Source organism: Echiichthys vipera (genome assembly GCF_963691815.1).
Source record: "Echiichthys vipera genome assembly, chromosome: 21".
NCBI lineage: Eukaryota > Metazoa > Chordata > Actinopteri > Perciformes > Trachinidae > Echiichthys > Echiichthys vipera.
The window spans coordinates 19,419,258-19,560,642 of record NC_139846.1 but is presented as its reverse complement, the minus strand read 5'-3'; the positions used below and the strand labels follow the sequence as shown (position 1 = coordinate 19,560,642).

The 141,385-nt window shown below is 40.7% G+C and overlaps 10 protein-coding genes across 12 annotated transcripts in view; 7 read left to right on the top strand and 3 right to left on the bottom strand.

Annotated features, from left to right (window-relative positions):
* Positions 1-6,905, bottom strand: part of anks6 (ankyrin repeat and sterile alpha motif domain containing 6) — a 10,945-nt gene extending 4,040 nt beyond the window's left edge. The window contains exons 1-10 of the mRNA XM_083936547.1: positions 6,344-6,905; positions 4,693-4,905; positions 4,397-4,598; positions 4,058-4,208; positions 3,014-3,058; positions 2,673-2,877; positions 2,111-2,217; positions 1,310-1,461; positions 528-765; positions 189-238 (exon numbers count right to left, since the gene is read on the bottom strand). Of these exons, the coding sequence (XP_083792673.1) occupies positions 189-238; positions 528-765; positions 1,310-1,461; positions 2,111-2,217; positions 2,673-2,877; positions 3,014-3,058; positions 4,058-4,208; positions 4,397-4,598; positions 4,693-4,905; positions 6,344-6,672 (1,692 nt within the window). The 5' untranslated portion in view covers positions 6,673-6,905. The remainder of the gene's footprint in view (positions 1-188; positions 239-527; positions 766-1,309; positions 1,462-2,110; positions 2,218-2,672; positions 2,878-3,013; positions 3,059-4,057; positions 4,209-4,396; positions 4,599-4,692; positions 4,906-6,343) is intronic.
* A 1,408-nt stretch (positions 6,906-8,313) lies between these two features.
* rps20 (ribosomal protein S20) lies at positions 8,314-10,779 on the top strand. Its single transcript, XM_083936308.1, has 4 exons — positions 8,314-8,440; positions 9,655-9,754; positions 9,928-10,001; positions 10,561-10,779. Exons 1-4 carry the CDS (start codon positions 8,438-8,440, stop codon positions 10,741-10,743), a joined length of 360 nt encoding a protein of 119 aa, XP_083792434.1. The 5' UTR covers positions 8,314-8,437; the 3' UTR covers positions 10,744-10,779.
* A 1,670-nt stretch (positions 10,780-12,449) lies between these two features.
* LOC310963549 (kinesin-like protein KIF20A) lies at positions 12,450-20,491 on the top strand (the record flags this gene model as incomplete). Its single annotated transcript, XM_083936413.1, has 18 exons — positions 12,450-12,551; positions 12,751-12,828; positions 13,708-13,827; positions 14,138-14,276; positions 14,378-14,562; positions 14,640-14,727; positions 14,961-15,137; positions 15,238-15,349; positions 15,433-15,495; positions 15,892-16,038; positions 16,166-16,331; positions 16,421-16,600; positions 17,322-17,461; positions 18,193-18,358; positions 19,042-19,165; positions 19,855-19,925; positions 20,009-20,128; positions 20,276-20,491. 18 exons carry the CDS (start codon positions 12,450-12,452, stop codon positions 20,489-20,491), a joined length of 2,394 nt encoding a protein of 797 aa, XP_083792539.1.
* Positions 20,492-21,644: 1,153 nt separating this feature from the next.
* rgs9bp (regulator of G protein signaling 9 binding protein) lies at positions 21,645-24,819 on the top strand (the record flags this gene model as incomplete). Its single annotated transcript, XM_083936371.1, has 3 exons — positions 21,645-21,740; positions 23,749-24,055; positions 24,443-24,819. The coding sequence occupies 3 exons, from the start codon at positions 21,645-21,647 to the stop codon at positions 24,817-24,819; spliced, it is 780 nt and encodes a 259-aa protein (XP_083792497.1).
* A 2,766-nt stretch (positions 24,820-27,585) lies between these two features.
* Positions 27,586-32,715, top strand: mcur1 (mitochondrial calcium uniporter regulator 1). Its single transcript, XM_083936368.1, has 9 exons — positions 27,586-27,864; positions 29,979-30,092; positions 30,191-30,294; positions 31,063-31,164; positions 31,459-31,500; positions 31,629-31,700; positions 31,808-31,861; positions 32,038-32,152; positions 32,482-32,715. The coding sequence occupies exons 1-9, from the start codon at positions 27,627-27,629 to the stop codon at positions 32,535-32,537; spliced, it is 897 nt and encodes a 298-aa protein (XP_083792494.1). The 5' UTR covers positions 27,586-27,626; the 3' UTR covers positions 32,538-32,715.
* Positions 32,716-33,905: 1,190 nt separating this feature from the next.
* On the top strand, positions 33,906-38,574 carry dph2 (diphthamide biosynthesis 2). The gene is made up of 7 exons (XM_083935714.1): positions 33,906-33,996; positions 34,953-35,144; positions 35,314-35,426; positions 36,299-36,519; positions 36,808-37,497; positions 38,075-38,257; positions 38,430-38,574. Exons 2-7 carry the CDS (start codon positions 34,995-34,997, stop codon positions 38,555-38,557), a joined length of 1,485 nt encoding a protein of 494 aa, XP_083791840.1. The 5' UTR covers positions 33,906-33,996; positions 34,953-34,994; the 3' UTR covers positions 38,558-38,574.
* Positions 38,575-38,577: 3 nt separating this feature from the next.
* ncf2 (neutrophil cytosolic factor 2) lies at positions 38,578-43,353 on the bottom strand. The gene is made up of 15 exons (XM_083935713.1): positions 43,179-43,353; positions 42,850-42,932; positions 42,578-42,686; positions 42,164-42,298; positions 41,867-41,974; positions 41,647-41,706; positions 41,402-41,445; positions 40,906-41,047; positions 40,735-40,803; positions 40,439-40,493; positions 40,231-40,274; positions 39,931-40,079; positions 39,727-39,838; positions 39,127-39,244; positions 38,578-39,032 (listed from the first exon to the last, which is right to left on the bottom strand). The coding sequence occupies exons 1-15, from the start codon at positions 43,350-43,352 to the stop codon at positions 38,941-38,943; spliced, it is 1,494 nt and encodes a 497-aa protein (XP_083791839.1). The 5' UTR covers position 43,353; the 3' UTR covers positions 38,578-38,940.
* Positions 43,354-44,507: 1,154 nt separating this feature from the next.
* garem (GRB2 associated, regulator of MAPK1) lies at positions 44,508-54,847 on the top strand. 2 transcript variants are annotated; one of them, XM_083935870.1, is made up of 6 exons: positions 44,508-44,853; positions 46,701-46,841; positions 47,005-47,135; positions 47,649-48,851; positions 50,447-50,601; positions 51,278-54,847. In XM_083935870.1, the coding sequence occupies exons 1-6, from the start codon at positions 44,733-44,735 to the stop codon at positions 52,134-52,136; spliced, it is 2,610 nt and encodes an 869-aa protein (XP_083791996.1). In that variant the 5' UTR covers positions 44,508-44,732; the 3' UTR covers positions 52,137-54,847. The 2 variants fall into 2 exon arrangements, with proteins under 2 accessions (XP_083791996.1, XP_083791995.1); XM_083935869.1 differs by having other exon boundaries at positions 51,275-54,847.
* A 1,744-nt stretch (positions 54,848-56,591) lies between these two features.
* On the bottom strand, positions 56,592-100,166 carry prkdc (protein kinase, DNA-activated, catalytic subunit). The gene is made up of 86 exons (XM_083936604.1): positions 99,910-100,166; positions 98,662-98,738; positions 98,485-98,589; positions 98,102-98,176; positions 97,795-97,903; positions 97,572-97,684; positions 96,207-96,306; positions 96,037-96,092; positions 95,706-95,736; positions 95,466-95,623; positions 94,818-94,964; positions 94,046-94,210; positions 93,748-93,916; positions 93,368-93,417; positions 93,134-93,250; positions 92,647-92,796; positions 92,189-92,298; positions 91,854-92,013; positions 91,635-91,721; positions 91,410-91,529; positions 90,997-91,156; positions 90,764-90,873; positions 89,970-90,057; positions 89,664-89,827; positions 89,390-89,542; positions 88,915-89,022; positions 88,574-88,800; positions 88,059-88,153; positions 87,356-87,458; positions 86,785-86,918; positions 86,166-86,396; positions 85,833-86,059; positions 85,535-85,743; positions 85,220-85,352; positions 84,795-84,953; positions 84,008-84,211; positions 83,720-83,908; positions 83,387-83,491; positions 83,087-83,254; positions 82,422-82,549; positions 82,061-82,268; positions 81,615-81,793; positions 81,357-81,525; positions 81,141-81,206; positions 80,992-81,055; positions 80,137-80,285; positions 79,778-79,918; positions 79,527-79,646; positions 79,276-79,419; positions 78,595-78,746; positions 78,219-78,350; positions 74,082-74,193; positions 73,706-73,830; positions 73,430-73,579; positions 73,047-73,220; positions 71,919-72,017; positions 71,556-71,766; positions 71,270-71,441; positions 70,949-71,152; positions 69,918-70,033; positions 69,636-69,767; positions 69,367-69,546; positions 68,760-68,968; positions 68,443-68,581; positions 68,093-68,281; positions 67,603-67,827; positions 66,795-66,903; positions 66,618-66,720; positions 66,363-66,525; positions 66,111-66,285; positions 65,080-65,273; positions 64,788-64,971; positions 64,383-64,534; positions 63,773-63,984; positions 63,584-63,671; positions 63,349-63,492; positions 63,050-63,263; positions 62,581-62,648; positions 62,244-62,464; positions 61,755-61,847; positions 61,331-61,417; positions 61,098-61,169; positions 60,812-61,013; positions 59,841-60,029; positions 57,756-57,895; positions 56,592-57,102 (listed from the first exon to the last, which is right to left on the bottom strand). The coding sequence occupies exons 1-86, from the start codon at positions 100,070-100,072 to the stop codon at positions 56,898-56,900; spliced, it is 12,333 nt and encodes a 4,110-aa protein (XP_083792730.1). The 5' UTR covers positions 100,073-100,166; the 3' UTR covers positions 56,592-56,897.
* Positions 100,167-102,910: 2,744 nt separating this feature from the next.
* arhgap29a (Rho GTPase activating protein 29a) lies at positions 102,911-139,650 on the top strand. 2 transcript variants are annotated; one of them, XM_083935683.1, is made up of 23 exons: positions 102,911-103,102; positions 104,083-104,518; positions 120,513-120,656; positions 123,662-123,758; positions 125,029-125,101; positions 125,590-125,650; positions 126,132-126,278; positions 127,423-127,487; positions 127,588-127,698; positions 127,822-127,902; positions 128,463-128,645; positions 129,713-129,850; positions 129,980-130,170; positions 132,156-132,325; positions 132,794-132,922; positions 134,375-134,473; positions 134,800-134,963; positions 135,704-135,892; positions 136,152-136,289; positions 136,606-136,841; positions 137,036-137,327; positions 137,465-137,573; positions 137,718-139,650. In XM_083935683.1, the coding sequence occupies exons 2-23, from the start codon at positions 104,182-104,184 to the stop codon at positions 138,683-138,685; spliced, it is 4,122 nt and encodes a 1,373-aa protein (XP_083791809.1). In that variant the 5' UTR covers positions 102,911-103,102; positions 104,083-104,181; the 3' UTR covers positions 138,686-139,650. The 2 variants fall into 2 exon arrangements, with proteins under 2 accessions (XP_083791809.1, XP_083791810.1); XM_083935684.1 differs by lacking the exons at positions 102,911-103,102; positions 104,083-104,518; positions 120,513-120,656 and adding an exon at positions 122,491-122,743.
* Positions 139,651-141,385: the final 1,735 nt, after the last annotated feature.

The window sequence follows — 141,385 nt, the reverse complement described above, 5'->3', positions numbered from 1 at the left end:
GTAGCATTTTGAAGGAAAAAAAATAGATATTAAACCCAGTGTCATGTTTCCATCACTGCTGGAGCCCATAAAAATCTGTAACTACTGCAGAAGCTTTCCAACTAAAGACAAAAGGCCAGATGTTAGTTGTTATAAGTGTTTTTTTCTTCCAGTGGGGCTTTAATTTATATTAAATCAAACATTCCTACCATTGTGGTTATAAGGAAGTCCTCCTTTTCTGAGGATGTCCTGCAAAGACCTGAAAAAGGGAATTAGTCACATTTACACATTCCCTCCATCACATGTATGACGTCTTTCTGATTTCATGCACATATACTTAGTCAGTCCCACTCCCCTGCAGTGTCTGAACAATACTGACAATAATCAAAAGCAGCAGCTCCCTCAAATGGCTTTATCCAACCCTTTTTCATAGATCTCATTTTTTAGACTTCAAAGTGTTAAATCAGCTCCCCTTCAACTAAACATTTGGTGTGTTACAGACTACAGTAATTATGCCCTGATGAGTTAATGTTATCACCGTGTCTCACCAGTATCTTTGCTCTTGACTGCCCAGGCAGTGTTGTTGTCATTGCCCCCCAGAGCAGGAGTCGGTGCCAGCACCCCATTTGACATGGCAGCAGGCTTCCTATTTGCCTTCATTGTGGCGTCCAATGAACTTTCAGCGTCGTCTGGAAATGGAGCCAGGCGGTTGGATGAAAGGCCGTGCCTCAGAGTGTGAGTCAACTTAAGCCGCCGGAACCGATTGGACATCCGGCTCCACCAGGACTGGAAGGGGGGTGGAGTCAAACATGTTCACATCATGTGTTGAATTATATTGGTGCCTTACTTTCATATCATTCAGTCAGCCTGTGAATGTTCTCATTCGTCCAGGTCATCGTTATCCTCAAAGCAATTTCAGTCAAAAAACAACTGGACTGGTTGTTTGTCTAGGAAGACGTTTCACCTCTCATCCAAGAGGCTTCATCAGTTCATGTACGCATCTGACCAGGCTGGGACTGGTCCAGAGGACCAGAGGTCCAGAGGACCAGTCCCAGCCTGGTCAGATGCGTACATGAACTGATGAAGCCTCTTGGATGAGAGGTGAAACGTCTTCCTAGACAAACAACCAGTCCAGTTGTTTTTTGACTGAAATTGCTTTGAGGATATCATTCAGTCATTATTATTACATCATAGAGCCAATGTGATGTTTAAATTAAATAATATATCAATAATGGATCAGTGCTACATGGTATGGATTTGTATTCACACCTACATCATGGATTAATATAGTGTTTAACAGACGGTTAAAGTAACAGGACTTCTCCTTTACCTTAAGGCCTCCCTTGTCGTCTGGTGGCACAGGGACGTTGTTGAGGGACTGGCGGCTTTTGGAGCGAGTCATTAAGGCTCTGCCGCGGTGTTTCGACTTGTCCTTGTCTACTTGCATACACACTGATGCTAACAGACGCACCAACTCAGTGTCTGAGAAAATCCAGAGCAGACGAGAGAAAATAAATAAGGATTAACTAACATCATGGAAACTACCTAACATGGACTGTGTCAAGTGCCACTGTCCATCTGTTATGAAGACATAAACGGCTAGTTAGTCATAACTTCATTAAAAAATCTTTGAAGAATGAATTGCGTTAGCATATGTATCATTCTACAATATGACTGTTGAGGTGGTCATAATGTATTATAAGCCAAATCAGTCAACTTCTAGTTTATAACTAGTGTAACTAGTCAAGAGCATCCATGAGGCACTTCAGCTTATACTTCACCTCTATAATGTGTTGTGATTGTTGATATAATGCATTAAAAAGCCATGGTAGCATAATAATACACTATGAATGTCCTCATTATGCACTATAGATGTGTTCTTTATAGAAAGTGTTAAACAGTCTGTTATTTGTGGCCATTATCATAAGCAAACACAGAGTAGGTTGTGGCTCGGGCGTTAACATGATAAGTACATATAAAAGACAAATATCAGTTGTTTCTTTTCAGGAGGGCGCTATAAAATGGTGAATACCCAATTACAATAGTTCTGATTTTTATTACAGTTTACGAGGAAGGAATTGTTTGTTAAGTCTGAGCACATCACACAAAACAAAGTAATAGTAAAAGATACCTGGGTCATTCAGCAGCATAACCAAATCAAAGGCTGAGTATCCGTTCTTAGCTCGAAGGTTGACATCAGCCCCTTGGCTCAACAGGTACTTGACAATGTCTTTATTACTGGAGGGAGCAGGGAGACAGGGAAAACAAAAGGAAAGAGGGAAAGGATTGTTGATATAGTTAGCATAAAGAGGAGTGCCGTGTATTGGCAAGAGTCTGTCAATAACGGTACATAAAGTTATACAGGGGTTGCGATTTAATATACTGAATATAAGAAAGGTGGTATAATGGGATTACACAGCTGCACATACATACTGTAGGTTGTTACATTGTAGTGGAAGAGTCAAATGGCTGAAGATACATTACAACACTGCCATCTAGTGGTCAGTGGTTTAAACAACACAAAAGTAACAACTGCCACAAATCTCTACATGTGAACTATTTACTCAAAATCAGTGTTTTTGAAGATGGATACAGCATCATAACACATAATATAACCATACTCAGGTGTATCGATATTTTCTAACGTCCCTGATACATAGTGTAATAATAATAAACCAGCCTGTTTGTCTTACCCATGATAGGTGGCCTGCATTAGAGCGGTCCACCCATGAACACCATCTTGCTTGTCTATGTCTGCATTCTTCTCCACCATCAGCTGCACCACTTCTAGCTGACCGCTCACTGCTGCTATCATGAGAGGGGACGCTCCCTCCTGATTGGATGCATTCACCTGAGTGGGATCATCCTCCAAGATCTCCTTGACTAGCTGGGAATTTCCTGAGTAATCAGAAACAAACATATTTGGATTTATACATATGTAAATGTATTCATTGATTGTGGTAATCTGACAACAAAAACCCAACTGACTTGTAGCTTTGTTACATACTGTATTTGTGTATTCATTTTAACTCACCCAGCTTGAGAGCACTGAACACATCCGGTCTTCTTCGCTCGTCGTCTGTGGAGAAAAGAGCACGGCTGAGAACAGAAGAAAGTTCTGATTAACTCTGAAACAACAACTCTACTTGGCCAGACTCCACATAGCTCAGCATCATCTGTGTCAGGGATTATGTAAATGAAATATGACACAGAGAAAAGAACCTAGAGATCTTTTAAATGGCAGAAAGATTTTTTATAAAACCACAAAATTGTGTTTTACTTAAATTTAAGCTCAGCCAACGGCTATATGACACATCACTGACTAAACATTCACGTATGAGCCGCATTTATTTGAGCAACAAGAGAACTCTGAAACATCAAAGAGGCTGAGAACTACCACTGGTTGGTTTCACTCTCACATCAATGTTAAGCACACACACACACACACACACACACACACACACACACACACACACACACACACACACACACACACACACACACACACACACACACACACACACACACACACACACACACACACACACACACACACACACACACACACACACACACACACACACACACACACACACACACACACACACACACACACACACACACACACACACACATCTTTTAAAGCACATAAAAACCTGTTGAATGATAAACTATGGTAAAATTCTAGATTGTTAGTATCAATCAAGTAATCACAAAGTGTGTGACAACGAAAAATCTTTTTTAAAACATTGTGTTTTACCGTCCTGTAACCATCCCAAATGACAAACCTGATGGATGTTTTACTTGTCAGGAGCAGGAGTGGGGGCTGGTACACCCATGCAATAGTTTTTCGAGCCCTGTTAGCTAGTTTAGCTGGTTGAGGGCTTCCTACCGTGATGCTGATGTCCAGAAGAATGGTGAAACTGACACAAGGAGGAGCGCTAACTCTGTTTTACACCAGACACACTGACAAAGAAGTGTCTGCAGACGTTTTTTCTTGATTGGCCTTATGAACACAATTATCTTAAAATGGGATTAATTGTCTATCTAATCTAACTTTATCATCCCCACGCCTTACCCGTCTGAGGCCGGACAGTGGTGATGGAGTCCAGATATGCCTTGATGTCTCTTTGTTTCAGCTGCATGGCCAGTTCAAAGGCTGTCTTGGTCAGGACGTTGACCCTGTCTGGGTCAGCTCCACGCTCCACCAGCTGCTGAGTCACAGCCACCTTTAAAAAAACAACAACTTTATTAATCAGCTACTCCACTAACTCAAAGCAAAGAAGAACTCTATTTGTCTACCAGTTAAAGCTCAATCTGCATTTGTACTGCAACTTTTAAATAACTTTTATGAAATGCTATATCCAAATGACACCCACAGTACTGCCCGTCTCATCAATCCATCCATCACACCTACCTTCCCACTAAGAGTGGCCACCATCAGTGGTCCCCAGCCAGTGGTCTTCTGGGAAAAGTTGACATCAGAGCCCCATTCTAGCAGAAGGCGCACCGTGGCCTCAAAGCCATGCTGAGATGCCACCATCAGGGCAATGATGTCCATGAACTCTCTGCCGCCTCCTCCTCCTGGACAGGCTTCACCACCTCCAAAACCAGCCGCACTGTGGAAAAAGCAGATTAAGAACAGTCAAAGATTAAAGATGTTATTCAAAGGTAATCTGTAACTCTGAACTGAGTCTGGAAAACAGCCCAAACCTGTTGTTGTTGTTGCCATTTGAGACTGCTTCTGCAGCAACAGCCAGATGATCAAAGTCATCCACGTAGGCCCCACTCTCCAGAAGTAGCTTCACTACATGAGTGTGTCCCCCACGGGCCGCCATAGTCAGAACACTCGCACCCAGCCTGTTCCGTCCATTAATCTCAGCCCCGTTCTCCAAGAGGATGTGGGCAACAGTCAGGTGACCAAACCTGGGGGGAGAATTAAGAGACAAAGAATGAGATGGAGAGAGTGGGACATAGTATCTATCCCCCGTCACATGCTTAGCAACACCAACATATGCTACAGCATCTGTTTGATTTCTACCCAGGCAGGTGTTGAAAGGCAGACCCTTGCGGTGTGACTCATGTTGGAAGCAAAAACATGTCATTTCTGCATTACACTTAATGTTTGTAGATTTTTTTTTGTGTGAGAAGTATGGGATATTTTAGATACAATTTGATAAATCCCAATTCAAAAGATCAAGTCAGTGATTGTCATTAAGGGCCAAATCCCTGATTCTTTACAGTATGGCAGTTGTTCTCAAACTTTGTCCATGGCTCACTCTCTCTCAAGTACCACCACTAGGACCAATGTTAAAATACAGCAGTGTAGGCCGACACTATTCAGCTACGGACAGGAAGGTTTATTCCTAATCAGAAGATTATTTATTGTTAACGTTCTTCAGCCAGAGCCACGCTGTAGGAAGGGGTAGCATCAGAACTGACATGTCAGGGTTTTCAAACCAATCATTTTACCTGTGCACACTATCCTGCAATCACAGTTTATCTCATAATCCGGCTCTAATTACACGACTGAACTATTTGATCGAACATACCAAGAGGTGTCATTGATTTCCTACATTCAAGTTACCTTGGATTCTTACAATGTGGGTGAGACGCTGTAGGTAACCTGTCACAGCTGGGGTTTCAAAGGGGAACATCTTTGGTAAGTTGCTGGAAACTTTCCAGAAACAGAAATATGACAGGAAATGCTAAAACTTATCTAAAAGTTTAAGTATTTTCTTAGGTTTAAATTAATTCAGTAATGAATATTTTGCTTTTTTTTATTTTGGAGATTCCTTCAAGTACCACCAGAGGTAGAAGTACCACAGTTTGAGAGTCAGTACTCTATGGCATGTCCTGCTTGTGCACTTAATTGTACACTATGATGGACGTATAAATTATGCTCACTATTAGGACAAAGGCATGAAAACCTTAAAGTTGAACTGAATGATTTGTCAAAGTTTCATGACATGGACAGATACAATGTTTTGATTAAATCAACATTCATATAAACCCTTTGTTAAAACCCATCAAACTGATTTCAGGGTAATATCAACACATACATGTTGCTCCACCAAACTCCATGCAAGAACCATGACAATAGCTTAACAAATGTCCTTTCACAGGGAAGACTATTGCACACTTTTACACGCACATCCCCATAAATACATCCCCCACAAAAAAGGCAGCAACCATTTTTTAACTTTGACGAACTGAGGAGGGTCTCCTGACTATTTCTACACTGTATTGTAAAGTAGTTCACAGTCACCGGCATGAAATGACAGTTTAAATGTGCAGATTTCTTATGGTGTGACATCTCTTCATGCAGAGGAACAGCGCGGTGAGCTCCAGCCCGCAGCCCCACCTAGCAGCCTGCATCAGCGGGGTCCAGCCGTAGTTGCTGCGGGTATCCACCGAGGCCCCTTTCCGTAACAAAAACCGGACCAGGTTCTCATGACCGCTGGCCGAGGCAAACTGTAGGGCGGTGTTCCCCTCCTCGTCCGTACAGTCCACCGGTACCAGAGACAACATGTCCGCGGTGTTACACTCAGACCCCGCTTCAGACCGCAGCCTGCTCTGCCGCCCGGACTCTTTCGGGGCTCCGGGCTCCAGGATCCCCCGGGCGGTTTCATAGTCCCCCTCGTCGCAGGCACGGAAAAGCAGCAGCGAATTGGCGGGGACGCCGAAATTCATCTCATAAAAAGTGTTACTCCGTCTCCATTCAGGTCCAGTTAGTTGTCCAGAACTGTTCCTCTGTCAGTTGGCGTTGGCCCGTGATTGGAAATCATGACGCAGCGAAATAAAGTTTCGTCTGCACGCCAATAATTATCTTCTTCTTCTCAAACACTACAGCCAGGAATGTTGTTTTTTAACAAAACAATACAACACTATTGTGATATCTTAACTAGTTTCGAAATAAACAACTTTCTGGCGACCGACACCGGTTCCGTTACTTGTTTGGGAACTTGACCACAACATAGCACTTGACTTCCGCTTTCATCTTTCAAAACAAAAGCATAATTATTTGGTCATTTTAGTTGAGCAAAAAATTATTTAAATAATTTAAATTATTTTTTATGAAGGTCATTTGTTATCTAAAGTTATTTATATTTTTAAGTTTTTATTGTTCTGTTTTGTCGTTTTTTTATTGTTCCTAATTTTGATATGTTTGAATTGTAGTTTTTTTAATGTGTATATTTATATTTTCATACATAAAAAATAAAAAATAACTAGAATGTGCACTTTTGAAATAACAGAATGCTTACATTTCACATTTCTTTGTTGGTGTCAGACTATTCATAACATAATAGTGATGATGAACACTGGTTGGAGGGGGCCCATGTGAATTTTTCCTTGGGGTGAGCTTTTGGAGGAGGTGAAAGCTTAAATATTTTACATTTTCCCACCCGGTAGCTTTGAAAAGTGAGAAATGTAACAACTGCAAAAAAGATTTGGTACTCTTCAAACAAACTTGCATGACATTTTTGTATTATCACAAAACTTTACAAAATTAAACATCTTCAATCTCAAAATGTAACACATAAACAACATCTTTATTTTACTTTCACACGTGTAAATTTGCCAAAGAAAAACCCATTTTTGTGTTTTCATGAAAGAACTGGAGGTGTATTTCAAGTCAGTATCCTCTGCTAATAACACGAAAGCTATAAAAACTATTAATCTGTGCTCCCACTTTAATATCTATATATTTATTATTTGTATCTCTATTTATGTATGTATTTATTTTGGTGTTACATCTATTTGTTATCCAATTGTTATTAATGTGATGCTCATCATATGTTTGATGCAGTGTATTTTGTAAATCAATAATAAAGTTGCTGAAAAAAAATGAACACCATCTTTATTTGTTCCGACATTTCATAGTAATATTCATAATATACACTTATAAAAGGAATACAACGTTTGGGCATGTTTTGTCCCCCTTCATTTACACATGAGATAGAATAATAAAAACGAGTGATTGTACAGTTATTAAACATTGTTGACCAGCACGGTCTGTCACTAGTGCTGCTGTCGTTTTAAACATATCTTCTTTTTTTGTCAGATGTAGTGTATAGTCGCAGTTGCCATGACAATAAGTTTTCACTGTGAGAAACTACAACTTAAACCAGCTGAAATACAGATATACATATATAACTTCTTTTAAATAACTTTTATTTTAAGACTTGTTTTTATGCGATGTCGTCTTTTTATTTATTTTATTTTAGAATTTTATTTTTTATTTAATTAGTTGTATTAAGCCACACGATGTCGCTGTTGAGCATTCGTGTGAAACACCATAGAAGAAGAAGAGTAACCCGGATGAACAGTACATAAAGAGGACCCGGGCCTCTGCTCGCTCTTTTCCTGAACAGCTAACCACGTTGGTGGCTCCTGTCCCTGGCTCACCGCTGTTCGCTTGAATTTCTCCCGAATAAGTCGGTCAGGAATAGTCAAAATGGTATGTGCTGTGTTGATATAACTATAACTCTTCTTTGCGAGGCTTATTTGTAGTGATTTTACAATTCCGTGTGTTTAACGTCGATATTCTACGGAGACTGTTAGCTAGCGTTAGCTTCAAAAGCTACTATAGTGCCGCTTGAAGTAGATGTCCCGCCATAACTCATTCACAAGCTGGACTATTAAACAATAACCTGCATTTTGACAAAGTTATAAACGTGTTTGGCAAATGATACTTCAAATTCCCGAATCTTAAGAGAAGTTTTATTATTCGGCTTACTTAAAATGCACCATTTGCTTGTAGTTAAAGCTTTTAACCTACCAAGAGAGCAAGATGATTGTTAAGCAAAGTCAGTTAATGCTAACTGTAAAGCAAAGGCAGATTATTAAATGGCCTATAGGTTTATCTCGATAAATTGTTAGATAACTGAGTTTTGACGGCAAACTATTAAACCATATCTTAAACGAGCAGGACAATAGACAGTTGCTCACCATAAGCTGGCGCAATACTTAACTTGTTAAAGTAGACATATATGCTAAGTGGAGAAATTTACGTGAGAATGTATGCCTAGCATAACATACCAAAGTACGGTTCCCCTTTGAAGCGGTTAATTTCAATATTAGGTCCTCCATGTGCTAGTTAGCTGGTGCTGCGTTCAGGTGCTCAATGTAAATATCAAGCGCCTTGAAGGGACAATAATTTGAAACTATTATAACGATTTTTTTTTTAACCTAAACGCACATTAGACATTACCACAATTTCAGTAGTCTTTCAGGGTTTACCTCTAAATTAGGGGTGCCCAGTTCCGGTCCTGGAGTGCCACTGCCCTGCGTGTTTTCGGTGTCCTTCTGCTCTGACACACCTGAGTCTAACGAGGATCAAACCTGTGACAAGCTTCAGCTGCTTGATAACGAGCACATCATTAGAATCAGGTGTGTTGGAGCAGGGAGAAACTTAAAACATGCAGGACAGCGGCCCCCCAGGAGCAGGCACCTCTGCTCTAAATTAAGGATATTAAATGACAAAATGAATAGCTTAATATAACCACAGGCTGATGCGGGTAATGTAGAGACAGTGCTGTCACTATGTAATGCAGAAGAAATTACTCAAGCCAATAACTCTGCTGGGCCCATCAGTGTTGTTTAAAATCCTGTAAATGCATGTATTTCTTCAATGTCTGGTTAAGTATTTAACTCCTGCTTTCACAAATGCAGGCTTTCAAAGATACTGGCAAGGCACCTGTTGAGACGGAGGTCGCCATCCACCGCATCCGCATCACCCTCACCAGCCGCAACGTCAAATCTCTGGAGAAAGGTAACTAAGTTCAATAGATCCTGTTGGGAATTAAACAGACCTGAGCTATGAGGATAAAATTCCATCTGATAACAGTGAAGACTGGATATACGCTATTCTGAGCCATGACTCTAAAAGTATCATGAATTGATTGCCTGTTGTTCGTGTTTTTAAAGTTGTCTTTTTATAATCAGTCTGCGCAGACTTGATCCGTGGGGCTAAGGAGAAGAACCTGAAGGTGAAGGGACCAGTCCGCATGCCAACCAAGGTACTGTACATGTGCATTTTGGTTTCATTGCATCTATGTATAGGATGGATTTACTGTCATCTGCCTCATGTTGGTTTCTGAGCACACAGACATACATGCACTCTATGCATATTGAGCTAAAGGGTAAAGTGGCATTGGACTTTTAGATGTTTTTCATTCCCCCCTTGTATGCAAAACAAAGTGATAGTTGTGCATTCATTCAAATACAATAGTCAAAACTAGCATGGATACACTCAAAATGTCTAACACTGAATGAACAATCTGTCTGCCATGCTTCCCAGAGAAGTTTCACCTAATTATTTTGCATGTTCCCCACACCCCATTTGCTTTGCTAACCTTTTTGTTGCTATTTACAAACAAATAAGACCTAGCTAAGACAGATGCTAGAATACCACCAATCAAGAAGTTGTCTGGTGCAAAAGATGTAGTAAAAGAAAAGTATCTGCGCACTTCTGCAAACCCTTGGTTTATTTCTAAAGTTGAAAGTTGAATTGACTGGCATCAAGAGTCTTTTTTGGGGGGTCATGCTAAAGCTGTTTTGTTTTCCTGCCCTCTCCAGACTCTGCGTATCACCACCAGAAAAACTCCCTGTGGTGAAGGATCCAAAACCTGGGATCGCTTCCAGATGAGGATCCACAAGCGCCTGATTGATCTGCACAGTCCATCTGAAATCGTCAAGCAGATCACCTCCATCAGCATCGAACCCGGTGTTGAGGTGGAGGTTACCATCGCCGATGCATAAACCATGAAACTATTCAATAAAGAACTGAATAAGGAATCTGTAATGTGCTGTTATTGGGCGGGTTCTAATGTCTGAACATTTTTAGTGTAAAAAGCTGCCATTAAAGGTCAGTGTGTGGAACAGCAGCCTAGCTATTTACTATCAACCAGTGAACTACAGGATTTGTGAAATGATGCACTTCAATGGATTCTAATGAGCATCATGGTGATAACTGGAGCGCTGAGGCAGTTTAGGTCACCCAGGATTTAAAAATGTACCCTGGTCATAGGACTTGACACAAGATTGACATTCATGTTATATAAAAAAACATCAGATTAGGCCTCCTATGTATTGCATTACAAACAAATGCAGGGATCTTTGTATTCAATCATTAATTTAGAAGTTTAACTATATTTGCCCCTCTGACTTCAGTTTAGAAGCTTTTGCCAAGATATAACTGGGGAAGAAATACCTCCTTTAATTTAACTTAATATCTGTTGTCTAATTTGAGAGCTGAGCAATCCCTATTAAAATTACCCATTTCATTAACACTGGAGAGCTAAAATCATCAAGCTGGACACCCTTAATTTCAGTCTGTCTTGTTTTTGCAGTCTTGAGTAGGAATATTATATTGTCATTTGCAAACTGACTACTTTGGTAAGGGGGGGGGGGGCATCCTGATATACACACGTGTATATATATATACATATGTATGTATTAGTCAGACTTCTATTAGAAAAGTTGAACTCTGGTTTAAAAGAAACACTTAAGTCCACTGCTCTTTTCTGCAAACCTGTGGAGAAAGGTGAAGCTGGCAGGAATAGTGGCCCAGGAGCTACATAATAAACTGTATTTTCAGGCTTTACATCCCCTTTATCTCTAAACAGAGTCTGACTTGCAAACTTTGCTGCAACCCACAAAGAAAGGAAATATTGAGTTTTGTTTGCTATTTTTTGTCATTCTTACCCCAAAAAACACTAAATGAATTTAAACTAGTTTAAGAAATCTTTAAAGTTACAGTTGCAGGATATGAATGCTAAAACATGATTTAAGAAGCACACGTGTATATAAAGTCAGGAAACTGACTAGTAACGTTAGTGACACAGCCATACCCGGCTAAATTAGCCACCTTAAGCTACTTGTCATATATGAGACCAAAGCTGTAGCAGCAAATCATGTATAATAAACATGGGTCTGTATTGCTTATGAATTCAAGAGGGAGAATGTTATATCTGCTTAAAGATGTTACACAGTCTGGTTTTATGGTCCCCCTGTACCAGAAATCCCTTCTTTTTGTTGGGATGTTGTAGCACGGTGGTGACTGATGGAAAACATGGCTTTGTTTTATTTGGTATTCACTGAAACAAAAAAGTAACATCTCCCTTTTAGTAAAACATAAGTCTTTAGCTGATACCACAGAATCTGTCATACCTTATAGCTGACATGTTTACAGACCGAGCCTCAGTACATCAGTTCAGCTGAAATAGAGTCCTCAAAGCTGGTTGGTCTGCTGATGATTTGACTTCACACCTGCTTTCAATTAACACTGATCACAAGCTCTCCCTTGATTCTTGGTGGAAGAACACCAGCAGACCCACATGTAGGTGAAACAAGACATTTTGGAGGCCAACGTTTCTTGTGAAGCATCTTCCAAAGAGCTGGGGGCGTTTGAATCTTCATTGACAACAACTCACTGTTCACTGTTAGTGGAGCTGCCTTTCCCCAAGATGAGTGCACTTAATCTGACCAATGACACCAGCGTCAATATGCAGTCTGTTGACATGGACTTGACCTGTAAAGTTCCTCCTGTCAGCACTTCATCCCAGCAGGTAATGTGTGTTTCCCTTTTGGTTTCCACTGACCAGTAAACCAGTTCAAATTATCTGTCATTTTGTACTCCCAAAGCTAGATTCAAGGTATCATGATTTTTACTCGTTCTGAGCAAAGATGTCTGTTAAGATTACCTCCAAACAACGCTCCTCTGCATTGAGATTTAGTCTCTATTCTGATGGTTTCCTTTGTTTGTAGGCTGAGCAGCAGACCATGAGAGTTTATCTCAGAGTCAGGCCCTTCTCTAAAGAGGAACTCTCTGACAGGGAGGATCAGGTACAGTAGAGAACTGGATATGAAAGGTGTCATCCACTCCATCTAGTGCTCTGTACAGTAGTAACATTCATGACAATTAAAGGTCCCATATTAGGCTCATTTTCTGGTTCATACTCATACTTTGCATCTCCACTACAAGATGTTCACATGCTTTGTTTTCCCGTCCTGTCTGTCTGAATATACCTATATTTACCCTGTTTGAAATGCACCGTGTCAGCGCCTGTCTCCATAAGACACCCCTGCTAAATATTCAGTATTATGTTGTATGGAGTGGGCTGTGTGTATTAATATAGCACCCCACCTGCTTTATAATCAAGCCATTTAAATCTTACTGTTTACAATATGGGACCTTTTTTATGTGACAAGTCCATAATGCTATACATGTTTTCTGAAATGGTACTCTGTGGCTGTGTTGCAGTTTTCCATTATATATCAGATGTGTCTGATTTCCAAGATAAGGGGCCGCATGAAAGTTATTTAGGTGGGAGTGGGGGCTGAATGTTGTTTCATTTAGGAAGACTCTCCCAGCATTATTTTCTTCGGACCCTTGTAATACACTCCCCCAGGAGCTCTGTCTTAATTAAAATGTGCTTAACTTATATAATAGGCTAACTTTATAACACGTTTTATGTTTCTGCTTTGTTGTGACGCGGAATAAAGTGAGGCTAGGAGCTGCAGTAGACCAGTGACATGAGACTGTTCTCCACACAGATAATGTTCAGTCTCTTATAATTATTAAGACACATTTGTCCTATGATCGACAATAAAACTCAACTGTAGTCCTCTGCATATGCCCAAACGCATTTATGACCCATGGTGCACACAAAAGCCACCATCTTGATACAACTGAACTATATGAACTTCCTTTTTCCCCCACAGGATTGCGTAGTGATTGAAAACAGCCAGATGGTGACACTGAATGCACCAAAAGGCTCTGCCACCATGAAGAGCAGTGAGAAGGGCATCGGCATGTCCCTCCACAAGTTCTCCTTCTCGCAGGTCTGCAACATTTTAAACTCTAGTCCTGTTTGCCTCACTATCTGAGCATGGTTGTCTCCATAGTGACCCAAGATGTGCCGGAGATGGTTAAGGTTAGGCACTGACCTTGAATGGTTAAGGTTAGTATAGGCCATCGATGGGAACCAGGTTTCACAAGCGTTTTTGCAAATCTAGAGTTATCACCTAGACATGAACCCTGAACGTGTCGTAGAGGTCCTTGTATTTAACATTCTGGATGAGATGTGTGCCAATTGAGCCAAGTACTCTCATTAATTTCCAACCAATCATCAATCTTTTTGTTGGCGTTTAGATTTTTGGACCAGAGACAACGCAGTCTGAGCTATTTGAGGACACTGTTAAAAGCCAAATGTCTGATTTCCTGGATGGGACGAACGCACTGATATTCAGCTATGGTGTAACCAATGCTGGGAAAACCTTCACAATCCAAGGTAAGGATGGAAGCGCATCAACCTTTTGAATGAGGGCTTGTCCCCGTCAGAAGTCCCATGAAGTTCTTCTGCCTGGCTAATTATGCAGCAAAATGTTTTAGGGAGTCCAAAGGAGCCGGGAATACTCCCTCGAGTGCTGGACGCCACCTTCCACTACATTGGAAGCAATCGGTATGAGGGGATGGACCTGAAACCCTACCTCAGGAATGATGCACAGTATCTGGATCCTGACCAAGTCAAGCAGGAGAGAAGTGCTAAAGCTGCAGTTTTTGCTTCAGTTAAAGAAGTGAGACAAGTCTATCCAGCTTGTTTTCTCGTATTTTGCTCAAAATATTGCTAAGAACTTTCTTTGCTCTCATCTAGGAGGGTGATTCTCTCAGAGCCAGTTGTGGTTTCGAGTCCTGTTCCACCACCAGGGTCTCATCTTCCTCTTTGTCCTACGATCAAACCGGTAGCCCTCACTTATTCCACACACTGAACCTATATTGTCTTGCGTTTTAAAAGCTTTTTAGGTTTGAAGTAGGCCCAGTGTAAATTTCAAGGTGTTACTGCAGTTTTTCAGGCAGGAAGAATGACAAACGTAATGATTCAGTCCTGTGTGATACCATTTCTTCCTTAGATGTTTAACTCTTTTGCACTTGTTGGCTACCTTTTTAATTCTCTTTTTTTTTTTTTTTTTTTTAGTGTTGGCAAGCAACCCAACAGAAGCAGGTGGCAGCCAGTTTGCCTTATGGGTGGCCTTCTTTGAGATCTACAACGAGTGTGTGTATGATCTGCTTCGACCTTCCCTGTGCTCCAAGTCCAAGAAACGTGCTGCTCTCCGAGTTTGTGACGATGGTGCCGGAAATGCTTATGTTAAAGGTGTGAGCGTGACTATCGCGTGTTTCAAGTTAGTAGAAATATACCTGTGTTGACTTAAAATCGAATCGAGGAACGACGTGTGTTTTTTAAATGATTTCAGATCTCCGATGGATTAACATCCATACCCTGGGCGAAGCCTCCAAGCTTCTACAGTTCGGAAACAAAAACCGAAGTGCTGCAGCTACAAAGATGAACCAGTCATCAAGCAGAAGGCAAGCTTTACTTTACATTTCATTGCATCTTTTACTCTGTGTCATTTCCAGTTTTCAAAAGCTCAAACCAGCTTTCCTTACAGCCACAGCATATTCACCATGAAGTTACTGAAGATCGAAGGCAGTACAGTTAAAAGGATATCAGAGTAAGTATGTGGCCATGACATCATGAATTTCCAAATGTTTGTATCCTACCTAGTGATGTGTTTTTCTTCCATGTGGCTACATTCATGTAGTTGTGCAGTGAGGCTCATCCACTTAACATACACACTGACACATTTGCAGTGAAAATATGAGCTTGATGTTGAAGTGTGGTTGTATGCGGTACTTATCCATAGTAGGTGTAATACCTACAGTAGATGCTTCTATATCCTGCTATGCACTATGCTTAACTGAACAAGGAAACAGACTGTGAACAATGATTTATCAATGCTTAGGAGTATGGGGCATATTTAAAGTAGTTTGTACCTGATTTGGCAGCTCCAGTTGGCTCCAGCACCATGAAATGAGCTACAGAAAATACCTTGATTTGTGTTTGTCAGGTTTTCTCTGTGTGACCTGGCTGGTTCAGAAAGATGCAACAAAACCAAGACATTCGGGGAGAGGCTGAAGGAGGCAGGGAACATAAACAACTCCCTGCTCATCCTGGGGAAGTGCATCACTGCACTTCGTCACAATCAGACTGACAGGTACAGTATTCGTTCGACGCGTGAACAAAGGATGCAATGACGGGAGATGATTTTGTTTTTGCGTGACTAGAACTCTGTGTGCTTTTGTGTCGTCAAAGTTCCCTTTTTTTCCTCTGTGTTGATTCAGAACCAAGAGCAGCTACATTCCTTTCAGAGAGAGTAAGCTCACCAAACTCTTTCAGGCAGTTTTCTGCGGCAGAGGAAGAGCGTCTATGATCGTCAACATTAACCAGTGTGCTTCCACCTATGACGAGACTCTCCATGTGATGAAATTCTCTGCTGTTGCCAAACAGGTTAGTCTGGGTACAAAATGGTCTTCAGAGGAAACGGTACAATGAGCTGGATCGCCCAACAACACTAATCTTATCTGTGCTGTCTGTAGGTGGTGCAGGTGATCCCAGACAAGCCTCTGGGATCTCTGGCTCCCTGCTTGGTTGGCCGTGATGGCAAGCCTTTGGTGAGGAATGGGGTGATTGACAGCCAGGCCCTGGAGAGTTACCTGTCTGAGGATGAGTTGCTTGATGAGGAAGACGAGGGGGGCATGTCTTTGCTGCCACAGAATGTACAATTTCTACTCCATGTCACATTCAAACATTGTTTCATAAATGTATCGTAGATCCAGTACGTCAGAGTCCTTACCGTGTATTTTACTTGGGAGGTCATACCCTGACTATCTATACCCGTTTTTTCATATGAACTCCGCACAATGTCCAACAAATCAGTTGCGGACAAAGTTTCCCTTTCACACATCCAGCACATAACAAGAGAGTATCTGTGTCAGATGTGTTCTCACCTACTAGAAATACCCACTTATTACACTGCGTAAGGTCAAAAACTTCATAATTTGGTCAAAAACTATTACAGTATATTGATTGCTGTGAAGACATTGTGTCCAGAGGATGAATCCTAAAGTCTTTGGCAATTCCCTGACCTTTCCTGTGGTGGCACCATGAGGTTGATGTTTGATTTTAAGTTAAGTGTCTAAGAGATGGTTTGCCATTTGGTAAACTTATTCATGTTCCCCTCAGGATGAATTGTAATAACTTTAATGATCCCTTAACATTTCATCTAGCTCCATCAGGTCAAAATATCGATTGGTCTAATACTTTGGTTTATGACCAAACGCCTGCAAAACAGACATTCCCATCCAAATAAGTTTAACCTTGTATTAAGTGCGAATTGGCTAACTAACACCCTAAGATGATGACTATAATATAACCTGGTATGTATGTACACTGTGCAGGTGAAAGTTAGTTCAGTAAAAGTTTTTCTTTCACTCTTAGGAGCTTGTCAATATGATCGAGAGTCTGCGAACAAAACTCCTGGCTGAGCGCAGAAAACACCTCGTTCAGGAACTGGAGATTCGGAAGGAAATGGGAGACGCCATGTTACAGCAGCTCATGGAGAGTGAAGAACTCCGCAGGTTGGTATTTTTTTTTCTCTTACTTTTCATTTGCAAGCGAAGGCTAGTAATGCAGATATCTGGTATTGCATGCCTACAGTTCAATTTGTTTGGCATTACATAGTTTTGCATTGGCTACACTGGTTTAATATTCTAAGATGGGGGGGAAAACACTCTGGTTTGTTTCCATTTCTTTAAACCTATCACAACTGACTGAGGCGGGGCAACGTAGGACAGGGCCCTTGCAGAACAGATAGCAGAGATTGCGAAAGGGGAGTATAAAGCGCAGCACTGCACATTCATTAAGCCAAAATACCAATTGCATAACCTCCTCATATCTGCAACCATGGTCAGAGGTCAGCAACAGCCTCCCTCTAGTAAAACCCCTAAAATGGCTAAGCCTAAAACTCAAATCCACTGAGGGGCTGCTAGGCGGGCTAATAACCCAAAATAAACTGGCTATTGACTAAGCTGGACAATTATATAGTCCAGCATTAAACTTACAGTCCTCTGCAGTTTTTACGTTGCATTATTTCTCACTGCATGCAATAATCCATTAGTGTCCACTTGGTATTAGAACACCAACCTGTTACCTGTCTGAAGGTTCCTATCTAAATACATGACTCCCCAACACAACAGTGACACCCAGTGGACGATTTGTCCAACACACACCATACTTGAAGATGGCTCTTGCACCCTTGAAGTCTAAATGGAATCAAAGTCGTATAAGAGTAAGGTTTGCTTTGATTTAGTCGACAGATAGAGGAGCTGAAGGAGGGCTTTCAAGAAAAGCTGGAGAACACGTTTGAGATGTACAAAGATGCAATCAAAGAGCATGCCTACCAGAGTGCTATGAACCATCTGGAAGATGACTATGTACCTCTTGACGAGTTCATTGCTGAACAGGAGAAAGTGGAGGTATGTCAGTAATGGGAAAATTCAGAATACTATAATGTGTGAACTCCGGCTGTGTAAATTGTTTTGTCGTAAACTGTGAGAAAAGAACCTTTAGCCTAGTTGACACAGTGGCTGTTGTGGAGAGTACTGTGAATTGTTTTGTGAACTCTGGAGATAAATACGTAGGTTTTCAAAATGTAACCATGACAACTGTTTCTTTCACCTGACTTGACCAGACTCGGTTCAGGAGGATTGACCTCAGAACAGTGATTGATTCTTTTAATGACCACACAGCCAGGCTTGGTTTTGATCAGTACAGCTTGGCACAGGTTCCAACATCATATTGAAATATTAAACATAACATAGAAATACATTCAGACACATTGCATAATACATGGGGTCCATGCCTATTCTTATACCTCTCCGTTCAGAGTTTGAAATAATTGCAGAGGAAATTAAACTGTTGGGAGACACTGATTTAAAGTTTAGTCTTTTCTTCTTGTGCAAGAATAAATGTCTGTCTTATAACTTGATTCTGATTCCAAACTGTTCCTTATGTTTGGAGTTTTCTAAAAAATAAATGTAATTCTACACAGTTCAAATCCCCATGGCTTTATTCAGATGTTGAATTGTGAATAGTCAAAAAATCTCCAAGCAGTCAAGTTTTTTTGAGAGTTCACATTTGTCTCTTACCGACTGTGTAGGCCCTGAAACGCAAAGTGTCTGAGTTGGAGACCTTAACGCTCAGTATCAGAGAAGGAGCGTGTGCAGTTCCAACAGTGGACCAGTCGTGGCAGACTCAACCATCCAAAGTGACAGGAACAGCAGGTGACAGTTTTACAGCTCATGGCAATTTTAAATTAAAAAAAAGTACATTCCTGTCCCTGACACTTAAAGTTGTACTATGTAAGATTTTCATCTGTTTAGTTAAGTTATCCAATCATCAAAGTGTGAGTTACAACAACGGTGATTAAATTAAAGCACTTGTTAGCTTTTTGGCCACCATGTTAGTGACGCTGCTGACAGCGGTTGGTCTGCTGGCTGAGATCGTCACAACGGTTATGTTAACAAAAGTGCAAAAAAATAAAAATAAAAAGTCAACACACATGGTGACCGTGAACATGACAAAATAGAGGGCTCTGAAAGAACATGCTCACCTGCAAATACATCTTACTGCCAGAACACTTTGTTGTTGGTTTGCATGGAAATTTGTCTTGCAACACAAGCTCCAACAATTATACATGAGACATCAATAAAAAACAAACTATGAATAATACATATGATGGGGTCAGGCCCTACAGTGGTCATAAATGGCTCTATTCTTAGAGTACAACTTTAAGATATGTATAGTTTTAGTTTATTTCCTTCTCTGTATTTATTTGTTTTGTGTATTTAATTTCTGTTAGTATGCTGCGTTCTCCCGTCTGTCTTGTTTAATTGAGCACACCAAAGTAAGTTCCTCACAACTTTTTGTTGTTGGTGCAACAAACGTGACTCGGCTTATTTTCTTCCCACAGGTGATGAACAATGCAAATGGCTTCACAAAGAGAAATGTGCCATAGAGAGGATGTGTGAGGATAAACAACAGGTATCAAGGGCAAAATTCAAGTTCTTTGGCTCAGTGTGTTTATGCGATCACTTTCTCAGATTTATATTTAATGTTTGGTTCAGTTGATTTTGTCCCTAGAGAAAAGGCTGATGGAGCTCAATGAAACACTTGGGACGGTCAGAGACGGCTTCCTGGAGAAATCGGTCGATCTGGAGGCGTTGCAGAGACAGGCTCAGGATCAGGTGAGATGATTCAACGTATGAGTTTACAAAATAGGGAAAGTCAAAATTTGACTTGATCCATGCATGTCAGGCAAACCTGAGGACTTCACCAGGATTGAATTAGTATGTGGTTTTGAACCTTTTTTTTGTTACATTTCTTCAATCAAGACAAAATCTACAGAGAGCCTCGTACAGCAGAACGCTGAAAAGGACAGGGAGATTGCCTCACTGAAGGCAGAACTCGCCAAGCTCTCCCAGAAGTCCCCGGTGAAGCCCAAAACCAAGCGAGGCCTGCTTGCCAACATCAGGGAGGCAGTGACTTCTCCGCGGAAGACTTCAACCGGCCGAACGCTCAGGAAAACAGTCAAGATTACACACCAGTGAAAAGCCCCGCATCTGGAAAAAAGGTTTTAAGCACTTAACATGGACGGTTTTAGCGTCAGAAAAGGGAATGGCAGGCATGACTCGTTCTTTTATTCAGGTGGTGTGTTGCTTACGATGGCATTATGTTTTGTGTGTGTGTGTTTTAATAAAATTTTATTGTTCAAACCTGAACCTGAAGACATTTATCTTGATCATTTAACAATATCAATTCCTCACTTTTGGGTTACTTAAATTCTTAGCACCATCGGTAGTATGTCATTTCCTAGTCACACGCGCACACGTATATACTGTATATATTTTCATTGTGCTTTCTCCATATAAAAACCTTGTCACACATGCATGCATACATACACTGCTATAGAAATGTCACGCCAGGGCATTCATGCTTTGAATTTGCTGAACCTTCCACCCACCTGGTCAAATGAGGCCATCCATTATCTAGAGCCGGAGGGAAAGTTAACCACAAAAGACACTGATGGGACAAAGAAACCATGTGCAATGTTCAATTCCTTAAGTGCATCACTATTTAATTTGCTTATGAGTCTCTTTACACTCAATTCAACACATTTTTACTCTTACACTTAACAAATGTAATAAAAGAAACATGACTAATATTTCCACCATGCGAGTGAAATATTTGGCCTGTGTGTCTATATACAGTTGAGTGAATAAGGTGTAAACAGTGTGGTGTGCTTGAGGTAACAGAGCCCAGCCTCCTCAGTAAGTGAAAGGGCCATTGTGGTTGAGGCAGCCAGCTGCTCTTCTATCTCTCTGGTCTCAGTGATAGTTAATGAGATTAGCTGTTCGTCTTGGCCTGCGTCAATGCAAAGGGGTCAATCACAGGATTAGCACCTTGCTTAAGAGTTGCATCAGTTTATTACAATTTTTTCCTCATCAATTTGACTTTACCACTTCTGGCTCTTTGCAGGACATCTTTCAGCCTCCCAAAACATGTTTAGCACTCGCAATTGCAGTTTAGTCATTGGACTTGAAGATTGCAGTGCATCATGCGGCTTTGGGACTGAGTCCGTCTCAGCCATTGAATGAGGCATCTTCAAGGCGAAGAAGAGGAGCAGGGGCAGCCTGAGAAGCGAAGCTGGGCCAAAATCTTGCCTTCTGTGGCAGAGTCTGAGACTCTGGACTAGTCATCCTCATGCCACTTGTAAATAACAAGGTGGGAGATGACTGCACAGTTGGCACAGACAAGGCTGTGGTTGATGGAAAGACTCTGGTGGATTCTTTGATAAAAGTAAGTTGCAAAATTAATTTTTTTAATTTCCTTTATTGCGTTGTCTGTTTTGGACAAAGAATCTTGTGGTGTAATTCTGCTGTGTTACATATATATTAGTTTCCACCTTGCTGATTTTACAATTGGATGAGCAAGTGCAGGTTGTAATTAATTTCTGAAAATGTAATCGTAAATATCAGAAAATACTAAATTATTTTATACCGAAACCTTTCACTGTGTTTTATGAGCAACTATTTGACTGCAAAATAGCAATTCAATATTGCAAGAGTGTTGTAAAAAGTAAAATGTATTTTGCATCAGCAAATGTTTCCATCTTCACTACTGCCTTTTTTTTAAACTCTTTTGTAAATTTTTCACAGACTAAACATACACAAGACATCTAATCATCTTTTCCCCCTGTGGCTAAAAATGCACTCTTACTGAGAATAAGTTTTCGGTCCACTGCATCTTTGTGACCGTTCCAGTAACTGTTAGATAATGCCAGTGACATGTCCGTCACCGACATGCATGTCATTGTTTTTAGCTATATTTCACTATAATATCGTTTGCTGTTAATGGCCTGTAGTTCATTTTGTGCTGGAATTATTTTCACACAATGGGAAAAAATATTTGGTGATCACGTGATACAGAATATTTGGGCAATTTAGACAATATGAGCAAATGTACTGTATTAGGTAAAAAACATGTACAAATACTGTATGGAAAAGTATAAATGCCGATTAATACGCACAGTATGCAAATCAAAAATATACTTGTTATCACTGTTCTGTCTCCTCATCAACCCATGCTCTGAGTGCACAAGGTTGTCTTGGCTTATCTGGAAATAGATCAATGATAATGAGATTAATTGTAATATTTTTTCATTGAAACCACGCCTGATAATCCTCCAGGGCTAAGCTAATGCCTATTAATAAAACAAAGTGTTACCATATGATTTCGATCATAAAAGAGGAACTGTCCTAATTTAAACATGCCCAGTTATTGTTGCACATATTTATCATCTAAAGCTGCTTGTGTTAGAGTTGTTTCTTACCAATCCTAAAACAAGAAGGCCGTTGACGAAGCACTGATTTTGTATTCTTACCACTGGTTTAAGACTTTCAAACTTACGATTTTAATGTTTTCAAGGACACTCCTTCAGAGGACTCATAGGTGCTCAATATCTATTTATATCAAGTGATTAGTGGTCTGCTGTATACTCGATTAGGTGATGTGCACAGCAGGTGCGTGTGTACTGATACCAGACAATTTGGACATTGGTATTACAACCTTTGAGTAACAGGAGAAAGGCACAGATTTTTGCCTCCAAAGTCTGTGGATCAGACAGTATTGAGGTCAGGTCTGAGTTGTTGAAGTGTAGCAGCCCCAAGCTACAAGGAATACATCACTTCTCTGAGATATCCAGCAATAACATCATTTATTCACTCCAAGCAACTACAGAGGTGTGTTGGTTGGCAGCACACAGCTTCAGGATCCTATTGTAAAAAGGGATATTTACGTGTCTATTTTTATTATAAAGCCGGTCGAGGTGCTTTAGAAATAATGTGAGGTATCAATACAATCTACAGAGATGTGTGTGCCTTTTAATGAGCCATCAGGACGTCTGTACAGTTGTGATGTCACAACTTTAATTTATATAGTTAGAAAGTGCTGCTACAGTGCTGTTACAGTCATTTCCCGGCTGCAATGACGGTGCAGAGAAACAGAGAGCACAGATGCAGAAGACTCAGAAACCCTGACCAATCAGAGCGGACTGGGCTTTTTCAGGAAGGGGGCTTAAAGAGACAGGTGCTAAAATGGAGCGTTTCAGACAGAGGGTGAATCCAGGTATATTCAGACAGACATTAGTAGAAAAATTTGGTGTTGTTTTACATTAAAACATGTAAACATGTTCTGGTAATAACCTAAATACAAGTATGAACCTTAAAAAAGCACAAAATAGGGACTTTAATATCCCCTAGGCCTGCATATCAATTAGCACAGTTACATTTCTTTTTCCTCATTACAGGTGGTGGCATGTTACCGGCACTTAGCCTCATGTGTTGGTGGGTGCACAGACAGCTTGCAGCTGCGGGATGAGTTGCGACAAACACGAGAAAAGGCCCAAACATTGGCCGTGGCCATCTGTAATCATCTGACCTCACATCTACGGAACAAGAGCCTTCCTGAGGGACAGCGCAAGGAGATGGAGCTACTCTGGGTGGCCTTCTCGTCCAGCCTAGAGCTCCTCCATGTTGACATGTGCAAAGTTTTCAACATAGGTGACATCTTCTCTCTGGCCAACCCTGATGCCCTAGTTCTAACTGGACTACAAGGTAAATTATAGCCCTGTATGTACCTCTGCATGCAAATAGTCTTTCAGAGCTAGATTACTAAAGGGAAGTAAATAAGTGTAAAATGAGACTTAACCTGGGCATCCTATATACAACAAATGTTATTGTAAGCTACAAAATAATCCCACTACTCCAAAGTCTTTCTCGAGATTATTTGGGTGTGAGAGGATTGAGATGTCTTTTCTAGATCCACTGAAATGAATCTAAATGGACGCTCGGTGAAAATGATATACAAACCTTATCGTAAATATCCAAATCAAACCATGAGGTCATGGCTTTAGTGGGTGCTTTTTGAGCGGGTACCAGCTACCTCTACTTTCCTTAGCAAAAGTGAAAATATTTTTACCCATTTTCATTTCGGTAATGCAGGAGGTGGCAGTGAGGTAGCAGCCCGGGCGCTCAGTCTGCCAGACCTGAACCCCACCCAGAGCCCGGCCCTCCCTGCTGGGCTAGAGAGACAGGAGCTCAGCACCATGGAGCAGGAGATCAGCCAAATTGACCACATGATCGACGACATGGAGATGAAAGTCAATGTGATGCGCTGGATGGTGGAGCCCCGTGGGCCACAGTATGCAGACCCGCTCAGCAGCACGGACAGCGCCTCCCTGGCTCTGGTCTCAGTTGATGAGGAGCAGCCTGGACACCAGCCTGTATGCCAGCGCAGTCAAATCTTTGTGCTCTTATTGCTGTTTGCTGTTGTTTTGGTGGCAGCCACTTTATCTGTCTGTGTTTTTTTTTTCTCATGAGCAAAACCTTAATACACTCAAAACGTTCTATAAAACCTCAGCAATGCTCATTAACACTGACTGAAGATACTGAAGATACTTAGAACTTCCTTCTAAAAAAGATGATGTATAAGCAGCTAAAATTTATTGTAGTGCATAAGATAATTTGTCTAAAAGTACAGCGAAAATAAATCTGCCGTTTATTGCTGTGAATCCAAGCTGCCATATACTTAAAACTATCTTTGTTGAACAAAGCGAGAATAAAAATACATTGTTTGGCAGTTAGAACTGGTTTAAAACTAAATAATCCTTCTAATATAAGACAGGTGGTTGATTATACTGACCCAATTGTAAAAAAGTTAGTTAATATTTCCCTTTCCTGTTCTATACTGTAGTACATTCTCCTTTCCTAAAAGACACGTCACACTTTATTCCTTGTTGCCATTGAGAAACTTAGGTGCTGATGCTTTGTAGTTGGTATTCTGCAATAAGCAGGATATTAACTTCCAACTGAAGTTTTTTTTCCCGATCGAGTGCTATGTATATACAATCTGTGCTGTAGAGAACTGATAATGTATAGTTATGCATTATAAAAGTATAATCTTTGATACGACACTTGTTTTCCATTCATTTTTATTCATTAACACCTTGGTAAAGCACCACGTCATTGTATGTAAAGCATCAGGAAATGTACAGAATTCAAATGGTATTAAACTACTCGTTCTACGATAGCTTTTTGTTTTATTTTTAAAACGGTTAATATGACTTGTGACATACCGTTTAACTGTGGCTAAAACCTTATTTTGCCTTATTAAAATATAAAAATAAAACACAATATGGTGAGATGATAAAACTAAAAAACAATTCAATACAAAATAAAACACGTTTGTGAGGAAATCCAACCTGAAAGAAAGGAGGAAATAGACCCGCAAACTGAACCATTGAATTCTGTTAGACACAAATATTATGAAGACTCAAGTTACTGTTCTTTTATTGTATTATTATGCAAATGTGTACACACCAGTGATGGACGAAAGTTCTACAGTTAAACACAAAAATAAAGTTTACAGTTTAAGGTTGAATATCGAGAATGAGCAGAACACCGCCATCTAGTGTCTCAAGATTGTAGTCGCAACAACAAAAAATAATTATTTTTTAATAAGGTTCGCTGCCCAGTAGCTACAGGAGACCGGAGTCTGTTTGAACCCGTCCCCTCCTGCAAATCGCACCATAAAAACAAGTATTGCAGAGGAGTTTAACTGCTAGTTACCTAAGTAAACCTGAAAGTTAGCTTACCGATCAAGGAGAAAAGTAGTTATTTGCGTTATAATGTAAAGTATTAATAAGTATTAATAATTATTTATCATAGACTGTATAAAAAAATGGACGTAACCTCTCCATCGGGGGTCCATTATATCTACTTGAGCCAATCATATTCGCTTCTGGGAGTCGCCATCTTGTCAGACTTTGACTGCTCCTCATTTCCTCTTACCAAAAAAGGGCATGTATGTGACGTTTGGGGGAGGGAGAGACGGCCGTCTGGCTGACATTTACTGGATTAGCCACATTAGTTCCACTGCCTGGGAGTTAGAGACTGACGCGGCAGACTACACCGGCTACACGAGTGAAGTGCAGGCATCATGTATAATATATGATATAAACTGATATTCAACACAGTAACTGCCCATAGACTGTAAAACACCGACCCTCACGGCCTGAATCCTCCCGGTTTCAGATTAGCATCTAGTGCATGCGCCATAGATAGTAGGCTATATTCAAGTCATGGTGCAAGTGCGTATTTTAGTATTTTATTAGCATAATCGAGCACACATTGTGTTCCTAAACCATCTGTTGGTACAGTTGATCAAAGATAAAACCCTCTTGTCACTAATGGTAACACCACCACACGAATGACCGCTGTCCAGGTGGAGATGACGGAGTTAGCGTGCTAATCCTGATGTAGCCGCTCCATCGGAGTCCGTTCTCTCAACTTGATCCAATCGTACTCGCCTCTGGGAGTCGCCATCATGTCAGACTGTGACTCCGCCTCATTTCCTCTTACCAATAAAGGGCATGTATGTGACGTTGGGGGGAGGGGGATACGTCCATCTGGTTGAAGTTTACAGAAATTAGCAACATTAGCTCCACTGCCCGGGAGCTAGGCTAACAGCACAAGCTACTAGATAAACGGTGTGTAGGTCAATGTTGAGATGATTTTCCGGGACCGGGAGGGAACAGTTATTTTTTTAAATTTTGTAATGGGACCATGATTTTTTTGAGGGCAGAGACACCCAGCACTCTGTGTCTCTAGCAGAGATTAGCGTGCTAATCCAGACAACTAGCCTCCGAGGAGAAGTGAGGGCTAGCTGTCACTCAAGAGGCCGTGCCCCTAATCATTCATAACCTTTTACATCCAATAAAATAAAAACTAGCCTGGTACAAAAAAACTCACCCCCCTTAGTGTTGTCATGGAGATATGACCTAAACATAGAGACTATGATGTTTTTTATACCAGGCCCTAAACAGGTTTAATGATGCTGTGAAAAAGGCCTGTTTAACATGGAGGTCAATGAGAAACTGCTCTATTATGAAACCTGCCCCTCTTCCATATCGGATCAGCCAGGATTTCGCTGTGGTGGGGGCTCGTTATTGTTACGAACGTGAGCTTTATTTTGAAATGTGTGACCGGACGTGTGCCTCTCATTATGTCTACCGTGACGGTAGAGTTGCGTTACCAATCACGGTAGAGGGGCAGTGAAATACCGTCAGGGTAGTACAGTACAGACGGAAGTACAGTCCTGCAGCTGACGGAACACCAAGCTTTGACAATGGTGCTTAAACAATGTCATTCGCGACTTAAACGTTTTGACGTTAACCGCACAAAAAAGTGGCTTGACTTCTCTGTTGATAGCATTTCCCCGAACATGTCGACTGTCAACACTTCAGCGTGTGTCCGGTGTGTCATCACTCCACCTTTCAGAAACTCTGAGAAGCTGCTGTGGAGAGGGAGGCGAGCTGGACTGAAGACCGAGCATCCGTCTGCAGTGACACACAAGTCTGCGAGAGGTAAGAGTTACTCAAGGTCCACTCTTAAATATGGAAATGTCAAATATTTCTACTTTTAAAACCGTTTTCCATCAGACAATGTCACTCACTGGTGACCTCAGTGTTGTTTCTCTTTTGGACTATCAAAATAAAAGCCCTCTTCAGGTCTGCTTTGGCCATTTGAATTCAATAAAAACCTCAATTAAAGGTTTACTTGCACCGCTGTCGTGGATACAAATGAATGCATCACCAGCTACACGCTTCTTTAGTAACAACTCTTTTGAACAACATGTTTCTAAAGCCAGACCCAGATAAAAGCTGCAATGTTTTCTATGGAAACCTTTGCCCACATCCAACAGTGTATTTACATAATACTGAACATGGCCTCTCGTCTTTTCAGGTGTCACAACTTTGCTTTTCCCCTTCTTATTGCTCAGAGACTTTATTAAGACAAATTAAAATCCTTATGTTGATCATGTTGGGGTTTAACAAAAACATAAACATAACTATCAAAGACGTATTTCCAAACACAACAGTTAAATTGGTATTTTGAATTAATTGTTAATTGAAATGTCATAAGTCAAATGCATTATTTTTAACTAAACCAACCACGTGTCACAAATATCAGTACGCTACTCACAGTATAATTTCATATCTTGTAACCAATCTATTACACTAATAACAGTTAATAATATGTCAAACCAATTGATTACTCAGCAAACAAGTCAGGAACCAATCTATAATAATTGTGATACATTGATCTCTCAGTCATTGAAGACAAATCTTTAGTGTTTATTTCACAGGAATGTGCAAATGTAAATAAGATAAAATGTTATAATTAGTTTTTGTTAATTGATGTGAATTCTTAATTATTTAAATAACGTGTATAGGTTTGTGATATGTTGCAAGTGATGGATAATAATCACATAAATAATAACCAACCAATGATTTAAGTTATAACAAATGTATTCTCCGTCAGAATTTTGACTTTAAAGGACTTTAAACTTCAAAGTTAAATACATTTTTTCGCATGTGGCCCTAATCCTCTTCTGTAGGATTTAGTTTGTTGCAGCAGTAAAAATAAAAAAAAGTGACGTAGGATGTGTAATGGAAACAAGAGAATAGCAGCACCGATAACACAACAAACATAATAAAAATAAAGGAATATATAATACGCGACAAAAAACAGCTGTGCCCTTCCACAGCTATTAATTCTTTCACATATGTCTACATTAATATCGGCTTTGCGTAGAACTTCTACTGTGAGCTTTAAGTTCTGTAATGTGCCTGAGGACGTTAACATTGTTGTGTATCAGCTGACGTTGTGCTGGAGTTCAAAGTTTTATTACACAATTCTTCTATTCTGTAAGAAATCAGATGTTTTACCATTATAAACATTATTTACAAAAACAAATTACAACCATTTTAGCTTGGGGGTCATTGATATGTGCATACACGCTGTGGCATAAAGACATACCTTTAAAAACACCTTAATAGTCATGGCGTTCCCAACAGAATATGTGGAGGATACGTCATTTAAATTGCTTTGTTGAAAGAATAAATGAGGAGCTCTTTTCCAAAACGCTATAAATCCATTTGAATAGTTTTCAGGAAAATTCCATTTTTTACCCAGACCCAAACATTTGGTTAATATTCAATTTATCTTGTCAAAATGGTTCATGGCTCAGTCTGAACATGTTGAATGGACGGACAAAACAAAAAACTCTCCCGCTTCAGGGCACCGTCATGTTGGATGATATAGAACGCTCACTGAATTCTGATTGGTCGAGAGGACGTATCGCATTTAGGCTAAAAATAGGTTTGGCGCTGGTCGCGGTTTGGAAAGGAACTGCATCTTGAGACCATTTTAAACAAGGAAATATAGAGATTTGGCATGAAACACTGATGAAGCAGTGAATAGGCTCTGTATACAGCAAAGTGGCTCAAACTAATTTTTTAAAAATTTGGCTTTTATCTCGTTTTGGAAAATAGCTCTTCAAATATAGTAAATGTGTAGCGTTAAAATACGCAATGACATATACAGTAGTTTTTGTAATAAAGGAAGTTCAATTCCAGTGTCCTGTAATGCTTCATTTCTTGAATAATCACTCTCATCGTCTTCTCGTTGGTTTCAGAGCTGAGCACCTCCATCAAAGCCTTCCAGTATTTGAAACCAGATGTACCAAAGTCTGAAGGTGGGAAGCTGTTTTTCGATACACACGCGGTGGTACGACTCTTTGAGGAAAACGGTTTGGCTTCTTTTCTCCCTTAAAACAAACAACATAACTTTGATTTGTGCATAAGACGCTGTCAACTTTCTTCATGAACACACATTTTCCATGAACAGGCTTCACGACTCAGCAGGCTGAGGTGATGGTTAAAGTGCTGATGAGGATGACAAACTCCAACATGGATGTCATCTATAAGGACATGGTAACCAAAGTGCAACAGGTGAGACTGTAGGGGGAGGTTTGAATGTACGTTTACTGTAAATACAGACCCAAGCATTATGCCAGCACCTGTTTGTTTCTTCTCTGTATCACCCAAAGGATGTGCTTCTAGTCCCGTAAAGGTCACTGAACCAAGATCATTGTGTTTATTTTCCACAACACATTTATTAAAGAGGACATATGCTCGGGTTCAGTTTCACATGCTCGTACTGTCTGTCAGGATTTACGGTTCTTTTCATATTCCCTATCAGTTAAACACAGTTACTACCTTCCTACCTACTAGTACCTACTACCTGGGGGCGGCAGTAGCTCAGTCCATAGGTGACTCGGCTGGGTCACCGGTTCGAGTCCCTGTGTGGACCATGAATGGAGTGTGGACTGGTGGCTGGAGAGGTGCCAGTTCATCTCCTGGGCACTGCAGAGGTGTTGTTGAGCAAGGCACCGAACCCCCAACTGCTAGGGGCGCCGATCCATTGGCAGCCCCCTCACACTGACATCTCTCCATTAATTGCATGTATATAGGTCCTGTTTGTGCATATGTGTGTATTTCAGGCCTGTGTGTGTGTAACCTGAATAATAACAGAGTGAAAAAATTGAATTTCCTCTCTTCTTCTTCTTCTTCTTCTTCTTCTTCTTCTTCTTCTTCTTCTTCTTCTTCTTCTTCTTCTTCTTCTTCTTCTTCTTCCTTTATTGTGTCCAGAGGAGTAATTTTCTTTGCATTACTAAGCTTTTCTTCTTAACTTTTGCATCTATTGTCTGATTTCGACAGGAGATCATGTTGCAACGTGTGATGTCTCAAATAGCAGCTGTGAAGAAGGACATGATAATCCTGGAGAAGAGTGAGTTCTCTACTTTACTGGCAGAAAATGATGTAAGTGTGTTTACCAGCAGGCTTGAGCTGCGTCCCGAAAGTAACTGTTGCGTTGCATCTGTGCCCTTTGTTGTTGTGATGATCTTCTGGTCTCTAAATCCACATAAACAGACTTAAAAACATGAATTAAAAACATGAATTTATGAATTTAGAAGAGGGAAAAATGAATGCCAGCTAATATAATAGTGGAAAAGGCTAGGACAGTTTGATTCATGCTTACCAAGTTGGCTTAAAGTAGAGAGAGGAATAAGTGCAGCATGTCGTTTTTGATTCGTGCGGCTTCATTTATTCCAGAAACTCAAGATCCAGTTAATGCAGCTCAAGGTGCAGCTGGCTGTAAGTGGTCATTCTGATTTACTTTCTGATCACTTTATGTCCGTGTTTCATCAGCTTTTTTTCTTCCAAGATGTTTTTATTTCATGTTTTCTTGTGTCTTTTCTTTATCTCCCTTTTCCGCCTCGCAGGATATTATGAGTAAAGTGCGCTCAGACTCTATTATGGACATGAATTTGGAGAAAAGTCGTGCAAAAGAATTGGTAAGTCTTTTGCATCATTAAATACGTGTTTTTTCATTTTGACTTGTTGAAGATGACAGATGGATGGATATGGATGACTAAATCAAACGTTATTGATCATTTTTCAGAAAGTAGAGCATGAGAAGATGCTTCTAGAGACGCGAAGTGAGATTATGGAAATGGTTTGTATACATGCAGCACACTTACAGTTCATGTTTCCCATCTTATCACATCTCATCTTTAGTTCCTGGAGAGTCTAACATGTGATTGTACATAATGTAATGTAATGTAATCATTTTGGCTGTTATTGAATTTAGGTCTTATCAGTAATGCTTGTGTCCAACTGTCTTTTTTACAGACTGTAGAGCAAGATCGTCATTTAACTCAAACCAACATGAAAATAGACACTGAGGTTGCTGGTTTGAAAACCATGTTAGAGTCTCATAAACTGGATACTATAAAATACCTTGCAGGTAGGACATCGTGCATCGTTATTATGTAGAATCAGAAATCATAGCCTTGAGAACTTGGGCTGTCAAATAACTCTCCAGTCACTTTATTGTAAGGACGTTTTTTAAAGTGGGTTGATGTGGGTACTGCTGGAGCTATTTAACATTAAATCCTAATTCATTCAATACAATAAAAGTGCTAATTTTGACAGTCTAAGTTTAAATCGCAAAGGAAGCTGCATTTTCCACTGTTCAAAAGTGGTTAAATTTGGCAGATTAAAGATAAAGTAAACAATATCTATCACAGTGACTTCCTGAAACAAGTGATTGACCTATGCTTTTCTGACTTTTAGGTTCAGTGTTCACCTGTCTCACTGTGGTTTTGGGCTTCTATCGTATTTGGATGTAAGCGGGACTATGATTGTGATTCTCATATCACCCCCAGTGACACTTGAAATCAACTGGACGCATTGAAAGTTCAAGGGGGCTTTATTGGCATGGAAAACAAACGTTAACTTTGCCAAGGCAACTGAGCAACACTAAGAACATCCTCTGACAGTCAGAGAGCAGATGGAGTTACGGACGAACTGGTAGAAGTGTTGGAAATAATGACATTTTGACTTTTTGAATATTTACCCCCCTCAGGGCCAATTATGTTTTAGCTGCTCATGGTTATTTTTGGGCAATGGAACATGGTTAAGAAACGTATAGTTTTATATACAAAAATTTAGAAAAATTGTTGTGCAGACAGTTAAATACTGACTCATTATTCAGATAATACTGTTTGAAATGAGGGTTAAACTTTTAAATATGTATTAATTTTGCATGTTTATATATATATATATATATATATATATATATATATATATATATATATATATATATATCAAGCTGTAAAGAGACAATCTCAGGAAACAGGGGTCAGTGTGACTCTTATTATCACAGATATTTAACTTGCATCTATCTTCCTGCATTTTGGTCTCAACCGTTTTAATATGATTGATTAACTTGTGTTATTTGAATAAGAAGAAGAAGAATTATTATTTTATTAATACCGCAAGGGGAAATTCAATTTTTTCACTCTGTTATTATTCAGGTTACACACACACAGGCCGGAAATACACACAAATGCACAAACAGGACCTATATACATGCAATTAATGGAGAGAGGTCAGAGCGGGGGGGCTGCCAATGGACCGGCGCCCCAAGCAGTTGGGGGTTCAGTGCCTTGCTCAACAGCTCCTCGGCAGTGCCCAGGAGATGAACTGGCACCTTCCAGCCACCAGCCCACACTCCATTCATGGTCCACAAAGGGACTCAACCGGCGACCGGTTCCCAGCCGAGTCACCTATGGACTACTCCAGCCAATAATATATAAAATAAATAAATAAAATGAATTGTCAATAAATGTAGACTTTGTGCAAAAAAAACAAGTCTCTTTCAACTGATGATATTGTGTAGGGATGTATTTGATGATACTGTTGTTGGGAAGTGGCTTTTAATCTGTAAATTTTACGTAAACACATGTTGATTTAGTGATTTCATGTACTTATAATCCTTAAGTGGTTAAGTAACATAACATGTGATGTGTGTGTTGCAGCTCAGTGATCTAAGTTAAAGTAATATTTGTATTGTTTTAAATTGTAAGGGGTAAGTAGAGGAGATATAGAAGTGTCTTGACTTGAGGTAAATAGTTGCAGGAAAATAAACAGCTGATAAGGCCTGTCAATGTCAGCGGACCCTGGCTTTTATTTTGAAAAGCGTTTGAACCGGACGTGCTTGTCCCAGTGGCGCTGCTCTCCCTTCACCACCGACACGTGTGTAACTTTGAGTTTATCCGTCAACAACTACCCACATGACATTGACTTGTAAGTTTACATGAACGTGTTTTAAATATAAGTTGTTCATTTAAAAAAAAAAGTTTGTAATGACTCGTGTTTTACACAAAGACAAGCTAGCGGCTAAGCTAGCAGACGAAACCAAAGTAAAGCTAGCTGGTAGCGTCAGGTAAATAATGGGATGGTTAAAGGTGCATTTGACACAATATGTGTCGTTATCTTGTTAGAAAATACTATAACATCACTTGAAAATGTTGTGAAGTGGTTTGTTACATTCAGACATTCCTAAATGTACCAAACTGGTGTGAGAGAGAGTGTTTTGAGTGTATGCTATATATACAGTATATATATGTTTTTTTTATTGAACAATTTGAATGTACACGAATATAAGGTATACATAAGGTGACATAATATATAAATTAAGGAGAGTACAAAAATAAACCATACTAACTAAAAACAAATGAATAGAAAATAGATAGTTCAAACAGGGGCTTGTACTTGACTCAGTAAGGTATTACTTTTTTGTTGTTTACCAAGATCAGAGATTTAAGCAAAGAGCTCAGTTTCTAGGGGGAAAGGATCACATTTAGGTACAGATTCAGCTCATTTTTGTGTGTGAATAAAGAATTTTGCGTACAGGATAACAAAGTTTATCAGGTGTTCAAGACTTTTATCTTCTGGGTTACCATAGTAACAAATAACATCTTTAAGGGTCAGAGAGTAGACAGATTCAACATCACTCCAAAACTTCTTAGATATATCACAATAAAAAAACACATGTGACATTGTTTCTGTATGAATTTTACAAAAACTGCAGGAATCATCAACATTTATAAACTTAGCAATGATCCTACTAACTTATAACATGTATATTTATTTGACTTAGGTTTGATCAGTGTGACGCATGTTTAACTGGCAGAATGAACCAGAAATGGTAGCTATAGTTTGGCCACTTGCTGATATGAGGTTTGTTTGCTGTTTTGCAGGCACTGCTGCGTGTTTCCTATGCAATAATAATAATAATAATAATGGCTGACGCATTCAGCAGCAGCTCGGAAACCGTAATTCAACGTGTGGTAGACGTCTCCGTGAAGACAAATACTCCTCTGGAAAAACTAGATGAGTTGTATCAGATAAGAAAGACGTGCGACTTCATCAGCGAGCATCAATTTGAAAAGGTGAGGACATCATTTTTACTTTTAGTCAACTGTAAGCTCATTTGTATATAAAAGCATGAAAGGAGAATTTCTTTCCAAGTTAAATCCTATGCAGAAACGCCAGATGCACGTTTGAGGAGTTTCCTTGTCTTAAATGGTTATTTACATGTATAATATATAACATTTACAGGTTGCTCTGCAGTTTCCGGATGAGCTGCTGGTGGATTCAGTTGCAATAGCAGTGGAGATTGAGAGAAACAGTAATGCCAAGCCGTTCATTTTGGGAGATACATCCTATGGCAGGTAAGACTCCAGGTTTAGCTGAGAGAAGTCTTACTTGGTTTAGTAATGTGCACATGATAAAGGTGTAATTTGTCACGTTTAAACTTCATCTTCTAATGTTTTCGCCCATACTATTTCACATAATTACTCCACAAACTGAGACGCTCATAGATTTAAGGGTTGTTCTTGTGAGCTGCTCTACCAGTTTATGTTTACCCCGAAGGACATATTTCTTGGCACTTTCCTTTTCAGAGCAAACAGGTAATATAATAATAATAACAGGTTGATTATGTTTCGCCCTATAGGCAATTTGTACAGTTTTTAATTTAATCAAATCTAAAAATTTCAATGCAGCCGAGCACCCTCAAGAACAAGTCATGTTGTTTGTACTTTACATTGCAAACAATACGAATTGCTCTGTTCTGTAGGATAATCACTGGATGCAAATTGGTGTTATATGTGTTGCCCCAGACCTCCACACAGTAGTTCAAATAAGGAAAAACAGAAGCATAATATAGTGAAATTAAGGCATGATAATTAGTATCTGCTTGACTCTTCGCATGACACCAGAAAATGCACTGGCACTTATACTTTACATGTGTTCATTTCTCATTTTCGATCCAGCACACGTGATATTTTAACTTTAGAACAGCTTTTGCAACACTTACTTAGTGAGGATATTAAGCTTTTCATTTATTTCATTTTGTCAATTTATCATCAACATGCTTGATAATAAATATGCATTAGAATTTGCTCTATTTTGAGTTTTTATTGAATGTTTAATCACATCTTTTTTTTTATTTTTCAAGGTTATTATACAAAAAGCATGTAAGTGAACGCATTAAGGTGCTGCTATTATACATCTCTCATATTTGTTGAATTCTACTGAACAGTTGCTGTGTGGATGAGGTAGCTGCAGAGCACGTTGGAGCCGACTGCATTGTGCACTATGGCAGCGCGTGCCTCAGCCCGTCTAAACGACTGCCGATGATGTACGTCTTTGAGCGAAGACCGGTGGATCTTGAGAAGTGCACTTCTGCCTTCAGAGAACTCTACCCTGACACACAGAGTCACATCGTCATCCTCTATGATGTCAACTATGCTCATGCTATTGGTAAGCTTATGCCGGTATATTAAGTAGATATTCATGCCTATTTTACCAGTTATCTTACAAATAATTATGCGTAAGTCATCATGAAAATAGGATAGCTTCAATATGAAGATGAATAGTAGGACAATTCATTTGACTACTTGGTTAATATAACTATCAGCATCCAAAAAATACTAATTCCAGTCTCTAACAGGTCATATTAACCACATGCTTAGTTAAGGTAGAAAGTACTGAGATGTTGCCTACTCATCTTGGCTTCATAAAGATTTGTTAATGTTTGTTTTTCCCCAGATGATCTTCTGACGCTCCTTTCGCCAGAGTATCCAAACCTCGTCGTCTCAGAACTTGTTGTCGAAGGGGAGCAGTGTTACAGTCACGGCCGGATTAAAAGACAACACGGCGACACCTGTGTGTCAGAGGGAGACAACGAGCAGCTTATTTATCAGTTTGGACGTCAGTTCTCTTTGAGAGCTGGTTTAAACATCACAGATTACAGTATGTTCTATGTCGGCCAAGAGGGAGCAACTCTGACAAACTTCATGATGACTTGGAACCGCTGCTCATTTTGTTCTTTTGACCCCATAAAAATGACGAGGAGGACTGAGTCAGTCAGCATCAACCGTGCACTGATGAAACGATACTACGCTATAGAAAGGGCCAAAGATGCCAGTGTGGTTGGCATCATAGTAGGCACACTCGGGGTGGCCGACTACCTCAGCATCATCCAGCAGTTGAAGGAGACTATCCGAGGAGCTGGCAAGAAGAGCTATATGTTTGCCATGGGGAAACTTAACGTGCCCAAACTAGCAAACTTTCTTGAGATAGATATTTTTGTGTTAATCGCATGTCCTGAGAACTCCCTGCTGGACTCAAGCGAGTTCTACAAACCTGTAGTAACGCCTTTTGAGATGGAGGTGGCCTGCAACAAGAACAGGGAGTGGTCAGAGGAATATGTCACAGACTTCCGACACCTCCTGCCAGGTTAGATTTGGATTTATTCACATCGGAAATACCTGAATACCCTAACCCTCCACTATAACAATGTTAAATGTTTATGTGTCCGTGTATTTCCAAGGCTTGGAAATGTGTATTTTGTTTCGTGCATGTCAGTTAGATAAATCACCACACATTATCTTGGTTTACAATTCACATGACATGAGAAAAGCGGGAGAAGCAAGAGCTAATATGTACATTAGTGGATATTGATATTTAATATTATTTTCAATTATGTGTTTTAAAGTAGATTATGCCTTTATATGAACATGTGGAGAATGATAGGAAAGGGGGAAGAGAGAGAGGAGAGGGCCACGGGTCCTTTGCTGCATTTGGACTCGGCCTACATGGGGCGCACGCTCTGCTGGGTTATCTAGAGGTCACCCCAGATTCAACCATCTTAAATTATAAAGAAAAGACTGAAATATATCTTTATTATCCAAACATGTTGAGCCTACAATATATTTTTTTATCATCAGTTGCGAAATAGAAGTCAAGAAAGCTATAGAAGTCTTTTTTTATGTCTAATTTATTATTTATTTATTTAATCTCAAACTTGCACCAGGTGGACAGAGTCATGTTCCTTTCGCTGATCAGCTGGAGGACGGCGATGAGACGGACGTTTCTTTAATCACGGGAGCTCTGCGGAGCCAGAATCTGTTGAGCAGTGAACCTGCAGTGTCCTCCTTTGGCTCCTCCGTGGTGCTCAGGAACCAGACGCTCACTGTAGCCAACACCAACTCAGCCGGTATGAGCCAGACAAATACGTGACACTGTTGGCTTCAACATGCATTCAAGCGTTTATTGTAGAATTTTGAACACACACTGTAATTGGTATGTTTTGTACATGTGAACAAACAGAACACAGTTCTAAATGTCTTGTATGTGATGCGCTTCATAGTTTTGCTTTGTCTTTGCAGCATCTTTTCTGGCCGAACGAAGCTGGCGTGGCTTAGAGAAGAAGTTGGGAGAGACCCCTGTGGTGAAGGCAGTAGAGGGCAGGAGAGGCATAGCTATCGCCTATGAAGAGGAAGGAACGGCTCCATGATCTTTTACCAGTAAACCACCATTATTTAATCGTGCCTGCTGCAGGTTTTAAATGTATATTGCTTGTAATCACTGGAAACTGTAAGTAATAATGATACATTTTCATAAAATCAATGAGATATTCTCGCATTGACTGCATCACAGACTGTATGTATGAACCTATGATTCTGTCCAAACATTACAACTTGTCACACTTGTCCAAATGTACTGTGATCCTTGTGGAAAAAGGGAATTCATTTGAATGAAAATATGTTTGAAAATGTGTACATTAATTAGAGATAAGCTATTGTAAAATGGATTTGGGAGAGGGTACCTGACAACTTTTCAGCTAACACATCTTAACTGTATTACTGGCTTTAGCATCTTTACATTTATTTATTTAAATTACTGGCCATTGACTGAAACTTCTTCCACGAAGGATGCAGGAAATATACCAGTATTCCCATTACATTGCCCTTCCAACCAATCCGGGTTAACTAAAAGAAAATTAGAAATGCTCAATTAGCATCATGTCTTAGACAAATCACAATCTTTCTAAAAAATATGGGACTTAAAAGAATGGATCCTCACCTCTAGAGACTAATGTGATTGTATCGCCTTGTTTAAAATTCAGGTCTTCTGGATTTGACGACACATAGGAGTGAAGTGCCACTAAGTGAATCTCACTCTGTGGATTTCCATCAGTTTGCTAAAAACACAGAATGAACACAAATCATAATTTCATCATAACTCAAGATGAAGATAATCTTGTTTTTCACTGGCGTAATGGTTCACTGTATAACTTTTAAGTAGTGAATATGGGAAGATAATAAACCCATAAGATCCAGGACCAGGTGGAGAGATTATATCTCCAGACTGGCCTGGGAACGCCTCGGGATCCCCCAGTTAGAGCTGGTTAATGTGGCCCGGGAAAGGGAAGTTTGGGGTCCCCTGCTAAAGCTGCTACCCCCGCGACCCGACCCCGGATGAAGATGAGATGAGATGAATAAACCCATTACCCAACAGGGAGTTCTAACATTGAGCATAAAATACTACAATAAACTTCTACTGAGCAGGTTTCATTCATGAAATATTGGTATCAGCCCAATACCCATCTTAGGAAACCGCAGTATTAACCAGAATAACTGTATTTTGTGAGGCCAGCATGCACAACGATGCACCATGACTTACCTCTTTGGCATTACACCACACGGTGATGCGCATACCGCCGGCGTGACTCCACACACTTTCCATTTCTGTGCTGGCGTTGATTACACTTTGTTCCGTTGCTTCAGAGGTTAAACTGAATAAAACAAAAGGACTGAATATTTTACTCTATCACTACCGCGATATATCAGTTAAACTAGAAGATTTTAGTTTAAATGTGCACCTTACCTCAAGGTGATCGCAGTCGGCGGGAGATTCAGCTTCTTACTGATTTTCTCGATCAGTATTGCGTAGGGAGATCCAGGAGGTACTGAGACGGCGAAGTTGAATGTGAAACGGACTTTGACAACACATGAATCGTCAGTAGGCTGTTCCTCCTGGCGTTAATGAAATGACACATTGATGGGATTAAATCATTCGATAAATCAAATTAAACCTGAAACACTTCCATACTTGACATGTTGGCACATTTTACGGTTTGCAAGAGTATCATATTCATGGACGGACAGGACAAATTGATTCGCATACCGTCTGTTGTGTCACTCCTCTGCTGTTACCACTGGGAGTAGGGCCTTAAATACACAGAATGGGGGGGGGTTATATGGGTCGTATTGTTTTTGCAAAATATACTTTTTCTCGTGTTACAGCATGTTCAAACCATTGGATGGAGTTGGTCAAAAGCGGCAATCAAAGAGTGGTGCCTGTGGTTATTATAGTATGTCTGTGTGTCAGATACCTTGTTTCCTTTCAGGTCTGCTCGGTGGTTCTCGTCTTGGAGGCTGAGGTACTCCCTGTCCGGGATCAAAACCATTCATATAGTGCCAATCAAAAGACCGCAAAATAACAAATACCACATTTCATCAAATGCCATTTTAGAAACCTGTGGAGTATGCTTAGAAAACTCAGAACAAGACTACAGATGCTTTGCTTTAAAATCTCAAAGCAAAATGTTTGACTACAGGATACTACATTGCTTTCAAAAAACACTAATGAACAGTCTACACAGCAAGAAATCCTTCTCTAATTCCTCACCTCGTTCTGTTTCGATGCTTTAGAAGAGATCTCCAAACGTTCCAGGTAATTGGAAGGAACCAGTCCCCTCTATAATTGACACGATAATGATGAATACTCCCAACTTACAGCAACATGATATGGACATGAGTAATGGTTTCTATGCACACTAAAGAGGTTGCAGATTCTTACTCTTTCATTGAAGATCACAGATGCCCAGTTGTCGGCGCCCTTCTGCAGCACAAACACAATATTGCCCGGCACCACGGCTAACTCATCGCTGGTCTCAGGAACAAACTGAAACAGGACAGTGTGGGGTTCTCCTTCCAACGCCCTGTGGAGACAGGAGACATCCACGACATCAAGAGACCTGCTGGCACACTAGTCGAGTACTACTGTGTGGGTAATAAAGCATTTCTACCCTGCTCTTGTATTGTTAACATCTACATACTGATTCAACATTTCATAGACTTGATTGATGCTTTTCCCTTGTTTTCTGCTCCCTTTCCACATTAAGAGCTTTTCCCTTTTATACATCTTCCATGTTTAGTGGAAATCACTCAATCTTACCAAGTATCAAGGTCATTTGCAATCATTTTTGGCTAAATTGGAACAACTGTAAACATATTTTCGACACTAACTAAATATAGTGTGTATTTAGAGAGCATCAAGTTTCTCCAACTTGTACCTTAAGACCTCAGGTTCCTTTGGACATGTTGGACCATCTTCAACCTGTCAGATGTGAACACGAAGCAGATGTAAGCGGCAGAGCTGGAAATGTTTTCAAAGGTCGCTGAAATGCTGCAGCAATTTAATGTTTTTAGAATCACTCTTTAATTCCTATTTTTAATATAATGTTACATAATAAGATAACACATTGATTTCTTTGTCATCAGGCTGTATTGTCTTTTTTATTGTGAAAGAATGTGTCACCTGTGGTTGTAATGGAGCGAATCCAGAAAAGGCATCCTGGGGAACGACAGAGGCAACAACCTAAAGATAGCAGAGAAAAAATGCCGGTAAATAAGTAGAGGGTTAAGTGATTGACATACTAGCGAATTAGATAAGTTATACTCAGGTTAACTACACGCTAATGGAAAATGTAATACCTACTGTTACCAATGCAGATGCACATCATCATATAAAGCATTACCTTTGCTTTGCCCAGGTAGTCCTTCTTCTCCAGCTGAGCAACATAGTGCTTATTTGGTTTGAATAGCACTTTTGATGGAAACTCGACAGGTTTGAAAAGTTTCTGTTTCTGTTGGTGAAATTGCGCAGAAGTGAATGTTATATTAGTCAAGTATTTCTGACATGGAAAAAGTAAGTATCACTTTGAGCTACAGCAGTGTAAATAAATGGCACTCTTATGTCTTATCCCTGATCCTTCCCTGATCAGAGTGATATACTTATGTAGCTCAAAGCACCGGTTACTACACGGCTGACTGACCAGGGTGGACTCCAGAGCTTTGTCGATGATATTGAGCTTGGCATCTGTCTTGTAGTTGAGAGCCTTAACAAGGTTTTCATGGGCCTTTTCCCACTTCCCAAGGTGAGCCTCAACCAGAGCCATATTGAGGAGAACCTGTGGCAGGAAATGATATTTTATTAGATTAGAGGCTTCTCACTATTTTAATCTCTCCCACATTTTAAACCCACCCGTTATTACTGAGTCAATGTTGTCATTTTATCAACATCAACTAAGAATGGCTAACAGCAATTATGCCAAATATCTTTTAAACATCACATATTAATGTCTGAATTGTTTGACAATAGTAGACGGAATAGAGATGAATAGTCTAATAATTGGTCAATTACATAATAAAGCTTTCAAGAACATGATTGGAGGCCTTTAAATACTTACCTCACATGCATACAGTTTGTATCTGAGACCAAGTGCTTTGTAATCTATCAGCTGGTTGCCTCTCAGTGCTTTGAAGGCTTGCAGGAAATCGCCTAAACTCTCCTCGTACCTTTGAATATAAATAAGCCGTTAATTACTTTTGCATAAAATAAGAGTGGTGACTTGAAATCACAGTTTATGATAAAAGCATTCTGCGCGTAGTATTTTTAAATCACAATGTTAATATGAAAAATGGATGTGGCCATAATACTGAGGTGACGGGCGTGGCTTGCCTCTTCTTTTTGTAAAAGGTCATTCCTCTTTGAAAGAAGGCGACAGCCAAATGCTCGTCCTTGCGAATGCTGCAGTCAAACGCCTGAGAAACATTAGAAAACAAAGTGACTTCCTCTCACAGAGAAAAGAGAAATGGTAAACTCTACTTCTTCTTTCTCAATGATTTGCACTTTCAGAGTGAAAGACATTACAACATTTCATCTCAGCTTCATCGGTGACATCCAAACTAGGTTTTTGCTTTTTTGATTTGCAATGTTACAAAATAAAAACCACAGATGTGTGCATGTAATGTTTTGGCTTGCATTTTACCAACACATGTCAAACTTACCTTTTCAGCAGCATCCAGGTCGTCGTTAAGAAGATGGAGACAGCCAATGTCAAAACAGATTTTGGAGTTTGGTTCTTGGATAGCCAGGAAAATCCTCAGTGCCTGTGACAAATCCTGTCTGTCAACACAAGTTACAGCCTCGTCCCACTGGCGCAGAGTGTCCAAAAAAGACATAGTCTCTGGTGAGGAGTTCAATGAGCTATAGACCAAATTTAGGAAGCTCTTCTGATTTGTACCAGCTAGATCAGGAAGTGTGATGACAGTGACCTTGTTGGTACATTTTACCGCCACCCCCACCTATATTCACCATGTTGTCTGGAGTGTGTGGGTATATGTGTGTGTGTTGGTACACATTCCCATATAACTTCCATCTGAATATGACAGGTTATACATCGTACATGAGTTACATTAATAGTTAATTAAAGGGAAATGAGGAGTCCTTTGTAAGTATGTCACTCAGAGGGATTATGGACTGCTGACAGGTGTTTTAGAAGTACGCAGACATAGAAAAGCAACTGGGAGTTGGTCGTTTTTTAAAAAAAAATCATGATTTAAAAGGCTTTTACGGGAGACAGTGAGTAGGGCTGCCTTCTATTTTTGATTAGGTTTTATCAGCATCAGACAAACTTACCAGTTCAAAACTACAACTTCAGGTAAATATTTTACAAAAATACATTGCTCGTAAACGTCAATGATGTCCCATTTTATATTTGATTTGATTTAAATTTTATTTCAAACTTCTAAAAAATAAAAACAGAAAAGGTCATGCAGAAAATAATAATATTACACAACTAGAAAGCATCGAGATGCACAACAATAACAAATGCTTGATTCTTTTTCTTTTTGCTTTTTGACATGTGATTGACAAGACGTGGTAAGAAGTATACGCTTATTTAATCCAACCTTTTCTCCTGTCATTGTGAGTTAACAGCTTCCTCTGTCACATATTTATTTTTTATATTATACAATACACAATATATATTATACTTTATTGCATACTTATTTAATCACAAATGATAAACTTATTAATATAGTTTAGTATCCAAAATAAAAATTATTCAGAATTTAAAATAACAAAAAAACATAGTAAATAAAATAGAGTGAAAGCATAAATAACAGAACGAATAAATGACAATCTAAATAAACAAACAATAATCAAACCCCTTCACCCCTGTACCCTGTGAAAATCCTTTTCTTATATTTGTTGTTGAACTCTTTCAGACTTGGACACAGTTTCTAATCCAAAGTATGTAAATAATGCTCTTATTTTGAAGGGCACAAAACGTATTTCCGTTCTCCGTAACTCTGGTGCCCTGATGCAGCCGTCTGGAGCTAAACAAACATGTCTCTGCTAACGTACACTGTGAGGCTGCGGATCTCAATGATACGAAGACAGATGAAAAGGGAAAAATGCGACGACTAATAAGAAAGGAGCCAAACGCAGAGCTGTGGATGGACAGTTGATATGAATGCGTGGCTAGCTCAGTGTAGCTGTTAGTGACCGTGTTTACACACCGAGCCAGCTCTACAGTTGGCTAACACAAGCTAGCAAAAATGGACCTGGGAACAATGTTGTACAACAATTTAAAAGAAGTTACATGGAGCACAACGGCCTTGCCATTGGATCAACTTGTCAATGCTTATAAATTGCCTCAAATTGCCAAGCTGGATAACGGTTAGTAACTCATAAGTCTTCTTTTGCTAACGCTAGCTGCTAAATTGTCAGTTAGCAGCTAAGGCAAATTAACGTTAGTAAAAGTGTTTCTGCACATTTCTGCAGTGGATTTTGTCAGCGTGTGGTATTAATCCTTTAATAAAGGTTTCTGGGTTACATTAAAAAAAATGGCATGTTTATGACGAAAGTTGCGTCACTGTCTTTAAAGCCTGCATGCAGATCTCACTAAGTAATTGCGTTTGCTCGGTTATTATTATTTTCTATACTTTAATTGAACTTGTGTGATCACATACAGTTGTTAGGACTATGTAGTGGAATTTGACTAATGCTTCAACCCACTCTAAGGAGCAGTGGGCAGCTGAAAAGCGCCCGGGGAGTAAGAGATTAGTGACTTGCTCAAGGACACTGAAACATGAAGACAGGGGGAGCCGAGGATCGAACCTCCAACCTTGTTGTTTAAAGCAACTGTTCTACCTCCTACTGTGCCGCTGTTACTGTCTGCTGTCACTCTGTAGTCATGCAGTTAAGACACATGAAATTAAAACATCTACTGTCAACAACAATAGTGTTGCATTTTGGGGACAACATATTAACACAGCACAAGACATTGTGTATTACACAACTGACAAGGGAGTTGTGTCATACCATTAGCAAGCCTATTATGGTATGTACTCGGATCAACAATTATTAGTCACATTGTGCTAAGTCAGGGGTGTCCAACCCTGCTCCTGGAAATTAAATTAAATTTTATTTACATTGCCAAATCATAACAAAAGTTATCTCAGGACACTTTACAGAGTAGGTAAAGACCTTACTCTGACTTATTTATGATTTACATAGACTCAACAATTCCCCCTTTGAGTGCACAGTGGCAATGAAAACCTTCCCTTTAACAGGCAGGAACGTCGGACAGACCCAGCTCTATGGAGGGCGGACATCTGTTTTGACTGGTTGGGGAGGAAGAAAAGGAGAGACAGACCCAAAGCTACTGCTCTGCATGTTTTAGGTTTATCCCTGCACCAACACACCTGATTCTAATGATGTGCTCGTCATCAAGCAGCGGAAGCTTGTCACACGTTTGATCATCGTTAGACTCAGGCGTGTTAGAGCAGGGCGGGGAAACCTAAAACATGCAGTGCAGTAGCTTTCCAGGAGCAGGGTTGGACATCCCTGTGCTAAGCCCTCCATGCAGAATTGTGTGTGTGTGGGGGGTGTATGCTTTTAAATAGAAGTGCTTGCATTTTAGGGAGGTATATGGATTAAGGCGTTTGTCATTGTCCATGGAGGATAGTGATTTAAGTGTGTGCTGAGTAATCTATGTCTTGAGTGGAGCAGCCCGTGAGGCTCACAAGTGGTATAAAAAAAGGAAACACTAAGGTGCTTATGGCATTTCTCAGGATACTGACTTTATTGTTCGGGATAGGCTAATCCTTAGAAATGTGTCCCAGCCATGGATGCAATAAACTAATGTTGGCGCCATGATGACCCACATTCTACAGGACACTGTGTCTAATCTGTCTAATTCACATTATAATGCACAGTGACATACACAAACATACACAACTCCAATAAAACTAAGACCGTCTGCGTCTGAGCTCTCACACTTCATATTTCAACAACAACCTTTTACTTTATATTTCACACTTTGCACGTGTCATGTAATGTTTCATGACTTGTTTTAGGAGAGTTAAAATTTAGATATTTGTGCAAAAGGGGCACAAAAGCTTGTTAACTGTAGTGATTGATATGATGGATATTCATTTCTGTCTACTGTCCCTTGCAGTACTATGATATTTCCTTGATTGTAGATGTAACGTGTGTTCTGCTTGTCGTTTTCATTCCTGCAGATCAGTTGGTTGAAGGACTCAGAGACAACGACTACCTCTTGATTCATTCCTGCCGTCAGTGGACGACTATTACTGCTCACAGTCTGGAGGAGGGACACTATGTCATTGGGCCCAAAATAGAGATCCCGGTGCACTATGAAGGTGAGCTACATATGCATGGCTGCGCTTAAATTGGCTTGATATTGTCTTCTGATAATGTATCCATGTATATCTCAAAACACCAGCTTTTGTTGACACTTGCATTGAAAAGTACAACGCATTCTTGACCCCGTCAGTTACGTTGTTATGTCTTCTCCAACTTCAGGTCAGTTTAAGCTACTGGAACAGGACCGAGATGTCAAGGAGCCAGTGCAGTACTTCAACAGCGTGGAGGAGGTGGCCAAAGCATTCCCTGAAAGGGTATACGTCATGGAAGAAATCACCTTCAATGTAAAGGTACATCTCATTTGTTGAAGGGATTATTTTAGCCTGTTTCATAAAGAGATTCCGGATTCGGTAGTGTTAATTTGAAATTAATATATTTTTGGACAATCAATACCATGTTTTATACTTCTCTTGAACTGCAACTCTGACATCAGGGGCTTGCAATAAATTATGATTTCCAGCTGGGACTAGAAATTCTCCTGTTAAGACGCCTAAAACAGGCATATTAGGTCAAATTTGGTTTATTTTCAGAAAATTCAGCTCCACAAAGAAGGTTTAAAAACTAGCTAGGACACCATTAAAATGTATCCTTTTACATAATCTTATGTAAAAGTTAAATTCTTTGTGGTCCCCCTCAGACTTAACCACTTAAATATTTAGGAATACAACACTTTTTTAATTTGACCCAAACACTAAAGACGTGATTCAACAGTTCCTTGTGTAAATCTGTGACAGAATCTCTACAGAAGGTAAATAATAAGGTGCCAACGTAATGTTTATTGACTATATGTCATCTTTTCACAGATGGCTTCAGGGGAATGCAACGAAGATACCGAAGTTTACAACATTACACTAAGCACCGGTGATGAGCTGACATTAATGGGCCAGGCTGAGATCCTATATGCCAAGACCTTCAAAGAAAAATCCAGATTCAACACGATTTTTAAGAAGATAGGGAAGCTAAACTCCATCAGTAAGATCGGTCGAGGCAAGATGCCCTGCTTGATCTGCATGAACCATCGCACCAACGAGAGCATCAGCCTGCCTTTCCAGTGTAAAGGCAGGTTCAGCACCTGTAGTCCGCTGGAGCTTCAGATGCAGGACGGCGAGCACATCATCAGGAACATTGTGGAGAAAACCCGTCTCCCTGTCAATGTCACGGTACCCAGCAGTCCGCCCCGCAACCAGCACGACCTCCACCTCATCCGTGAGGGTCATCGCTACAAACTGGTCAACATTCAGACGAAGACGGTGGTTGTGTGCTGTGTCCTGCGAAGCAACAAAATCTTCCCGATCCATTTTCCCTTTCATATGGCCATGCCTAGATTTATTATTCCAGAAGAACTGCTGCAAGGAGAGTTGTGGCTAGACACTATGGTACATCGCTGGTTCTCCTTCTGCCAGGAGCAGTTTGACATAGACGACTACTCTCGCGCCGTCCGGGACGTGCGGACAGACTGGAACGACGAAGGCAAGAGCCCTAAGAAGAGCAGTGGCAATGGCAGTTGCAGTGGAAGCAGCGCAGGCAGCAGCAGCTCCAACGGTTGTTCCAACCACATGCAGATTCCCAGCTCTTTAACTTACGCCCGGAATGAACTCACCCAGTCCTTCCACCGACTGTCTGTGTGTGTGTACGGCAGCAACCTGCACGGTAACAGCGAGGTCAATTTGCAGGGCTGTACGACACTATGTGGAGATTGGGCTCTTCTGCCCTCTGATAGCCTCCCCTCAGACTCAGGAGAAAACGAGCACTTTTTCCCCGAACTGATGGAGAGCACAAACCAACAACCACCCCTCAACAAGTCTAATGTTCCTTATGAGGAGCTGTGGTTGGACCACTTGAGAGGTCAGATCCCAAAACCTTCTCCAAGTGAGGGAATTCGAGGCATCAACAATGGCTGCGGTACAACAGCAGCCCTGTCATACCCAGTCACTTGTCCTCTTGGTGCTACACCCAGTTCAGATGTGTCTCTTACTCCACCACCGGTTCCACCCAAGTCTGAAGCTGTGAGTATAATCCATGTTAAAACCTTTAGATTTCAGTCTTGGTTGATTTGGTTTGATGACACCAGTGGTTACTGTAGTAAAGGCAAGTCAGTTAAATTCAACGGCGAACAGCAGCTTCTTTGTCAGACATACAACAGACACAGTTGTATTAGATTACCCTGGAAATCCAGACCCTCAGCCAGCAAATTTCAATTTGCTCTTCCGTTGGCTCTGGGTACTCTCCATTAGATAGAGCTCATTTACTATGCCAGAAAATCCTGAATCACCAATCAAATCGTACTCTGTTGTGGGCGGACATAACCGTTGATGATAGTGATTCGTGTCGTAGTCTTGAGGATGTATGGATGTACAGCGGTTGTTTGAAACAGCTTTGGCCCCAACCCGAAATGACTTGGACTTAGCTTTTTCTTTAAAAAATGAACTGAAGACGACACTCAAATCTTTCATTTGCAAAAAAGATGTATTTGCTTTATTGCCTAAAACTTGATATGTCACCCTGTCTATTGCTCTGGTTGGTCATAGTTCGCCGTAGTGCTATCCAGTTGCGTGCAGTGTTATTTTGAACTGCATGTCCCGGTGCCGCTTCTTGAGTTGGGAAGGTGTATGGATCGTTGCCTGTCGGTCTGGATTTCCAGTCCAGTATTAGAGTAGTACAACCAAACAAGACTTAAGAAAGAAGCTATTCAATAATAATAATTGCATGTGTGATTCTGATTTCATGCCAGGAAGTTTTCACAGCACAAGTAGTTTTCCACACGACAGATGGGCATAGTAGAGTTGGTTAACTGAGTTGGCGGTGTGATGCCTGTCGCCTGCCTCTCTACATTCAACAGTAAACAGTACTGTGGCTGTTCATTCCTGTTCCACTACCTTGCTGCAAAATTTAAAATTGATCCCCTGAGGAAAACAATGCCATAGATGACCTTATTTTGGAGAGGCATTTTCAGCAGCAGCACCAACCGTGGTGACAAATACAGTGTGTTTCCTATGGCTGCTTCACAATAAATGTCACCCTGTGTTTTGCTAGTTGTAAGCTTTTAATGTGAAGCAGCAGCAGTAGGAGGTTCTGTTTGTAACTTAATGTAGCTCTGACACAAAGAGAATGAACAGTAAACAGCGAGGCTGTTCTGAACAAGATAAAATTACACAATTTTGACACTTAAACAGTATTTATACAGCACCTCCACCTCTTTATAATAAGAAAAAGACATGAAACTCTTGCTTTTTACAATATGGGACCTTTTTAATGTAAATACTTGACTGGCTAATTTCATCTCTCATCATTAACCGCTTATCCGGGGTCGGGTCGCGGGGGCAGCAGCAGCTTTAGCAAGGGGCCCAAAACTTCCCTTTCCCGGGCCACATTAACCAGCTCTAACTGGGGGATCTTGAGGCGTTCCCAGACCAGTGTGGAGATATAATCTCTGCAGATCAAATGTATACCATAAAAAGTAAAAAATGGAGTTTGATTTCATGAATATGAAACGTTAGTTATAATAACTTTAAGCACTGTCTAAAACGTTTTAGATTTACATAAAAGTTGAATATGATTGCCTTTGTCGTCAGTTTTTCAGTTCAGTTCATTTCCTTTCTAGGTGAAGGAAGAGTGCCGTCTTTTGAACGCCCCACCAATTCCTCCACGGAGTTTGAAACAGATGCCATCGGTGCCCATCCTGTCGAAGCCACGGCAGCAAGAGACTCGCTCTCCGAGTCCGACCCTCTCCTATTATTCTTCTGGTCTCCACAACATGTAAGCGTTGGCACCATTTCACAGCACACGTTTGACACCAGTTACACCCAGTGAACAAAAGAAGAAAATCATGTATAACTTCAGGCAATCCACTGACATTTCTTGTTTTAACGACACATTTATGCGGACATTTCATAGTGCTAGGAAACCATGGTGTCATTGTATTTTCTCTTTTGTTCTACGTCCGCCTGAAATCCACCTGGATATTTAAAAAAAAAAAAAAAAAAAAGGAATCCTGTATATTGAGCTGTGACCATTGTTTCTCCTTCACCCACATTGTCTTCTTTACACCCATTCTTTAGTGGCTGTAAATGTTAAGTTTTTGGTTTGAAATGTTAAATATTTAAAATCACATGAGGTTTGATTTTACACCACAAACTCATTTTATATTTTTGAATTGAATTGAATCGTATTTATTGTGATTGTACCAGTACAACGGAATTTCCAGTACAATCCCTTAAAGTGCAGAAATAATTTAACATTAAAAGCATCAAAAAGAAAAGGCTAGACCTTTAAAAGACACATTTAAAACGACAAGCTTACACACCAACACGCTTACACACACACACCAACACGCTTACACACACACGCACACTGTAGCAGCTTAAGGAGACAAAACAAAAAACAGTAGATTGCAGAGACCCTGAGCATCATGTTTTTTTTCTTCCATCAGCAGTGGAGCTTCTGAGCAAGAGGCGACCGACCCACAGGAGCACAGCCCTGTGTGCTACCCCTGTACCTGGGGTAAATCCAACAGCACTGAGCAGAATGCTACGTTGCCTAGCGTTACCCCACCATCGGATGGGATGTCCTCCAGGTTGTCTTGGCCAAATAACTTCAGTGGAGGAGAATCGCACAGCATGGAGGAGTTTCTTCCAGCCGGCTGCCGAAGTTACTACAGTTACCCCAGAAAAAGATCCCCGAGTACCCCAAAAGCCTGCACGTCCAGCCTTGTTGACATTGATGGCCGAGAGCACGCACACAGCAGCAAGGACTTCAGGTCGCAGAAAGCCTCTCGGAATCAGTTCTGCATGAAATCCTTAAGTTACAATTCAGAAATGTACAGTGACAAGCCAATAGAAGAATCGAACACTAAGCAGAGCCTCTCCTGCCCCATCTTACCACCGAGAACACCGAAATCAAATGCCATGAAGAAGTGCACAGATTCACTGTCAGGATCGGTCTGTGACAGCGAGCAGGAAACGTCAAATTGCTCCCACGCTCAACATGAGCCGGACACGCGAGAGATAGATTCCATCTCTAGCTCATTAACTCCTAACTGCCCGGCCTTCCCCCCCACTGCACAGTGGCAGCCCCCGTCCAGTCTGGCTGGTCTTTCTATCGAAGAGGTGTCCAAATCTCTACGGTTCATCGGCCTGCCAGATGACATTGTTTCTCTTTTTGTGTCTGAGAAGATTGATGGGAATTTACTCCTGCAGCTCACTGAGGAGATTTTGTCAGAGGACTTCAGGCTCAGCAAACTGCAGGTAAAGAAACTCATGCAGTTCATAAACGGGTGGAGACCCAAGATCTAACTGACAGTATATGACACCGAACCCTGTTCTTGAGCAGAGTCATGCCTTCAGTATCTATGCTATGCACACCAAGCCGCGAAGAGTTTCTTTTTGTATTATATGAATTGATTTCCTATATTGTGGGGAAGATAGTTGGGTGATATTTCACAGCTCACTTAAAAGTCTGTGACTGCTATTTACCAACTGAGTGGAATCATTCGGCACTTTCAGAAGCTACTTAGTACTTGTTCGCCCACAGCTCACTAGGGATCTTGTCATGATCACACGTCCTAGTTCAAACCAACAAATGTAAAGGAAAACACTGATGTGACAAAACGTAATTAAGAGATCTGCACAACGAGGAAATCGTATCATTCTGTCCTTAAGAGGAATATCACGACCTTCTGCTGTTTCCAGGGTTTTTAAAAGAGCACAGACTCCAGAGGATGTACTACCGTCTATGATGCTTATTTACTACATTATGAAACAATGTAAAACATTTTATAGTGGATAACACAAATACTCTGAATTTGGAAACCAAACAAGAAAAAGCTTGCATCTCAAGCTTGCAATTATATAGATGAGCAGTTTGTGAAATAGGTGTTTTCACGAGGTCAGGGATGTGATAGAGAATGTTGCTGCAAGCGCATTTTTCTAAACATGAATCAAAACAGTGGATTTAATTCACTGCTGTTGAATGGAGTGAAGACCAGTCTGCCGCTAACAATACTTATACTTACTTATGCTATTGACAATACTTGCTCTTTTAAAAATCCACCCCTCAAGCTGTGAGCTTGGCCTGCATCAGTGAACATCCACTACCAAACCTCATCTTTGAGCCCGTGGTGTCACACTGATGTCGCGTCCTCAGAGAATTCATCTGCAAAATGAAACGGGAGCTGTGACGTTACTGAATATGATTCGATTTCACAGCTCTAAATAGACAAGATGTAAAATCCTTTTAATGTTTTCTGTTGGGTAAAAACCAAAACCAGCAGCTTTTAATGGTAATGGAGACAGATATATAAGATATTAGTAAGATATATCCGGTTTTAGGAGATAAAGTGTTAAACATGCATTTAAACCAGAAGGTCTCTGTTGGCCGTCAGAAATGGCATCTGGTGTGATATTCTACTTTATGGAACTATGTAAATCAATCGGTTATCACGGTGCAAGGTCTTATTTCTAAGACCTTCTTCTTATTTCTTTTAATCTAAAGATGAATTAAACTGTATTGCTACTTGTTTAAACCTTAAACACCTCTGCTAAAAAATAATATAAGGTTATTTATAGCAGATAAAGACTGACTGACGCCTAACAAAACGATGTCCTTACTCTACAACTAACATTGAAATAACCCACGGAGGTCATGGACTATGACATTTGACATAAAATACAAATTATGCATCATGCACTTTGGTAGCTTTCAGCCTAATGAATTGCAATTAAGGTCACTAAATAGAAACGTACGTGTCTATGTAGAGAGTGGATGCACTACATGCTTTTAAAAAAACTAAAAACTGGTACTTTGTTCTCATTTGATGTATTGAAAATGTCCTCTAATGCTAGAAAAAGGTAAAAGATAACGTTCCCGCGCCTTAACCCAGACACCTTAAAAATGTACGTTTCACTTTGGCTTAACATTTTCATTCAGTCGGTCTCTCGTCTTGAGAATATACTCTTAACTTAAACGTCTCAACGTGAACATCGGGGAATGATGTTAAGTGCGTTTCCCCTGAGAGGCAGGCAAGGTAAAACTGAGAATGGTCCGCTAAAATGAAATACTGGCTTCTATTGGAACCAAACATTGTTATCTATAACCTTGAATCAGAGTTAACTATATTTATGCAGTATTTAAAATGATGCAGAATATGCAATGTAGTTATTGTCAGGCTGTTGGTGAGGCTGATAGATGAAGGTGCCTCAGTAACGACAGCCTTTCCTAAAACCCCAGGTCTGATCTGTTGTTGGCCAACAGCTGTTATGTTTAGTTTCCCCCCACCTGACACTTTTTGCAGTGGGTTGTTACATATTTCACTTGATATTTTTTATGTACATGTAAGTGCAAATTTATTGTGATTTTCTTTTCTTTTAAAAGAAGGTGATCACTAATGTTGAAATAATTTTTATTGAGACAAAAGCTAATGTTCAAATTTCTGTGTTTTTTTTTGTATTATTCTGTAATATACTTGGTTTCTATTTTGGTTTACGAACCCATCAATTCAAATAACATTCGGTCATGAGAAGAAGAAAAAAAGCCTCAGTCACACAACAAAAAAATCATGTTATTAAGCCATGTGTTCAGGTTATGATCCAGATTTGGCACGTGTCCTTTGACGCTATTATTACTATATGGTGATTAATGTCCTATGCAATAGCCACGGTGATTCAAAGACACCATGGGAAGGAACAGCTGAGCAAAGTGAGTGATAATAAAATGCAATGGAGTATTGTGGATTTTGAAATGACCACAGTGTTAATTTCAGGGGAATAAAAATCGTGCATGCCAAAGGAATTCTTCTAAATCAATCATTTTACTTGAATAATTCTGAGATATAAACTGTGAACACACTACAACAACTGACCCAGTCCCATTAACTCTGTGCTATCGTCAAGCAGTCAACGCCTGTCGACTGTGGATCGAGGCCTACGAGGATTATTACAATCTGTGTGCAAACAGGAGGGAAATGACTGCGACACGTTTGGAATAGTACTGGTCAGCATTACTGATATCTTCAGTTATGGATGGTTATCTTTCAATTCAACTCTTTGTTTCCCTATTTTTGATTGTGTTATATAATAAAATGGATTAACTGACATTTGTGTGTGTGTGTTTTGTCTAGTAACAGTTCAGTGCTGTTCATGTTAAATCAGGAATTAGTTCAAGGTTGCACATTTGATCGGCTGCACAACAGTGTCACACGAAACCTGGATGATGACATCTGTATTTTAGCGACAAACAGCAAGTGACCAAATGATTAGCTGATAAGGGTGATAAGTCATTATTCCAATTCAATTTAATATTAATTTACATTGCCAAATCATAAGTTATCTCAAGACACTTTACGTATAGAGTAGGTAAAGACCAAACTCTGACTTATGATTTAAAGAAACTCAACAATTTCCCCTTGAGCATCAACAGAAATCTTGTGCACAGTGGCAACTAAAACCTTCCCTTTAACAGGCAGGAACGTCAAACAGACAAGAAGAGACAGGCAGTAACTATAATAACTATAGTAATGTTAATATAACTTATATGTTAGGGCAGTTAATATAGTAGAATAGTAGAAACCAGCACAGCTAAAGTGATAAAATATGAAAACGATAATAATTATGGGGGTAAATGTGATCAATGATGAGTCGTGGTAATAACAGCTGTAATAGAATGAGATATATTACTGATTAAGTTTTTATGGCTACAAATTTTAGTATTTATAAGACTAATGATAGTATATATGAGTAAGAGTAATAACAGCAGCAGGAAGCGTCATGCAGGACCCTGGCAGCAGCAGGCACCACCACCATGAGCAGAGACGACAAACCACAAACAACTCCAGGGAAGAAGTTGAAGTCACATGCATTGATGAGACATGAATGATACTGACATAGAGGAGAGAAGCTCAGAGTATCCCCCCCGCAGACTAGGCCTATAGCAGCATAATTAATACGCATAACACAATCTTCTTAGACAACTATGTACATTCCATATAATACTATTTACTAATAAATGCCCTTTTAAGAACCATTTTTATTGTTGATTAAATATTTAAGACTTTTTTTAAAGCAAAAATATCAAACATTTGATGGATCCAGCTTCTCAAATATGATAATGTGCTGCTTTTCTTTGTCTTAACTTTATAGTAAATTGAATGTATTTGGGTTTTGGACTTTTGGTTGGACACAACGAGGCGGAGATCTCCTTACATAATAATTGACAGATTTGTTCCAGTTCTACTTTGTGTAGTTATAAGGCTTAGTTTATCTTTGATCCCTTTGTAGGTCAGTTGATTTAATATGCAGTAGCTGCAGTCCAAAGGGCCCTAAAGGTATTTACAAAATCAGTCAAAGTGCAGAAAGTCCTCGGCAGAGCTTTGCTGGGTTTTAGCAACAAATTGCAGAGCCGACTTCTGCTTTTGTGAGGCGTTGCAGCTGCTGTTTCCTGCGTTACATTAGACAGGTTAACGTCCCACCCTTCAAGGTTGACCACACTTCTGCTTTTTATGGCTCAACTCTCAGAACTGGTGTATATTTAAATAAAGCTTTAATCATGAACACTTTTGAGACACTGTGAACATTCAGGGCTCAGTCCACACCTGGTGTGCATGTTCAAGTCTGCCATGTTCACAGAAACAGGGAAACAGGGAAACAGGGAATAATGAATTTGTGCAAGTTTGCAATATACATCAGTTGCTACTAGATGGCTAAGGTGTTCTTTGTACATGTATTATATTTTCAGCCTCTCAAGCACTTTTAACATATTTATATTTTTTATTTGAAATTGACATTACAAAACAGTAAAAGATGCTAATAATTGGTTCCCTCCAAAAATATTTGAAGTGGTCAACATTAAGGCATTTGTCTCCGATTTTAAACAATTCCCAAATTCTATCCTTTTTCCAGACTTAGAGTGTGAGATAATATGCTACTCCTGCCGTACAAACTACGCCATATAACATATAACATTTCATATTACAGCGATCTTTTTAAGACCACCAAACAATACAAACCTGTTCTAAAGTTTCCATGATAAGATTTGGTTATGACGTTTTATGAATCAAAGAATCAGAACCATGGTTCCCAGCCCGCCCAAACCCTGCCAAGCACATTTGGGTCCATGGCTTGGTCGAGCAGACAGTCCACCTGCTTCTCCACCGACAGGCCCGCAGCTGGAAGCTTGGCACGAATGTTGTGCTCCTCGGTCCCCAGGGCCACAGACTGCATCCCCGGGTAGGCAGCGTCCTTCTCAAAGCCCAGCTTCAGCTCCTCACTGACAAAAAGAAACCAGCGTCTCATCACACACACACACAAGTCAAATTCAAATGGAACACCAGCCGCAGTAATCTGGATTAAAACTGAATGTTGGATGAGAAAGTTGAAAAATGAATAGCATCTAGAAAAGCCCAAAAACAGCCTCTGAAACAGAACTAATAATGACATAACGTTGAAACAAACAAAGGGGTTTTTGCAGCACTCATATTGGATTGCATAATGCGGCGGATATAACTTTAATTGTCTCCACCCCTTGAATACATCAACACTTTTGACAACCAATGCAAGTGTTGTTAGTTCAGTGTTAGGGCCAGGGCTGTTTCTAGGACTTGAGAACATCCGAGGCTTCTCAAGCGGGGTTCAGGGGGGTCCTCACCCAGTCTCATCCTTCCAGACATAACCAAGACTGTTTCGGGAACTATTCAAATTCTCCATTTTAGAATAGGTAAAAAATAACCCTCTGAATTGTTAGGGCCATCCCAGGACAGCCAATGTAACACTGTAATTGTGTAATATGGTGAATTATACAATTGAAGCACTATTTCCACCATTATGGCTCCCAACGCTGGAAGTATGTGCACCTTTAATTAAAAAAATAAATCCTCAGTGTGGCCTAACCATGGTCTGCCATGGTATGACTTGATGATATACCTGGTTATAGCAGCTGGATTTGCTCCCTCTAGTTTTCTTCTGGCAAAGTTCACCTTCTGTAGGGGAAACCAGTTGATTTCTTTGGTGTTTACGTTGTCCGTCCACGTGCCTCCTTTCTTCAGCTGTTTCAGCTCAAAGTTCTGTGTAATAGCAACGGGGAAACATCATGTACAGCAGTTTATTTACTGTATAATGAAGATCAAAGCTCACATATTGTTAAAAAAGTGAGATTTCCATTTCCTTTTTTTTTTTATTATAAAGCCGGTTAATCTGCAATAAAAATACGGTGAAAGTATCAAAACTCTCAATCCACAGAGAAATGCAAACAACCCATATTTAGAAACTTTGTCTTTAACCGAGCCGTCGGGACTCCTGTACAGTTGTGATGTCACAACTATACTATACAGTGCCTTGCGAAAGTATTCGGCCCCCTTGAACCTTTCAACATTTCGCCACATTTCAGGCTTCAAACATGAAGATATAAAAGTGTAATTTTTTGTCAAGAATCAACAACAAGTAGGACACAATCGTGACGTGGAACGAAATTTATTGGATACTTTAAACTTTTTTAACAAATAAAAAACTGAAAAGTGGGGCGTGCAATATTATTCGGCCCCCTTGCGCTAATACTTTGTAGCGCCACCTTTTGCTGCAATTACAGCTGCAAGTCGCTTGGGGTATGTCTCTATCAGTTTTGCACATCGAGAGACTGGAATTCTTGCCCATTCTTCCTTGCAAAACAGCTCGAGCTCAGTGAGGTTGGATGGAGAGCGTTTGTGAACAGCAGTCTTCAGCTCTTTCCACAGATTCTCGATTGGATTCAGGTCTGGACTTTGACTTGGCCATTCTAACACCTGGATATGTCTATTTGTGAACCATTCCATTGTAGATTTGGCTTTATGTTTTGGATCATTGTCCTGTTGGAAGATAAATCTCCGTCCCAGTCTCAGGTCTTTTGCAGACTCCAACAGGTTTTCTTCCAGAATGGTCCTGTATTTGGCTCCATCCATCTTCCCATCAATTGTAGCCATCTTCCCTGTCTGTGCTGAAGAAAAGCAGGCCCAAACCATGATGCTGCCACCACCATGTTTGACAGTGGGGATGGTGTGTTCAGGGTGATGAGCTGTGTTGCTTTTACGCCAAACATATCGTTTTGCATTGTGGCCAAAAAGTTCGACTTTGGTTTCATCTGACCAGAGCACCTTCTTCCACATGTTTGGTGTGTCTCCCAGGTGGCTTGTGGCAAACTTTAAACGAGACTTTTTATGGATATCTTTGAGAAATGGCTTTCTTCTTGCCACTCTTCCATAAAGGCCAGATTTGTGCAGTGCACGACTGATTGTTGTCCTATGGACAGACTCTCCCACCTCAGCTGTAGTTATCTGCAGTTCATCCAGAGTGATCATGGGCCTCTTGGCTGTATCTCTAATCAGTCTTCTCCTTGTTTGAGATGAAAGTTTGGAGGGACGGCCGGGTCTTGGTAGATTTGCAGTGGTCTGATACTCCTTCCATCAATATAATTGCTTGCACAGTGCTCCTAGAGATGTTTAAAGCTTGGGAAATCTTTTTGTATCCAAATCCGGCTTTAAACTTCTCCACAACAGTATCTCGGACCTGCCTGGTGTGTTCCTTTGTCTTCATGGTTCTCTCTGCGCCTTAAACAGAACCCTGAGACTATCAAAGAGCAGGTGCATTTATACGGAGACTTGATTACACACAGGTGCATTCTATTTATCATCATCAGTCATTTAGGACAACATTGGATCATTCAAAGATCCTCACTGAACTTCTGGAGTGAGTTTGCTGCACTGAAAGTAAAGGGGCCGAATAATATTGCACGCCCCACTTTTCAGTTTTTTATTTGTTAAAAAAGTTTAAAGTATCCAATAAATTTCGTTCCACTTCACGATTGTGTCCTACTTGTTGTTGATTCTTGACAAAAAATTAAACTTTTATATCTTTATGTTTGAAGCCTGAAATGTGGCGAAATGTTGAAAGGTTCAAGGGGGCCGAATACTTTCGCAAGGCACTGTATATACAGTCATTACAGTTATTCCCCAGCTTAGAGCAGGGGTGATTGGTTACCTTCCAGTCCAGCGAGGGCTCCTTGACGAACACATCCATGGTGTTAAGCAAAAGGTCTGGCTCGGCACTGTAAGCTCGGAGGGAGTGGACCATGATGCTCTGGATCAAACCCGACTCCTTCAGTGGTTGCATTAGATTCACAAACTGCTGGGTCAGCCGGAAAGGCATGAGCTCAGGCACAGGGAGGAACTGTGAGGAGATGGAGTTATTATCAAGAGATGCCTGGGTCTTTTTCAACAAGTTACTGTTCACATTCGTACAGCTGGACACATTCACACAGGAAGGGCTTTACACAGTGGGGCATGACGAACGCACAACACGAAAATGTAAAAAAAATTGCTAATATTTTGCATCTTTCTTTACCTTTACGTAAACAGTGTACAAGTCTAAAGCCTTTATTATGAACGGTAAGAATGTAAGTAATGGATCTGCTGAGGTTGTAAGGGGTTAAAAAACAACAACACAAGGCTCCGCAGTCCGAACGAGTACGAACAGTTAATCCCCAAACTGCGCTGATCCATTGGCAGCCCCCTCTCTCTAACATCTCTCCATTAATTGCATGTATATAGGTCCTGTTTGTGCATGTGTGTGTATTTCGGGCCTGTGTGTAACCTGTATAATAATAACAGAGTGAAAAAAATGATCTTCATCTTCTTCTTCGATGCTTTTATTCGTGGTGCGAAAGCTCAGACACATCTGTCTTGTTCAAAAAAATTATATTTGCGTTCTGTGGTAATAATAACAGAAACATCAGTTCGAAGAAAAAATAATATGTTTATATATGAAAATGAATCGCATGAAAAAAACCTTCCCTGGTGGGTAAATGCCTTCAGAACCACATGACCAAACCTGTTACCTACTGTTAAAGCGTCATCCATGCTAGTGCTACATCTCTATGGATGACAATGTCCGTCCGTCTCAACATTTAGTTAAAGTTCAAAGTTTTCTGCCCTGCAAAGAGCATGGCTAACCTGTGTGGCTGAACCAAATGCATGACCAAAGTCGATGCCAATCATGCCGCCTGTCTCCATGTTGATCATGAAGTTGGAGAGATGGCGGTCTCCGATGCCTAGAATCCAGTGGCTAACGCACAGCAAGGCATGTGAGCTGATGAAGTGTGAGCGCAAGGAAAGAAAGGCCTCTGGACTGTTGCACATCTTCAGGAAAGCTCTCCTAGAAATTGAAAAAGAGAAGATAATGTGTTACTCCATTTGTTAAACTACATGAGCAGTTTTATTGTACAGATATTCAACTTACTTCAGGAGATCACCGGGCACATGCTGCACCACCTTTGAAAAGTTGCTGACCGTCTCTGTGCGTTTTGCTTTCCTGACAAACGATAAACATGCCTTAGCTGTGTGATATCTCGTATTTAGCAAAACACTATAAAACAGTCGGTTTAAGACTATGAGTAAATAGTTAATAGTAAATTACAATCAACATGATTCAGCAGACTTTCAGGAACAAAAATGAACATTCAGCAGACTTACTTGTAAGCCACACCATACAGCGCAATACCACTTCCATTTGACTTTTGAGCCACGCTTTGGAGCCATTTATTGTAGTCTTCAACACACCTTTAGGAAAAACAAATCCCAGTTCACATACACATCTTCTACATGTACGATCGTAAAAGATAAACATCACTGGTTAAAGGTGCACCATGGAGAGCACGCTGATTATTGTCAGCTGATTTTTGTTGATACATTGACAGGGCTATTAACACAGCAGCAAAACACATTTGTTAAACACATTTTGTCTGAAGTATTTTCTATTACCGTATTTTCCGCACTATAAGGCGCACCTTCAATGAATGTCTTATTTTGAAACTTTGATTGATCATCATCTTGTTTACCTTTGTAGCACAGCAACATATCAAGACAGCGGACTGACATCTAAATGTTCAAACAGTACCTCCCTGCCCTTTGCTGTTCCACGGCAGTCATGGTGCTATGCAGGAACTCTTTCAGAGTAGTGGTATTCTCCATCCATTCAATGAGACCAATTCTGTAAAGGAAGAGAAAGTGGTCCATTAGGTTGACTGTTGTTTTTTTGTATAATAAGAAGGGTGTCAGGCAGGGGTGGCAATGATTGGCCTTAATCCCTAATAAATCATTTAAAGGACCCATATCTTGCTCATTATCAGATTCATACGGTTTACTAAACATGTTTATATGGTTTTATTGCTTATTTGAAACCAGTATAATCCAGTTCTACGTCCCCCCCTCAATCCCTGTAATCAGTATATGCACAAGTTTAACCCGAATGACAGAATGATGGACCAACCGAACATAAATAAACTGAATGGCTAAATCTGGTAAAAACCATCTCCTCTCATCTTGAGATTGATGTTTTTATATGTGGTTCTTGTTTAATAAGGAATGATACAAATGAGCCTGGTACCTTGTGGTTATGGGAATGACTTGATAGGTGCGCAGCTGCATGCCCCTGTGTGTGCAGGCGGCGTCCTGACTCAGCACAATGTTCATGACAGTAAAAAGCTGCTCGATGCGTTGGTCTTGACGGAGGTCCTCTCCACCCTTCACCAGAAAGGGGTGGTCTCGTTCATCATCCCCACGGATGATCAGGCGTTTGGGGCGGCGGATGGAGGACATCACCTTTACCTGTGGGACATAGATTCACACCAATGTAAGCACACTGAGCGATCACAGACGTACACAGTTTGCTATATTAGAACATTTTAATGATCATGTTACAGTGAATGACAATGAAAGCATACCCTTTCGTCGAAGCCTGTTATTTTTGCATGATACTCTGGCAAAGGTTTGGATCGGCCATCATATTGTCCTGCAATGAGAGAGGGGAAAACATCCTCATCAGTGAGCAGAGGTCAATTAAATAATATCTTTTATTTTCACTGTTGGAAAAATCATGTTTTCTAAATCAGTGATTCCCAACAATTTCTTGACAGAAGTACCCTAGCCCTGTCAACTCATCGACAACATTATTTATTTAAACCATTTAAACAGTTTACTTTAACTATTTCAACTGTTTATTCATATCTTGTAGGTCTCAGTTTGCTTATCTACAGCTAAATCAATGTGAGGATATATGTATTTGTTTAAATTAGTACACCAATGACTAAAACTAACTCATGATGTGTTAACTCATGATATAATAGCATGGCTTATACAAGATTTGTCAAAATCGGCAAAGTACAATAATGCAAGAGTTCAGATTGTTCTGACCTGGGATCTCCAGCTCATTGCTGAATGCGTCTGCTTTAAAGCCACTCAGCCAGGGGGAGTATTCCTTCAGGTTCCCTGGTTCCTTTTGATTCCAGAGGCCGCGCATGGATGCTGCCAGTTCATCCACCTGCCGCAAAAAGCTTTTGTCTTTCCTCTTCTCAAACAGCTTGCTGCCTTTAGGTCCCAGCAGTTTCTCCACATCTTTAGCAAATTTCTGTTGAATAAAAACATTGAAAATTGCATTGTTGTAGAATATGGATACTTTTGCTATACAAAAGAGATCGAAGCAAACTACAAACTTTAATGAATTTGGTGCGAAACATCCCATGACTGCCCGTGTTTGGATTCCCGAGAGAAGAGTTCATGTCGTCGTACATGTCACCCATCCGCTTCTTGTCAAAGCTCGGTTTCTCCAATTCATTTTTTACACAATCCCACCAATCCTGTGTGGACCAACATGACAATAATCAACGACAGGCCTGTGACCAGTATCTGGCAGCTTGGTTAGCTGAGGGCTGAACTTGCACTTATTACCTTAAAAAGCATCTCAGGGTTTGTAAGCTGCTGCAGTGCATCCACAAACTTCTTCACAGGTCCTCCCTTATCCAGCATGCTCCTGAGCCTGTTGACACACACACACACATTATCAATAAGAAGATGTTTATATAAAAACCATACTGCCATTTTTCTTTCTTCCTCCAGACAAAACATCCAGCAGTTTACCCTTTGACAAACTCCTGCTGCGAGTAGCCTGTAGCAGAGTCCTCAAACTGGTAACTCTCACTGCTGATCATAAGAGCGTAAACCAGAGCTTGAGGGTAGCACTCTGCTATCTGCCTGATGCAGTGCTGCACCGCCACAGCTTCGGGCTTGTCCAACAGGGCGACCATTTGACTGATCCAGCCAATCAGCATCCAGGAGGGAAGCGACATCATCTACACACGGAAAGATAGCACTGTCACTGTCACAAAAAGCAGCTTTGATGTAGTGTTTTACTTACAAAGCTTAACATACATTTATTCATACACTCATACATTGTTGTTTAATATATTAAACAGTCTCGTCTCAGCTGCAGGTATGATTTTTAGATGCTCGTCATCAATTCTTGAGCAGGGATAACCCAGCTAATGAAGCTTACTACAACAATAGTCGGGACCATCGCAAAACAGAGACAAGACAATTATATTTGGAATAAAATCTATACATAGTATCATTACTACAATCATTTACAGCAGCTCAAGAAGAAGGTTAAATATTTTGCATAGGCAAAGTGGGGTAGATAGACTGTATAAGTGTGGGTTTAACCTCCACCACACCCTGGTCTTAATCTAACCTCTTTTGTCATGAGGTCCAGTGTCTCAGACGGGTACAACTCAATGATTTGCAGCAGACGTGGGAACTTGAGGCGAGCTTCCTCTGAGTTCATCTTCAGGGCTTTCAACATGCTCTCCACTACATGAACAGGCAGGTCTGGAAGTTGGCTTTCTGCAAAAACAAAATGCAATATAATAAATAAATGTACAATATGTAACTTTCTGTCGTTGGAAACATTTGGGATAACACAACTCAACAAAATATACAGTATAATATATTTGTTTTTAGACATTTTAGTGCATACATGACTGTGCACTCAATGAACCTTTATTTCAACTCCAGAGTGCATTCATTGGTAAATCTGGATAACTGGTAAGTGTCCAACAAAGGCACACTATGAATCACAATTAGTATAATAACTCACTAGTATCACTCTGCTCCTCCTCTCGCAGTCGTTTGTCACAGAAGTTAGCCAGAGCCATGTATGTCTCAATGATGCTGCTGCTTTCCACACAGTCCTGAGTATAAGACTGAAGCTCTTCATCAGCCTTTCTGGTCGCATCACGCAGCAACGCCAGTGCTCTTAACTGCAGCCCCACTTCAATGTTCTACAGGGTATACAGCAGATAAACTCTCTGATTTACATAGACTTTGTACATGTACGTTATACTTTTTAAATAAGGTTGAAAAAGTAAATAAATACTAAAGTAAAGTACCTTTGGGTTTTCACTGGGCCAAGCAGCTCCAGAAAGTGTTGCAACTCTCCCTGCTTTCTCAGCTCCAATAGTTCCCAGGACCGAGGGGCTCTTGCTTACAGCTGTGGCCAAAATGTGGAAAGACGTACCCTGGAGTATCTTCTGGTATCTGAATACTTTTGCTGTGGCACTCTGACAGTCAGCCTGAAGGTCATCTGCAGAGAGAAAAGAGCGGACATGAAACATCTCAACAGGAGACAAGAGCAGCTGAAGTCACACTTTAGTATGTGTGCAAGTTGCTGTGACAAAGTTCTAGTTGAAAATGTTCTCGGGTCTCATTAACCATGCCATATGCGGAATACCTTATATTAAATATATATATATATATATATATATATATATATATATATATTTATAAATAAATACAAATATAAATATAAAATATTATTTAATTTAAACAGGTTGGTTGTTAAAAAAATCTGTCTTTTTTTGTGTTCCAGGCTGTAAACATGTTTATTTCTGCTGTAAAGTTGGGTAATATACTCTGTTTTGGATCCAGCCATTCAAGTGGCCATTCAAGGAACTGCAGTTTTGGGCAATTAGTGTTAGCTTTTTTTTTTTCAGCCCCAAGAAGTCGCTTCTTGTATTGAGTCCCTGTTGCGTTTGTATTGTGCATGCACACAAGGACACATGCACTCATATACAGCTGGAGCAAATGCAGCAGCAGAAGAAGAAGAAGAAGAAGAAGAAGAAGAAGAAGAAGATTTCTACCAAGTAAACATGAACGTAAACAAGAAATATTTAGAAAATGTGCTTCACAAATGTTTTATGGGGAAGGAAATGCACTAAATATATTTGTTGTATTTGTTGTGTTTTGGTGAATAACACTGGATGTAAACATAACTTCTCTTGGTTTACAAGAAAACAAAAAAAGCGTCTTTAAGTTTATCACAACAACTGTGGAAAGTCAAATGTTTCATCATGACAGTGACAAATACAGTGATCAGCTTTCATTGTGAAGATAATGTACAGGAGTCACTTTCCCTGCTTACCCAGCAGTGGGATATTCTTCAGCATGGCACTGATTTGCTCCACGGGACTCTGGGTCTGGCTGCGTTTATGGCAGTAGCGGCTAAAACTGTGGACCCACCGCGGCAACCAGCCTCTGTTGGTTTTGGCTTCTTTGTGAAGTTGCTTTAGCAGCTTGGTGGCCACAGGAAAGTTATTCTGAAAACAACATCCAAGATGAGTTTGTGGACATGTGAAAGCTTAAAAAAAACAACCTTCCACAGCTGTTTCTTCACCTGCTTCCATGCACTGTTGGCCATCTGTAGCTTCATGTTGAACTTGCAGTCATTTACTAATGTGTCGATGTCAACTGCTGGGTCTTCTGAAGTGTCCACCTCCATGCTTTCACTGGGAGTGGGGCCTCTCAGCTTCTCCCTGATCTTGTCCAAGAAGAAACATCTGAAAAAATGGAGATCAAATTTAACACTGTCACAACATCTTATCTGATCATTCAAAAGAGATGCAGGATAAATATACATTGTTGTTCTTACCGAGATGTAATGATATCATCCCATAAGTTCACTGGATCTGCTTTAGCATCAGGGTAACGCTCAGTCCAGCGTCTGATGAGCCACTTCAGGGAGCTCACAGACACTAATGATGACAAACAATAAAAGTTACTACTGCAACTCTTTAAAAAAAGTTCTAAAGACAATATCTCCACTCACCCTCTCCTTTAATGAACACCAGGAAGTCCTGGATTTCAGTCAAGGCCTGCGCTGACTGCAGGATGGTCAGCCGGCTTTGAGTCAACAACGTGTCCACACTGGAGTAATTCTATAGTAGAGAAAGACATTTAGTGCACGCTGTGTGGATTTTTTTTAGATCCAAATGCATTTCTGCATATTTTGTGTCAAGTCACCACATATTTCATATATATATAAAACCACCTATGTTGGTGATAGACAGGCCAAATCAACCAATCAGATCGACGACGCTTATGACGTACAAACAGAGCGTCGAGCCAAAGTAAACAACATGTCCATAAAGGATATTTGCCGTTTGTGTAATGTGAATTTATGGATAAAAGGCATAATTACAGGTGCCCGGTCCATATTCCAACAGAAGGATCCAAGAGAAAAAAGCGTTAGCGAGCGGCTTGCTCGATAGCTGCGCTCATCTCAACAGCGGAAGCCCCCATGTTGTTTACACTGAACAGTTGCTTCTCATTATGTCACACTTCGAGCCGCCTGAAAACTAATGCTGATTGGTTCGGCCGTTTGGCTAACTTCTCCATATTTTCTCTGCCACGCGTTACCAGGCCGATCTGCGAGTAAAATACAATGGAGCTCGCAAGATCAGGATGTTCTCGCAAGGCTAGAATACAGGTATATTCCAACAGACAGACAGTGATAAAAATAATGCGTTTTGGAAGAATATAGTAAGTAAACGTTTAAAGTAAGAATGAATTAATAACGATCTCTGTCGATCTAAAAACTCTCAGGTGCTAGACAGAAGGTATGCGAAACAGCTGACCTGCATAAACAGCTGCATGGCGCAGTTGGTGTAGTATTTTGCACGCTCGTAGTCCTCCTGCAGGATGTAGAGCAAGCTGAGCTCTTGGCTGTAGTGGCTCTCCAGCAGCTTTTTGTGCTCCTCCACCCGCATGGCTTTGTCGATGAAGCTGAGCAGAGTTTGATCCGTCTCACCCAGCTGCAGCTGCTTCAACATGCTGCGGATCATGTGCTGCAGGTACATTTCCTGGCACAAACGCAAAAGACTCATGTGAGGAAAGCATTACAACTGTTGGGGCACATAGTGGACACTTACCAACTTACATGTTCATTGCGTAATAGGACTTAAGACATCTCTAGTTTCAGTGCTTTAATCATGCTAGAATCTCATCTAATCACCATCACAGTGTTTTATCACTAAAGATGACTGAAGAGCATAGGAGGGATGCTTGCATCCAAATCCTGCAGGATGAGAATCCCTTGAGTGTGAAAAGTCAGATCTACAGTATTACCTGGTAAAGCGGCTCCGACCACATACTCTCCAGGTTGGGTGGAGAGTTTTCATCTATGTTCACAGTGGAGCAGTACTGAAGAGACTTCCACTCCAACAGATGACTGTAGGCCTCCATGGCAGCTATCTCCCAGAAGTCCTTCTCGGATTCAGTGGGCTCGCCGTCACTCCAGTTCTCAGTGTTCAGAGCCTGCCAGTGTGAAGACATTAAGCACTTTTACACTAGAGTGCTACTCAGGCAGTGAGCAATCTGGTAAAACTGCGCCAATCCGCGTGCAGTGACATGCTACGTAAGCACTATGCTATATTCATTGTATGTTGTATGTTGATATTCTATTGGTAATACTATACCTCGTTGTAAAGGTTCACAGCTTCTGCAAAGTCAGTGTTGGCTTCAGCTTGAAGTGCAGCACAGGTGATCGACTTGGTCCCGACTTTACCACCAAAGATACCGCGCACGACATCATAATCCTCCAGGGATCTATAAAGCCTGGAGAACAGAGGAAACAAAGAAGAATAGGACAGGGACATTTTTATGCTATCCGTTTGTATGATGGTATCATCCTAATGAAATACATCTAAAGTTGTCGTCTGTTACTCAGCTACTAACATTCAGCTACAAGCTAGCACTGACCGAACCAGTTTCAAGGTCTACGACGTTGTAATACCTTGCGAGTTGGATCCATTTTTTGGTGTCTGGGGGAATTTCTCTGCGTCCTCGTGACCGCTTGGCAGGAGGCTCGTCCTGGCCACCGGCATGCAGCAAGCCCTCTTCCAGAAGCAGGATGCCCGACGGCTGCTGGTGACTCACCAGGCAAGTGGAACTGATGGCTGCTGGATCGATCTGCTGAAGCTCTTTATGCTGGTGGCACATGTCCTAACAACACAACCAGCAGGGTATCAACTCAACCCAACAGCTTTCAGACCTGACGTTTATAGTTTTAAGTTGGACTTTAATAATCAAGGAATCTACACTATTACGGGAGCATTTACATGGCACATTTCTTACTACTTTCACCACAGATGGACTAAAAACTTGCATTTTAGAAATACGAAAATCACAAATATTGCTAATATTGGCCAAATTCAGCATAAAAGAGAATATATATCCCTATTAGAGAATTACGAAGGTGGCAGCATCACCAACGTAAAAGAGGAAACTGCTACATTAATATAAAGATAAAACCTGTAAATACAGTGCTATGGTGGATGTACATGTAATTAATACAGGCACTGTTCTCATGGTTACACTATCAGTGAACACTGTAGTCTTACCTGCACACACGCTATGAAAGGAGGGAAGCAGAGGGTGCTCTTGCTCAGGAATGTATTCATGCTGCACCGCAGCTCCGCTTTAATCCTCCCGCTCTCCGCTTTTGGTTTGTGGGTTTCCATTTCTTGGAGGATTCCAGCAAACAGGGAGCTGAACAGCTGTTTGGCTAAAATCGGATCTCTCTGAAGAAACATGCACAGGATAAATTCATTAGCTGTTTCTGTGTTTCGGGTATATGTATTGTTTGTACTCATGGGTATTCACGTCTTACTTGGGCTAGTGCTTGAAGGGGGGCGATGAGGCTACTGTACGGGATCTGAACGTCTGGGAAGTCTCCCACTCTGTAGTTACGATAAAGAGTCACCTGAGCCTCTTTTCGCAGCCTTTGATCAGCTTTGTCTTCCTGTGTGAGACCCAACAGAACCACTGATGGTTAGAGACACTGGCAGTATGTTAGTGAGCATAGGTCTATACAGTTATCAACCATAAAACAACCATCCAGTTTTTTACAAATGAATTAAAAGGATAAATCAGCATATTGGCTGTTTGATACCTTTCTCTGTCTTTGTTGTTGGATCTCTTTTTTTGCGAACTTTAAGCTGACTTTCTCCTGATCCTTGAGAAATCTGCGTCTCAGTCTCAGGATGTTGCTACGTTGCTCGTTTGCTGCTGTTGAAATGTAGACAACAAAAGGTATTCACATTAACAGAATTTCAATACGTTTAAAATTTTTCGTTAACATCTAACCGCTATGAATGACAGGGAAAAGTTGGTAAGCAAATAATAATCATCTTGCACATGAAGTCTTCAACAAGAAGAACAATCTGTCCATCATCTCAGAGTTTTAAAACGACAAAGCTCCCATATAATGCTCATTTTCAGGTTCAGACTTGTATTTTGGGTTTCTACTAGAACATCTTTACATGCTTTAATGTTTAAAAAACACATTATTTTTCTCACACTGTCTGTTTAAATATACCTGTATTCACCCTTTGTCTGAAACGCTCCATATTAGTGCATGTCTCTTTGAAAAAAGAAGCCACAACAGCCCAGTCTGCTCTGATTGGTCAGCTTTTCCAGGTCTTCCACATCTGCACTCAGCATCTCTGCACCGTCATTGCAGCCGAGGAATGACTGTAGCAGCACTTTCTAACTATATACAACTGTACAGAAGTTCTAACGGCTCGTTTAACGACACAGTTTCTGATACAGGCTTTGTGCATTTCTCTGTGGATCGAGTTTTATCCTTTTTAAGTATTCATATAGCACCTCGACCTGCTTTATAATCAGAAACAGATACTAATACCTTTGAAGCCTTATCCCCAGCACCATATATGTTCTAAATATTTAACATGTTATAATAAGAAGATAGTTCAACAAATATGTAACAATCATCTCAGACAATGTTTCTTCATTACAGTTTCTTCAAGACACCAGTCTTTCCAAAAATGCCAAAGGACTTTTATGACCAATCTACCTTTATTCAGACAGTGGATTGAAACTCTCATCCGATATGTCTCTTGTGGAATATTCTTGTGTTGCATATTTAAACAGGTGGGTATTTCTTTCTTCTCAGAGACTAACCTCTAGTGCGACTGTCCACCTCATCGTTTGATGCTGTAAGGCGCCTTAGGCCAAAGCCTTCTCCTACTTGTCTCCTTGCTGCAGTTCGCCTCTCTGCTTTCTTATCAAACACCAACAATGAAGACAGAGACTCAGAGCCGAGTGTGTAATCCGCTAGTGTATCCACACTGCTGCCTGTGAGCCAGTTATATGCTGTGCGTCGACCTGGGAAAAAAGAAAAATCAAGGTAAATACACCTGTGCTAGCCTGCAAATAGTGTGACCGCAGATCTACGGGTAAAGCAAACACTTGAGTACCAGGTTCCTTGACTTATAGGCGTACCTGCTGTTTGGGTTTGGCTGAACTCTAATGAACTCTGAGTGGATCGGAGTTTCCCCTTCATGCCTTCAGACTGCGATGCCGCCAAACTTTGGGATTGAGAGGTTTGAGTTTCGACAAACATGGGAGTCATCACTGTGTTCCTGAAGCGCCAGTTGGAATCAATCACATAATCCTAGAGAGTGGAGATCAGACTCATCAGTAACGTAAAGTAAAAGTTGAAATCTTTGAAACCAGCTCATTTTCAAACGGACCCAGAGAAAACTAAACGCTGCACATTCCAACTGACCTGGAAGGTACACTCTGACAGCGGGTACTCAAACATGTTGCGGTTGAAGTCAGGACTCTGGCTGGTCATTTCCAGCAGCAGATTAGTAGCCAAGCTTAAGAAACACCTTTCTATTTGACAGGAGTACAGAGAACGAAGCACCGTCAGCATTCGCTCCAGGGTCGCAGTGGGGAGGCGCTTCTCCTGACTCCAGAAGTTACGGACATAAAGCCTGAAAACATAAAAGGACAGACAGGGATGTGTTTTTTCAGTTAAAACATTAAATATTGTAATGTGAATTGTTCTAGATTACGCTCCAATGCATAAGATAAGAAAGAATAACTAAAATAAATAAAAGCCAAGTGAGAAATAGTGGGCACTTACTGAAGGCCTTGGTTTTCTTCAGACAGTCCCTGAAGAAGTGTTTCTTTAGCTGCATTCAAAACCTCTACTGAGGTGTTGTCTTCCATGCTCTCTGCATCACTGGAAGAATAACAAATGATCATTAAAGATCACATCAGAGAAGTAACAGTGGACTGTAAGCAACAGTAAAGCTGTCACTACACATGCAAAATGCAGTCCAGTGACCATAAAAAGCAAGATGATAAAAGTTGTGCTGGAGAATTTGCTCCATTTTGTAATTTAAGAAAGATTCGGAAAAAAGGATATGATAGGTAACTCAGTAGGTAGCTGAACTCAAAGCAGTTTCCGGGTGTTTTTCACACCTGTCACATTTTACTCCCTGGGGCCTTTTACTGTAATATAAAGTCCTGCACCTCAATGGAAGTAGACGGAGACATCTTTTTCACAGTATAACACTGTTTTGACACCATTAATTATTAAAAAAGAAATGAAGAAGAAAAACACAAGTTGGATTTCGTTGATAATATATTTCAAGAAAATTTGGAATAAAATGAAATAAACATTCCAGCTATTCAAAAATATATGAATAAATATATATACAATTTAGTTTCCATGTGCCAACAAATGTTACCAATATTGGAATAAAACACATTAAACTATTAAGATTGTTAAACCTCTACTTATAACCTCTGCAGTCCTCTCCTCTCTGCTGTGTAGACAGCCTTAAGTTCAGTCATAGTTTTGCTGAAATTTTGGCACATGTTAGTCTCAGCCGAGTCATTCGTGCTTTCCAGTTTTGTTTTTTTACTACAAGATCTGGTTAGTTATTACTAGGGCGATGCTAATTGATGAATAGAAAAAAGTTATTTTGATTAAATAGAACTATTTTAAGCTTAGATTTGGTTACTTTTCGCTGATGGTAGCACACAAATGCAAAATTCTAGGACTGTCGGAAATCTAAAAACGTGATAATAATTTCTGTGTTTACCGTTTCTGGCTATGCTAAATGGTGAAATGTTGGCATTATTTAAAAGAAAACTTGACTTTAAAGCCTGCCAGGAGGTTGTACAGGGTCAGATGATTATCGTCACGCAGAAATGTCAAATGATAATTTATTTTAAAAACAGAAGCCAAAAGGGCTCGAGGTACCTGTAGTTGTCCTGGATCCACATGAGAATGTCATACATCCTCTCTCTGCACACTGGTGAAGGATGGGAAACGAAAGCCGTCACAGCTCCCAGGAGCTCCTGAAGCTCAACTGGAGTCAGGTGGGCAATAATCTTGTGGATGATATCCAGACACACTCTCTGCCTTGCTTCGTCCCTGGGGGCACAGAGGAGTAATGTGCAGAAACATTGTTACAGCACAAAAAAAAAGTTCAGTGTGTTATTCATTTTCATTCACTGTTTGTTTAAAAGCATGCCACATTGGTGTAAAACAAACTACAGTGCAGTGTACAGGCTAGCAAGGTTCGTCAGTCCAGAAAGACAATAAACGTGCAGATCATGGAGGAGAGGCAGTTAGGATTTTACCTGTGGCCCATCATCTGAACGAAGCCCGTGGTCTTCAGATTCAGAAAGATGTCCGGGATGACATCAGCTCGGCTCAGCACGCACTCCAAACAATTAGTCTTTAAGACGCCGTGCAACTTCGGCAGGAGGGAGAACACGTAGTTGACAAACCTGAAAAGTTAAAAAAATAAAGCTGCAGTTATAATAAGACTCAGACAGGTTAGAAAATGAGGTCATCCAGTAAGATTCACCATGTTGATTGATGAAATGAAACATAAAGCAGAACTACAAACTCACCGATCCATAAATGGAGGAAAGTGCTTTGACACTTTGTTCAAGCAAATAATGAACTTGTCATCCATGTCTTTTCTCTTCAGATTGGTTATCTTACTTGCAGCCAGACTGAGAAGCTCTTGAGGATCCTGAGACAAGAATCAAAAATGAACACTAAGTAAATGTAATTATCTAAAAAATAAAATAAAAATGCAATTGCAGATTGTGAGGGTGGGTGTGGTTGACCATCAGCTGCAACGTTACATAGAGGGTTTAATTATCAACGCAACATCTACTGACTTGTTTAACGTATGAAAAATATATTCTTTTCCATGTGCGATCTTTCTATTGAACATAAATGAACTGTAACTGTAATAACAAACTTGGAAAGGTGTCGTACATTGTCCATTTCAGTCATATTCTTCAGGACGAGGCCGGTGATTTCAGCAGCAGCTGCGTAAACCTCTTTAAAGCGTGTGAAGGACACGTTGTTGGTGAGGGACTGGATATACCTGAGAAAAAAAAAACACACACATAAATGATTCCCTGTCATGTACTTTGCAAGATGGCAGTATGTGAGCTACATGTGGACACGTTTCAAAACTTTCACCTGAACTCGTAACTCCATTGGCAAATTAAATCATGGTTTCAAACACTGAAGCTCTCAGGTGACACATTGCACAGTATGTTGCCATTAAGCGACACTATCTTTCTACTGTAGCTGGAGAGTGGTTTGTGTGTTCGTGTTTTCAGGCAGGGCTGGACTGGCCTCTTGCAGACTGGGCTGATGGGTTTATTACCTTTTGGACCCATACAACCGTCTTAAATCTTTTTTTTTTGGCCCATATGACAGTTAGAGCAGTGCTTTTCTTTTTCTCAATTGACACTGGGCTGGGCCAATCACATCTTTCTGAGGATAATTGTTCAATATGTTAATTTCTGAGTGAAAAGAAACGATTTACATCACTTTGTTCAAATTGTGCGAATATCATTTACAACAGACAAAAAAATGTCACTAACACCTGTGGATAGAGTCTCAGGTTTGAGTTTAGCTCTGTGTTTAAACAATGTTGGTGGTTTTACAATATTTCAAATGATTTTCATAATGAAAACAGGCTATTACAACAAATTAGGTGTCAGGTGATCAGTACTTACTTTAACTGTGAATGTTTTGCTTTCTGTACACACAAACATTGGGAGGAAAACCTTGGGAAATGTGTTTCATAGTTTTCATAGCTTAACACAAACAATACAAATAAACAGATTGTTGTTATATTCATAATGCAGGGATTAATTTCAATTCAATTCAATTTAATTTTATTTATAGTGCCAAATCATAACAAAAGTTATCTCAGGACACTTTACAAACTAGGTAAAGACCCCACTCTATGACTTATTTATGATAACATCTGTCTGCACCAGTTGGGGAGGAAGAAAAGGAGAGAGAAAGAGAGAAAAGACGGACAGATGGACAGAGAGAGACAAAGACAGACACAAAGACAGAGACAGACACACTTCCAGTAACTGTAATAATAAATATAGTAATGTGAATATGACTTATATGACTATTAAATAACATGTCGGCTTAAAATAGTTTTTAAGGGGTGGGTCCAGATGGTCAAGGGGGATCAGGGAGAATAAGCAAGAGGACTGGGGAAATACAATTACTAAATCAAGTTAAGTAACAGTACCTCAGAATTGTAAATAAATTAATAAATAAATAAATTTAAAGAATAACAGTCACGGTGGAACCCTGGAACTGATGACTCAGACGGAATGGACCGCTCGGAATGTCACCATTATGTCATAATGTTCTGGAACTTTCGTGTTCTGAGTAAAAGGCTGATACACTCTGTTGAGTCTGTTCAAGGCACACTTTATTCAAACCTTTTGATAGAGACACACCACTGAGAGAGAGAGAGAGAGAGAGAACGTATTTTCAACTGAGACAAACCAGAGACAGAGCTGTTCATCAGTCACAGACCGCGTCTTCGCAAGACATTTGGAGAATCAACCAGCTTAAAATGGAGCACGCCAAACTCTGTTGGCAGCATAGCATCAGGCTGCAGCTCAGCAAACAACTGGAGGACACTAAGCTGGCTTGTCAGAATAGCCTTAAAGAAATGTTCCGTAACAAAGAGAACACACACAATGAACTCGAGAGCCTGAGGAGCGTCAGTGAACCGGAGACCATGAACACCACGAGGGTCGCCGCTGAGGTTCAAAACAATATGAAGAAGAAGACAAGGGTGCTTCAAAGACATTTCCAGGACCCTGAAGTTGAGTGTCTACTCAACAAGGAGGAGTTCTTTGCGGAGATCCAGGTTAAAGAGCAGTATGAAGCTCTCCAGCAAGAACTTAAACAGCTACAAGCTTCACATCAGATCAACCTGATCTGTGCTAGAGAAAAGAGCGACAATCTTCGGAAACAGCTGGAGGAGGAGATCCATTCCCAGGCTGAAAAGGCATCAGGTGATCTGATGGCCCTACATCAGCTGATGGCTGAGAAAGACACACTGGTTCAACAGATCCGGACCCTGAAGAAAAACACCTCTGTGACAGAGTTGCAAGACCTAAAACAAAAACAGGCGTCAAAGAACCAGAAGCTGGTCACTAAGCTCCAGACTGAGGAGCAGATCAGTCAGGGTCTCCGGACTGAACTCGCCAAGCTCAGACAAGAGCAGACCGACAAGACCAGGAAGCAAGAGGAAGTTAAAGAGGCTCTTGAAAAGCAGGTAGAGGAGCTGAGGGCTCAGCTGACAAGTGCTGAAAACCACAGCAGGTGTCAGGAGGAGAAGGAGAAGCAGCTTCTCACCCAACTAGAGGGACTCCGTTTGGATCACATGTTTATCCAGAAACAAGTGGAGGAAAATCAGCTCCTTCAAGAGACAAACGCCACCCTGCAGGATGAAGTGAGGGAGCTCAAAGTGGCTCACCTGAACAACCAAGAGAAGTCCTCAGCACAGATCCAAGTTGAAAAGGACAAAAATAAAGATCTTCAGCAAGAACTTGAGAAGCTGAAAGTTCAGGGTACTCTGGTTCAACAGATGGAAAAGGAGATCTGCACCCTGAAGAAAAACGCCTCTGTGACAGAGAAGTCGTTTTTCAAAGAATTGGAGGACCTAAAAGAAAAACAGGCCTTAACCAACTGTGAGCTGGTCACTAAGCTCCAGACTGAGGAGCAGATCAGTCAGGGTCTCCGGACTGAACTCGCCCAGCTCAAAGAGAAAAATGTCAAGGACGGGGAGCAGGAGGATACACTTGAAAGAGAGCTGCAGCTGTTTAATGTCGTCCAGAAAATTGCTGCAACTACCATGACCTTGCAGAAGGAGATGGAGCAGCTTACTGTTGAACACCACATCCTGCAGGACGAGGTGCGGGAGCTCAAAAAGGCTCGCCAAATCAAACAGACAAGGTTCCCAGCAGAGATCTTGGCTGAACAAGCTATGAATGACGCTCTTGAGGACGGAGCTCAAAATGATTTCGAGAACCTGGAGGGCCTAAACCAGCTGATGCTTGAGCAGGGCACTCTGATTCAACTGTTGAGAGTGGAGATTCCTAATCTGGATACACGATGCCCTGAGAAACAGAAGCTTTTTGAAAAGCAGGAGGACCAAAACGACAAACGAGCTGAACTTGGCGTACACAGAGAACAGTGTGAGCAGGATGCCCAGGATGATTTACCACATGGTGAGCTGCTGGAAGAGAGGAAACCCTCAGAGGAAAGACTTGAGGAGGACAAAAAGAACCCGTCGTCCTGGAAGAAACTCCCACATGGCTTTAGTCTGTGGAAGTCATAATGCATCTAACAAGCCTAGACTTCCGTTCAGCATTGATAAAAAGTCAATAAAGCATTAAAAAATAAATATTCTGCCTGTTTTCCTGTATTTTATTCATATACTTGGGTTGGAGACAAAACATTTAGCTAGTGCTGTGTCTGTGCTGGACTTGCTTTTAATGTATATTTTTAAATATTTGCTTTTTATTACAATCATCAGCCATCCAATGGTGCGAACAGGTGATGAAGGTAAAAGAGATTTGAATCATTCCTACTGCAGTTAGTTAGAAAGCCCTCTACAAATAATAAATAAAAAAAGGTCAAAAATGAAAAACAATGCTCAAAATATCAACTAACAATTTCCTCTATCTTTAAACAAAAAGGTTACAAGGTGATAAAAGGCTGTTTGTCAGTGGCTTCAAAAATAACCCAACCTAAAATGATCAAATGCTAAATAATCTGCCAGCTATTAAGGTGTGGTTGAGTTGACTGCATATATGTACATCTGAGTGGGCAAAACCTACCTTTACTTAATAGTTTATACAGTGACAAATATTAAAAGTAAGTATGTATAAGTGCATTTTCATATTTATTGGGAATTTTGTGACTTTCCCCTATTTTACCTTTGCATAAATTTCCAAAAAGCACACAAACAGTCAATATCAAATTATCTTAACTTGAACCTAAGGCCACTAAAACATCTCGAAAGCTTGTTCATTGTAATAAAAGCAATGTCTTTGAAACAATAGTATATTTTACCTGTCATATTCAATTCCACATGAGGCATCGTAAGCAGGGAGGTTGTTGGCCAGGATGATTCCCAGCAGCTGAAGCCCAACAGAGTTGTCTTTGCTGTTTGGGTCGATGCCACAAAACCGCTCGTATATCAGTCTACAAGGGCACAAAAAGAGATAAAGTCAGGGACCCCAACGACATCACTTTATTTATAAAATACAGAGGAAACATGCTAGTATACTACCAAAATACTATTTCTCCTCACTGTAGTGCTTTAAACCTTCAGGGAACATGCAGCGCGGTCTACAGAGTGTCTCTGTGCTGAACTGGCTGTTCCCACTGAGCTACAGGCTTGAGTCAAATGCATATCAACTGTGCAGTGAGAGTGTGCAAGTACTACCTGTACGGAACATGCAGACAGTCTTTCCAGCACTCGACCAGAGTGCGAATGATCTCCAGGTTGTGGCGGAAAACTGGCCTCTTGGAGTTGAAGCTGTGCTTCATCAAGAACTCTAACAGCCGGTTGGCGAGCACTTCATCTCTGGGGTTACCCTGTGACAAAATAATTCTGTCACTAATGATAACAGTTATTTTATATGATGATTAAACACAGCAACAGCTAAAAGAAAGTGTGTGGATATTCCCACTAAGGCTGTGTTTGGTTAAAAAAATTCTTAGTCAACAAACACAAACACAATTTTATCGACTATTCGATTTGTTGATTAAAACAACAGATTCGTAAAATTGAGTTTCTCCACAATCCTGCAAAAACACCACTTTAAATCTTGTGTTTACCACAGAGTATCATGACTTTAGTCATTCAGAAGAAAAAAAAATACTAATGACTAAAGAAATCTTATTCGACTAAGACCAAAACAACTGATTGCTCGACCAATCGACTAAGAGTGGACAGCCCTAATTTCCAAGATGTAAAAACACCAGTTTAAACACTTTTTTTCTGACCTGATATAATGACTTTGCAAAATCCATAAAACATATGTTAGAATGTGTCAAACCAAATTGCTGATATGAGATGAGATTTATATTTTCTGCCTTTAAAATGTAAATATTAATATGCAACCTTTGGGCTGGCCAGGCTTGTCCAAGAGAGCACTGTGACGACGACGTCCACCACCATATAATGGATCCCCTCTCCGCCGTTGTTTCCAGAAACAACGACCTGCAGGAGCGGCCCCAGCCAGTGCTTGGCATATGGTCGGAAAACCTGGAAGGATCAACAGCAAAGATTAAATCCACAAGCAAAAGCAGAACACGAGGCGACACATATGGGTAGATCCATTTATTTAAAAAAATTAAACCAAATGAAATCACCTCCTCTGTGTTGATGACAAGCTTTGAGATGAAGAGTCGAATATTCAGAGGGGTTGCAGGATTTGATAGTTTTGCATGTAGAAATTTCATCCACTGAGGAAGTTCACTAGGCATGTGTCCCTGTTTGAAAAATGAAAAGTGAAGAAAGGACTGTCAAGATATTTGTTGTGCGTTTGTCTCCGGCGTCACTTAAAATGGACAAAAAGAGCCAAAGTCAAAAACCTGCTTTACTCCTCTCCAATGCCACTGACCTGTTCCACTTTGGGGGTGATGTTGTTCCTTTGCATGTGTCCAATAAGAGCGGTCATGGTTGTCATGCATTCATGCTGATTTATCTCGTCCATTTCTAGATCCACCATTGCATCCTGGGAGGGATTTGTCTCCTCTGTCTCCTGGATGTAAAAAACATATCAAGAAACATCCTTTTCAAACTAATTTAAACTGCAAATCACGTGTCACAGGGCTGAACATACATACATTTAGATTACCACTGAGGATTTAACACCCGTGGCAGGGTGGACATGCCTCTGAAACAGTCCTTACATTATCAGATTAACACTGAAGCATGTTTCGAGCTCAGTGCAGTTTGCAGGGAAATGAAGAGACTCACTCTCTTTGCAACTGTGCGTCTGTGTCCTTCTGGGTTTTGGGAGCTGAAGGAAAAACTTTGGACTCCGGTGGAAAAATCAAACTGACTCATCTCCTCACTCAGGCTGCTGTCGGCCATGTAAGACTGGGAGGACAGATACACTGGCGCTTCTGTGGAAACCAAAGCATAAATCTCATGAAAAAACATGTTCATATTACTGGAGACACACTGACCTCTACGGCCACCAAAAGACCTATCGTTAGACCCATCACATCCCATATCGTGAAGTAGAGAGCAGCATTTTTTTTGACTAATAATTAAACCTTAGGCTACATCCACACTATTGCATCTTTGTGTAGAAACATGTCGTGTCCGCATTACACCAGCGTTTCCGAGTCCCTGAAACAGAGACGTTTGGAAATGCTGCTGACCGCGTTTTAGTTTGAAAACTCAGGGGTTGCATTTTCGTCTGTACGGGCAGAAATATGGAGACCTTTGGAAACGATGAAGCAGACAACCACGTCACTCAGTTTTATTAATTATGGAGGCTGACATATCTTTTGTGATTTCATCCTTTTTGTGCTCCTTTCCCTTTGCCATGGCTTCCTCCGGCAATGGAGTATGTCAAATATGTCTCCATATTTGCTTTGCAATGAGTCTGTATCTGTGTTTTACCCCCGTTCCTGCCTCATAGTGCCTGTGTGTGCCAGCTACTTATGTGTGGACAGAGATCATTTTAATTTTGAAACGCTGTTTTAGAATGAAAATCTGCACAATTTGAGTTGGAGACAGAGCATGCAGCAAAGTAAAACCATTAAGCTGCTCCGTAACAAAGATAGCCAGAAGTTTAAAAACATTGGTGGTAGAAGAAAATACCTCCATTCTCCTCGCTCACTTCTTTTCGAATCGTGACGTATTTCTTTTTTCTCTCAAGTGGCACCTACAGAGATGACAACATAAATGAATAAAACATGACTGCGACTCAAACTATAGTGTTTAACAAATAGGAATGTTAAAAAGCATACCTCAATTTCAATTGGAAACTTGTAGGTCCTTTCAACATCAATGATATTCTCCAGAATGAACTGATTCTGGACAAGGAAAGAAAACCATAGTTGGTGAAGCTTCAATCACTGAAAGAGAGCACCATTCTTCTTTTCCACTGTGTGAAGGGTGTTGTGTAATTAAAGATGACTTCACTGCAAAGTGAGTTGGAAGTAATTCAAGAAGCCAGTTGGTACCTTCTCTGGTTTCTCGCTGAAGAGGAAGCCATGGTAGAATTTGGGCTCATTGAAGCTGCAGCTGATGACGGCGACGGCACAGTTGTACGCAGCGCAGTGATAGTGTCTCCTGAGTTCAAGGAGCTGAGTTTCACCAGCCATGTTCTCAGTGAACGCTTCAAAGCACGACCTAATTGAAATAAATTCAACATTCGTCATTTACTCGTGGCAAACAAGGACATGTCACATAACTGGGGTGTCGGTGTTTGGGAGTCCTACTTGATCAAAGCCTTGGACAACTCATTCCCCTCTGTTTTGTCTGAACGACAGTAGGCTTGATTAATGCGGGATTCCTTTGAGTAAACCTCTTCTTTGGGAAGCCGAGAATACAGGAGCTCCATCAGCTTGTAGCAGCCGTTCTTCTTCATCAACTGGACCTCAAATTCAGATTCATTTGACTGAAATTGATAAATAAATTAGCCTTAAAGCAATTTCAAACATCTAATAACACAGCACAGTTGGGAGGACAAAAAAAAGCTTGGTTTAAACATTTGATTTAAAGACCACAATCATGAACAAATATTCTTGGGAACATTAAAAAAAGAAGCATTATCATACAAGTAAACAATAAAATCACAACAGCTACAAAGCTGCAACAGCTATTCGCGTGTTTATTGCACATCTTGGAAGATTCCCCTGAATGTAACAATGTTAAAGGAGCAAACCTTTATGAAGCGGCTGAGCAGCAAAACAATGATGTCATAGACATTTGCCACAAAGAAGTCATTCAGGGCCTTGGTGCTACAGTGCGAGGCGAGAGGCAACAGAACCCTCTCCATCGTGGCCTGCAGCATGGAGCTCATGGGCACATCCCCCTGCTGGATCACCTGGTACACTGTACACAGTAGCTGCAGCTGCCGCTCACTGCTTGACCTAGTCAGACGTGGACACAAAATAAGAGACTTCTGTATGATCTTATGAAATGTAACAGAATGACCCCGCGCTAAACACTGACACCTGAATTTAAGACATGTGTAACATTATTGTCTCCCATGAATGAAGAACAGTCGTGCAGGCTTTACTAACCGCTTAGCGATTCTCTGGAAACAGGTTTGGAAGGACTCCTCCATGATGTGTTTTCTATCTCGACACAAAATCCCTGCCATCAGTTTGAGCAGGAGTGGGCTCTGAGAAAGCTCTAGGGCATCCAGCAACTAAAAGACAGAGAGAACGGCCTAAACTGTGGTCAAAGTGTTACAGGGATGGTTAGTGGAAGTGTCAATGTGAATTCCTGGTTGTTATCAAATTTGTGTTTTTAATGATCTCGTAGTGAAGTTTTTTCCTGAGCCTTATAGTATTTATCCTGATAACACATACATCTCTTTTATGTAGATTCATCTATTTTTCTTTTCACTAAACCACCCATTCTTTTTATAACAACACTTTTACTGTAAAATATTAATGGGTAAACGAGATACGAGAAACGATAAAATTCAGTGATTTGAAGTTTCCATGCAATGCTTAAGTATCTAGTGGCTCTTATTCAATATAACACACAAATTCACTATTGAGCATCATCAAGGATATGTTCAACTCGCTAAGAAGACATATATATATTTCCTGATTAAGTAGGTGGTGCTATGACTAACTCAATATTGACACGTAGACGTCTTCAGACCAGGGACTATAAAATTAACTTTTCCCCCTAAATCTGTGTTATCCTCCTTAATCTCCTTAAACACTGACTATACCTTTCGGATACAGTCCATGTAGTTGTTGCGGTGAAGCGAGCCCTTAGCAAACTCATCTGACTGCATGGGGAAGTGGGACGCTACCAGGGCACCGAGCGCTCTCTGCAGCTCAGCCAGTGGCTCCTCTGGGAGGGTTGTGAAGAAGGGCAACACCAACAGGGCCTGACTCTGAAGAGTGGAGACAATCCAACAAAAGAAACAGACATAGCTTTGTTTACTTTATTAAGTAACTCATAAAATCTAACAGTGATATGAGAATTCATTACACTGACTGTGTAAAACATATAACTTTTCCATTACCTTGAGATTCAGTGGCAGATTCATGTCAACCAGCAGCATAGTGAAAGTGGAAAACACCGGTCTGAACGCTTCATGGTTGATATCGGAGCAGACAGAAGAGTCAATCTGATGACGGAGGAAAACATGTAATACATTAACATTAGAAATGGGTACGTTTGTTTTGTTACACATTCGTTTTTTCCAGGCCTGACCACATAAAGGATGATTAATCTTATTACTCAATGCTGTTGATGTATTCACTTACTCACAAACCTGGCAGTTACAGCCCTTAGTTAATGAGATGAAGCCTGTCTTTCTCGGGAACATGCAGTTCTAATATCAGCTTTGTAATACCTGTAAGAGCTTGGAGAGCAGCAGGAGAGTTGCAGTTTTGCTCTCTGGAGTTGATGAGGGTCCTTCCCACCACGACTGCAGACTATTCCATCCTCCTAGCACCTTTTCAACCAGCTGTTGTCCCTGAGTCTTCCTCACAGAGCGCTCTCTGAAGCTGTGGTCAAGCATACCGTTCAGCAACACACTCACCTGAGGAGAAATTCAAGCAAAAAAAAAAAAAAGCACTGGTACAAAACATTCTTCTCAAACTAATTCAAAACAGTGAAAAATGAGAGGAGAAAGAGCTACCATGCTGGGGTTTTGAGAGGACGCTTTCATGAGGCATGGTACGGTGGTGTCCAGACTTCTCAGCAGCTCAGTGTTGATGGTCGTCTGAAAGAGGCTGTAGAAGTACTCGCCGTGCGAGAAGCTCAGGAAGTTATGGCTGTGACTTCCAGATATTGGCACAGACAGCATGATGGTGTTCAACAACAGGTCCACCAGCTGCTCACTCTGCAGAGACACGGCATAATTTGTACACTTAGTTAACTCAAAGACAAGAAAAAAAAACGTATCTATTCATAGTCCAAGAGGGAAGTGATTTATGACTTAAGAACAGGTGAAGAAAATGTTTTTGGCAAGTAAAAACTTTAGCTTTTACTCATCTGGAGGAAACCATGAATGCTTTAGTCCTATTTAGAACATGGGGTAGTGGTGCACATTAGCCTCTTGTGGCTGAAATGAACATTACAATGAAAGTAAAAACAAATACGATCCTGATAAAAAAAATAAAGAAATCCTGGGAAATTTTACCCCATCTGTATCACAAAACATTAAGGAAGTTAGAAAGAGTATACTGGCATATTCTGTAATTTTTTTTAAAGATATATTAAAGCATATTTCATTGTTTTGCTTTGACTAAGTATGCATTAACATGGTGCCGAAAGTACGAATTTCATTATGTCAATACCGCCACTCTCCATTTTTGCTCAACATTAATTTAATCCTAACTCTGTTTCCTGTAGTCAGTTGACTGCATCTCCAATATATCACCGTAGTTTCAATGTCATCTGATCCAAAGAGAGGAAGCACTGACCTGCTGACTTAGAGAGAAGGCGAGCTGAAGCAGGCCGTCTGCTAGACTCTTGGTATTTACGTCCAGAGATGGAAGTGCCTTTCTGTCCTCACCGGGTGCTATTCCTTTATACACTGTCATTAACAGTCGGGATCCAATGGATTTGGCATAAGTGACATCCTTAAGCACGAAAAACACAAAAACACAACACTAAGATGTGTGGCTGCTGCTCTATTGGAGAATAAGCAATCAGCGCTGTAAGGAAAAATCCATTTAATCCAATATACCAAAGTCATCAGTGGGTAAAGTCAAATGTGTTTCTATAGGAGTGTTGAATGAGTATAAAAAAAATAATAATGGCATGGCACATCTGGACAACTGATGCTGCAAATATAAAGCTTGTTGTGGTCTCATGAGGACATTTGAATGTGTCCCGGGCCAAATACCTGGCTGTGCAGAATGGAGCTGAGGAAGTCGGCTTTGTGGATCTGTTTACAGGAAGACAGAACCATTTCTATCTGGTCATGGCTGCGCAAGGTGCTGGTATGGTAGAGGTCTACAGCACACAACTCTTCAACACTAGAGAGTTTGTTGAAGAAATAAAAAACAAAATAAAAAAAGGGTTACTTGAGTTGATAGTTGTGCTATCATCATAATTATGGTATTATCCATACATCCCAAAGTCTGGGTCTGACTTACCTTCCAGCTCCACAACAGCAAGACTGAGGTAAAATAAGAGTATTCAAAAACGATTAACAAACCTTTTATGGGAGATTTTTGTCCGCAAACTGCTTTCAAGACGAGCGCGGTAAGGTGAGGCCAGCAGGGCCTTTAGTAAAGGAACACACACTTGTGGTAGGTTCTTCATGACCTCCACATCTGCTATGTTGAAACCTACAGAGGATGGCTCACACACCACCAACGCAGTCAGCTTAAAAAAATCGGGGACAAAAATATCTTGTTCCAGAAGCTGCGAATAAAAGAAGGAAATAGTGAGCGAAAAATAATAATAAGAATCGTGGATTTCTTAATGTCCGAGTGTCTTAAATTCAGTGATACCTTCCAAAACTCCTCGTCTCCTTTGACAAGAATCATGGTGGCAAACTCCAGCAGGCGGACAATGATGGTGCACTTGCTAAAGTTGTACTGGTCCACTTCTCTGGGGCTGAAATGAGAGGTCTTCTTGCTGAGAGGGAAACAGCTCTCTGCTGCTGCCAGTTCATGAGTCGCCAGCTCAGTCAAAAAAAATCCGATACCTTGCAGAAAGCTTGATTTCTCTTCGGAGCCTTGACAATAAAGGAAGGATAAAAAAAACAACCCAAAAAGAACTGTATTTATTGTGATCCCTACAAAATAATACAAAAATAACAATAACACATACAATAGACTTACTGAGCATGTGATGAGGCTTGATTATGTGTAAGTGGATGAAAGTGTTGTAGCAGTCCAGGGCAGCCAGCAGCAGATCCATCCACTGCAGGGTGGCTCTGACACTGAAAGGACCCGTCAGGTCCCTGAGAGTGGGCTGAGAGAGGAGACCTCCACCCTCAAATCGTGAGATCAGGAAACCTACGCCGTGATCCTTCAGCACGCCGTCTACCCACTGAGGTGGAGACTTCTTTCCTAAGTTCAGTCACACACATCAGAGGATTTGTTCACATGTAAGTACATTTAAATATAAAGGTTAACATTCTTTTATTTTTATAAACTGTATCTGTTGTTTTCCATCAGGGGCACATTCAATCTGTTTCTGAAAACAGTTTCTGGGTTGACTAACATTTTTTCCCGGAACGGTGTTCAACGGGCTATCTCCCATCTGGTGGGTCTGTCAGAGGTGTTACCCAATCAGCAGGGACGCATACGTAAATGTGTCATATTACAAAAGCCAGCGTGCTTGCGTACACAACAGAGTGTAAATGCATCGTCGTTTCAGTTTAAATAAAAGTTTTGCCACGTTTTGTGGAGACTGAGTGCGACCCTGATCAACGCTGAACTTGGTAGGATCGCTCACCTGGGAGCAGAGGTATGAACTCGTAGAAGAGTTCCATGCATTTGTGGCGACACTCAGTCTGAGGTCGGCCACATTGTTCCAAAAGCCATAAAACCACATCAGAGAGACACAGCTTTGCATCAGGTGGAAAGCCCCTGGAAGGAGAGAGAGATGAAAAAAGAGAACGATGGGAAATTCAACATTTATTTACATATAAATTCTAATGTGTGCTCCTAATGACATCTGCTACAGCTTTCCCTCTGCACTGACAGTCCGCTCTGAGCTGGAGGTTTAAGGTTTCTTTGTGGGTGTTGTGTCAAAGTTGGTCCCCCATTGAATAGTGATTTACATATTAGACAGTTATCGGATTATGGATTAGTGTTGTACCACGCTTGCCGGGATACGTCAGAGAAATGCACAGACATCTTCAGGAGGTCAGTATCATCCACGTCATAAGAGAAAAACACATTGTTGAGTGGAGGGGGACTTTACACTTTTACACAGATTCACTAAGCTAATGTATGGAAATGTAAAAGCTTAATGGGATAACTTGCAAAAACCAAGCTGATACCCATGTACACAGAGTACCAACCTTGGTAAGCGTGTCTTAGCATTGGGCTGGTTGAGACTGGGGGCCTTATGAGTGATGATTCTTTTCAGATGATCGATTGCACTGCAACACTGCTGCAATGAACCTGAGGATGGAAGAAAGGAAAGAACAGCTTCAAACCTTTAATGTGCAATTGAATCTTGATTAACCCAACATAAGGGCATTAATAATGCATCACTGTTATAAATACCATTGAAAATACAACTACACTCAAATGGCTTATTGAAAAAAAAACAAAAAAAACGTAATAATTCATAAAAACGCAACGGCGAAATTTCACCTTCAAAGAAAAAACTGCTTTTGAAGCATAAATGATGTTGGTTTTAAGAAGAGAAGACACTGATAATGATATGGAAATCTTAATGTCCTGTCTAGGGCTGAACAATTCAAATGGTAAAATTTCAATTGTGTGTCAAAATATCATTTTAGATTAAAGACTGTTGTGCTGCAGAGATGTACAGGCCTACACATCAGACTTAAGAAAACACACTTGTTTGGTAAAGATCCTTGTAAAAAAAAAATCACAACATAAATTATCAATTTAATATGATTTTAAAATGAAAGTGAAAAGAAAATATGTAAAAATCATTCCCTCTAATCCGTCAAAAAAAATTGAAATGAGATATTTTTTCAAAAATCATTCATCTCTAGTCTTGTCTATAAAGAAAAGTGAAATAATAATTACCCATAGATCTCTCGTCTGAGTGTGCAAGAGCCAGACTTTCGACAAATATGACGAGAACTTCAAAGATAAACTGCTCCACCAAGGACTTTTCCTCCCTGCAGGGACACAGACACCAGCACTGACTGAATACATGGTAAATGGTAAATGGACTTATACAGCGCCTTTCAAGGCGCTTTCACAGTGTTTGTCACATTCACCCATTCACACAGACGTTCACACTGATGGCAGTGGACATCTACACACCATCTAATCTAATGTAACCATTCACACCACATTTACACACCCATGCGCAGCACGGGGAGCAATTCGGGGTTCAGTGTCTTGCCCAAGGACACATCGACATGTGGACCGGGGGAGGTGGGGATCAAACCGCCAATCTCTCGAATGGAGGACGACCCACTCTTACACTGTGTCACAGTACTACTGTCCAGCATTTTGCTAACATGAAACCATTTTATCCTGCGGCTCTACAGAGATGAAATAAAGTATCAAAACAGAGAAGTCCCATACGGTACCTGAACTGTCTGTAGATACTATTGAACGCTAAGGCTGCACCAAGTCTTTTGAATCCATTGGGGTGGAGAGCCAAGCTGTAGATACGCTTAAACAAGGACTTCATGTTTGTCGGGCTCTTCTCTTGCTGCTTGGGGGTGGTCTGTTTGATTGACCACTTGACGAACTCTTCGACGCAGCGGCCACAGAAGTCTCTGAGGGTGCTGTCCATTGGGTCGATCACTCCGTCCTGAAGAGAGAAAAGAAAGGATGCGCTTGAGAAATAATAACATTTATTGATGCATAATTTCAATTGTGTTTTGACTGTTTAGCTTATAAAGCCCTTCAGAATATAAACACTCACCATAATGGCCTCTAGAACAGCGACTGTATCTTGGCTCTCAAACTTCTTGTTGTTTGTGAACCAGTGAATCAGCTGCATAACCAGCGGCTCAAAGAGCTGTCGGGTCACCTGGTAAAGAAATGCATATTCATATTCATTCAACCAGGCTTTGTTCCCTCTCTTGTGTGCAACGCTGACATGAAAAAAACAACTAAAAATATAACATTTAAAAGCAGGAATTAGAGAATTTGGACTTTTTTTTTACTTAAAGCTGATCGAATAAAACCAACGATCAAAACAAGATGGTAATGACATCGTTTAAACTCCAATAACATATCTGTAAAACCTAAAATAATCTGATTTCTACAGAGAGATGATTAAAATTCAACCCTCCCTGCCTGGATCATAATCTTTCCAAATGGATATTTGTGAGATTCAATGACTTTTTTATAGGATTTGTGCTTGGGGTGACCATCTTGTTGGAGTGCACTTATACCTGATCCACGTCACAGGCCAGACGCAGAAGGACAGGAAACAGCCTCTTGTGCAGCTTGTACATCGGTGGCAAATGATTCTCCCCCTCAACCATCTGAGCACTCTTCCCGACCATGTAGACCACCAAGCTGTGGAGCAGCTCACAGGCTGCTACCTGCATCACGAGAGAAACTGGATTCAAATAATCACATCTCTTTTGTCACTATATCTACGTTTGCATTAAAGATGTCTGACTGCCAACGACAGTGGAAACTCTTTATTGTTAGAGGACATACTTTGGTCTGTCTGTCACTTGTGGACAGAGCCAGTTCACTGATGTGAGGCAGAAACGGGTCGAGGAAGATGACCGGCTTCATATCGGCGAAAGGCACCGCAAAGCTGAGCCTTTTCTCAGAATCCCAGGCCACAAACTTCTTCATCGTTTCCTCTGATGAGACCACTACATGAGAAAAAAATAGACATATGATCAACAGCAACAGCAAATTTCTCTATTCGTGGTCATGTGTCAAGTGTTCTCAAACCACCACCCTGTGTCAGTGTGAAGCAGAATGAGACAGCAGGATGGTTATGGAAATCCTTACCAGTTACAAGGTTCCTGTTCAGCTTTCCTCCCAGGTGACCGAGCAACTTCACCACCCTGAGCCTCACCGCCACGAGAGGAGCATCTTCCTACATCCACATACGATTCAGTCATTCAGGAATATAAAGCAACTGCACTCTGAGCTGTACAATTACAGTGAGTGCCAATAATTCAATATAATCATTTATAGTCTTTCAATGGAATCTATCGTGATTAAATTATTTATTGAGATATCGTGATATGCACTTATGCCGTCCGAAAATATCAAGCTGCGCAGATCAAACTCAAACTTCTCCAAAAAGTTGCGCGTTTTTTTTTACATCACACAGTTTGTGTGCATAAATGTAAACACGGTCAGTGTATAGCTGGAAAAGTATTTATTTATTCTCTATAAATTCACTTAAATTGTTTATTTTACACTAAAGTTCTTAATAGAAATAGAAAATATTTTCATACTTTTCATTTCTCATGTATTTTATTCACAGTATTTCAACCAAAATAGGCTTTACCATATGGTTATTTAATATAGACTATTTGTGAATTACCAGAAAACATTATTGAGATATGAGATGACTTATATTGAGATAAAAGAGTTTGTCCATATTGCCCAGTCCTAGTTCATTAGCATATGTCCTGAAGTCATTCAGCTTTATAAGAGATTCAAATAAAAATAATAGATATTAAAATAATAGATAAGAAAAATATAACTGATCTGAAACCAGAGTAAGATGTTACACAAAAATCAAATTGCTCCCACAACACTGAAAGACATCTTCCCACTTTCCCATCCAGTACCATGGTGAGCTGGTTAGATTGTTTCAGGAGCCTCGTCATCACTCGGCTGTATCCTCTGTCACTTCTTGAAGACAAAGAAGACATCACCTCCCAGTTGCTGTCGTCTTTGTCTGCAGTGGACAGCATGTGAGTTAGAACTTTTGTGAGACTGATATCTTCACGAACTAAACCGAAATCATCTAAAAGGTAACAGAAGTGCTTGGCTTTTCCCCCCAATACTAATATGAGCTTACTGTTGGTGGAGGTGGTTTTCAGGTATCCATCCAGAAGAGGGAGGATGTTGGTGTAGCAGTGCTGCATAGTCTCCAGAGGAATGTACGAGGACCAGTCCTCCAGGGCATCCAAGGCTACGTTGGCTAAAGGAACGTGGCTCAGACCCAACTTCAGAGCCGCCTGGATGTCACACAAACACACACACACACACCTGTCAGATGAATGTAAGTATCCCATCTTTCTCAGCACCACCCCTCCCATTATGTGTTCATTGCAATTCATTATAAACTGGATATTATTTAGATTTTAGATTAGATGATGCATGAGCGACTCTGAACGCTGAACCCCTTACTCTACATCTGCATTTTATGTTTTAAGCTCATCCAACCTTATCTAGTTCAAAAAAATAATGAAACAAATAAAGGGCTCCCACCTCCAGAGCAGGACTGTAGGCCTTGATATCCAGAGCTACGATGCTGTGATGCAGCGAGAGGACAAAATTCAAGCAGGATGCCAGCAGCTCATCTTTGTACTGCTTCATTCTCACACAAACCTGGTGGGAAACCACATGTCACTTGCATCTCCTGCATATTAAGTCCCTCTGTAATGCTTCAATTTTGTTCCAGCATCCCCAGGAAATATTGTAAATAGACGTTACCTCTTTTCCAAACTTAGAGAAGAGTGCAAAACAAGCACTTTTTACTGTGTCACTCTGGGGGGATGAAGAGCTTCTCGGGACAACGCCCTGTTCAAAAACCAAGGAAAAGTAGTAATGTCCCTCATGTTAATACATGCAAGTGATACAAGTAACTAGGGATAGGAATTGGAAACAACAAATGGGATGACAAAAGATGCTTTGCACTAAAGGAAATATTACCTGGTAGTACTTGATTCTCTTGGCAATTTTCATAGTGACAGACAGCAGCTTGTAAAAGCCACTGACAAGTGGATTTCGTATGGAGTGGAGGATAAGTTCATGGCTTAAGGGATACATCCAGGACTGAAAATACTCCATATGTTTATTCAGCAACAGCTCGCTGAAAAAAGAAGAAGAAGAGTGTTCACCTGAGACTGAGGTCTTAAATGAACGGTAAATGTGGTGGAAAACGAGTACGTTCAGTTTAGGAATGATAACAATCAGGGTTAAATGTGACACTTTCTTAAGACCATTATAATGTTTAAAAGATCCCCCTTATGTGTTGTCTCCAATACCTGCAGAAGTCAACCAGGTTGATAAAGGCAGTGAAGTCTTTGATCTTATTGGGTAACAGATGTGCTGTAGGGTCGGAGGAGGGAAGCGCATGGGCCGCATCATCCGGAGCCTGAGAGACAGGGAGACAAATGCTGCGGATTAAGATTCAACGGACAGAAAGGCTTTTCAACAACAACTGAATTATTTAGTTATTTAGTTTAAACTGATAATGTCAAAAGCAATCCTACAAAAGCTTTTACAGCCTCATATCATCTGAAAGAATGTTCTTACTCACTTAAAAAAAAGTGTCTAGGACATAATTGTAACGACTGAATGAATATCAACAGATCTTGTACAATAGCCAATGGTGTACAACAGACGGTGTGCCGGACGTTGTTTTTAACCTGTGCACATGTCAGCAACCTTTTATGAATATCAGTGAAGTATATCAAAGTGGCACATGGGAGGGAGACCTCACCTCTTCTCCCGTTGTCACTTTCTGCACAGACAGGTCCAGTTTTTCCACTATTCGGAGAATCGATTTCACTGTCTCGTCGTAAAGCAGACGGCTCAAAGACAAGAGAGCAGCGTTCTGACTTTCAAAAGCTCCATCCAAAAATCCTGAGTCCTGCAGAGGACGACACAATCAAAATAAAATGTCCTGGAAGTTCTTATAGAACATGGACTTGTACTTATACAGTGCTTTTCTAGTGTTCTGATCACTCAAGGTGCTTTCACACTAGCCACGTTCACCCTTTCACACACACATTCATGCACTCATGGCAGAGGCTGCCATGCAAGACGGGGTCTAATCTAATCATTCAAACTCACATTCACTCATCAACAGCGCAATGAGTAGCTAAATTATGTTATATAATAGAATACCAACTAATACTGCTGAAATAAGTTAAGGCTAAGCTTCATTTCTCAAAATAACAAAACTTAAAAAAAGAACGCAGCTGTACCTTCAGCTGGTCACAGTCCAGGAGGCTTTTAAACAAGGGGATATAATTCTGACTCGATGGAACTTTCCACTTTCCAGTACGAACTTCAGAGGTCTCCGAGCGACCGTGGTCTTTCTCCTGAGAGAGAAAAGAATAAAAGGCATCCTTCTTCTATCAGCATGTACATCAGCTATACGTATACACGCGTGTCAATTAATTTATGACGACAAAATCTGAAAAAGAAATGTGCCTGACCTCAGAAAGCATGAGGGGTTTTGAACAGACCCGGATCAAGCCCTGGTGCACTGAAAATAAGCACAAGTGAGTGTTTAAACAGAGATCTCATGCATGCCTAACATAAAAACAGGGTTTATCTAATTGTTTTCTGTATCTAAGGGTCCCTTCACCACTATTACAGTCTCTTCTCTCATATCTGCGATGAATCAATTCTTCAGCAATGAAAACATTTCACAGTAAACCAGTTAATACACATTATTTCCATAATAAAACTTCTTAAACTTAAACACATCTTACCAACATGCAGCTAAAAACATTATCTAATAAAGAGCCATACTTGATTTCAAAATATCACAATGGCCTTTAGGTACAGAGTGCTCAAGATCAGATCGACGTACCCACAGAGCTGATAAAACTCCACAGGACGGGTCCTTTTGAGGCCATGGCCACCAGCACCTTCAGGATGGACCTGCAACAAGCGGTCTGCATTCTCTCGCTGTACTGGGGGAAGCTGTCAATCTGCACCACAAGGAGACGCTCCAGTAGTGGTGTATACACCTCGGGAATCTGAGACCATGGACATAACGGAGAAATTCAAGTTACACAATCATTAGGGTGAGATTGGTCTTTCTTGCCACTGTAGGATATAATGGTGTATATAGATACATACACACACACGAAGCTTGTCATACTGACCTTGTCCAGGTGAATCAGGACACTAGCTATAGAGTCCAGGAAGCTGGGCAGCTGGTAAAAGCTGTCGTCCTCCCCATCAGACTCAGTCAGGTACATCTGCTTACAGCGCTGAATCAGCTCTGTGTACATCAAGTCCACGTCTTGTGGGCAAACTTTCTTGCATGGCTACAGCAAAATAATAATTGGAATAAGAAGGCTAGATTGCACATGGACAACAAAAGACATAAGTCTAAAGGTCCCATATTGTAAAAACTGAGATTTCCATGTCCTTTTTGATTATGAAGCAGGTCGACGTGCTAAATAAATACTGTGAAAGTATCAAAACACACAGCCTGTATTCAGAAACTGTGCATTTAAACAAACTGTCAGGACTTCTGTACAGTTGTGATGTCACAACTTTACTATATATAGGTAGAAAGTGCTGCTTCAGTGCTGTTACAGTCATTCCCCGGCTGCAGTGACGGTGCAGAGACACAGAGAGCACAGATGAAGAAAATCCGGAAACACTGACCAATCAGAACAGACTGGGCTTTGTCAGGAGGGGGTCTTTAAGAGACAGATGCTAAAACAGAGCGTTTCAGACGGACAGTATGAGAAAAATATAGTTTAACATAAAAGCATGTCAACATGTTCTAGTAGAAACCCAAAGTATGAAGCTGAAAATGGACATAAGGGACCTTTAACATAACTTATGCACTGATAACAAACAACTGATTGACTGTTTTGGCTTTCACAGCAGTAATTAAAGCAAACAAAGACATTTAAAACATACGGCTGCAAAGAATCCATATCCTCTTATGGCAATGGACAGTTCCTTATACGTTGAGTCCATGGTCTTAATGATGCTGCAGAACTTCTGCATGAAGAACTTCAACTTGCTTTTGTGCTCCTCGATATTCTCTGCCACCAGCATTGCAACCTTAAGATGATCAACAAAATAAATGAATGTACTGCAGTGGTGTCGGAATAATTTTAGAAATATTTTGAATCTTCAATTTAGTTAGCATCATGACAAAGTGACAAATAGTGTACAAAAAGCAGTTTTATTAAATGTATCACAATGAAATACACCCCCTCCCCCAACAATGGCTATATTAATACAGTGAAGTGATCTTAATCCTGTTACACATTATGAGTCATACATGCATCTTTGTCTTTCCAACTCATCTTATCTCCTTATATATATATATATATATATATATATATATATATATATATATATATATACACACACACACACGCATGCCAGCAAACACAGTCAAACAGCTCCCTTTCCTGGCCCCATCACACCTTTTTATATTTTATTATTTTATTTTGTTGAATCATATAGATATAGCTGAAAAGTTACATTTTTATGATAGCGCTAACCTGTCTAGTTGTTTACATGTGTTGTGTGCCTGTGCGGAAAAAGTTTTTTTACCTGTTTGAGAAAGGCTTCAAGTGCGTAGTAACTCGTCTTCTTCATCTCTGCGTTGATGTGTCCACAGAGCTTAGACATGACCTCGAACAAAGCTCTGTAGTGGTCCATAAGGCAGCTGCTGAACTGGGATGCATGTCTGCCAATTAATCTGAGCCCGGCTGTTTAAGAAAGAGTCAGAGAGGTGTTAGTTTTCAAGGAGTTTTATCTTCATGTTGCTATGGAGCAAAAGGCAGGGCTTACCAAATGTGACAGCATAGCGACTCATTTCCATCTACAACAAGAATAGGAAAGCAAGAGATCACAGGAGTCATAGGAGGAGGAGATACAGGAGATACAGCCGGCCATGACACATTATGCACAAACATTAGGGTACATGTGATAACATATGCTGCATAAAAAGAGCACTAAACAGTATTGATGACCACCTAGTGACAGTTTTAGTCGTTGCTGCCGACACATGTCATGATTTGATACCAGAAAAGTGTCAAGGTTTGATACCCAGCTCTACAGAATACATGTGTACCAACAGCAAAGTAGAGGATTGTGAGATAGCTGAGAAAATGACATGTACCTGGGGGGTGATTGACTTCAGGGCATATTGAAAAATGTCCTTAGAAGTAACTGGGTCTGCAAGTCAGAAACACACTAATCATGCACGAATAATCGAAAGAGCATTGAGATTTTTGTCATTAATGTGAAGTAAAATGATACAGCAGAGAATACGGATGGACAGACACACACCTTCTTCCATGGTTTTAGTGAAGTTGACCATTAGAGCAGTGAGTCCTCTCAAACATCCAGCTACAACAAAAAGTTTAGGTTCCTTTGTTGAAGAGGTCATCTGAAACAAAAACATCACCTTTAGTTACTTTCCATTATCGTGTACTTTTTTGCTCTTTATACTACTGAAAGGTGGAAGGAGAGGGGTCGGGTGTAAATAGCCGAATTGCTGCAGTGAGGCTATTAACACACAGGTGCAAACAGACACTCCAAGTCATAATAGCCACAAATGAATACACACACCATAAACTGTACATAAAGAAGGACGGCTTGACAGCTCCCATAAATTAAGCCAAATCATCTCTCTCGCCCCCTGATGGTAGGCTGCAGTATAGGTTATAAGTCCCGCCCCCTTCATGTCAGCGGATGAACATGGTCACCTGACTCCGCCAGATGGATTGCATAACTGGCATTTGGTCTGCATACTCATCTGGGAACTCTCTTTTGGAGATCTTTGGGGAAGGGCGAAAATACTGGTTGCTGATTGGACAAATGATCTGTCTATCACCAATGTACGGGCCAAATCAACCAATCAGATCAACTAAGTGTATCATGTGCTACCAGCAGTGAGGCAAAGCTCAGAATGTAAACAACATGTTGTAAAAGATAGTTGCCGTTTGTGTAATGCAAATTTATGAGCAATTTCAGGAGTTCGGTCCATGTTCCAACAAAAGGATCCACGAGAAAAAGGCGTTAGCGAGCGGCTTGCTCAATAGCTTCGCTCATCTCATGGAAGCCGCCATGTTGTTTACATTGATTGGTTCGTTCGCTTGGCTAACTTCTCCAAATTTTCTCTGCCACACGCTACTAGACTGATCTGCGAGTAAAATACAATGGAGCTCGCAAGATCAGGATGTTCTCACGGGGCTAGGGACATGGTCCAAATAAAAAAATTAAAGTACACATCAAACCCATTTTTTTTCCAAAAGATGATTTCTGTCATTTTGGGTAGTTCTTATTACGCTAATGTCTGTTCAGGTGTTCATTTTTCTGATGACTTTGGTTTTAGTCATTTGATTCTATAAAAACAGGGTGAAATGTCATGATTGACAGCTGCGATTGACTTGCTATCGGTGGGGCGGGACTTTGATGAAGCAGCTTTAACGCCCGATCTCTACTGCGCAAACTCTGGCTCCAAAATAACAACATGGCGGCGACTGTATACAGGATATTTTGGCATCACTTTCGTACAGTGAGTCTACCATCTTTATATACACTCTGTAAAGGATAGTCATTTTGCCCGGACACTTAGCACCGCCCATACAATGCATCATGATTTTCTCTTCTTCTTTTCCTGTGTCAGTACCACATGATCTGTAAACATACCTGCTCTTTTAGCTCTCCTAGAAAGGCTTTGTAGAGTTTGTCAGAGTTGTTGACCATCTCACTGGGGTGAACCTCTCCAAGAACTCCCAGCAACTCATAGATTTTGCCGAGGACTATTACAAAAGATTAAAACGATGTGTATGTAATCTATAAATCTGTTGCCTGTAGAAAGTATTACAGCGTTAAACCAAGCCTTAGGTTCAGGCATCAAAGTAAGACTTACCAGAATCTGGTAGTTTGCTCTTTTGACAGAGTTCACCGTAATATCTGTTGAATATGTCACAGATTCGAAGGTCTGAAGCCACGGTGGAAGCCTTTGTTTTTTGGAGAACCTGTGAAGAGTATTTAAAAGAACAAGATCGAACCAGAATAAAGTCCATATTCACAAATATAGACACTCACAAGACCATATGAATAAGGACTTTTGTCAACAGTGGATCTCTTTCTTTGGTCTAAATGCAGTTCATGTTGATCTCTTGCACACTCTGCTCATATCAAAGAAAAAACACCGGATGCCAAGAGAAACCAACCTTGATGAGGAGCTCCAGCACCGGAGTTCTGCACTTGGCTAATTTGTCCTTTGTATACACAGCCATGCATGTGTCCTGCACAAAAAAAAAGAAAAAAACATTTCACATGCAAGTTTGGTTCAATTGTCTGGTGTTATACTGAGAGATGTTTGTAATTACTGATATAAATGGGTAGACACGGAGGACGCTTAGTGTCAGGACCAGTAGTCGGACATTAAATGACTTTACTTTGATGTGTAAAGACAGCGAAGCTTTCCCTGTCTTTGTCATGCACATGCACACATGTTAAAAGAAGATGAGGCCAAACATTACCTGTAAAATGAAACTTTTGACATCTGACACTGTAAAAAATAAATAAATGTGTTTCTAAACGGGAGACTTACTCTGATGTCAATGGCGTAGGTCTTCTCCCAACCTGAGACTCTCGGTGAGACCCCGTCCAAGAACTTCTCCAAAAAACCCAAGATCTCAACTCTGGTGTCTCTGAGCTGGAGAGCAGAAGTTTCTGTCAACAGAGAACTTTCCAGTGTTCGACATTATTGCTTTTTATTGACACCTACCTCATCTGATCCAAGGGACTTCCTGAGGAAGATGAGCAGTCCATAGTCTTTTGAGAACAATAAGGATGTCTGTAAAGCTTCAAGATGAAGATGGAATCAGAAGGAAAATGTTAATATTTGTCATATTTCATGCCACCTTTGTGTCTCACAATACCAACACTGAACTCTGCACATTGTCACACTATTCGACCGAATACACACAATCACAACTCCAGATTTACCGATAAGGGTCATATTGTGGTACCTAGACCAAGGGCTAACTTGGTAAAACTCATGCCTCTCTTCATATGAGTTGTGTATGTGCACATATTTGTATGTTCGTATGAAAGTGTGGAAGTTAAACTGACTGCCATGGCATCAGTTGAAGGATGAAACCTTTAAATAATCAAATAAACAAATAAAGAGCACCATTCAATTTTAAATAAGAATACATCTGAGCAATTTTAAAGTCCCCATCGTCGACCCTTTGCTACTGCCTCCTAAGACTAAACACAAACTGTGTTACTATTGTGCTATAACTATGCTAACCTAAAATTATAATTCAGATATTGGGAAGACCACTCCATTTGGATCGAAGTTAAATGCAGGGCAGGATGGGGTTTTGGAAGAGCTGTGTTTCAGCGTTCATACGTACATTAGACTAGAAAAACAGGGAGCAACTCAGATGCCAGGATGCTGATAGTGGAGCCCAGAAACAGAGGAGCCCAGGGTCACAGGTTGTGCATGTAAAATGAGAATACCACCATAATATGTGTTGCACAAGGTATGAACTAAAGAGTCCCCCTGAGGAGAAAGGTACCATGCAGAGAAGCTGTGGTGGGAGCAACAACATGCAGACTTCTGAACCCTCTCTTGCAAATCCACTCTCAAGTCTTTTAATAACGAATGACTTGGAAGCTTGGAGATTGTTTTACTAACATTAATAGTGCACACTTCTAGTGGAGTTACGGTAGCTGCAAGCTTATTGTCAGTGCAGTGGTGTTCACATTGTGTTCATACTGCGCGTTACCGCCCACCAGTGGGTTTAGGCGGAAGAGCCAGGTACAAAATTAAAAAAACTGAAATTGGGAAATTGTTGAAATAATTTCTGCATGACGAATTGATGAGTATCTTCAACTACACCCATGAACACGTTTTCCTTCACGGTGTTTATCGCTCGTCAACAACAGAAGCACACTTCACTTTAAATTGTTGATGGGGTTTGGCGCGTATACTTTATAAAGGATTTAATGGACTTCACTGTCTTACCAAGTTCATTCTCGGTTGGGGTTAGCATGCACTCCTGTACCAAGTCACCGACAATATCGTGACATTGTAAAGCTGCAGCTCGTCTGTCCTCGTCCGAAAGTGACTTGTGAAGTCTCAGAAGAAGTCCCTGAACGCCTCCTGCAGCGGTGCTGTCTGAAGACATAACTGCAGAGCGGATCTAGATCTAAACTGGCATTAGCATCACGTTAGCACAACATTAGCATCACACTAGCATCACATTAGCTTCACATTAGCTTCACATTAGACACATGACTTTCTCACTATCAGAGAACTGACGTTAGCTAAACAACACACTACAAGACATGCCGGGGCACAGCCATTCAATCTCAAATGACCACGCAGAACAGGATACACCCATTTCAAAATAAAAGCCCGGATGACGTCTGCTCAAAGAGGATTACTCTACTTTAACGCTTATGTCTGATCAGAGACATACAATCATTTATAATCATGAATGCAGACTGCCCTCGCTGTCATAGTGTATAACTACACACATATATTTCATATATATTGTTTATTGATTTGATTGTTAGTATATTGATTTAAATTGTTTGATAAAAGGCAAAACCTTAATAGCCTACACTCTGAGAACTATTAATAACATTACTATAATAATTTACAATACATGTTTTTAATATAATTTATTAGTTCGCATCCTATTACTTTCGTATGTTCACTGTATTTTGAAAATATGTACCGGAAGTGCTGTAACACGGTTGCATTGATGCTAGTTTAATGAATTTAATCGCATGCAGTTCTTTACTTTGGCCACTGGATGGCGCTGGGCACGCATGAGTTTACACTGATGATGCTCGTGCAGTCTGGGAAGTACTGTGTGTGTGAGTGCAAAATGTTTTATAAAAAATATTTATTAAGAAATACAAAAGAGATTTGAGGAAGAGAAACGAGAAAGAATATCATTCAGATTCACACTAGTTAAAAAAAGATATACATATACATATATCAGTGGCGGATTAAGGTGGTCCTGGGCCCTCGGCTATTGTTTGTTTGGGCCCCCACATTATTATTAATAACGCTTTATCAGAAACCCTCGCTAGAACAAAAGAAGAGTCTGCAACTTTGACAAATCCTGTCAGTTTAGGGATTTTATTTAATAGATATTGGTTTCTCTGTTCTTTCAGTCGTTGTGCTTTTCTTTTTGGCGCTCCGCTATCACATTTTTTGACATTAAGCCGCTAAATGTGTCCCATATCTATCCAATCAGCGACTTATTTTTTGTGTAGTAAATTTTAAATAAAATAGTTTGGCCAATCCGGGGCCCCTGCACACCTGGGCTCCCTAGGCTGCAGCTTAGGCCAGCCTGTGCATTAATCCGCCTCTGTATACAGTATATATATATATCTCATAGCATTACATCCCAAGCACAACTATGCCTTATTTATAGTAAAATATCAATATTCCCGCATGACTTATAATAAGCATGTCTTATTTGGCTGCTCTATATTAATTCAACCCCAGATGTCATAATGTCCACTGTGTTTTTTTTAACATGTTTTTATCATAGGTTTTTATTAGAGAAAATTAGAATTGGTCACAGATATTCAACATACCGAGTTTTTCTTATTTTCTTTCCCCCCAACCGCCCCCACCATGCTTTCCGTGCAAAATAATAATAATGATAATAATAATAATATATGCATACATAGATCAAATAGTGCAAATAAACTTGAAGAGGACACCACAAATGTACACTGAAAATTTTACAAGCATTAAAATATACAAGCTCAAAATAATAATAATATTAATAATAATAATAATAATCGTTTACTTTTTATAACCGTATACAGTAGAGGCATATTAACATACACACACCTATGTAAAGTGACAGTGCAGTTATGTCGCTGTAAGATAAACCCCTCTTTTTTGGTATGACGATAGAGATCTGTGTGTGTTTCTCAGGAGAATGTCCCCATGTCCAAAAATGTCCTGCTCCAAAGACACATAATGCAAACTGTAGAGAGGTGCAATGAGGCTGTGACACAGACTTGCTGTTCAAGCAGGCCTCTGTAAAAGCTGCAGGGATTTACAACCAAGGCAAACCTAATAAAGTGTGTGCTGCCTCTGTATCAGCAGTGCAATGTGTCTCTGTCTCTGTAAGGTGAAGGAAGTGAGCAGGCTACTGAATGCATCTCATTATAATTATTATTATTGAACTCTTATCAAGTCTGTTGCCTTTCAAAGTTTCACAGGATACAATAAAATCAAGTCCATCAGAATAACACCGGAAGTAAATATATTATGTGTTCACTCTGAAATTGCGTTGCGTTTTTATGTTGTCCATATAATTTTAGGACATATGCAGATATATATCCTGAAAAAAGAATAAAAACTGTTAAAAACACATCTTTTTAACCCTTTAACACCATCCCACACCATGTCTTAAACAACTCATCCCTCCATTTTTCAGGACATTGCATTCCTTTAATGGGCTTTTTTAAATCCATGTTTCTCTGTTTTATCATATGATTTGCGCAATGAGTTTCTTATCTCTTTCCTTTTTTAAGAATTGAATTGTTTGTTCTTCTGTTTTATTAATATTGTACTTTTTATGCACTTTTATGCATGTTGTGCTTTTAATGTGAAGCACTCTGAGCTGCATGTTTGTATGAAAGGTGCTCTATTAATACAGTTTATTATTATTATTATTAGATCCATCATGTTCTATTATTTATTATTTATTTACAAATTCAAAATAGCCATATATTCTGTGTTTGGATTTTCGTGAATAAAACAACAACAACAACAACAACATATTGACATGCAGCAAGTTGTGAATTTCTATCCAGGGGATTTTATTTTGAAAGGGATAACCGGCGGTTGAACGGTTTATTACGGTTTTCTCGACACTTTAACTCCATACACCTGTTGTTAGGGGAGGACAACACACGCACACACACACACATACATACACAGACACAGACACACACACATACACAGACACACACACACTCCCAACACAAGTCACAACCGACATCACATGGAGAGAGGAGGCTGCGGAGCTCGGAGCAGACGGTGAGGGCTTCAGGGACACGGCTGTGAAACAGAGGGACGGCGGTTGCGGGTTCATTTGTCTTTGTCGAGACAAACCGCCGGTTACTTTTTCCGCTTCGGGATTTTCTTACGGCTGAAATGTTTCAGGATCCGACGGCAGGTGTGTAATACTTTCTGATAACATTAGTTTTTGCCTTTGAAACTTTCCTTTCCCTCTCTGAGTAACTTCAGCACACGAAGCATTTGTCGCGTCCACAAAACCCTCAAAGTTAGGAAAGTTCAGACGGTTCGTAGAGTCAAATCTCGCAGTCAGAACTGGCAGTAAAAGTCGATATTTTATGACAAAAAGGGTTGTTTGGTAGATTTTATGGATGCCGAATTTACCAGCCAACCTTAGTGACCCCACTGCCTTAATAAGGATTGAATCCGCCCTGTTTTTATGAAGAAATAAGCGAGAAATCAACACATTTTAGGACCTTTAACCCGTAGTGTCGTGTTTTACCTGTGCACTGCGTTTCGGCGCAGTGTGTATGTAGGTGGGAACATGCAAGATGTAGATACTTTGATTTTGCCTTTAAATGTTTGTTTTTATGTTTGAAATATTATCGATTTAAAGTGCAGGCTACTGCAGAATAGGTTTGCATAGTTGTCTATGTGTTATTTGTGGGTAGTCCTAACCTAACCTTACACAGAGCAGGCTATATATGGTTAGTGTGAAGTACCTACTGATTTAATACACTATGTAGGCACTTTTTATGTTTCATGCCCAGTCTTGGGCATAGTGTAACTGATGTAGGATAACAGCAGATTATATTTTGGGTTGTAATAGGTATCAACATTGTTCAAACATCAAGAATGCAGAGATTGAAACAGTAAACTTGTGAAATATAGCAGACATACAGCAGCACTATTCAGGATTCTCACTATACTCACTATTCTCTCCACCTACACACCTCATTTTCTTCCGATTAACACATTTAAACTCTCTGCAGATTCATCATTATTGTTATTTAAAGGGGGATATTCAAAATGTTGAATATTGTCATGAACAACAGAAACAACCCATGTGATAGTGTTCTGTCAGTAAGGGTATACCAAATGGTTCTTGTCAGGATTAAGAGTCTCCTCTCTCTTTGGCAGAGTCCTTCATCTCTGCTGTGGTGCAGTGCCGGGTCTGAGAACGGAGCTGAACTGCGGGATAACAGTCACCCGGCCCAAGGGCCACTGGACCAATCAGACATGCTGGCTGCCATGCTGCGCCAGAGTTCTGGTGGAGGATCAGGAGGCGGTGGTGGTGGTGGCGGCGGCGGCAGCAGCAGCAGCAGCAGCAGCAACACTGGTGGAGGAACCAGACTCTCTCTAGGCATCTCCCGATTCTCCAGCTCCAGTTTGGGTTCAGCTAACCCCGCCAGCGTGGGCCCCTGTGTGCCGGGCAGGGTCTCCAAGGGTGGCTCGGTGAGCTCGGACAGCCCGGATATCCCGGCCTCAGACCCCGTCTATATCATGCAGCTGGTCAGCGATGTGCGCAAGTTTGCTGATGTGCTTCTACAACTCAAAGAAGTTTTCAACTCCAAAGGTAAGTTTAGAAAGAGTAAACGCTGGCATTAAGGGAAATATGACAAAACACACACTGTTTATTGTCATTTTTAGTGTCTCACTTCCGGCATAATCAGTTCTATTCACACTAATAGATTGAAATACTAACTGCTGCTATTTTCAAAGGGTCTTTGTAACCTGACATGGATGTGGGCTTTGAAAAGTTTCACGAGTGCCTCCAGGTATTAACACGTTCTAACATCTTGTTTCCTGTTACGTGTGGTGACATGAACACATCAGTGTGCCCTGCCCTCTCTGCTTTTGTAATTATAACCATTGGCTCACAAATAAGATGTGTAACCCCTATGTAAAATTTGAACTTGTGGCTGTGTCGAGGAGGGGGTAGGGGGGAGTAGTGTAAGCACAGCCGGAGGGATTTCTAACGGGACACAGGTGTCTGTCAACTCTTGGGTACACACTGTTGCTTTCACCACAATGTACACAGGCCCGGGTCTATCTACCTGATTTGTCCCGCCGCGGCCTTGGCTGCTCGGTCAGTCAACCGCCCTTATCTCACTTTTAGTTTGTTTCCCTGCCTGACTTGTTTCTGTTCAGTAAAACCAATACAAACATCCACTACTTGTTTTAAAACTATTATTAAAGGATTTAATAAATGACTCCACAGTAAAGATTCTCAATATTCAGGTTAGCTTTCAAGTAAAGGTAAGGTTGCTAATCTGCCATTTTGACATCAGAGTAAATTAATCTGATAAAACATTTTGGCATGATATGATAAAGAAATAAAACCCCATGTTCTCTCTTTTAAGGGTCCCATATTCTGCTCATTCTCAGGTTCAGACTTGGGTTTTACTAGAACATGTTTACATGTTTATCCTCTTCCTGTCTGTTTGAATATACCTGTATTCACCCTCTGTCTGAGACGCACGTTTTAGCGCCTGTCTCTTTAAGACCCCCTTCTGAAAAAGCCCAGTCCGCTCTCTGTGTCTCTGCGCTGTCATTGCACCTGGGGACTGCGACACCGTACCGTCACTTTCTATAGTTGTGACCTCACAACCGTACAGAAGTCTGATGGCTTAAACACTCAGTTTATGCATGTTTGCATGCTTTGTAATCACATTAAACAAAAGTAGTATTCCAGCAGGAACGTTTGAAACCCAGGATTTTTAGACAGAACAAAACGCCGTCTAAGCCAGTAATTAGTAGGCTGAAATAAATAATTTCCCAACCATAGTGACGTTTAGAGACTTAATCCTGTCTGTGTGGCTGTTTATATTTGCGTGGGCGGTTATTACATTCCTGACTTGGTATGCACAGCGTTGGCTTTTGGATCAAACCCAGATTTGTTAGGGTTGAGATGGAGGTGCTGAGGTGGTGATTGTTGTTGTGGTGGTGGTTTGCTTTATTCTCCTATCAGCACTGTGCCACGACATCCAAGCCCTGGGAAAAAAAAGAACCCCAGGCTTTGTTTTTTGTCTGGAGAGGTCAGTAAAGGTGCTTGACCTGGCTGGACATGTCGGCATTACAAAGAGTAGGACCTGCAGGCAGGCACCTTTTTAAGCTTGAGAGACTTTTCAGTGACCTGTCAGCATGCCAAGGATCAAAGCAGTAAATCATCATGTGCGAGAGATTGACATCTGCAGCTTTGTGGAACAGAAGAAGGCTTGGTTTAAATAAGAGACATACTTTGAGCTGTGATTGCTCCCCATCTTGTCAAACTTTAGCAACCACAGATACAGTTTTAATTCTGTTTAATAGCAGATTAAACACACAGCATGCACACACAGGTTCTCGCTGTGTGCCAAGGTTGCATAGCTGTCATACTAGACATTTTGCCCTTTCAGGATGTCAATAAGAAACCGGTTCATAATCTAGGTTCTCTCCAAGTAACAATTGCACTTGTGACAGACTGAGTGACTGAGTGAGAGCTTAAGAACATCTCACCTTAAATGGGTTTGAAAATAAGCGTATGACAAACATAATTCAGCAACTGTCGGCTCACTCTGCTGCTGGTGTAACTGCACATAATTTGAAGGTCGAGTAAGCACAAGCACAATTATGCAAATGTGGTCACTGAGATGCCAACAAATGATTGTAAGGCAAAGTGTTCCCATTAGAGGGCTTATTTAGGCTAAATACAGGAAAGGGCAGATTTGGGGAAATAGGCTGATCACGATGTAGAAAACAAACCTGAAAGTAGCAAAGGGACCATTGTGTCCTGAAGCTATAAAAAGGCAGATCTGCAATCAGATTTTTTTAACCCAAGGCTACACAGAAAATGAGCTGTGTGTTGGTGTGTGTCTAGGTTAATACAATTAACAATTAATCAAAGACTTTTTATTTCTTTTTGCCGTGGTATCGAAAGAGATCTAGAGTATATTTACTATAATATAATAATAGTATTGTATCGGCGTTTTAAATTCTGGTATTGGGACAACCTTACTCTTTACTCTCTGCTTACTAGCAGATTGTTGGGAGTCACTGGCTTGTGCTCTGATTGGATGTGATTTAAATCCCCCTCTAATTTATGGCCATATTGTCTCTGCAGTAGTTCAAACATCTCATTACCTTGCATGGCCACTCACTGAATCCTACGTTAACCCTCCCCCTTTTTTTTATCACGCAGGGCCAATAGTCAAGAGCAATATTGAGTTTACAGCCTTGCAGCCCTCTCAACAGTGCCTGCATTCACAGTCAACGATGTGAGTCTGACACCCATTGTCCTAGGAGCCATCTGCAGACTAGCACGGTGCTGCTAACTGGCAGCTTTTGCAGAAATGATACTTTCCCAAGTTAAGAATAGCTGTGGCCGGTGGGATTGGTCTCAGAGGGGGTTTTCTTCAGCCAATTCCTTTTTAAGATTGTTTTGTTTATAAAAAAAAAATGTTTATTTTTCTAGCAATGCACATCAACCATAAATGGTACTTGTAATCCAGGCCATGACGCATGGCTGAATTTTTAAAGTTTTCTTTTTTTTTAGCAGGCGTGAGAATAAATTGTTACGGACCCTTTATTGTTGTCAGGTCAGTGCATTGCCACTGTACTTGCGTCCTTCCTAAAGGTCGTGGCCTTGTCCAGTGGCCACTTGTGAAGGACATGTCAGTGATTGAAGGAGATTATCATTTCAAAGAGTGGTCTTAACTGGGGTCACCGAGGACATTTGGAGACCAGATGAGCTGAGGAGGTGACTCCTGAAGCCGTTGTGTTTGTCGGTGGATGGGTCCCCTGAAACTATCCATCATAGGGTTAGCAAAAAGCAAGCAAGAACACTGATCCTGAACAAATCAACTGTGTGAAGGCATTCAGATGATTGAGTAAGTCGAGTCAGGTGTGTTCTTGCTTGGTTGGAATGAAAACGTGCAGCCACAGCGACCCTTAACAGGATCAGTTTGACACACCTTGGCGTAAAAAAAACAAATGGGTGCTGCTTGTCCGAGTTGCTGTGTTTTGCAGGAGCTCTGCAGCAGATTGTTGTGCATGTCATCATCTATTTTAGGTGTGAAGGTGCATTGTTGTGGCTGTCTGCCTGACTGGGACAGGTGTGTCATCAGTGTTTTCTTATGCTCCGATGCTGCCAAATTTGTGCGTCAGCTGCTTAAGAATGAAAACAGCACCAGCAAGCTGTTGACTCAGTGAAGCCGAGAACATGGTGTCCCTGGAAAGCTTTTTTAATTTTGCTGCTTCACTTTATGTTTACAATGATCTAAATCTTTTCAGTATCAAGATCTGTTGTATTGTAATCAAAGAACACTGATCTTACTGTATGTTGAAACAGCGCAGATGCATGGGATTCTTGTTGGGTTTTTCACTTTGATAACTTAATGCTGTACCCTTTTCAGTAGACCTGGAGCAGCCCAAATGCCAGTCCACAGTCTGTTTTTCTCTTGTGTTGTTTGCTTTTGCACTTACACATTGTCACCACAATAAATAACATTACAAATCTCTGGGAAAACTTGATACACAGTCAAACTTGTGTCATGTCCTCGTCATATCTCCTCACATAACCTGCATACCTACAGAACAAACAGACTTGTTGCTTGAAACAAACGCTGTCAGTGTGACATTGATTTGTCGTAAAATCATGTATTCATCCATTATTTGTTTGAATCCAAGTCAGTTTTTAATGTAGTGCATGCGTGAAAAACACCCAAACCTGGTTGCTGCCACTGGACTCCGCTCAGTTCCACGAGGTCATCGTACCAGTGCACATCCTAAATATTGTGCAATCCCAGGTGTTCTCCCATGGCTTTGGATTTTTTTTATGAAAGCAAGGTTTTGTCATAGCTCCATCATCATTACTCACCGTTCTAATTGGTAAGTGTTAATGTATGACTTCTCTGGGTCTATGAGTCATGCCCCCTTATGTCAGCTGTGTGTTTTATTTGAAGTCATAAGCAGCACTGAGTCATAAGTGTCCTCAGTTAAACAGTATGGCATTAGACTCTCCTTACACTGAATACACGGTTCTGGGTTGTAATGATTAACAAGTCCCTTCTAAAAATGTTCCGCAGGTGTTGTGTAATGTTTTGATAATGCACTGTAATGCACCTGACCACTCATTACAGGTACAATTTTGAGGCATAGAGCCAAAACCGTTTTAGAGTTACTACTTTATCTTCATATCTCAGAGTTATGGAGTTACATTACGGCTTCATTGCTGTTCCTTTAATTGAAATATGCTGCAAAGATGTGGGAAAATAAATTATTTTCTCCATTTGGAAGCCTGTTGAGTTTTCTGCCATGATGCTAAAGCTTTGTGGGAAAGAGATTGTGCTCTGGGTCCTCAGAGAAAGCCTAAATGCTATTTGAGCGATTTGTATTCTAAATCACCCCTTGTGAAATTCCAGCCTAAAATTAGCCCTACTTGGGCTTTTCACAAACCATACCAGACCCTCTTAATGGCGGTAACTGTGCTCTGTTTAGACAGTCTATCCCACTGGGTCTGGGATCCACTGAAAAGCATTGCAAGCTTCTTCTTTCCTCCAAAAAGTTCCTTTTATGGTTATTTTACTGTGGCCATATTTAAAGCCACTGTAAATTATCACAAGCACAAGACATCTAGCCTTTCTTACTTTAAAGTCGTCTAATGAAGATCAAGTTACATGCACGGTTTGGGAGTTGGTTTTATCATACTGTACACTTATCTAAGCTGCCTTGTAATAAATCCTAACGGGATTTATTACATTACCTTAATTGTTTTGGGTGATCACTGTTTAAAAGCACAGCTACTGTCTTAGCATTAGTTGATGCGGTGCTGGGGTTAGATCTCTGGATTGGTCCCGCTTGGGATTAAAGTGCAGAGTATTGTGACATATGGCAGGTCCATTTATCCCCTCTGCCTAAGAAAGAGGACACACAATCATATACAGAGCACCATCAGCTTCAAATCTATCTTCTGGCAGGGGAACAATGCGTGCTGTTTTGTCCCTCTGTATACAGGTGGCAAAACCATGTCGACTTGTCAAGTTTAATAGGCCAACTGCACTTGAAGATTTGTACGTTGTTTTCAAGTTGTAACCCAAGGGAGCTCCCTCTCCATGTGTTAGGGTGTCTCTCTCCTTCCTCCCCTTTGCTAAGATTTATGGTTATGGGCACTGTTTTTGTTGGAGCAGCTTTGTTCCAGGAGGCTGTCGATGTCTGCCACACACTAAGATAGAGCTTCAGGATTCCCACACTACGCACAAGAAGCCAAGAACTGTGGGCTCTAATGAGGGGCTGTACTTTAGAGACTCAGTACTGGAAGCTTCTTATATACACAGCTGAGGTTTTTAGTCCAACTGTGAAGTAATAGGGATATTGAAGATTGCAGTGTTCTTCATTATTCACTATGGCAGTTTCAACTAACAGCCATTGGTTGTGTAATCAGGAAACCAACCCCTTGCCCTTCTTGGATTAAGGCTTTGAAACGTAGATGGCAAATTTATCCTCTGAATAAGCTTAAGTAGCCCCTGAATCTGTAGCCTCTACCCCCGCGTTGGATTAAAGTCATCTAGAATCAGGCAAGACAGCTTTAATTTGGCATCTGCACTTTTATACAACATCTGCGCTGGCAATTATTCGTCCACTAATGACATTTGATTTAGACAGATCCACTAGTGGGAATGCAAACTTATGAAATGCCCTTAAAGGAATACTTCACCTTCAAAATTATCCTTTGTATATCAGTTTCTCACCCTGTGTTACCTTGAATTCTTGAAGAAGTTGTTTTTCTCACATGCCAATTCATCCTCCTGTATCAGATTCTTTGTTCAGCGTGGAGGCATGTGAGGAGCAGCATTTCTTTTCTTGAAAAGCACGGGGTGAGTGATGAATATACAACTAGTATAAGTTCCTTTTTATAGTATTCTTTTTTTAGTAGTCCTTTTTAATATTCGTATTCCTTTTTAATATTTGCCTCCATGTTTGTGATCAATAGCTCATTTATCATTAAGAGATAAGATAAGATAAGAGAAAACCTCACAAAATGTATCTTTTTGTAATTCAAATCTCAATCTGAAGCTCAGCTAAATTATTTGATTCATAAATCATACAAAGACAAACAAACTACTAGTACTTTTGCTCTTGTTGTTACTCAACAACTAGCCATATCAGATTGAATATAAGGATTGTGTAGAATATATGCATTTTTCTCAATATAAGATAGAGGACACTAAACATGCATTGCACTTGCAGCAAAATCTAACTCATTCTTAGATCAGCCAAGGTGATGTAGATCAGAAATCCCTATGTCATGAGGAAAAACAACTGTGTGTTTGGGTCAACTTTGCAAGGAAGACTTTGTACAGAAGAGTCAGCCATAGTGAAGTGGTTAGATGGTGCAGGTGACAGGTGCTTATTTCAGTTTCAGCATGTCATCAAGGTAAGTAATGGGTTGTAGCATGTTGTTCTCATCACATGGAAAGCCACTTGGCCAGGTTAAACAGCACAGGCATTAAGTGTATTAACTCACGGCTCGAGATGGGACATGGGTTTGTTATTTTTATTGTGGATTACGATAAAAAACAAAAACAATCTAAGTTAATCGTAGTGAGTTTCTAGTGTTGGGATAGTCATGAATATCGTAACGGGTGACTTGACCACCGAAGCAACCATAACAATAATTTGGCCACATCCCATAAGTAACAGTTCAAATTAAGTAGAATTGAATTTATTTGACAGAAAATCTATCTTCTTGTAGCCTGTTAAAATAAGCAGAAAGTGAAAGTGTTTGTTGCATGTACAATTAACATCGCTGTGCATCTATTTATCCACAATAACAACAAATGTTAAGTGTGTGGTTAATGTGCTGTTGTGTTGATTTTTCCTGGGTATCACTTTCTGTGAAGACCGTAACGTTGCTGGCTGGATTTGTCTTGTAGATTCTAAAACGGGATTTAAGAGTGAAGATGTGCACTTTTGCACATTTTTTTGCTGGTTATAACTTATTTATTTATCTTACAGAGCAACAATGTTGAGCTTGCAATCAGCAATAACTTTGACTGGCCCATCACGTGGTTACTTTAGCTAACAGTGAAGTTAGCTACTTTACTGATTTTCTTTCAATTGTTTTAGTTTACCTACATGTAAAGAAAAATCTCTCACCTACTCGATACGGGCCACCCTAGTCTCTTTTGTCCTTTTAGTAAAAGCAGTTAGTGCTGCACAGCTGACAATCAGTTGCTGCCCCTTGGTGGCAATAATAAATACCCAGGTGAGATGGTGGATGTTGATCCCATGAGTTATGAAGTAATGTTGCATCTATTGTTTTGTATCTATTCCCGTGTGTCTCTCTTGAATCAGCTTCTCCAAACTGACTTCCTAGAAAAAAAACTGTCTTTTTGTGAGACACAAACTGGGACAGAATTCAGGCGATGAATGAAGATGGGGCCCATATATGCAGGAGGCCCCTTGGCATAAGAGGTTCAGTACCTTTGCCATAACTGGCAGGTGTCGATCAACATTGCCTCCACAGGCCTAAATACCTCCCCCCCATGTAAAGCTGGTGTGTGCTCAAGCTGTTAATTGTAACCATGATCTCAATTCCATTCTCAAACATTTTACCAAATGAAATGCTTTGATAGTTATAAGAGTACGCTTTCTTGTGCAAGCTTTCTATCACACAAAGCCCATTCTCTCAGGATTAGGGTGCTAGTAAAGCTAAATGGTGTCATTTCGAGGCCTCTTCTCTATGCTGTTGTTTGTCCCTCAACCGCGGCCCCCCTCACCTCCCAGTTCTGCTTCTTGACAGGTGTGCTAAAGGGGCCTATCTCTGTACTTGGTGGACAGCTCTCCCACCTCTCTGGTCTGCGGATGTTCCTTTGCCCGCATTTCACGGCTTTGGGAGCAACTGTAGTCTCTTCAGCCTAATGCCTGACCAGTTTGGCTGCCAGCTCAAGGTTGCACGGTGGGGGGATTTGCAGATTCTCTTAAAGAAAGCATAGTTGGAATGCCAGCCTTCAGAGCTTTGCATCAACATTGGCAGTGGTGGTGGTGATGTGGGGGGATATCCAGAGAAAAAGGTTGTCTGTCTTTCCTCACTGTGACAGACAGCTCCAAAGAGAAATGAAAGAGGGGAAAAACAAATTCTTCACTCTGCACTGGGTATCTCATTTATATGCGAACGACTAAAAAGAGAAGTATACAAGGGTAAACGTTTCTGCTGACTAAAGTAAGATCTTGGAACATTTTATCTGTTCACCCTTGGATTTTAGGATATGTGTCAGTTCCTTATTGGATCTTTATTAATGGAGTTTTCAATGTGTTATAATATCTTGTGTTCCTCTATTAATTATTATCAGGCATTTCCTATCTTCAGCCTTCATTGTGCATAATTTGTCATTCACTTTTGGCTTCCTGAGCTAACAGCTAACAAGCCTGACAAAGGCAGTAGCCTGCAGAGTGGGAACATAAAAGCCCCCCACCAAGGTGGAAGGTGCAGTGTGTCTAGCCTTGGGTTTTTTTCTAAACGCCAGCTCTTTGTGCATGCAGTCATGGGAAAAATAGCTTCAAAGGTGAAGCAACGGGGAATGCCTCGGTATGAGCATAGAAGTCTAGGAAGGCAGTTCCCTGCCTTTTTACCAGCTGCATGTAATCTGCTAATCCGTAGAGTGGACCGCCGGTGGTCTGTCGACAGAGGTGGACCAGGGCCACTGACCACAGGAAGTATGTTGGGGAGGGGGATATCAAGGGATGTATGGGCCACCCATTGCAGTGACCCTGCCCAAGTGTTAAAGGTTAAGTGGACTCATTTTGCAAGACCCCTTTATAGTCGGGCAAATAGTTCAAATTTGGATTGAAACGTTAGGGTCATTTTTAGCATCACACATAAATACCCTATTAAAGATGCAGTCCTGGCGAGAGGGTAATGTGAAGAATGTGGCATTTCACCTGAGCCAATTAAAGAAGAATCCATTTGAACAAAACAAAGGTTACTGAGTCACACAGTGATTGATTATTAGACCTACATATGGTTGCTTGTCTTTTGAAGAAGGGGGCCAAGGCACAAAGGAGCCCCTTGAAACCTAACCTTACCATAGCTTTTGATGAATGCACAATTTCTTTGAAACAACTGCCACTACAGAGCCCTCATTGGTTATTTAGGAATGAGTAGCTGGAATGTCCAGCTGTGGTCGGACTCAATAGGACACATTGAGAGGTTTTGATTGACGTTGGTCATGGCTATGCTGTCCAACATCCTATTTAGGCCCCTCTGCCATGAGCTGCTTCCATTTGATCGGACCTCTGCAGACCCAGTTGTGACATGTTTAGTGATTTCACACTTGCTTTGCGGCAATAAGCACCCCTCCGTTCCCTCAAATGTTTTGAAGCATAGATAATACATTGCTCCCATGATTTGCAATGCATGACTGAGCATAGCTAGGGCCAGAGCGAAAGGAATGTTGCCAAGTCATATTGTGTCAGGCCGTAGTGGAAGTTTTGTGCTTCAAAGAGTCAAGCCATTGATGCTAAGTCCCCAAACTGAGTGTTTCCTTATGATGCACATCAAAAAAGAGAAGCATCAGTATCAATTTTAAGTATTGATGGTAGTGCGCAACTAAAAAACAAAACATTTATTATATGGTAGTCTATAAGTTTTGCAAATGTTACTGCAAGTATTGCAAACCTTTTCACATTAAATGCTTGAGTCTAAGATACTTTGACACAAATAATTGTCAAAGTATCCTTTTGTCTCTGTTTTCTTTGCATGCAAACAAGCTGACACATCTATTAAACAAACTAACAGTATACAAACTTAATGCAAAAAACCCTTTGTACATGCAAATATAAAACACAGATTCACAATTTTGACCCTCCTCCTACCTACCCATCCATCCTCAGCCCCCAGTCATTGCCTCTGTCCACTTCCCACAAAAATGAATGACAGAATCTGTTTGTTCATAAAACGTCTTCAAATGTTCATATGAACTAGCTTCAGCAGTGCTGGTAGCTGCATTGTCTGAACAGCCAAATGCACTAGCCGTGCTGGGGTTGTGGTTTGACGGGTGAGTTTTAACTGGTGACCCTCAGTCAAATACGTTGTGGTTGCTTGTAGTGACGGCAGCTGTTGGGGAAAAAAAGGCTTCAATTTTACTTTTAATCAATTTGAAATACATACTCAGCTGTGTGTATTATTTAACCAACCATTTACGCACAACAATTGACACATTTGGCTAACCAGTTAACACGGTTAATAGTTAACCAGAAACACCGGCATGCCGTGCCACAATTTAGTGCCTGAGCATCTTTAACTGCTGCAAGACTTAACAACACTCAGGTTCACATTCAATAGTTGCAAACGGACGTTAAAAGAGCATGTTCAACAACACTCCTTTTGGTTTGCAGGTATTACAAGTCAGAATAGAACATGCTGTTTCCAAGTCTGTTAAAACATCTGTTGTATGACACCAGCAGATCCAACAATGTCGTACTGTGTTTTAAAAACTGGAGAGTTATGCAAATAACCAAGCTTGACCATTGCATCAGCCCTGCAGGTTAACATTTGACCTGCATAGAGACCTTTTCTATGGTGGGGTACCAACAGGAATAATTTCACATTTAAAATCACTGTTGTGACCTGGGGGTCAGGAGGTGTGCGGGAACTTCACAAAGTGAATAATACTGATTCAAAGATGTCCCAGCTAGAGAGTAGTGCTATGGCTACAGCTCACATGCACACGAACATTGCCTCCAAACTGCATAGACTAAATCAACAAACGTGATATTCAACATTAAAATGTCTGAGTCGGAGAGAATGTTTTGGTATTGAGGTGTCATCGCGATGGTGAATGATCCGACAATGTTTTCATAATGGATCCCCCTCCAACCCTCGCTCCTGAAACTCCCGTCCCCGCTCCCGAACAAGAGGCTGGAATGTTGGGTTTCCATGACGCTAATGAAGTAAAAACCTGGCAATGTGTTACTGGCAGCCTCAGAGCAGCTCCTGATCCGCGGCCTCCTTCTCATCAGGATCAGAGTCTGATCCCCCTGTAGCCTTCATTCACCAGGGCTTATTATGCCCAGGAATGTCTCTCACTCGCTCCTTCTCTCATAACCCCCACTGAAGCTGGGATGTGGGGTGCAGGGGTAAATTTGGGACAAATCCCAAGGGAGAGTACCACCCCAAATACCCCCCCACACACACACACACACACACACACACACACACACACACACACACACACACACACACACACACACACACACACACACACACACACACACACACACACACACACACACACACACACACACACACACACACCAAAACTCCTCCCCTATCACTACAGCCAGTCCTCCCATCGCTAACCATCACACATGGACAAAGACGCACATGCACACACACACACACACACACACACCAATCCCTCTTTCCCATGAAAAGTGAAAAAGTGAAAAGCTGCCGTTGTGATTTATTGCTCCATAAATGCTTCATGTGGCAGGCCCAGCCCAGTGTTTGCTAGTGGCCCCCAGGGACAATAGTGAGTTTTCGGCACTCACACAAGTCCTCATGCAGAACTCTGTGGTCTTCCCTGGGGAAAACCGAACAATCTTCCCAGCAGCTTGTCTGTTTTCCAGTTTTCAGACGATTAATGTTTGCAAATTGAAACACATTTCCTGTCATTGCATTTCACAAAAATTTTTGTGAACTTTCCAAACTTTATTTTTTTCTTGTTTTAATCATGTCTCTACCACTGCTGTAACAAAATTCACTGATCAGATATTCTTTCTTCCTTCCCGATGGGAACAAGTCTTCTTCTCTTTGTGTCTTGCACAGAATGGCAGTTGAGGGGTTAAATAATCAGTCTCTGTACATTATCCTGTGTCCTGCTGGGCTGGTGGACGCAACCATAATGTCTTGCTAATTAGCCTCCATTTAGGATGGTCCAATAGGCCACACAACCGCCATTGAAGATTGAAGCCCAGGGAGCTTTGCAAAGGAAGACCCTCTGTCTCGTGGGCATTCATGGTTTATGCTTGTCCTTAATAAACCTCTAGCTTGCCCAGGCTCGATGCCTCCAGGACTCTGGATTCAGTTACTCGGTCGATGAATGGAGTGTATAGCCTGTGTAGGGATGATTTGGGCCATTGTGTGTATTTTGTCATTGAAAGGATAATGTCCATAAATGGGATCTAAACTGACCAGGACCAATTAAGGGCTTAAGGGTTGAAGCAGCTCATTGTAAACTTTGACCCTTATCAAATTATTGTGGGTTGGGGTTCCTGTATGAAGCTGTGAGAGATAAGATCTTTGGTAAGACTGGATTCTGACAACAATACAGGATAAACACAGTAAAAACATGCAGTTAAAGAAAAAAAATGTAATTTATATAGATATACTTTTACTAAAAACAGGAGAATTGTTCTGTTTTTGGCATTAACTGAACAATAGTCTGTGTGTTACGTCCTGTCAAGTATTTTACTGCAACATTTGTTTAGTTTTAGCCATTGTAAATAGAAAAGTTTATGATGGGAAGTGAATACATATAATTCCACTACAAAATCAGTTAGCAGTCTTTTTTATAATTTTTTTTTTACCATGAATTGTACAGATAGTCTGTAATAGTAATCCAGACGACCAACAAAAAGAATGGCCTTCTCTGTATGCCAGTGTGCAATGATTGTATAGAAGTATTGAGTCCAAGTCTGATGTGTGGCTGTGCCAGAAGCCCACCGCTGGCCCTTTTCCTGCCTCATGGCGAGTTGGGCAGCTAAAACAAAAAGCACAAGAGGCTTTCATCATAAAAAAAAAACACTAGGTATTTGGCACTAGAATGAGCTATGCATGACATCTGATGAAGATGGATGAAGATGGTTACTATGGTGAAGGAGAGTACTCTCCAGGTCCTGAAGCTTTTGGCGAACTAGAAGTTCATGTGGTCGTGGAACAGTCGGGGATTTGTGCTCATCTTGTGTAATCATTTTGGTGTGTCCTGGGTTTTCAATTAGTCCGTTTGCGGAGTTGATTTGGGATTGTTTGCAAGTGCTTGATGTTCACAATTGCGTCGTGACCTACTTGCAGTGTTGTTTCCCGGGGTTATTGCACCTTACCCAATCACTACAACTCTTCGGGTTTATGTTAAGTGGCCCATTGTTGATTTGCTGGGTGTGCTGATTTGGCTGCATTGAAGTTGTCAGTAAAGCAGCAGCAGCATGTATGGTCATTTGGCCCATTATGACCGTTGAGTCTCATTCATTGAGAGAAAACAGACTGTCAGAGTCCTAAAAAAAACTTGAAACATGTATACAGAAAACACATAAGCGTGGTCCTCTATAGCTTTTTGACAGTCAGTGGGTGAATTTTGGCTTCAGTGCTTCATACTGGTTGTTTGATTATTGTTGTGATGCTATGACCTGTTGGTCAATGTGAACTTGTCACCTGCTGGTCAGTTGGCTGGATTTCCGGGTCAGGACTCAGCTAGCATTGTCACGGTGGCCACACATACCCAGCATTATTAGCCCCACTGGCGGCACTAGTTGTCCCACCCCAAAAAAGAGGGCTAATGAATAAAAGAAAAAATGGGAGACAGCTAAAGTCTTTCTGATCCCCCCTTCCATGAAGGGGTAATCCAGGGGTGATAGTCAGCACAAAATGTGGCTTTGACTGCCTGTATCCATTCTTTGTGTACGTGTGTGTGTCTGTGTTTGTGTGTGCACGTGTGTATTTCTTTTTTTTTTGTCAGCTTACTTTGTATTTAGTGTGTTTACAGCTTATGGCCGGAACATATTTTAGTCAAAATGAGAATAATTGTTGTGTATATAATGTGTACCCTTTTCATTCTTGTAGTAGTCCTCTTTGGGCAAGCCAGCTGTGTCAGAACCCTGTCACACTACCCTGTAGTACGTAAAAAGTAGTAGTAGTAGTAAAAAATACACTTTGAATGTAGTTCATGTACTCATTTAATTGCTGTAATTAATAACCTTATTCCTTAACAATGTCAAGAGCACATTATCAAGGTTACATGATAGCAAAGTGCATTGTGTTCCTTTTGTAAATGATAGTGACTCACTGTTAGTAAAGTCACATCTAGTACACAGAACCACATACCTGAGATGTTTTCTCTGGGTAACTGACTAACCAACCCTAATTGCGCAAAGTACATAGTAGGTCATGTTTAGTTATGCACTTGGCTGTCAGGTTAGCACGCTTTTAGTTCATATGTGTAGGTTTGCTCAGTTGTGTGCAATCCCTCTGCTATCTCTGCTTCATGGTATAGTTGCCTAGACAGACATTAGTGTGACATGGCTGCCATGGTCACTCTTTCAACCAACAAAGCTGGAATGTCATGTAGTAATCCCTTTTTTCCAATGAGGTTGCACCATTCATGTAGAGCAGGGAGATTTTTAAATAGCTGGGTTCTAGGTCCGGGCTGCTCAGGTTTTAAAGCACACGGTGCATTGTTAAGCCTCAGTGTTGAAATACAGTACAAATCCCATAATTAAAGCATTTCTTCAGACTGAAGAAACCATTCATAACATGACGTCGTAACTTGAAAAGCCTCTACATAGCACGTTCTATGGCATAGCATACCTGGCTTACTGCAAAATGACTTGTAGCAGGGGTGAACTGGACACTGATCTCTTGTAATCTAATTGGTCAAAGGTCAACAAGGCTAACTGATAATGTCAGCATGAAGGAAGAGAGATTCATTTAGGATGTTGAGAAGCGCCACATCTTATATCAGGGGTGGGCAATTCCGGTCCTGGAGGGCCACTGTCCTGCATGTTTTAGGTTTCTCCCTACCCTAACACACCTGAGTGTTGTTTGAGAAACCTAAAACATGCAGGACAGTGGCCGTCCAGAACCGGAATTGCCCACCCCTGTCTTATATGATCCACACATCACTATTTTTGATTAAAATTTAAGAAAATTATGTTAGTTATGAAGAAATAACTTGGATACTTGCTAATTTGCGGATGGACAAATCACAACGATCATCTCAGACTTGCACTGTGACATTTCCAGTAGTATATCTGGACAATTTTTCACACTCCATCCGACTCCATCAGCCAGAGATCGTTCGCTGTATGTTAGGAAGAGGTATCAAACTATCCAACACTGATGAAATGGGAATCAAGCTTCTGTTACTGCGGTTGCACAGTTCTTTCTTCTGTTTAGCTGTAAAAGGAGAAAGCTTGTGACCCGCCCACCATGTCGAAAACAGTCGAGCCAAAACCAAGAACTGTCCTGAGCGAACTTTCTTTCTAATCAAATTGTACACTAACATATATTTCTGAAAACTACGGCTGTTAGAGACTGGTCAGCTCTGATTGGTTGTTTGTTTCGGATGCGGCGGAATCTTACAGGTGCCATTAGGAGCACCAGGAGCAGGAATTGGCCTAAGCAGTAAATAATATCCTATGTCAAATCCATGAGGTTTACTAAGACTATATCGTCCTTGTGACTTCAGCTACATTCTGTATAATACATGTAGTTTATTGACTTAACTTAGAGATTCCTCTACTCATGCTTATTACAAGATAGATTTAAGGCAACATATATGTTCACTATTACACCTATAGTGTCTATAACTTTCCAGAGCATCAGGACTGCCTCCATCATGCCGTGCATGAGCGTCTAGGGGAGCTGCTGCGAGTCCTGAAGGCCATTATCAGCAAACACCAGAGCCTCAACTCAGTGGACATCCTCAGTACAGCTGGAACCGTCATCGCCACGGTCAAAGGTGAGCTATGATGACCAGATCTCCCTTAAAAACATGCATAACTCACTGCTTTCCTGTAAAACATACGAGCTACTCCTCCACTCACCCCTTTGGTCTGTTTTCTGTCTCTGCTTATCTAATCCCCCCTCTCCCTTGACAGTTTTTTCTCCTGGATGTTCATTATGACTATGTCCTCTCTCTCTCTCTCACACCATCTGTCTTCTCAAGTCTTAAAAAGAACTTCCCAGGGAATGTTTCTGAATAGTTTTCTTATAGCTTCAAAGCAATGCAGCCCTTCAGAAGTCTCTCAAGTGCTTAGAATTCAGCAGCATGTGTCTCAAACCCCATACAGAGACTAAGAAAATAATATTTGGGAGTCAGATACCTGATTCAAGAGGCAGCGAGACACGGGTGTCTTTTGTGCTTTGTCTGCCAGTCCAGAGGGAACTACACTGAGGAATCCTATTCAATCTCTCATTCTCTGAGATTATGATCTGGCATGCGGGTCAATTCTTAACTTGGCTGCCACACAAGAATCCCCTCAGTATACCTCATCTCCATTTGCATTGTAAAGAGGGGCATAGAGGGGCTGCATAGCTTTTTGAAAAGCTTTCACTTCATACTCAATGGTGACATGATGAAGTGAACAAAGCCTGAAGAGGCTCTGTATATGAATGTAGCTCACCTTCACTGAAATATTTAAAGTAAGTCTAAACACATATGGGTGTGTGTGCAGGTGTGTGTGTGTATGTGTGTGTGTGCCATAAACAATTATTAGGTGCATGCATCTTTTGTGCACTAACTTGACTATTTGAGTGGCATGTTTCACAATAGAGACATGCGGAGTAGGCCCTTTTCAATAAGGAAGTCTTACATTTGACAGCTCAATAGTTGATCTGAGGAAGTCTTTGATCTTGAGCCTTTATGATACTGCAAACAGGGTGGGGAGTTTATTTTGTATGTAGATTAAAATCTGTTTTAAAAACATTTTTTATTCATAGAGACTGTTTTAAGGACACCAGTGTTGGTGCTATATCTGAACAGTTGCCGTTGGTAAAAAAAACAACTGATCTTAACTTTAAGATCTAACTAGGTTTAGCATTTACAGTAGCTGTAATGATCTAGTCTTTCCATAATTAGGTGCAGTGAAGCATGCTATAACGTCTTTTCTGCCACTAGGTGGCCAGAAGAGCTCACTTCTTGCCACTCAGCTGTACACCAAGATTTTTTACCACCAAATCTCAAAGCTGCTCTTGTTGCACAACAGGAAGATGTAAAATGTTGTTATGCTATTTTTATGAAGTGATGTGAAGTCATGTGATCAGAAGGTTGTGTTTTGTTCTGACATGATTATGATGTTTAAAAAAAAAAAGAATAATAAGTGTACTGAGAACCCTGTGATTTTTCTTTCTGGTGGAGTTTCTTGTCCGAGGTGCACCAAAACACTGAATCAAATAACTGTTTATACAGTGTTTAGTCACTTCCTCCATCCTCTGCCACTTCACCTCCAGTCACATGCAAAGTAGCTACAGCTTGGCATTATCATAATTGGAGAGACAATTCCTCCTAGACCTGAGTTCTGCGTAGGACTGACGAGTGTTTCGAGAGTGTTGTGCTTTTCCACTGAAACAATACCATTTTTCCCGGATGATGTAACTTCCACGTTTGGACCACTGGTTGGGGCCTGAGCGAGTTCTGGCATTGTATTCCAGCAAGCCTCAGGATGTCCTGTTGGGGGTAGGGGTTGGACAGAAGAGGAGGAGATGCAACTGCACAAGAGAATCGTGTGCTTTGAATAGTGGTGGCTACAGTAGCTGGCCTTGGGTTAAAAGAGGCTCTGAGGGCCCCGTGGACATTGGAGCACTTTTTTGGGATCTGAGTCGGAGAGAGGAATTTTTCACATTGGATTTATTTCTATCCAGCAGTCATTTCGCTCAATGGTGGAACATATTATTGGATCCCCTAAAGAAAAGTCACTTGTTTGATGGCATGTATAAGGTGTTTGGACAGAAAAGTCATCTCAAAGTAGTGGTTACCCATATGATCAAGGAAGCTTTTTTTCTATTGGACAATGGAGAGAATGGAGGAATGCTGAAGACAGTTTTGAGGTGGGTATGCGGCCTTTTTGTAGCACACTATACTTCTGACAAGTCTTGCAAGGCCTAAAAGCTACGGAGGAAGCCTCTTAGCATTTGGTAGGCGTTGGTAGATGGGTGCACTTCAGTTTTTTAAGGATCTGGCTTAAAAGATTGTAAGTGCAGATACTGTTTGACGCAGTCGTCCTTAAAGATTTGAGAAGTTGACTCTTTCCAGGGTCCTCCATGAATTCCTTTTTATGCTACTGTTACGGAGATTCAGAAGCTTTCTAAACAAGCCTAAGGTAAGAGAAGAAAGCTGTGATTCTTTGAACTCTAGAAATTTCCATTGTCCTAATGGAAAGGAAAGACTGAGGAAATCGTGGAGGCAGCAGAGTGCTCAGTGACATCACTGATTTACTGCTTGGTGTTTGGGCTCATTCTGAGCATCTCTCTTCTCCTGGTTTATTTTCTCTCTGCTCAGTCAGGACAGGAAGTTTATTGTGAGGACTGATTACAGCCGTATTTACACTGGTGTTTTTCCCCCATTCTGTCCTCAGTCATCACTGTGTTTAGACTTACAGCAGGAAACTACTGCCTTTCCAGATTACAGCCAAATATATACACTTGCAGTCGTTGCTTATCTTTTTCTGCTTTAAGGTACAAAGTTGTTTTTGGATGTCTCTGAGGGATTTTTTGTTTTCAAAATGTCTGCTCATTTGAGATAGGAAGTTCCTTCGGCCTCAGTGTGATTTTGAAGAGCAGAGCGTGACTCAAAAAGACATTTTCATTGACTCCGTGCTTGACGTCATACACATGATGATGAATCATACCATAAGATTCATACCTTACAGACTTAAACTCTTATCAATGGTGCCAGTGCAGGATGTCTTCATAATGCTGGTTTTAGGTTTGCTTCCTACTCAATCCTACTTATTCACAATTTGACAGGGGTGAACTTTAAGGAGGTGAACGAAGAGAACAAACTGAAGCTTTTCGGAGAGATCTACACTGCTATCGACACATTGGCGTTCACCTTTGGCAATGTGTAAGTATAATGTCATAACTGTGATTTCATTGCTCATTTAACTTGTGTGGGTTTTCTTACTCCATCAACATGTAGATGAGTTGACTGTACGGTTATGGCATACTACTGTTATGGCATGACTGATTTATGACCAATTTAAAAAAGGGAAATGTCACCGATTACCGATATGGAGGTCAAGTATTTTTCTGCTGAAATGAACCTTTACTATGTGGTTTTTACATTGATATGATGCTGCAAAGGCACTCAGAAGGCTGCTTTCTTAAACAAATAACTTTATTGAAGAATATTTAACATGATTACACATAGTGTATTAAATTATCAACCATTTCTAGAAATAAACACAGAGATAATAAAGACATACAGATAAAATAGATGGCTAAATAAACATCACTACTGTTTGTTCAGTATCAGTCAATTGCTGACCATTTACGTAAATGAAGAACTACGCAGTGACACCATTTCTGAATCACCCCAAGCATCGTTTTCATATCGGTATTAACCGGTCGGGCTCTGGTATTTTTTTCCTGACAATTCTTGCATAATTATTGTAAGTCAATTAGTATCCAGTGCAATACAGAAACACTGAAAACATAAAAGCAGAAACAACCAGAAGTGCCAAGGAGTTTTTTTTCTCAGTTTCTCAGTTTTTTCTAATAACAGTCACAAAAACAATAGAGCTGATATGAACAAGCAAACAACTGAGCCTTAAAAAAGCAAATAAAAATGTATAATAAATCCACAACCAGACAATAAACTAAGCACTACATGTTTATCTGAGTAAATACTATGCTAAACAAGTATGTGACTATTTTTTTGTTTGATTTTCATTTCAACATTAAAGGGGCACTCCACCAATTGTACACATGGCGCTTTCCAAAGTTTGAAAAAAACAAACAAAATAACCCTGATGATGTCCTTTGAGATTGGTCTTAAAACATTTTTTAACAGAAGTCTAGCATTACAAACTGGAGGAGTTTGAAAGAAAAGCAGAGAAAGTCTAATGAACGACACCATTGAGCTGCATTATGGGAACTTTAGGATCCCATGTTTTGATGTTGGAGCCATGCTAGCAACTTAAAGTCTGGAGATCATGGCCTCTGCTGCATCTTTTTACACCGTTCTTTTGTTAATCTCTCTTTTGAGAGTCCACCTACTTTATTAAAGTGCAAAGCTAAAACACTGGAGTGCCTCTTTAAACTAATTCCTGGAAATGTTTTCTCTGATTCTTCTCAACACAATTTATTGATTTGTGTTTCTGTTTTCCCTTCAGAGTGTCTGACTTCCTTATGGGAGATGTAGAGAATGGATCGGTGTTGGGGCTCCCCCTAACTAAGAGAAGCAGGGTAAGAAAAGTACAATATCCATATTGTCTAGTTCGGTCCATCACTTCCCAAACAAATGGCCTAGCTAATTCGGATTCGGGTGCACTAATCCACCTTCCAGAGCTCTACTTGGCATCACAAACCAAAGGCTGATATTGGTGTATCTATATGGTCCCCACTCTTAAACAAAAATGTATCGTAAGTTTCATTCACTGTCCCATGAACACCAGGATGTGGCCTACTGCCCCTTAATTGTCAAGCAAAAGATTAAATTACCCTACAGAGTTCAGGGGTTAATGAGTGACCGCTTGCTGGTTGACGCATGTTCCCGAAATGGTCTCTGCAAATGATGGATTGATGCTATGTATTGTTGTTTTCCTGCTGTAGATTTCACAACAGCTCTGAGGAGGAAGTCAAGGTTCTGATAAGCCTTGTTTTAAGTATGTTAACAGAGCATACCGTGCTTTAAGTAGGAAATTCACCCGCCCCATTTGCCTGTTTTTTTTCAGTCTTTTGAGAACCTCTTTGTGGAATCTGGAGGATCCGGTCCTGAGAAAGATGATCCGCCCGGTAAGACAGATCTCTATAACACACAGCTACTGTACTCTGGTGCTGCTCTGCGAAAGTGTGGGAGGGGAGTGCAATCCTGGCTAATTTGTTGGATAAAAAGCTTAGTCATAAATCAGCGTTAAGCTCATCTGCGGTTGCTGCTTTATCATTCTGTGTTGTCGGGGCTGCTATTGGAGTCTGGGGTTATCTGAGGTAAGAGCACAACTAGCTCTCAAGTCTGGATGACCAGTCACCTCAACTGCTTATTAATACATCCAGCAGACAGTCTCCTGTCAGCATTACTTATCCTCAGATGGTATTAGCTCATATCATGCTCACCCAAGGTCAGTGTGGGCTTTATTCGCTGACTCATAGTCACCGATGTTGCAAGCTAAACTCATATTATGTACGTGTAGTTAGACTGGGGGGGGTTGGTCTCTGGCGTTCATGTTTAAGCCCAGGTTTTACAACATCCCTTGCGGGGTCACGGTGGTTTTCACAGGGCCATCTCCGCCGGTTCGGGCAGAAGAGGTGGACCGGACACTGCAGCGCCAGGACAGTGGGGTGGAGTCAGCGCTGCACTATGCCAAGGCCTGGTCCAAGTACACCAAAGAGCTGCTGGCGTGGGTGGAGAAGCGCCTCAGTGTGGGTGAGTTGGAGCACAGCATTTCTGACATGTAAGGTGCTACTTAACTGCTGCCTTCTATCATACTGACGTACACACATCAGCTGGTGTGTGTTAGTGTTATGGAACATGTACTTAAGAATGTAATGAAGTACTAAAGTTAAGTCTGGGTAGTCATGTCAGGGAATCTTTGAGATGTTTTCATGCACAGGTCATGCACTTTTATGGTCTTTAAAAAGCAAAATATTACACCACTATTTTAAGTTGAATTGTTTTGACTAGTTAAAAAAGTGATGTTGAGTTTTCTTTTAAATAATCTTTCTAGATATGTTTTCTGTCATGAAAAAATAATAAAAATATTATTTCTCCACAAAAAAGTTCAATTACCTCATTAAAGGTTCTTTTCTTTTGAAAAGCCAACTGTTAGACACATAATTGTGATGTCACAATATCCTGCTCACACATGCACTGGATAAACTGAGATTAAAGACGAGCACAGATAAACGTTCCCCTTCAGCAGGTGAATGTGAAAACAGCCTTCTAGTGTCAAACTGCGCGTACATCAGACTTCCAAGTGGAGGAACAAGAAGCTCAACACATTTTGTGTGTGGAGTGGAGGAGAACTTTGAAAATAAGACAAATAAAAACATTAACTAATGTCTTTTTTTTGTTGTATTGACCCTTTTTCCGATTTTTTACACATTAGTACGTTTTGAAAGATGATTACTTTCCTTCTTAAACAACAGCTATAGCCACAAATGTGGGGATTAATGAGGGGCCAATTTCATGAGATTTTTTTTTTTAAAACAATGAAGTGTTATCCAGGCTCAAGGTTGAGTTTACAGTGTGTGTGAGCTTTTGTTTGGCCCTCAGGTTAATGAATGCTCGCAGTTTTATACTTAGTCACTACACCCGTCAACACAGAGACACAAAGCACTCAGTCAAGCCATACAGTACATTTGTTATCAGGCAAACATGGATGCGGTTTGTTTAACTCATCCACTTTGGTTAATGCTTTATTTACTGTTGATTTGTATAGATGAGTCTCATGACTCAAGGACATTGTGTGATTTAATCAGAAAATGCTTGAATTGCTTTTAGGTAGTGTTGTTTTTAAGCAAGGTCCAACAGTTGATACAAAATTAAAGGCGGTGTGGTCTATTTGCAGATATCGAGTGTGCAAAGAGTTATGCCAAAATGGCTGAATCTGCCAAGACGCTTGCAAGTCAACAGGTGAGTCGATGTTGCAGCTAACCTGCACTGATGTCAAATTTTGCAGCCGTCTTTCAGCTTTTCAGTGTCGACACTAAGACTTCCTCCCTCTCATTTTTAGGAATTCATGCCTTTTCGTGAGACCTACATGACTGCATTCAAAAATGACATTGAATACAGCCAGCTGGTACTTCACACCGCAGCAGTACTCCAAAGCAACAAATTCACACAGGTAATCCAATAATGTAAACGATGCATTTCTGAGCTGCAACTACGGTTGTATAATGTAAACAAGGACTTACTGACTGACTCTGTGTGTGTGTGTGTGTTATGGGGTTATTTGTTTTCTTTGCAGCCTCTCTTGGCCAGAAAGAATGAGCTGGACAAACTACGAAAAGAGGTCAAGGAGCAGTGGCAAAGAGAGCAAAAGAAAATGGTGAGTGGATTGCTAAAGAGGCAGCATTCTGAAGAGGGCCACACACAAATGCACACAGAATCTAAAGGTGTTTGGCTGACCCCGGGGCTCTGTTCAAGCATGTTCTTGGAACACCTAAACCTAATATGTGCATGCAAACTAATGCTTTGTGTCATGTAGTCATGCAGCCAGCCAGAACAGTTCAGAAACTTTTTATAGTATAGGGTCCTTAATGTTAAGGACCACTAGTTAAATTCCCACACTTGTCATTAGAAAAAAAAATCGTTGATCATTAATTATGTTTGTCATTCTGTATGACTTACTTTGGTCTCGATAACATTATTGAAATGTATGTTTATAATGTTTGATTATAGGTTCATTATAGCAGATCACTGTTAACCTAAAAACAAAAAATATATAATTAATAAAAAGCCATAATTAATCTTTTCATGTTAGCCGTGGTTAACATTGTTGGACAAGTACTGGGTTCATTTGAGTCGACAGATCCAGTTGAAGAAAGGCTGTTGTCAGTGTAACCATGTGTGTTTGTCTGTGTGTAAACTTAAACTGTGTGTCTCCAGAACGAAGCGGACAGTGCTTTGAGGAAGGCTCGGCTGCTGCAGGCCCAGCGGCAAGAGGAGTATGAGAAGGCCAAGGTTTCCACCAGCCGCCTGGAGGAGGAGCAGATCGGAGGAGGAGGTGGAGCAGCGACAGCCAAACAGCTGGAGAAGAGGCGCAGGATGGAGGAGGAGGCCCTGCAGAAGGTAAAGCTCCTTATCTGTCAGGGTTCTTTTTAATGTGGTACATTATAGATTTCTGTAGGCTCTAACTGGTGACGTGCGTGTGATCACAGGAAACTGAACTGTGGACACACCTACAATAGAGTAGCACTTGTTATAAGTGTGTGGTTGAGTTCAAAATGAAGGCTGAGTCTAGGTCAGAAAGTTGGGAAGGGGCCCTGATCGCCTACTTTACATCCCTGGCTCGATAACTTTGCAGGATACAGTCACAAGACTTTACAGGTGTGTAATTGAAATCAGAATGAAGGCCAAGTTCAAAATTGGGTGTGGTACGAACAAGGGTGGCAGAAATAGAGGGGTAACAAGTAGAGATGGGTCCATTGCCCCACCAATTTACACCCCTGGCCCCATATTGCAATGCAGCTGGTATGACTTCATCACCATGATTTTTTTTCTGGTGAATTAAATGTTTGTTAAAGTTGTTTGAATGCTTTGTTTTCACCTATTGTTTTTTTTTTTACTTAACTTTGTTTGCCATTTAACTCAGTAGGATAGTTGTTGTAAACAAGACCACTGCGTAACAGAACATCAGCGGCAACAGGCCATGTTACTGTCTACATTTTGGGCTTTACAGACACATTTACAGTACACACACAAAAGAGGAATCAAAGTATTACACACTCAGGCCTACTCCTGTTTTGCTGTACTTGGTTGACATTTATTGGATATTGGAAGTACAGAGGGAAAGAAAAAGGTAGAAAGACATAACAAGGATTCTGGGCCACACCAACATTTATGCCATCAGTGTGTGTGATTACCTTTAATTTAACAAACAATACAGGGATTGCAGAAAATCTCACTGGTCAGCAAACAGTAAGGGATTTGTTTTCTTGTGACACAGAAGGTAGCAGCATCTTTAGTCCTTCCTGTCAGTGGAGCTTCGTTCTCGAAGAAACCGTTTGATGAGCGTCTTTGGTTCATCAACTTCTGTCCCTGTGACTCACAGAAGTTGGAACTAAACTTGCTCAAGAGGAAGATAGAGAGTATATCAATGTGATCAAGTTTTTGATTTGTCTCCCTTCTGTCGGCAGGCTGAGGAGGCCAGGGAGCACTGCAAAGCATGTCAGATTGATGTTGGGGACAAGAGAGTCGACCTGACCAACACAAAGAGTGAGATCATCACTCAGATCCGAGAGATGGTCTCCCAGTGCGACCTCACCCTCAAGGCTGTAAGTTCCCATTTTTGGGCTAAAAATGTTTAAATTTAGACTAAATGAAATGACGTACTACACCTTGGACAGACTGATGAGGGGTCACTCAAGGCATGATATGCAGGTTAATTTTCTTCCTCGTTTCAGGTGACGGTCAATTGGTTCCAGCTCCAGCAGGCCCAGGTGGTGTCCCTCCCTGTCAACCACCAGAGTCTGTGTGAAAATGCCAAACTGTACGAGCCGGGCCAGCGCTACATCGACTTCGTCAGGAGTCTACCCACTGATGGGCCTCGCCTTGAATCCCACTCGTTTGATTCAGCTGTCACACAAAGCACAGGGTGAGACATTAGGTCACCGCTGCTAAGACACACATGGGCTCATGGTCATTGTGGCAACTAAATTATTTCCCCATTACTGACAAAAAAGTTCAACTCTAACTCCAAGCAGTCCATCAGATTATAAAGAATTTATAGTGTAACGGCATAGCTTCACCTATAGATCTATAGTGTTGTGACATCACCAAGGTACCTATATTTGATAGTGATAGCTTTTGAAGATTGACAGGAATCAGGAGCGAGGGGTGAGTGACAAGCAGCAAAGGGCCACAGGTGGGAATCGAACCCTGGCTGCTGCGTTGAAGATTTTAGCCTCTGTATATGGGGCACCCGCTCTAACCACTAAGCCGCCACGTGATTTGATGCTTTGACAGTATTAATGTGGCACTTTATAACCCCTTATGACCTGCTTTATTATCAAAATAAACATTAAAATCCCCCTTTCACAATGTGACCTTTTAAACTAAAATCTGATGCTCTCTATTGAGGAACTGTGACTCAATTTAACCACGTCAGCCTTCAATTATCATGTTTATGTTTACGTTCTCTGATTTTATCAAGGAAATGCAATAAGTTCAAGGAAATGACGTGGTGGCTCTCAGAGGGGCCCACAGAATAATTTCAGTGAACTTCATAAGAAATTTGAAAAGTTTTAGTCTCCATGTCATGTTATTGTTATTATGGTGTTTATGCTTGCGTCATAGTTCTGTGGGAGCATGGGTGTTTATTTATGGTAAAATTGGGTAACTTTAATAGTCTGTGGTACTGTAGACCCCACTGGTGAGAGGTGGAGTGATTGAGTGAGGAAGGTTGTTTTGGAAAGAGTAAAACAATTGGGTTGGCCAGGGCTTCCTGCGGAAATTACAGTGGTCACGGGAGAGAGGAGCCGGGGCGGTGGGCTTACCACCAGTTTCACTAAAGCTCTGTGAAAGTTTTCAGTAGCTTTCAAGATAAAAACACGTTGTGTGTGACTAACATGATAATTTTAGCGGTCATCTTACATTTGGTCATTTTTTAAGTACCCAGCTCTGTTGAAAGCTTCGGTCCAAAGACATTAGTTTCCTTTTGAGAGTTCTGTTGATACAGGTTTGTGGTCTCTCTCTCTCTCTCACACACACACACACACACACACACACACACACACACACGCACACGCACACGCACACGCACGCACACACACACGCAGATGGAAATAAGAGAGTGCTTTGTTCTTCTTTTCGTCCCCCACCCCTCAACTCTGATCCCTCTGATCAAAAGAATTCAGCTTGGGAGAGAGGAAATGAAAGTTATATACACATTGCTCACATGCATCCACAGCATTGGTAAATATAGATCGCTGACCTGAATACTGTGTATTGTGAGATACATTAGGATACTTGTGTTAACAATGGTTGCAAATTTCCCATTCACAGGCCTTTCAGTTAATCATCATTAAACTCTTAAGTTAATTAACTGCTGTCTTTGATGGTGAGGTGGGGCTTATCTCATGATCTCATGATTATTCATGGCGCTTTTGCACTGCTCGAATTAGGAAATATACTAAGGAATTACAAATACTGATCAATTCAAAAAGAAGGGAGTGTTAGTGTCTAGGCTGTTTATTGATGGCTGTAACTGATGGATGTTCTTGAGATTTCTCCTTTTTCCTGTTATGACCTGGAGCTGATCCTTATCCAGATTTAGTATCTAAGGGTAGAGGGTGTTTTTATATTGTATTGATCATAAAGCCCTCTGTCACATATAAGATATTTTAAGCTATATCTATGTTTATGTAAGGTAAAGTTGTGTTTATCTGTAGATTTAGTGTTCTGATACTTTTCACAGTATTATATAGCACCTCGACCTGCTTTATAATAAACAAACAAGGAAGTCTCACTTTTTACAATATGGGACCTACAGTATGATTACACATATTACACCTGAACACGGATAATGTCTCAAAGGATAGAGTAACATAATTATTTTCAATCTACAATTTACCTCCCTAGGATGCTTTTCAACAAGCGTTCGCTCAGTGGCAGCCACTCGTCCCACAGTAACCTGTCACAGGCATCTGTGACCTCTGACCTCCTCGGTGCAGATGAGGTGGAGAGTCCCATCACTGCCCAACATGCCAAGATTGCAGAAAGGAGCTCCAACAGTAGCGCTGACATCCAAGGTACGCAGCTTTACATTTATCCTATTAGCTTCACCTGTTGTGATGTTTTGGTCACGAGACTTCAATGTAGAACACACAGATATGATAGCTTGTACATTTCCTCTGGCCTCTGTGGACCAACATATAGTGCAGTCACCTTACTTTGGTTTGTGAGTAAAATGCAAAAAATGTAAAATATGGAGTGAGGGTAACCGCAGTTTTGTCTCAGTGTTTAATAGGCTCATGACTTTTAGTGCTCATTTAGGTGAAGAGATAGCAGTAGCCAAGTGGCCGTCACACTCTTCAGGTTTATTGAGCATTGTGTGCCTAGGCCTCTAACCATCAATTCATTAAAGACAGTGATGTGTGCACATGCAATTGCTGAGATTAGTTTCAAGAGTCATTAAGTATTGGAGGCCAAGATATAGGTAACATTTATATTGTATGGGTAATTACTAATGAACAGAAATGTACATTTTTTTTATCAAGCACTACGGATTCAGGCTTCATTTCGTCCTTGGGCCTCAGCCAGCCAGGGTGGAGGGATGTGCAGTGACTCAGAAAGTGCTGGAGGGAGCAGTGAGTCCCGGTCCATGGACTCTCCCACTGCAAGCCCAGGTAGGACCGTTCAGGCAGCCAGTGTCATTTTAAGACTTTATTACCCAGTCAGTCATTTTTCCTAAGCTCTAAGTTGAATTAACCTTTTTTTTCACAAGACAATTATTTTTTAAGAGTAAAACTAGGCAGAAAAGGTGTTTTTAATTGGGCAGTTTGTTTTTTAAGTGATTAAAGGCTTTCCAAATGTCCCCTACAAATTATTATCTTCAACCATCTTTTCATACACTATGTTGTAAAAGGGTTTGTGTTTCATGAGGATAATAATAACTTAAATAACTTGAATCGTCTGCAAGTTACGTTCGAGGTGTCAAAAAAAAACATTTATTTCCTGTCAGGGAAAAAACCCAGCTGAACCTGGATAGATCTTTGACAAGGTGCTTGAAGCATAGATGGATCCAAAACACTAGCATAGAACCTCTGCACACGTTCAAAACGTCAGTTACCTCTTCAACCCTTTATCCAAGAAAGACAAATCACCTGGTTCACCCTTGTTATTACACAACACGTAGCTCTAAATATCAGGTGTATCTGTCTTATGTCATTGACAAAGACAGCACACTTTGCAGAAGATAGAGAGGACATTCCTCAGCACTGACTGCCTTCTGTGCCCCTGAGGCCTGCATGCATTTTTTCCCCTCTGAACTTGATGTTCACCCAACTTTGTTGGTGTGTTTTCTCAGAACAAGTGGCTTAGCAACCGCTCCTCTTTGTTGAACATTATGCAACTACATGCAATTATAGTTTTGGTGCAGGTTGAGGTTCAGTGTTTCTTCTGTTGCTGTGCTACAGTACAAATGTGTCACTGTGTAATGTCATCGTACAGATCTGCCTCCTAAACATCAGGATGTGGCAGGTATCAAAGCGTATGCAGAGCAGATTTTTTATTTCATGCAGACACAACACTTAAAACTACACCCTTTCACTAATTAAAATAGATTTGTTGCAACCTATGGACATATAGGCTGATTGAATTATTTCATACTTAAGAGTCAATATAAGGATTTCTAGTTTGCCAGTAAGATCAGGACAGTCCTTGACTGGGGTGTGATGTTTCAGTGCATTACAGAAGCATTAAATCAATATGGTGAAAATGTGTCATGTTGTTTTCAAGTACCTACAAGCCCGACCCACCAACCATCAGCTTCAGAGTTCATCCATGATGAGCCTCCTTAAGGTTACAATAGAAAATCAACATTATTTAAATGGGGCCTGTCGGGAATAACTCATCTGTCAATGGAGGTGTGAATCACCAACAATCCCCTTCTGGTAATTTGATTATCAACAACATTAAGTCGACCACACCTTTTTATTTGCAGCTATATATTTGAGAATATTTCTGCTAATGCCCACCCTGTAATGAGCAGTAGACCACAGGAGCCCGGAAGGAGGACAGTTAACTTGATAGAACTGTGGAGATGTGGTCTTACTTGTGTGTTCTGACTTACTGCTCAGGAGACTTCAAGAGGAGATTACCCAGAACCCCCTCCACTGGCACCATGTCGTCTGCTGATGACCTGGATGAGAGAGAGCCTCCTTCACCCTCTGATAACGGTAAGTCAAAATAAAAACCACACTTGCATGTTTTCCTAATGTTGTGAATATACAGCATTTGGTCTGTTTGTTATTTCTTAAGGTATTCTTTTATTCACGGTACAGAAAATTTGACCCCCCCCCCCCATCACTATTAACCCAGTAACTTTAGTTCTTTTGGGATTGTGAGTTGCATTCTGCGTACCCCATTGGCTACATTTAATCTGTTGATATGTATCATCTGTTTTCTTTTCTACATGACAATGTAGAAAAAAAAAGGATTCCTACAGTGTAGCAGAACATGCTGCTTGTCCTTCATCTCGTCTTTCCCTTCCTCCACTCTGCAGGTTTAAGTGAGATGATAATCGAAACAGCCAGCTCCCCAGGTCCCTTTAGAAACACCCAGATGTCCAAGGCTGCTCAAACCCACAAGCTGAGGAAGCTTAGAGCGCCTTCCAAGTGTCGTGAGTGTGACAGCCTGGTGGTGTTTCACGGAGCAGAGTGTGAGGAGGTAACCTTGGTTTCTTTTCTTTTTTATTTAGTGTTAGAACTAATAGAACAAAACGGCAAACCATGACCGTCTATTTGGACCTTTATTAAATGTAGTGAGTCAACAGCATTCAGAGTATTACAAGTTCAAAATGAGCATTGCCAATGTTTCACAATGGTGTCTTTATCACTCATAGTGAGCAATGATCAAACAAAAACAAAAGAGAAAGACCACCTCTTCCCTCATCCAAACCTATTGAATAAAGAGAAAATGAGAAACTGGCCAAAGGCTCTCCTCAGAGACCAAATCCACCAACTGGTCTCAGTCGGGAAACGGACAGTGGAAACTGAAGACCTTTTGTTCTTCTTCTGAAGTCGCCTCCATCACCTCTGTGCCCCCTGTTTATTTTAGATCCAGTTTCTTTCCATATTTATGAGATACACTGATGATACACAAGACAATAACAGAACGGTTACTGGAAGAGTTGGTTATGTAATGGCTGCAGACACATTGACAAGACATAGCGATATAACTCTACAGTGTACTGGAATCATTCCATGGCATTGGTTAAAAAAATAACATAAAATTAGCATAATATGTCCCCTTTATACTTTATCCTGGTGTTATCCTATTGGTTTTGCTACTAGATTGATCAAAATGTTCAGTTTCATAGCTTGAACTTCAATTTATGCCGTGCAGAGATGTGTTAAAAATGTTTAAGTCCATCCATTTTTTGTAACGGAGATTCAACATGCTTGCAGTGTTCGTTGGCTTGCCATAAGAAGTGTCTGGAAACCCTGGCCATCCAGTGTGGCCATAAGAAGCTCCAGGGGAAACTCCACCTCTTCGGCATTGACTTCACACAGGCAGCTAAGAACAGTCAGGACGGCATCCCCTTCATCATACGGAAGTGTACATCAGAAATCGAGAACAGAGCGCTTAACATTAAGGTACTTTCTGAAAAGAAAATGGTCTCTATAAATATATGGTTTATTCTCAAGTCATGTTATTTTGTATACTTCTTTCACCCACATTGCATTCTTTGTTTGCACTCATCTTCTGTAAATGCATTTACTGTATGATGTTTCTATTCATTTGGTGTATTCTGTTAATATTCTGCAGCAGTGATAACCCAGTTTTGCCATGGTGATCCTGAAAATTGCATCTAATTTTCCTGTGTTGAATGCATTTTGTTTTTGTGCTGCGAAGGGTATCTACCGCGTGAATGGCGCCAAGTCTCGGGTAGAGAAGCTGTGCCAGGCGTTTGAGAATGGAAAGGACCTGGTGGAGCTCTCCGAACTTTATCCCCACGACATCAGCAACGTACTCAAACTCTATCTGAGACAGGTGGGCTGCTTTAGAAACCTTATTCTTAACATAATATGGATTGGGGTTTTGTAAAAACACCTAAAAAGAAGGTCATCCAAATAAGTGCATGTGATGGTTGGAAGTGTGCAGAAGAAAACCACTTCAGTGGTATTTATTTGTTTTTGTTTATTTTTGGTACAAAACTCCCTCTTCTCGTCCCCCAATTGCTTATCTCATTTCTAATTCCGTCCCACTTGTCTGTTTACTCACATTTTTCCGTTGTCTCTGTTTATTATGAACGTCCTTGTTTCATTTGTTTTTCTGGTTCTTTTTTCACTCATACTTTCCCCTGCAGCTGCCAGAGCCGCTCATCCTGTTCCGCTATTATAACGACTTTATCGGCCTGGCCAAGGAAAGCCAGAGTATCATCGTGGAGGAGCTGGAGGCATTGCGGCTCAGTCCCACCCCAGTGGCCCCAGCCCAGGTCAGCGTGGATCTCAACCGGGTCCTTTTCAAGATCAAGGACCTGCTGAGGCAGCTGCCACCAGCTCATTACAAGACGATGCAGTTCATAATAGAGCATCTCCACCGGTACAGCCTCACTCAAATAACCCACAAAACATGTTTCTGCTGAGTGCATTGATAAACTGGTCATTTTACCAGGAGAGATGTGAATTTCATTCTTAGAAATCTCAGTATGGAATAAGCCATTCGGTAGATGGATGATGGCTTTCAACAGGTCATTTTTTTATTTAATTATAAGCAATAATCCCTTCTCTCTACAGGGTGACGGAGCAATCAGAGGAGAATAAGATGACAGCCAGTAACCTGGGTATCATCTTTGGTCCAACTCTGATCAAACCAAGGCAAGCTGATGCTGAAGTTTCCCTCTCCTCTCTGGTGGATTACCCGTATCAGGCTCTCATTGTTGAACTCCTGATCAGACACTACGAGATGATCTTTGACACTCCCCTCAGTCCCCTGAGTGGCACCTCGCCTACAGAGATGGACGCCCAACCCCGCCTCAACCACCAGGAACTGAGCAGGCACTCGAAATCTCTGGGAGACATTAAGGAGGTAATTAGTTTTCATGCATGTAGCAGGATTTAACACCAATATCATACACATCACATTTGTCCATTTGTCTTTTAACATTCAATTGTATATTGACGCTTTGTTTTCTGCCCTTACCCTTGTTTTTCTTACCATTACAGCAGAGCTCTAAGGTGTTTAAGAGGCATTCTTCTATAATTCCTTCTTCCCACTTATTGGCTGAGGTTCACGAAACCATGCCAAGCCTCGATGGAAGCTTCTTTGAACCTGGTCAGTATTGTTGCAAAGCTAGGTAACAAAAGAAAGTAATAGACAAGAGTTCTTTTTTTTCTGTACGCTAGCTGCTAGATATTGTCTATACCATTTAACTTGATATGTTAATTTTTAACATCTTGTTTATTTCTCTATTCAAAGTTGATGAAGTGGATTCCGAGGCCTTCAATGGGGTTTTGTCATCAAGTGTCAATGATGTCCTAAAACCTGGCGAGAGAGGCCTCTGTCGCTCTCAGCACATCACCGTTGCCAGGGTCCAGCTCCGACACACTCGCAACAAACTCTCCTCCCGGCCAGTGAGCCTGCCAGCTCAACGGATACTCAGCCGTGGCCAAGTAGACGAGAATAACACCCGGAACAGCACTGACCAAGATGACAAGAAAGGAGACCAGTCGATTGAAGAGGTGAACGAAACTGAGAATGCAAAATTGCGAGTGGGCACACATTACCGGAGTACATTTATTGACACCCAGACGTTGCGCAGAACTTGGGACAAACAGTACAAGCATGATGTTGCTTCCAGAACTGTCAGAATTGTGGCCAGTACGTCCACAGAGAGTACGACAGTGGAGGCGAGCAACGTATCAACTTCTCTGCCCGTATCCTCATCATCTTTCTCACTTGGAACTACTGGCAGCACTAGTAGCACCATTTTCCCTAACAGACCATACACAGTTGCAGTGCGACCTAGCAGAACTTTAAGAAGGGAGGACAATGTAATCAAGTACAACCCTGTTGCAACAGCATTCAGGGCACCCAGAACTCTGCAGCCTCCCCCAGGAACCTTCTACAAGCCCCCATCAGGGAGCAAAGCTAAAGCGCTGCAGAACTGTGCATTAGCTAACAGCGCAGAGGAAGAAGATGAGGAGGAGGAGGAGGATGAGGAGGAGGAGGAGGAGGAGGAGGATGATGAAGAGTTGGGGATTGAGATAGAGGTATCTGTAGATGAGCCTCTCGAGGAAGACAATGACACCGAGCAGGCAGCCATGTCTCAGTCCCCCAGCTCTAGTCCTGAGGAAATGGGCCCAAACCAGGCCAAACCAGTGTACCAGAGACTAAGGCCCAGACGCCTCCAAGAGGTGGAACATCGAGAGGCTCATTTTGTGTGATCAACTGAGTCATTGGAGATCTAAACAGTGCTCGAATGTGTGCTATATTCTGTTAGACAAAGACTAAGAAACATCTGCATTGATTCTGCAAAGACAATTTCCAGATGTGCTATGGTTTTGGGCACTGTGCGGACAATTAAATGTACCTTTGGTCCTCAAAAGACAAAAATGATGCACTTAAACTGCTGTTTATTTTTTTTTATTATGATTCACCAATATTTCATTTACCAATCACTTGCTCAGTACACTCTGCCACCTGGTCAGAATATTTATAATTCTCTTTTTTAAAACTGTGCAATTACATTTTTATTTGAATATTTTGTACCACGTTCTTACAGGTTCATTACGTTTGTATGTATGTATACCAAAAAAAAAATGTTTGAGTCATTACAATATAGTGCATGTAGCCACAACACTGAAAAAAAGTTTGGTGCACTTATCAATATTCTGACACATCAATTCTGAGTCGTGTTTCTACCTACTGTGAGTCCGAATGTCTTAAACTGTTACATTTAGGTTATAATTAACCATTTTGCTAATAACCTGTATAAAGCAATATAATGATATTTGTTTCATGCTGTACTGGGTATCTGCATTGGTGTTTGGTAATGTTATGAAGCAGCAGTTGCAAAGGGTATGCATCCACTTGTTTTTATATTGTTGAACTGTTGAATGGTGTCAACTTATCTGAACACTGCTCTGAAAAGCTTTTAGAAATACCACTGGATTGTATAATGGCATCTTTCCTGTTTATATATATATATATATATATATATATATGAATAACATTTACATTTCTTAATAGCCAAAGCTGTTTCTTTTTTTACAACCGAATTGGATTTATCGATAACCTAAACCTTACAGGTTCTTTGTAAGTAATAGGAGGTGCATCGTTTATTTAAATGGTATCTGTTTTTCATGGTAATGTACACGGTTGACAGAACGTTGAAAAGGTTCAGTGTAAACAACAGGTACATGGAAACCTACACCCTTTTGTAACTTATAAAGTATATCTGACAACTTCCATGATGGGCTGTTTTTTTTTTCTTTAGAACTTCGAAACTTGCAGCAACTTTATTTGACAAAGAAATGATTATTCCCATGATTACTAGAAGTTATGCAATCGTTTTGCAAGAAAAGCTTTAACCATTTAGTACAGTAAGCTGACTGTTACCAAGCAGCCACTGAATGTGTTTGTTGTGAGATTTCCGCGTCTTTATAATAAAGTATTAAAATGCTCAATCCACAGAGAAATGCACTCAACCTGTATTAAGAAAACTGTGTCTTTAAACGGACCAAACTTCTGTACAGCTGTGATGTCACAACTATATAATATCTACCGTAGGTAGAATGTGCTGCTACAGTGCTGTTAAAATCATAACTCAGTTGTAATGGCGGTGCAGAGACCACAGATGTGGAAAAGGTGACCAAAGCAGCAGAGCAGCTTTTTCGGGGATGCGGGCTTAAAGAGATCAGCACTAAAACAGACTGTCAGACTGAGGGTGATTACAGGTATAATGAGACAAACAGTATGAGAGAAAGAATGTGTTTTTAATTCTCTGTCGGCGACAGTCATGTTTTTGGGTTGCCTGTCTGTCCCATTCTTGTGAACGTCATAGGCTGTCTCAGAAACACCTTAAGGGGCTTTCTTTCTATTTGGCCCAAATGTCCACTTGGACTCAAGAATGAACAGATTATATTTTGGAGATCAAAGGTCACCGAGACTTCACAAAGTAGCCATAGCCATAGTCAAGAATTCCTAGGCTAAATATGGCATTTCACACTAATGTCTAACACGATAAAAAGGATCAATACCTTATTATATCCAAAAATTCAAAGGTCAACTGCACTGTGACATTATTTAAGCACAAAATGGAGGACATTCGGTAGGATCCACGTTTCACCAAAAATTACATTTAATACCTTTTATTAAATTCTTCCAAAGTCTTCACTACATATAGGCTATTATGTAAGTTTGCACAGACAGGGATGTAAACTGCAACTTCACTGGTCGGTGGTGGCGGACCATAAAAGCGTATAAATATGTTCTAACTGAAATCAAATACAAGTATGAACCTGAAAATCGGCATAATGTGAGACCTTTATGTTTAAATACCAAATGTGCATATTTATTCTTTACCGGTTGCAGGATTATTGTTATAGGTGGATTGTTGTAGTTAGGATTACACAGTATAACGTAGGCCAAGTGGTTAGGTCATACTGCCTATATGGCCCAACCACTACAAACGTATGAGAGCATTAGCAGTCTCCCAGCAGTGAGGAAGGAGATTAAATCAATCTGCTTAACTATTCACTAGGTCTGGATTCTAGCTGTGTTTGCAACCGCAAGGAGCACTCGGTAGAATATGTGGTGTTGTGCTTTATGTGTAGAGTATCACTCTACAGTCCAACGGTTCTTCTGAGGTAAGTGATATGTCATTCTGGACTATAGTCATGCTTTGGAATTTAGTCACTTTCTGCACATTTAGTGACGTGGTAGCCAAAAAATTGCACAATATTTGTAACTGGCCCAGATTATAATGCATTTGTTGCATGCACTGGGAATGTGCAATATTCTGTGTCTTTGGGAAGTGACTTCAACCGTGAATGGTATTGAAAGAATGTTAACTGTGACTAGACTGTGGAAAGTACAGTAAAAGTAAAATACTTGTAATGCTGACCATGTGTCTTGAGCTTATT

Coding starts and splice junctions, on each gene's coding strand:
- rps20 (XM_083936308.1), top strand. Junction 9,755..9,927: donor CGTCAAATCTCTGGAGAAAG/GTAACTAAGTTC, acceptor TTTTATAATCAG/TCTGCGCAGACTTGATCCGT. Junction 10,002..10,560: donor CAGTCCGCATGCCAACCAAG/GTACTGTACATG, acceptor TGCCCTCTCCAG/ACTCTGCGTATCACCACCAG.
- mcur1 (XM_083936368.1), top strand. CDS start 27,627: ATGGTGCTTAAACAATGTCATTCGCGACTTAAACGTTTTGACGTTAAC. Junction 30,295..31,062: donor TGGTAACCAAAGTGCAACAG/GTGAGACTGTAG, acceptor TGATTTCGACAG/GAGATCATGTTGCAACGTGT. Junction 31,862..32,037: donor GAAGTGAGATTATGGAAATG/GTTTGTATACAT, acceptor TCTTTTTTACAG/ACTGTAGAGCAAGATCGTCA.
- dph2 (XM_083935714.1), top strand. CDS start 34,995: ATGGCTGACGCATTCAGCAGCAGCTCGGAAACCGTAATTCAACGTGTG. Junction 35,427..36,298: donor GGAGATACATCCTATGGCAG/GTAAGACTCCAG, acceptor TCTACTGAACAG/TTGCTGTGTGGATGAGGTAG. Junction 38,258..38,429: donor AGCCAACACCAACTCAGCCG/GTATGAGCCAGA, acceptor TTGTCTTTGCAG/CATCTTTTCTGGCCGAACGA.
- ncf2 (XM_083935713.1), bottom strand. CDS start 43,352: ATGTCTTTTTTGGACACTCTGCGCCAGTGGGACGAGGCTGTAACTTGT. Junction 42,933..43,178: donor ACCTGGATGCTGCTGAAAAG/GTAAGTTTGACA, acceptor AATGTTTCTCAG/GCGTTTGACTGCAGCATTCG. Junction 42,299..42,577: donor ACAAACTGTATGCATGTGAG/GTAAGTATTTAA, acceptor TTCCTGCCACAG/GTTCTCCTCAATATGGCTCT.
- garem (XM_083935869.1), top strand. CDS start 44,733: ATGGACCTGGGAACAATGTTGTACAACAATTTAAAAGAAGTTACATGG. Junction 46,842..47,004: donor GATCCCGGTGCACTATGAAG/GTGAGCTACATA, acceptor CTCCAACTTCAG/GTCAGTTTAAGCTACTGGAA. Junction 47,136..47,648: donor AAATCACCTTCAATGTAAAG/GTACATCTCATT, acceptor ATCTTTTCACAG/ATGGCTTCAGGGGAATGCAA.
- prkdc (XM_083936604.1), bottom strand. CDS start 100,072: ATGTCTTCAGACAGCACCGCTGCAGGAGGCGTTCAGGGACTTCTTCTG. Junction 97,904..98,101: donor TGCTGGAGCTCCTCATCAAG/GTTGGTTTCTCT, acceptor TACTCTTCACAG/GTTCTCCAAAAAACAAAGGC. Junction 66,286..66,362: donor CCAACAGTGCATGGAAGCAG/GTGAAGAAACAG, acceptor TGTTGTTTTCAG/AATAACTTTCCTGTGGCCAC.
- arhgap29a (XM_083935683.1), top strand. CDS start 104,182: ATGCTGGCTGCCATGCTGCGCCAGAGTTCTGGTGGAGGATCAGGAGGC. Junction 134,964..135,703: donor ACGGAGCAGAGTGTGAGGAG/GTAACCTTGGTT, acceptor ACATGCTTGCAG/TGTTCGTTGGCTTGCCATAA. Junction 137,574..137,717: donor TGGAAGCTTCTTTGAACCTG/GTCAGTATTGTT, acceptor CTCTATTCAAAG/TTGATGAAGTGGATTCCGAG.